The sequence below is a fragment of the Apodemus sylvaticus genome, chromosome 20, assembly GCF_947179515.1.
Source record: "Apodemus sylvaticus chromosome 20, mApoSyl1.1, whole genome shotgun sequence".
Taxonomy (NCBI): domain Eukaryota; kingdom Metazoa; phylum Chordata; class Mammalia; order Rodentia; family Muridae; genus Apodemus; species Apodemus sylvaticus.
This window is the reverse complement of record NC_067491.1, coordinates 53456032-53598982: the sequence shown is the minus strand read 5'-3', so window position 1 is coordinate 53598982 and position 142951 is coordinate 53456032. Positions and strand designations below refer to the sequence as shown.

Sequence of the window (142951 nt, the reverse complement as noted above, 5' to 3'; positions counted from 1 at the left end):
CCTTGTCAGGGCAGGCATACTCCCAGCATACAGAATATTCGCTGTGCTAACGTCACCTTCACTAGTGGGCTTGTATCTTAGTGATAGACTGCTTGCCCAGGATGCAACGTAAGTGAAAAGCCCACAACTGTAATTCCAACAATCAGGACGTAAGACTCTGGGGCCAGCCTCCACTATAGCAAATTCAAGGACAGTCTGCAGCCGCAAAGAAAGGAAGGAAAAAGTAGAGAGTAGGATGATGCTCACCAGAGCCTAGAACGAGGAAGGACTGAGAACTGAGGGGACGCGGGTTAAGGAATGTGAGAAGGTTTTCAACGAAGGCTTTACAATAAAGGCATTAAATGGCTCGAAAAGACAAAAAGATACCAGCCCTTCCACAAGAACAGAGGCAGCTATAAAGTAATCAGTAAGAGCTCTGATATTAGATGGATAGGTATAAATAATCAATACATAAATGCTGGCTGGCAAGATGTCTCAGAAGTTGAAGGCACTTGCCACCATGCCTGATGACCTGAGTTCAAACCCCAAGGCCCACATAGCACAAGGAGAGAACCGACTCCCTCAAGTAATACATGCAGACTGTGGTACACGTGCATGTGTGCATACATTCAAGTAAACATGCACGTATACATTAAATAAATGCAATTTTTATATTTGAAGTACACTATTGTAGCATAATGCTCTACATAAAAGCAGGGCAACTGGGAGGTGGTGCACGCCTTTAATCCCAGCACTCAGGAGGCAGAGGTAGGTGGGTCTCTGAGTTTGAAACCAGCCTGGTCTACCAAGTAAGTTCCAGGACAGCCAGGACTACACATAGTGACCCTGTCTGGGAAGAAAGAAAAAAAAAGTAAGGTAGTGGTGAGTTAGAATCCCAGAAAAGCTAGGTACATATATACATGTAACCCAACACAGGATGAAGGTAAGAGTATTGCTGGGGCTTGCTGGCTCTGAGCCTATCTCTGGGTTCAGTGAGAGACTCCGTCTCAAAGGAAGAAGGCACAGAAGAAAATAGGACACCCCGCACTCTCCAGAGTCTCCCACATCACCTATGGACACACCACATACATATGAGCAGGCACACACATGTGCCCACATCCACACTGCACATAGGCATGGCAATAACCCTGAACAGATCATTACATAATATGATAATATGACTCGGTGGGTAAAGGCACTTGCTGCCAAGCCTGGTGATCTGAGTCCAACCCCAGAGACCCACATGGTAGGAGAGAACCAATTCCCACAAGCAGTCCTCTGATTTCCACACACACGCTGTGGTATACATATACACAAGCACACACACTAAATATAATTTTTAAAAGTATCGCATACTCCATCAATATGTGTAATTATTATTATACATAATATACATAGTTATTACACATCAATTTAAATTTTCCTTTTGAAATATTTTATTACCATTTCATTATTTAAAGTGTATGCATGTTTTGCCTACAGGTAAATCTGTGCACTCTTATGTATCTCTGGTGTGTATGAATGACAAAAGAGAAGATGGATTGGCTAGAATTGATGTTAGAGTTTGGTTATAAGTTACTATTGAGTACTGGGAATTGAACCTAGATTGTCTAGAAGAGCAGCCAATGCTCTTAACCAGTGAACCATCTCTGCATCCCCCTCGATTTAATTTTTTATTCAAAAGAAATGCAACTGCTTTAACCAGATTCATATTCTCTTAGATGGGTAGTTTAAGAAAATTCAGATCACTTCAGATGTTTCCAAAGCCTTATATGCAAAATAGGTGCAATAGCAGTCCCAAAGTCATTGGTTATATTCAGAAAAAAAAACAGGAATATGTTTTTTTATTTAAACAGATGCTAACTTTAATGATATATTAAAAATGCATCTGAATTGAGAAGATTGAAAACATTGGCAGGTGCATGGCCTGCCATATTCAATTCTTCCTATAGGTATGTACCTTGTTATTACTGCATCACCAGGGCATTTGTTAATGCCAAAAACAATGAAGGTCGATTCCAATATGGAAAAACAGTGAAGTTCTCCATGCAATTCACAAAACAAAGATATATTTATAAAGCGCATGCCAAAGCCTTTAATGTATAGAGGAAGTCTTAATTTAAGGAAAGATATATTTGAAAAGCCAGTTTAGCCACTCACTTTAAGAAGAACATCATCATCCTGTTTTGATAAAAAATGATGATAAACTTTCTTCTAATTATATATGTTCGTGCACATAAGTCAGTGTTGCTCTCAGCTTTGGCAAATGAAGCTTCTTTTTGCAGTGAGCATGAACTAATTCATAGCCTCATCACTGACCAAAGAGATGAGAATATGTGACAATTGAGTGCTCAGCCCTGAATGGGACATTTGTATCATACGCACACAGAGACCGCCACCGCCAAGGTCATTGCCAAAGAAGGGGCCATAAGGAACTAAGTGCTAGAGAGAGGGTTAGAGCGCTGAGAAATGCTGTCTTCTGGATGTGACTAGGTGGTGACACTCATGAACTCACAATGAATGTGGTTACCTGCACAAAATCCAGCCAGTCAACGTGTCAGGATGGATAGGGGAGAGGCTCCTGAGACCTGTCTCTTCCTGAGAGGGCTGCAGGTAGTTAGTTAATAATGACTGGGAAAGGAAAAGTCCTTTCTTTAGTGGTGTAGCTACTGGTGAACTGTCATGATCCAGTAATAATCTAATATTCATTTTGATGGAAATCAACCCTAATGAAATGTAGTAAGTCATTAAGAAAGAAAGAAGGAAAGAGAGAGAGAGAGAGGGAGGGAGAGGGAGAAGGAAGAGAGGGAGACAGGGAGGGAGGGAGACAGGGAGGGAGGGAAGGAGGAAAGGAGGGAAGGAAGCAGGGAGGGAGGGAGGGAAGAAGGGAAGAAGATAGCTCAGTGGTAAAGTACACACGCAACCCCTACTTTTCAAACTCTGTAAAATCCTAAGAAAAAGCTAATCTGAACTGGACATGAGAGAATGGCCTGGTGATCAAAATTAAACCCATTCCCCCATGACTCAAGAAAATGTGGGATACTGTTATTGTGATATACAAACACAAAGAAAGGATATAAACTCAGCAGAGTCTAATCAGGAAAAAAGAAACTGGAGAAGATGAGAGAGAAGCTCATGGCCACATCATAGCGTTTCCACACGCTCCCTACCTAGAAAGGATTTACATCAGAGGAAAGAGAAAATATCAGCCAACCTTCAATAAACTTTACATTGCATCCAGTAAGTGATTTAGGAGAAAGAGAAGGAGGAGAACAAGAACAAGAACAAGAGGATAATATGCCGGCTAAATGATAAAGGTGTTTACTATGCAAGCCTAGTGACCTGAATTCAATCTCTGGAACCCACCCAAAGGTGGAAAAAGAAGTGCTCTGACTTCACATGTGTGCTCTGGCAAGTATGTGTACACTCAAAAACAAATATTTCTAAAGGTAAAGAAAGGACCAGAGAGATGGCACAGCAGTTAAGAGCACTGGCTGCTTTTGTGGAGGACCTGAGTTCAGTTCCCAGTGTCTAGGTTGGGTCGCTCTAGGATACCAGACATCCTCTTCTGGCTTCTGTGGGTACCCGCATACATGTGCACATAAATTTTTAAGTAAAGTTAAAATTGCTTAAAGATATAATGGAAAACTAACACTATGCAAGAACTGGGGGTTATGAAACAAAAATGGTGAGAAATAATAGAAGGAGATCATCAGAGTTCAAATAGCAAACAAAAAATACAACTGATAGAAAATACAGAGATAGCTTGATTAGCAAGAGGAAACTGAAGCCCAGAACTACAAAAGAACTTTCCAGACTTAATAAGGGATTTTAGTTGTAAAGACAGCACCAACTCTGAGAACAACTGGAAGCCAAAACCTAAGCCTTGGGGTCATTCTTATTTTCTATTTGTTCCTGTGTGGGTATGTGTGTGTACATGCATATGGGTGCATGCCACAGTGCTGGTGTGGTGGTCAGGGGACAATCTGCTGAAATTAGTTCTCTCCTTTCACCACATGGATCCTGGAGATCAGACTCATGTCATCAGACTTAGCAGCACCTGCATTTACCTGCTGAGCCATCTTACCAGCCTTTAAGGTTTTCTTTTTCTTTTTTTATTATTATTATTTTCTATAATCTTTGTTTACATTCCAGATGATTTTCCCTTTCCCGGTTCTCCCCTCCCCATAAGTCCCATAAGCCCTCTTCCCTCTGCTCGTTCTCCAATCAAGGCTGTAGCACAGTTGGTAGACCTGCTGCAATCCCAGTACTGCAGGAATGAGGAGTGGGGTCACATCCCTGTCAGCATTCAGAGGTGGAAGTTAAAAGACCAGGAGAAAGAAAATAAGTTCAAAGTGATCCTTGGTTAGCAAGTTAGAAACAAGCCTGACTATAGAAAACCCTGTCTTAAATTATAAAAAATAATGATAATCTCCAGTTCTATAGCATGGAAAAGCAACTTGTATGTTTCAAAATACCTAGACAGGATGGTTTTGAATATTCCCAACATAACAATACAAATAACAATGGTTACATTTTAGGTAGTAGATATGATAATTACTGTAATGTGGTCATTGTACACAAAATGATAACAGTAGTTATCACACTAAGTACTAGAACTGTAGCTCAGTAGTAGAGCACTTGGATAGCTAGCATGGATGAGGCCCTAAATTCAATCTCATTCTAGCAGATGAAACAAAAGGAATTGTTATCCAGGCTGTGGTGGCACACGCCTTTAATCCCAGCACTTGGGAGGCAGAAGCAGGCAGATTTCTGAGTTCGAAGCCAGCCTGGTCTACACAGAGTGAGTTCCAGGACAGCCAGGGCTACACAGAGAAACCCTGTCTCAAAAAACCAAAAAAAAAAAAAAATTGTTGTCTTGAAGCTGTCTTTACAATTATTACATTCTACCCTCATAAGTAAGTACAGTTATTATATACCAATAATAGCATTCTGAATGACTTCCAGAGCTGGGCAGATGATTGGCTCAGAAGTTAAGAACACTCGTTTTCGCAAGGGACCTAGGTTTGATTTACAGCATCCCTGTGGCAGCCGCATAATGCCACTGTTAAATTCCTCCTGCTCCAATAGCTGGTCCCACACCTATACACACATGGGCAGCACTAAGCATATTTAATGATTTATCAGAGAGAGAGAGAGAGGGAGGAAGGGAGGGAGGGAAGAGGGAGGGAGGGAGGGAGGGAGGGAGGGAGGGAGGAAGGAAGGAAGGAAGGAAGGAAGGAAGGAAGGAAGGAAGGAAGGAAGGAAGGAAGGAAGGAAGGAAGAGAGAAAGAAAGAAAGAAAGAAAGAAAGAAAGAAAGAAAGAAAGAAAGAAAGAAAGAAAGAAAGAAAGAAAGAAAGAAAAAGAAGCTTGAAAGCAGTCTATGTTGGCGGTATTTGGGGAAAGTTTAACGGGGGAATTGAAGGTATATGTGATCATGTTCATTGTATACATGCATAAAAATCTCAAAAATAAGAAAAATTTAAATTAATATTAAAAATGAATTCCCACACGAGTGTTTTGAGAATAAAATGTTGAGCTGTGTGTAACATGCCCAGCATTTGAGGGTGGACTCCTGTGGAACACCGTCTTAGAACTCCCCAACCCACCTTTATCCAGACAAGATTTATTGTATCTCAAGCTCGCCTCAAAAGTTCCGTGCATCTGAATCATCTGGAACGCTGATCCTGCCTCCGCCTCCCAGTGACAGGCTCACAGGCCTTCACTCCCACGACTAATTTAAGTAGCGCTTGGGCTGGAGCCCAAGGTGTGGTGCATGCTGGGCATGCTCTCTGCCCACTGAACTGCGTACCCTGCCCTCAAACTCTCTTCTTTGAATCCAAAGAATCAAAGACAAGATGAGACTAGATATCTTTAGAAGCCAAGCGATCAGCAGAAAGAAACTTAAAATGTTACATGGACAAAAGCTTAAGAAAACGGCAAATGAATCAAATGACAGGAAGTAGTCTACCTCAGAATACCCCACTCTCGTGGCCAAATAATGGCCACAGGTGCTAAATCAGAGGGGAGTGGAGATACCCACAGACTCCTGTAGGTGGAGAAGACATAAACACAAGCAAGAGGGAGGTGTGCAACGCCACAGTACATGCTCACAGTGATTCACACCTGTGGTCTTGGCAACGGGAGGATGGAGACAAGGAAGGCAGGTCAAGAGATCCAGTTCACCCACAATACACAGCAAAAACTAAGACAGCCTGGGCTATGTGAGACTATGTCTCAGAGAGAGTGGAGGGAGGGAGATATGGGGGGAGGAAAGAAAGAGACAGATGGACAGACAGACAGAGAGAAGCAACCATGTAGGAAGCAGGTTCACCCTTGTCACAAACAAAAGAAATCTTCGTTGACACCATGAGATAACAAATTTTCCCACTGAAATTGGCAAAGATTTAGAAAATCGATAAAACTCAGTGCTGTCAAGGGTGTGGTGAGATGGGCACTGGGGGACTTAGAGGGTGGCGATATAAATCACTTCCTGGCAAAGCAATCAAGAAATATGAAACAAGGCCAGAGAGTTAACTCCCATTCCCCAGAACCTACTTAAAATCCCAGTTTAGTAGTCTATGTGCTTAACCTCGGCACCAGGGAGATGGCAACGGGGAGATGGTCACTTAAGGACCCCCGGTGCCCACTGGCCAGCCAGTACAGCCAATTTGTCAAAACGCTAAGTTAAGAGTTTGAGAGTTGTCATCTCAAAAAACAATATGGAACTCTGGCAAGATGGACAACCAGATAAAGGCTCTTGTGGTCAAGCCCGAACCCCTGAGACCCACATGGTAAAAGGAAAGAACAGAGCCCCACTAGCTCTCCTCTGATCTCCACACAAGCTTTGTTGCACATTTGCCATGATATTTACATAACCCATACACACACACACACACACCAAAAACAATGCATAAATCAATGTAGATTTTTATATAGAAAATGTACCTGGGAAAGGTGAGAAAAACACTTGATATCGACCTCCACGTGTACAAGCACACACTCAAAAAAAATCTTCCATACACATACACAAGTGTTCATACATACATACATGCATACATACATAAGTTAATCAATAATTTAAATGTTTTTTATTTAATCTCAGCTTAAATATCATCTTCTACGGATGATATCTGAGTACCTATTCTGGACCCCAAGGGAGTAGTCAACTTCAGCTGTCACGTCAGCCTCACCCTGAGTCTGTCCCCCATCTCCAAAGATCTACAGCATAGACACTGGAATAAATATCGGAGGCATGAAATATTAAGAGAACAGGGGTGCTCTGTGAGGTTGCTGGGTGGGTGTCGACGCAGATGAACATTGCTTTCAGGGTCTGGAAGACTTTCCCAGCACAACTGACTAAAGCCAACAGAGGTTAATGATTTCAAGAGATCAGCAGCTGCCTTCACAGCAAGCGCGCCAAGAGGGTTGGTGTCCAACCTGACTCCCTGACAGATTCAGGGAAACGGGGATGAAAATGTCACCCCTTCTCTGACCTAGGTGGATCTTCTCTGATTCAGAAGGTGTCTGAAGATAAGGGAGCCACCGCGATGTTCTCATGGCCATGAACAGCCCAGCCCATTCCCTGGAAAAGCCTCAGAGCCCCGAAGCATCCCCTTCTCTGACCTAGGTGGATCTTCTCTGATTCAGAAGGTGTCTGAAGAGAAGGGAGCCACCGCGATGTTCTCATGGCCATGAACAGCCCAGCCCATTCCCTGGAAAAGCCTCAGAGCCCCGAAGCATCGCACTCTCACAGGGTTCGGTGAGCTTTGATAGAGGATCAGGGCCCTGCACTCTCACAATGAGTGAGCCCCCGGCTTCACAGAAGCCCTCATCAAAACCCAACCTCGAAAACCGAGAGGCCTTGGTGAGAACTTAGATTTCAAGAGGAAAATGCAAAGCACTGTGAGACCTGGAACGACCCACCTCCTCCTCTTCCCCCCTCCCGGCCCTTCACCCCACCACGATTACCCAGAGGCCGGAAGTTGGTACCGCCTATGCCCAACCCACAAGGCCAGCTGGAGTCCCGGGTACCAGGAACAGGGGGGCAGGAAGTGGGGGTGGGCAAGACTCAACGTCCCAATCCCTGCCTTGGCAGTGGCACACTTTGGGTACAAGCCTCTGCTCTTTGGAGTCTCCATTACTATTCCTATAAAATGGGCACAGGATTGATACGAGAGTTATCCTGAAGCCAGGCAGTGCTCACCCTACCATCAAAGTAATATTCGGTTCCTCATGTATTGCAGTGCTGGGACTTAAAGCAGAACTCTCACATTCCAGGCAAGCACTCTAGTTAGTACCCAGCTATCTCCCTAAATCTTGGTTTTGTAGCTTATTTTTCTTTTGTTTTTAAACTGTGTGTGTGTGTGTGTGTGTGTGTGTGTGTGTGTGCGCGCGCACACGCGCGCGCACACACATCCTTATTGTAGTATGTAAGTATACATATTTGTTCAGGTGTACACCTGTGCCCTTTTCTATCACACTTCCCATCTGATTCCCTTGAGACAGAGTCTATCACATCAGAGAACACAGAACACAGCATTTTTCTGCTTTGTAGGTAAACAACAAGCTCAAGTAATCCTCCTGCCTCCACCTTACGTTACCACAAGGGTTATAGGCACAAACACCCAGACCAAACTTTTTACTGGGGAATCAGACTCAAGTCTTCCTGCGTCCTCATATTAAGATGTTTCCGTTTCTGTTTTGTTTTGTTTTGTTGGTGGGAGAGTGTTTTATTTTTTGAGACAATATCTAACTCTGGCTAGCCTAAAAATGGCTGTATAGAACAGGCTGGCCTTGAACTCACAGAGATCGACCTGTCTGTCTCTGTCTCTGGAGTGGTAAAGATTAAAGGTATGTACCACCATACCCAGCAATAAATGTATTTATTAATTTATAGAAAAGAAAAAATACAGTCATTTATAGGAAATAGATCCAACTATAGATTGTCAAGATAAGCAAAATAAGCAGGGGCAGAGAGATGGATTGATGGACACGTGTGCTTGGTGGGCAAGCGCCAGGACGTGAGTTTGAATCCCCTGAACTCCTGGCCAGGGCTCACCTTGCACACGCTCCAGGTTCAGAAAGAGACCCTGTTGAATGAATAATGCAGAGAGTTACAGAGAAGGACACCCCAGGTCATCCTCCAGCCTCCGAGCATGCACCGCACATCCTACAAAGAAGCACAGAAAGAGAGAGCTAAGCACTGCTCAGAGAGAGAAACAGCTATGGAGCATGCTTCCCTCGCACATGGACTCTGGATTTAGACATATATGTGGCATAAAGGTAGAAGGGGGGAGGTTTGAGGGCTGAGGACAATGGGATCAATATCCCAGGATTATTGGTTTGTAAATATCACAATGAAACACACTGATTTGTTTCCTTTTGAGCTTGCTTCAAATCTCTTATTCTACGTGGGGGAGAGGGAGGAGGCAGATGAATGCGTGTGGAGGTCAAGGGACAATTTTGTGGGTTGGTTCTGTCCTTTCCCCTGCACGTGAGTTTTGAAGATAAAACTCAAACTGCATCAGGTGTGCGCTTTCCAGGCATCTCCACCACTGAGCCATCTCACTAGCTTTATCTTTTTTGTTTGTTTGTTTTTTATCACAGGTAGCCCAGGCTAGCCTAAAACTCACTGTACATCTGAGGATGGTTTTGAATTCCTGATTCTAGTGTTTCTACCTTCTGAATATTTGTGTTTGTCCTAAGGCCTAGGACATGCCTTAAGGCATGCACCACCACGTGTGATTTTTGAAACCCAGTACTTTATACAATGAATATACACACTAATTGAAAGAAAAGTATTATATGTATGTGTATATGTATGTGTGTGTATGTGTGTATAAATACAAAGAAATACTATGCACCCTTAAACAAAGGTCGAAGTCTTGTTGTGACGGTGTGCATGAATTACTGACATAGATTTCCATCATCAGAATTCTAGAGTCTAAAGACAAGACTGATTACCCTGTGCCTTATATGTACCTGGCACACAGTAGGTACCTAAACAGGACTGAATGAGTGAGTGAGTGAGTGAGTGAGTGAGTAAAAATATTGTTTGTTCTCACAGTATGCCTAGGACATGCCTTAAAACTCCTTTGACCAAAGAAGGTGCAGTGATTCATTTGACCAGCGTCACACAGCTAATTGAAGCTGGGTTTGGAACACGGTCAGCTGAAACTCTCTGACACCTAGTTAGGCCAGATCTGGAAGCAATTTCCCCAGAGTACTTTCAAGGTCAGAATACATCTCACCTGGGCTGCCTATGGGGTTAAGTAAGCAGCCACATTGTAGGTCAGGATTCAGTGCCCACAGAGTTCCTGGACCTCAGCGTCTCTACTGTGAAATAGGATCCGGAGCCAGAGACTTCGCGGCAGGAGTACAGCCTCCAACCCTTAGACCTCTGCTTCCTTCCTCTCCTGTCATCAAAATGATTAAGAATACCTCCCTTCCCTGCCCTCAGGACAGCCTGGGTGGGAAGCGGGGAGACATCGCTGGTCCCACAGAGAAGCCTAGCTGTGTACCAGAGACCTCAGTGAGCAGGGCTGGATTCCTTCCGTGACCATCCCCCATGCCCAAAATGCCTCCTGGCACCACCCGAGCCTTTTCAGGGTGCCTGGCACCACCTGTGCTCAGCATTTTGCTGGGCTCTATCTGCCTGAGGGATCTTTGTACAGACAATCAGATTGGGCCACTTTTCCGCTCAAAACACCTTGCACATCAAAACGTATTCATCCATCTCAGACACAGGGCCCCAGGAATCAGATGGAGATAATTCTGACCATGCTCCGCCCATCCGGCTTTCCCTCACCCCGACGAAGCATCTCAAGTCACACAGGGCCTTTGCACGTGCAAGTCACACAGCCGGAACTGTTCTTCCTCCCTTCCTTTAATCCCTCATTCCCAGTTTCTGATCGCAGTTTTGCTAAGAAACGTTCCTTGGCATTCTAGGACAGATCTAGTGCCTCTAATAGATGTTCGCTTAATGCCAATCGTTTCTGCTTTTTTTACAATGGCATTTTATTAACAGGATAGGGAGTCACACAAAGTAAGAGGACAATTTGCAGGAGTCAATTCTCTCCTTCCGGTATCTGGGTCCCAGGAATCATGAGGCTGGCAGCAAGCCCCTTTACCCGCTTAGCCATCTCTCCAGCACTACTTTTCTGCTTCTTATAGCCATTTTATATTTGTTTGTGTAAATATTTTACTGACGCTTGTGTGCCTTCCCCAGACTGACTGGTCCCCTTTGCCAACATTTATATCATTCTCTCTCTCTCTCTCTCTCTCTCTCTCTCTCTCTGTGTGTGTGTGTGTGTGTGTGTGTGTGTGTGAGAGAGAGAGAGAGAGAGAGAGAGAGAGAGGCAGACAGACATCTGTGTGTGTGAGAGACAGACAGACAGACAGACAGACAGAGGGTTACAACTACTTATACTTAAGACTCCCGTGTCTACCTCATCTACCACACTCCTCAGCCAGCCTTGCTAGCGAGCAAGCCTAGGCTACAGGTTTGTCTCAAATAACCAGCCTTTTGCTCCATCCAAGCCAATGACTCCCATTCCGGGCACCACATGAGCAGAGGCGAGGGAAGATTGCCCCCTCTCCTGCCAACTGGCACAGGGCCCAGATGACTGCTACAACCAAAGACTGGGCACCTCATGCTTTCCTGGTAAATGTTGGGGGGTTGGTTCTTGCCGTTTAATCCCGACTACAGCCTAAGGTCAAGGACTTGCCCTCGGAGTTCCACGGATGAAGCCAGGGAGATGATGCGGTCCTCTCCCACTGTTGTCGAGGACGCACCAGATTCTGAAGAACACGCACTGCCAAGTGCGCCTGCCTTGCCAGCCCTGAGTACAAGACATTCCAAGTCCGAGCCACTTTGTTTCGGCACAAAGCAACGCCACTGCCCTGAGGATAGCTGGATAGCAGATTGGGATCTATAATCCTTTCGTGTATCTGAGAGCCTGGACTACCTGGGATCTATAATCCTTCTGTGTATCTGAGAACTTGGACTGCCTGAGATACCACCGCAGGTTGAATTGTGTGATGAAGAAGGACACAGAGGTCTTCGAGAGTGAGAGTCAGAGGGAGCCACAAGTGTCCCCAGGAGATGTGAACAATGACAAAGACACAGATACAGAGGAACTAGACCAAGCCCTCTCCAAGCTTGCTCAGGGAAAAAGGACTGGAACTTGAGACTTGTGATGGTGGAGACTGCCCTGGCCAGGATCCTGCTTCTGACATTCCCAGATGCCTAGGCTGCTGGGCATGGCTTCCAGGGACTTTAAGCAAAAAAGAAATTAAAAGGCCACCCAGAACTCTGTTTGGTGCCCAGGAGCCTTGATGCCTGCTAAGACTTGCAACTAGGAAATCATCTGTTGTCAGCTCCTGCTGTTACAGCAAAAACACGCACAAGGCAGCTGTGTCTTCGCAGCCATCTGGTGTGTATTTGTTTGCTTACAGCTTTCTTCATAAAAGTCTTTAAAAACTGAAAAACTAATTGTGTTTGACATAAATTCTCACTGTGTAGCCTAGGATGGCCCAGATCTTGCTACATTTTTATTAACGTTTTTGAAACTTTCATATGCATGTATTGTATTTACACTATTTTTCTACACCCTCTCCTCCATACAACTCTTCCCAGGAGACCCCCAACTCCCTTTAAAATTTATGACATCTTGTTTAATTAGTATTGAGGGGTGTGTGTGTGTGTGTGTGTGTGTGTGTGTGTGTGTGTGTGTTTCATTGGCACTGCAGAGATAGTTCAGCCGTTAAGAACACTTTCTGGGTGGGCATGGTAGCACATGCCCCTAATTACTGCACTCCAGAGGAAGAGGCAGGCAGATCTCTGCGAGTTTGAGGCCAGCCTGGTCTACAAAGTGAGTCCAGGATATCCAGGCCTACACAGAGAAACCCTGTCTTGAAAAACAAGCAAGCAAGAAACAAAGAAACAAACAAGGAAACAAAGAAACAAACAAGGAAACAAAGAAACAAACAAGGAAACAAACAAACAAAAATTCTTTTGCTCCACATCAGATACAGAAGACACCATATGATCAGCCTCCCAAGTGCTGGGACCACTTGCAAGCATGCACCACCACACCAGCTTCAATAAATGTTCCAATGAAAATGTCATGTAGTTCTGGGGAGATGGCTTGGGGGAGGGAGGTGTGAAAGCACTTGTTGCCCAAGTATGATTTTCAATCCTCAGTACCCACATAAAAGCCAGATGTGTACCATGTGGTCTGTAATCCCAGTGTTTTAGCAAGGAAAGCAGGGGCAGAAGAAACCCAGCAGCCGACTATCTGACATGCAGGGGCAGGGGAGCAAAAAAAAAACCCTACATCAGACAAGAACTGAGACCTGAGGTTGTCCTTGACCTCTGCCTATATGTGTGCCTTGGTGCACACATATACAAAAACAAGTATGCATATCACACACACACACACTGTACATAAAATAAGGAAAAGAAAATTTGGTGTGGAAGGACAAGGAAGAGGGAGAGAAAACGGCACAGAGACAGAAAAAGGGTAGGAGGAGAGGACTGGAGAGAGGAAGGGAAGACATGGGAGGGGAAGGGGGAGGAGAGAGAGTGAATTCAATCCCTGGGCCCCGCATGACAAAAGGAGAGAAAGGTCTCATCCATCCTCACATGCATGTTGTGCACACAACTCCCTCTGAGGGGAAGGTGGGCTGAGGGGAAGGTGGATTAAGAGGAGGTGGGCTGAGAGGAGACTAAGAAGGTGGATTTAGGAGAAAGTGGGCTGAGGGGAAGGAAAACAGAGGAAGGAGGGTTGTGGGGAATGTAGGCTGAGGAGGGGGTGGGCTGAAAATAAAGTATGAGGGAGGTAACCTAAGGAGAAATTGGGCTCTGGGGGTGCATTTTCTCCTTCTTCAGAGACTGAGGTATCAGGAAAGCACAACCTAAGAGTACAACGAAGGGACTCTTTGAGGACTAGGAGCCTGTGTGGTACTGCATGCCAGAAACAAGGGTTTTCTGGAGCCTCAAAGACACTGGCCAACAGAGACAGAGAATAAATAGGGAGAGAGCAAAGATGTAATTAGATAGGGACATATACCAAGAAACCCAGAAAAAGACAGATACTCAGAGACAATGAAGGCTAGAAATAGAGAGAGCAACAGACCCACCAACCCCGAAAACCTAGGAAAAGAGAAAATTTCATAGACTAAGAAAGAGATATAAAAGGGGGAAACTCTAAGAGCCAAAAGTGTCTAGACCCAGAGAGAATGGAAGAAGTGCAGAGGACTAAAGACAAAGGAGCCCAAAGCAGTGAGTGGGGAGGGGGCTGAATCTGACAGAGATGGAGCTGAGGGGTGGGGTAGGGGTGAGGGAATACATGTGAGTTCCCCAAGTCCCCCACCCCTGCAGAAATGGCTGAAACTGACCTCCCCAGCAGGGCCCTTAGCTGCTCGGAACTCACCTCAACCTGGTCACGACTTCCCCTGTTGTGAGTCTCTTGTGAGCCAGCCACATCAGCCACGTAAAAAACCTTCCAACTCCACGGTAGTCGCTGGTGCTTGCGTCAAGGGTGACACCCCCGGCCCCAGCCTGAGGCTATTGGCTTTCCCTCCAGGGCTGTCTTCTACCTCCTGTCTGTGGGAGGGTCCTGAAAATGTACAGTGCCCTGAAGAGGACACGTGTGGAAGGAGAGATGCCGGTCTAATCATTCAGGACTGCCAAAAGCTAGAGACTCTATACCACCCCAGTGCCTTTCAGAATTTCTGGGGGGTGTTGTTGCTATTGTTCTAATTTCCCATGGATGTAAGCCACCGTGCCCAGTGTGTCCAGTGTTAGGGAACAAATCCAGGATGTGGCTAGACAATCACTCTTCCAAACAACACCCAACCTCTCAGAATTTCTAATCTCCTGCTTTGCACGTGCCTGGGATATACCTTCGATGTCCAGTCTATCCAAGGGACAAAACTGAGCCTCAAAGCAAGAAAGTAATGTGTCTCCCCAGAGTACACTGAGTGCATGCTTTAACTGCAACATTTGTTCTTCCTGTGGTCAGCAGGAAATGAGAGGAAGGTCTAACACTCAGGAGGAAGAGGATGGAGAGGTGGCTCAGTGGGTAAATCACTTGCCATACACAGGCGAAGACCTGAGCGGGAGTCCCCACAACACACATAAAGCCACATACAATAGTCCCGGCATCTCTAATCCCAACATTCCTGTGAAGAGATGGAAGATGGAAATACAATTACCCAGCAGCCTGGTCCACATCAGAGAAAGAAAAACAAACAAACAAAAGACCATTGTTTGAAACACATGAGCAACGCTGAACCTCTCCACAGGAATTTCTTAATTCACACACACAGAGAGAGGCAGAGACAGACAGACACACACACAGAGAGAGAGACAGACACACAGACACACAGACACACAGAGAGACGCACGCACACCATAAGCACACGCATTATACATAAAAGTAATTTTATCCCGGCATGGTGGCGTCCACCTTTAACTCCAGTACTCAGGAGTCAGAGGTCGGAGACACTCAAGAGTTCAAGGCCAGCCAGGACTACACAATGACATCCTGTCTCAAAAATAAGTATTCTAATATTGAATAGGGAGCAGAGAGATATTGAGGACTCTGTTAAAGGTTAGAGCAGCATTTCTTAACTCGTCTCAACCACTTTGGGAATCAAAAGGCCCTTTCACAGGGGCCACATATCAGATATTCTGCATTGCAACTTATAACAGTAACAAAATTACAGGTATGACGTAGCAATGAAAATAATTATATGGTTTGGGTTCACAACAACATAAAAAAAACTGGGTTAAAGGTTTGAAGAATTAGGAAAATTGAGAACCAGAGTTAGAGGAGTTTGGAGATAAAGTCCCTACATGGCCCAATGGGCTGAGATGCTGAGGACACAGATGGAAGCTTTGAGGCATATCCTGAGGAGCAGGACCCCGTAAATGTGTGGACCCCCCAGCAGGGATTTGGACAGTAACTACAGTGGAACTAGGCTTAACTTGATTTATGAACAGCTCCCCCTGGTGGACACTTATGGAACTGCACCCTTCGTTGTTGCATTGGGTCCAATGAGGAACCCCATCTCTCTTCCACTCTCCATACACTCTGTGCTAAGCATGGAACTCAGGGCCCTGAACTGTAGCTCCATCCCTACTTCATCTGTTCGCTATAGATACAATGACAGAGATGGAGTTATTTATGGAAAGAAAGAAAGAAAGAAAGAAAGAAAGAAAGAAAGAAAGAAAGAAAGAAAGAAAGAAAGAAAGAAAGAAAGAAAGAAAGAAAGAAAGAAAGAAAGAAAGAAAGAAAGAAAGAAAGAAAGAAAGAAAGAAAGAAAGAAAGAAAGAAAGAAAGTTAGTTTTATTTTTGGAACGTGGTTCTGAGCAGTCGTTACTGGCTAAGACTCCCGGCCACTTTAGCTGGCAGAGGAAGGACCAAGAGCTGCCTTCTCTGACAGAAGCTCTAATCTGGAGCTAGGGATGCAACTCAGTTGGTAGGCCAGCCTGATTGGCAGGACAGAGGGCAGGGCAGGGTAGGGGGCCAGCGAGAGAGAGGGCTCTACAAGTGAAAGAACTTGCCACCGAGCCTGATGATGTTAGTTCACACCTAGGAACCACTTAGTAGAGGTAGAGAAGACTCCTGACTCTTTCATGTTATTCTTGCCCACTGTGGCAGTACACACACACACACACACACACACACACACACACACACACGCCCCAGCACTGCTGCACTGACCACTGACACCTTAGAGCTCCAACCCATTAAGTTACAGGGACCTACTCAAAATATAGCACTAAGAGATGGGATATGGGAGCAAGTTAAGGAGAAATTCAGGGGAGCTGGAGAGATGGCTCAGTGGTTAGGAGCACTGACTGCTCTTCCAGAGGTCCTGAGTTCAAATCCCACAACCACATGGTGACTCACAGCCATCTGTAATGGGACCTGACGCCCTCTTCTGCTGTGAAGAAGAAAGCACCAATGTACATAAAATAAGTACATATAATAAGTTAATAAATTTACAAAAGAGAAATTCAGTATTTTCAAAACAGATTGGTTTTTTTTTTTGAGACAGATTTATGTAGCCATAGTTGTCCTGGAACTCAATATGTAGACCAGGCTGGCCTTGAACTCACAGAGATCCGCCTGCCTCTGCCTCTGCCTCTGCCTCTGCCTCTGCCTCTGCCTCTGCCTCTGCCTCTGCCTCTGCCTCTGCCTCTGCCTCTGCCTCTGCCTCTGCCTCTGCCTCTGCCTCTGCCTCTGCCTCTGCCTCTGCCTCTGCCTCTGCCTCTGCCTCTGCCTCTGCTGGGATTAAGGGTGTGAGCCATGATCCCTGGCCCTTAGCACCAGCAGGTACTCTTTTTTGTCTTTCATTTTTCTTTTTTATTGAAAAAGGGAGTAAAACCATTTTCTGATAAAACTGAAGATTTACATGGAAAATATTTCTGACAAAATTGAAGAAATACATAGAAAAACACATTAAAATTGACAGTTTTCATGGGAAATTAAAGAGTAAAATGGTAGACATAAAAAATATTGCTAAATTAATTGAAAAGGGAAGTAGAAACATTTTATGATAGAACTGAAGATTTACGTGGAAAATATTTCTGATAAAATTGTAGAAAATATAGAATAAAATGTTAAAATTGAAGGTTATCATGGAAAATTACACAGATAAAATGGTAGGCATAGAAATATTTCTAAGTTGATTGAAAGTGGAATTATAAACATTTTCTGATAAAACTGAAGATTTACATAAAAAATATCTCTGATAAAATTGAAGAAATATGTAGAAAAACATGTTAAAATTGACTATTTCATGGAAAATTATACAGATAAAATAGTAGGTATAAAAATATTTCTAAGTTGATTGAAAGTGGAATTATAAACATTTTCTGATAAAACTGAAGATTTACATAGAAAATATTTTTTTTACATTTTTTATTGAATATATTCTTCATTTACATTTCAAATGTTATACCCTTTCCCGGTTTCCCCCCTCCCAGAAAACAACCAACCCATCCTCCCACCCCCTGCCTCCAAGAATATGCCCCTCCACCCAACCCACTCCCACCTACACACCCTTGATTTCCCCACACTGGGCCATCTATGGAGCCTTCATAGAACCAAGGACCTCTCCTCCCACTGATGCCCGACAAGGCATTCCTCTGCCATACTTTTGGCTGGAACCATGTATGTCCCTTGGTTGATGGCTTAGTCCCTGGGAGCCCTGGGGCATCTGGGTGGCCGACATCATTGTTCTTCCCATGGGGCTGCAAACCCCTTCAGCTCCTCCGGTCTACCCTCCAACTCCTCCATTGGGGACCCCGCGCTCAGTCCAATGGTTGGCTGCTAACATCTGCCTCTGTATCTGTAAGGCTCTGGCAGGGCCCCTCCCTAGACAACCATAACAGGCTCCTTTCAACACACACTTCTTGTCATCCAAAATAGTGTTGGCGTTTGGTGACTGTTTATAGGATGAATCCCCAGGTAGGGCAGTCTCTGGGTGGCCTTTCCTTCAGTCTCTGCTGTACACTTTGTCTCCATTATTGCTTCTATGGGTATTTTGTTCCCTTTCTCAGAAAAACCAAAGCACCCACACTTTGGTCTTCCTTCTTCTTGAGCTTCCTGTAGTCTGTGAATTGTAACTTGTTTATGTTAAGCTTTTGGGCTAATATCTACTTATCAGTGATTACATACCATGTGTGTTCTTTTGTGATTGGGTTACCTCACTCAGGATGACACTTTCGAGTTCCATCCATTTGTCTAAGAATTTCATGAAGTCATTGTTTTTAATAGCTGAATTGTACTCTGTTGTGTAGATATACTACAGTTTCTGTACCCATTCCTCTGTTGAAGGACATCTGGTTCTTTCCAGCTTCTGGCTATTATAAATATGGATGCTATGAACACAGTGGAGCATGTGTCCTTATTACATGTTGGAGCATCTTCTGGGTATATGCCCAGGAGTGATTTAGCTGGGTCCTCAGGTAGTAATATGTCTAATTTTCTGAGGAATCACCAAACTGATTTCCAGAGTGGTTTCACCAGCTTGCAATCCCACCAGCAATGGAGAAGTGTTCCTCTTTCTCCACATCCACTCCAGCATCTGTTGTCCCCTAAGTTTTTGATCTTAGCCATTCTGACTGGTGTGAGGTGGAATCTCAGTGTTGTTTTGATTTGCATTTCCCAGATAACTAAGGATACTGAACATTTCTTTAGGTGCTTCAAAGCCATTTGAGTTTCCTCAGTTCCTACAGTTTAGCTCTGTACCCCATTTTTAATGGGGTTATTTGAATCTCTGGAGTCTAACTTCTTGAGTTCTTTGTATACATTGGATATTAGCCCTCTATCAGGTGTAGGATTGGTAAAGATCTTTTCCCAATCTGTTGGTTGCCGTTTTGTCCTATTGACATGTCTTTTTTGCATTACAGAAACTTTGCAGTTTTATGAGGCCCCATTTGTCGATTCTTGTTCTTAGAACATAAGCCATTGGTGTTCTATTAAGGACAATTTCCCCTGTGCCCATGTGTTCAAGGCTCTTTCCCATTTTCTCCTCTCTAGCTTCAATGTATCTGGTTTTATGTGAAGGTCCTTGATCCATTCGGACTTGAGCTTTGTACAAGGAGATAAGAATGGGTCGATTTACATTTTTCTACACGTTGACCTCCAATTGATCCAGTACCACTTGTTAAAAATGCTGTCTTTTAGGACCAGATGGTTTCAGTGCAGAATTCTACCAGACCTTCAAAGAAGACTTAACACCAATACTCTTCAAACTATTCCACAAAACAGAAACAGAAGGAACACTACCCAATTCCTTCTACGAAGCCACAATTACGCTGATACCAAAACCACACAAAGATCCAACAAAGAAAGAGAACTTCAGACCAATTTCCCTTATGAACATCGATGCAAAAATACTCAATAAAATTCTTGCCAACCGAATCCAAGAACACATCAAAACGATCATCCACCATGATCAAGTAGGCTTTATCCCGGGAATGCAGGGTTGGTTTAATATACGGAAATCCATCAATGCAATCCACTACATAAACAAACTCAAAGAAAAAAACCACATGGTCATTTCATTGGATGCTGAAAAAGCATTTGACAAAATTCAGCATCCTTTCATGCTTAAAGTCTTGGAAAGAACAGGAATTCAAGGCCCATACCTAAACATAGTAAAAGCAATATACAACAAACCGGTATCCAGCATCAAACTAAATGGAGAGAAACTTGAAGCAATCCCACTAAAATCAGGGACTAGACAGGGCTGCCCCCTCTCTCCTTATCTTTTCAATATTGTACTTGAGGTACTAGCTCGGGCAATTCGACAACATAAGGAGGTCAAAGGGATACAAATTGGAAAGGAAGAAGTCAAACTATCATTATTTGCAGATGACATGATAGTCTACCTAAGTGACCCAAAAAACTCCACTAGAGAACTCCTACAGCTGATAAACAACTTCAGCAATGTGGCAGGTTATAAAATCAACACAAGCAAATCAGTGGCCTTCCTATACTCAAAGGATAAGCAGGCTGAGAAAGAAATTAGGGAAATGACCCCCTTCACAATAGCCACAAAAAGTATAAAGTATCTTGGGGTGACTCTTACCAAACATGTGAAATATCTTTATGACAAGAACTTCAAGACTCTGAAGAAGGAAATGGAAGAAGACCTCAAAAAATGGGAAAACCTCCCATGCTCATGGATCGGCAGAATCAATATAGTTAAAATGGCCATTTTGCCAAAAGCAATATACATATTCAATGTAATACCCATCAAAATCTCAACTCAATTCTTCACAGAGTTAGAAAGAGCAATTAACAAATTCATCTGGAATAACAAAAAACCCAGGATAGCTAAAACTATTCTCAGCAACAAAAGAAATTCTGGGGGAATCAGTATCCCTGACCTCAAGCAATACTACAGAGCAATAGTGTTAAAAACTGCATGGTATTGGTACAGTGACAGGCAGGCAGATCAATGGAACAGGATTGAAGATCCAGAAATGAACCCACACACCTATGGCCACTTGATCCTCGACAAAGGGGCTGAAAACATCCAATGGAAAAAAGATAGCCTTTTCAACAAATGGTGCTGGTTCAACTGGAGGGCAGCATGCAGAAGAATGCGAATTGATCCATCCTTGTCTCCTTGTACTAAGCTCAAATCCAAATGGATCAAGGACCTCCACATAAAGCCAGACACTCTGAAGCTAATAGAAAAGAAACTGGGGAAGACCCTTGAGGACATCGGTACAGGGAGAAAGTTTCTGAACAGAACACCAATAGCATATGCTCTAAGAGCTAGAATTGACAAATGGGACCTCATAAAATTACAAAGTTTCTGTAAGGCAAAGGACACCATCAAGAGGACAAATCGGCAACCAACAAATTGGGAAAAGATCTTCACCAATCCTACATCAGATAGAGGGCTAATATCCAATATATATAAAGAACTCAAGAAGTTAGACTCCAGAAAACCAAACAACCCTATTAAAAAATGGGGTACAGAGTTAAACAAAGAATTCTCACCTGAAGAACTTCGGATGGCAGAGAAGCATCTTAAAAAATGCTCAACTTCATTAGTCATTAGGGAAATGCAAATCAAAACAACCCTGAGATTTCACCTTACACCAGTCAGAATGGCTAAGATTAAAAATTCAGGAGACAGCAGGTGTTGGAGAGGGTGTGAAGAAAAAGGAACACTCCTCCACTGCTGGTGGGGTTGCAAATTGGTACAACCACTCTGGAAATCAGTCTGGTGGTTCCTCCGAAAACTGGGTACCTCACTTCCAGAAGATCCTGCTATACCACTCCTGGGCATATACCCAGAGGATTCCCCACCATGTAATAAGGATACATGCTCTACTATGTTCATAACAGCCCTATTCATAATTGCCAGATGCTGGAAAGAACCCAGGTATCCCTCAACAGAAGAGTGGATGCAAAAAATGTGGTATATCTACACAATGGAGTACTATTCAGCCATTAGAAACAATGAATTCATGAAATTCTTAGGCAAATGGATAGAGCTAGAAAACATCATACTAAGTGAGGTAACCCAGACTCAAAAGGTGAATCATGGTATGCACTCACTAATAAGTGGATATTAACCTAAAAAACTGGAATACCCAAAACATAATCCATACATCAAATGAGGTACAAGAAGAAAGGAGGAGTGGCCCCTTGTTCTGGAAAGACTCAGTGAAGCAGTATAGAGCAAAACCAGAACGGGGAAGTGGGAAGGGGTGGGTGGGAGGACAGGGGGAGAGAAGGGGGCTTATGGGACTTTCGGGGATTGGGGGGCTAGAAAAGGGCAAATCATTTGAAATGTAAATAAAAAATATATCGAATAAAAAAAAGTAATGCAGGAGAAAAAAATGCTGTCTTTTTTCCATTGAATGTTTTTAGTTCCTTTGTCAAATATCAAGTGGCAGTAGGTGTGTGGGTTCATTTCTGGGTCTTCACTTCTATTCCATTGATCTACCTACCTGTTTCTGTACCAATACCATACAGTTTTTTTATCACTATTGCTTTGTAGTAGAGCTTCAGGTCAGGGATGGTGATTTCCCCACAGGAGATCTTTTGTTATGGAAAGTAATTTTCACTATCCTGGATTTTTTGCTATTCCAAATAGATTTGCAGATTGCTCTTTCTAGCTCTATGAAGAATTGACTTTGAATTTTGATGGAGATTGCAATGAATCTGTAGATTGCTTTAGGCAAGATGGCCATTTTTACTATATTAATCCTGCCCATCCATGAGCATGAGAGATCTTTCCGTCTTCTGAGATCTTCAATTTCTTTCTTCAGAAGCTTGAAGTTCTTGTCATACAGATCTTTCACCAAGGTATGTAATATTATTTGTGACTATTATGAAGGGTGTCATTTCCCTAATTTCTTTCTCAGCTTGTTTATCTTTGAGTAGAGGAAGGCTACTGATTTGTTTGAGTTAATTGTATATCCAGCCACTTTGCTGAAGTTGTTTATCAAGTTTAAGAGTTCTCTGGTGGAATTTTGGGAGTTACTTAAATATATGATCATATCATCTGCAAATAGTGATATTTTGACTTCTTCCTTTCCAATTTGTATACTTTTGACCTCCTTTTGTTGTCTAATTGCTCTGGATAGGACTTCAAGTACTATATTGAATAGATAGGGAGAGAGTGAGAAGCCTTGTCTGGTCCCTGATTTTAGTGGGATTGCTTCAAGTTTCTCTCCATTTAGTTTTATGTTGGCTACTGGTTTGCTGTATATTGCTTTTACTATGTTTAGGTATGGGCCTTGAATTCCTGATCTCTCCAAGTCTTTTATCATAAAAGGATGCTGAATTTTGTCAAAAGCGTTTTCAGCATATAATGAAATGACCAAGTGGTTTTGTCTTTGAGTTTGTTTATGTAGTGGATTACATTGATGGATTTCTGTATATTGAACCATCCCTGCATCCCTGGGATGAAGCCTACTTGATCATGGTGAATTATTGTTTTGATGCATTCTTGGATTTGGCTGGCCAGAATTTTGTTGAGTATTTTTGCATTAATGTTCGTAAGGGAAATTGGTCTAAACTTCTCTTTCCTTGTTTGGTCTTTGTTTGGTTTAGGTATAAGCATTATTGTGGCTTCATAGAATGAATTGGGTGGTGTTCCTTGTGTTTCTATTTTGTGGAATAGTTTGAAGAGTATCAATATTAACTCTTCTTTGAAGATCTGATAGAATTCTCCCACTAAACCCTGGTCCTAGGGCTTTTTTTTGATTGGGAGACTATTAACAACTGCTTCTATTTCCTCAGGAATTATGGGACTATTTAGATAGTTTATCTGATCCTGTTTTAACACTGGCACCTGGTATGTGTCTAGAAAATTGTCCATTTGTCCAGATTTTCCAATTTTGTTGAGTATAAGCTCTTGTAGTAGGATCTGATTATTTGTTGAATTTCCACAGTTTCTGTTGTTATGTCTCCCTTTTCATTTCTGATTTCTGTGCCCTCTGGTTATTCTGGCTAAGGGTTTATCTATCTTGTTGATTTTCTCAAAGAACCAGCTCCTGGTTTTGTTGATTCTTTATATAATTCTTTTTGTTTCTATTTGGTTGATTTGGGCCCTGAGTTTGGTTATTTCCTGCCATCTACTCCTCTTGGGTGCATTTGCTTCTTTTTGTTCTAGAGCTTTCAGGTGTGTTGTCAGGCTGCTAGTGTAAGCTCTCTCCATTTTCTTTTTGGAGGCACTTAGAGCTATGAGTTTTCCTCTTAGCACTGCTTTCATTGTGTCCCATAAGTTTTGGTATGGTATGTCCTCATTTTCATTAAATTCTATAGTCTTTAATTTCTTTCTCTATCTCTTCCTTGACCAAGCTATCATTGAGTAGAGCATTGTTCAACATCCATGTGTATGTGTGTTTTCCATTGTTTTGTTTGAACTTAAGACCAGTCTTAGACCATGGTGATCTGATAGGGTGCATGGAATTATTTCAATATTCATGGTTCTATTGAGGCCTGTTTTGTGACCAATTATATGGTCAGTTTTGGAGAAGATTACTCTCTTGTTTTTTCTAGGGTGTTGTTGCCCTCCTTACATTGGCATTTTCCATCTATTATCCTTTGTAGGGCTGGATTTGTGGAAAGATATTATGTAAATTTGGTTTTGTCATGGAATGTCTTGTTTTCTCCGTCTATGGTAATTGAGAGTTTTGCTGGGTATAGTAGCCTGGGTTGACATTTATGTTCTCTTAGGGTCTGTATGACATCTGTCCAGGATCGTCTAGCTTTCATAGTTTCTGGTGAGAAGTCTGATGTAATTCTGATAGGTCTGCCTTTATATATTACTTGACCTTTTTCCCTTACTGCTTTTAATATTCTTTCTTTGTTAAGTGCATTTGGCGTTTTGATTATTATATAAGAGGAGGAATTTCTGTTATGGTTCAGTCTTTTTGGAGTTCTGTAGGCTTCTTGTATGTTCATGGGTATCTCTTTCTTTAGGTTATGAAAGTTTTCTCCTATACTTTGGTTGAAGATATTTACTGGCCCTTTAAGTTGGAAATCTTCACTCTCTTCTATACCTATAATCCTTAGGTTTGATCTTCTCATTGTGTCCTGGATTTCCTGGATGTTTTGGGTTATCAGCTTTTTCCTTTTTGCATTTTTTTTGAGTGTTGAGTCAATGTTTTCTATGGTATCCTCAGCACCTGAGATTCTTTCTTCTATCTCTTGTATTCTACTTGCATCTATGACTCCTGATTTCTTTCCAAGGTTTTCTATTTCCAGAGTTGTCTCCCTTTGTGATTTCTTCATTGTTTCTACTTCCAGTTTTAGATCCTGGATGGTTTTGTTCAGTTCCTTCACTTGTTTGTGTTTTCCTGTAATTCTTTAAGGGATTTTTGTGTTTCCTCTATAAGGGCTTTTACCTGTTGACCCATGTTCTCCTGTATTTCTTTAAGGGAATTATTTATGTCCTTCTTGAAGTCCTCTATCAGCATCATGAGATCCAATTTTAAATCCAACTCTTGCTTTTCCTGTGTGTTGGGGTATCCAGGACTTGCTGTGGTGGGAGAATTGGGTTCTGATGTTGCTAAGTAGCCTTGGTTTCTGTTAGTAGGGTTTTTGAGCTTGCCTTTTACCATCTGGTTATCTCTGGTGTTAGTTGGTCTTGCTGTCACTGGCTGGAGCTTGTCCCTCCTGTGGGCCTGTAAGCCTGTGTTCACACTCCTGGGAGACCAACTCTCTTATGGCAGGGTCTGCTATTTAATTTTTTATTTTAAAAAACTGCATACTGTGTATTTTGATCACATTCCTCCCCTCTCCTGACTCCTCTCAGATCCTTCCTCCCAACTTCATCTCTCTCTCTCTCTCTCTCTCTCTCTCTCTCTCTCTCTCTCTCTCAAATAAAAAATAAAAAATGATGGGGGCTGGAGACATGACTCAACAGTTAAGCTCACTGACTGCTTTTCTAGAAGTCCTGAGTTCAATTCCCAGCAACCACATGGTAGCTCACAATCATCTGTAATGGGATCCAATGCCTTCTTCAACAGTTAAGCTCACTGACTGCTTTTCTAGAGGTCCTGAGTTCAATTCCCAGCAACCACATGGTAGCTCACAATCATCTGTAATGGGATCCAATGCCTTCTTCAGGCGTATACAAGAGAGCAACAGTGTATATGAGTATATACATAAAATAAATAAATAATTATGAAAATCAAAAACCAAAAATGCAAAATAAAAATCAAACAACCACAAAAACATGCAGTCCATTTTGTTTGGGTTGGCCAACTACTCCTGGATTTGGCCCAAACCTGGAGAGTGGTTGATATGCCCAGTGAGACTCTATCAGTCTTATTGTTTGTTTATCAGGGTTTTTTTTTTTGTTTGCTGTATGAGTACATTAAATACTTATGTAACTGTCACAAACCACGGGTGGATGCACATGCTGTTGAGATTTCATCATCGTGAACATACATTCAACCAACAGAAGGGGCCAGAGACATAGTTAACTCGGTAAAGTGTCTACTATGCAATCATGAGGACCTGAGTTCAGATCCCTATACTCATGTAAAAAGCCAAGTATAGCCTGACAAAAATGACCACTGGTTATGGGAGTAGCTGTCCACTTTCTTACTGGATTTCTCCTCAGGATGGACTCCAATCTAACACTGTTAATGAGGCAAAGAACTTGAGCCTAGATAGATCAATAGCCCTAATACTATTATTCTATGGCCTGGGCCTATTTACCACACTATTTGTTGGTGTGAACAAGGGAGAGCAGGGCCTAAAAATGAGGGAAGCTAAAGTTTCATAAAGCAGCCAACTTTATTCAGCTCATCCAGGCAGTTTATACTCTGGGGATTAAGAAGAATCACAGCATGGCTCTTACTTTTCTCTCTTGCCCTCGCTCTTGTCCCCCTGTTTCCCCTCTCTCCCCTTTTTTCCCCTCTTTCCACATGGTCATGACCAGCTCTCATCCCTCTATCTTTTCTTTCTCTTTACTTCTCTATCTCCTTTTCTCTTCCTACTTTTCTATAATAAAGCTTTAAAACAAACAAGAAGAAGAAGAAGAAAGAAGAAAAAGAAGAAAGAAGAAGAAAAAGAAGAAGAAAAAGAAGAAGAAGAAGAATCACGTGAGTATGGTGTTCTATCACAAGGACAAGCTCAAACTACCATAGCAAAGAGTGTTTTTCTGTAGAAGCATTTGAATAACAACAGCTGAAGTAAACTCAGTCCTATGTTCTACAGCTGAGAAACACAAAAACATATTCCAAGAACAATTCTGTTTTGAAGAAACTGAGGTCACAAGACTCTTGTCTTGTTTTCTTGGAGTTTTCTAAAAAGGACTCAGAAATCTCACACAACTGGTCAGTGGTAGCACAGGCCTTCAGTGTCAGGACTTGGGAGGCAGAGGCAGGTGGACCTCTGAGTTTGAGGCCAGCTTGGTCTACAGAGTGAGTTTCAGGACAGCCAGGGCTACAAAGAGAAATCCTGTCTCAAATAAAAGGAGAAGGAGGAGAAGGAAAGGAAGGAAGGAAGGAAGGAAGGAAGGAAGGAAGGAAGGAAGGAAGGAAGGAAGGAAGGAAGGAAGGAAGGAAGGAAGGAAGAAATCTCACACAACTCCAGTCTTGGCCCATGTCCTGACATGAAGCTAGTATTAATATAACTCCTAATGGCTTATTTCTATACCTATAGATCAGAACATCTCTCAACACTCCACAGAGAAGCTTTCAACAAATGGCAATTATCACAGAGACCCTCATTTGGTCAATGTACAAAGAATAAAAAATAGAACATTAAACCCTATATGTGATGCACATATATCTCTTCTCCCGATGGCTAAGGGACTTTGAAAAGAGTTGGGTAGCCAAGAGATGGTCCAGTGAGGTGTCACTTGTCTCCAAGCCTGACCACCTGTGTGACATCCCTGAAACACACGTGGTAGAAGAGAACCAAGTCCCAAAAGTTGTCCTCTTGACTTCCACATGCACCCTGTGGTACATATGTGCCAATATGCACACATGTACACAGAGTCTGTTTCTTCTGTTCTTGTACCTGTCTTTGTATTTTTTTTCTTTATTAAACACTTTTCTGCCATTATCTTTTAGACTATTTTTTTTCAGTCCTTGAACCCTTTGTAGTTTCCTGATATCTGGTGCTGTCTGGTTGATAAAGGTTAGAGATATTGATGTTTTCGTTTATCCTTGGCCAAATTAGTGACTGTCTCACAGTGGTTTTGAAACCTGCCAATCAGAACCTGGCAGTAAGACTTAGAGTCTCTCCTTACCTTTAGCAGTGTTAAAGTCCTAATCTGGGTGGGTTCCCCTGGGGGGGCCAGGCATCAGTTTCCTGGCATCTGTGTCAAAGAAAACCTGCAGGAGCTCTTTTGCAATCATTTCAAGTAGGTTGGTGGGTGAAGGGGACTATCTCTAAGAGATTAATTAAATCTCAAGGGTTCTCTGCAAAACAGGGAGTTCTGAGTTCTCCAGTAGGCAAAGGGCCAATAGTGATGAGGTTGGTTTCCTTGATCACCAACTGGTCCTGATGCATGTGAAGGCTGGAGGACAGACTCTTGCTCTGAAGGTAGGTCTGCCTACAACTGCTGCCAATCTGCCTGAGGGGTTGAATAAGGTGGGGGTGGAAAAACAACATCTTCCTCCGCTACTCCTTGGAGGACAGAGTAGAGGGATAGTGTAGGAGGAGACAGGTAGTCTGATATCTCCTCCTTGGTATCCTTGGGCTTTTTGCTAGCCAAGGCAAAAACTTCAGCCTGAAGAAGTGAAAGAGTTTAAGCCAAGAGGGCAGATCCTCTAGACATCGTCCATCAAAATCAAAAGATTCCTCATAATAAGAAACATGACAGTCGACAACTATTCGTTCTAACAGAACTGACCCGAACATGAACCTAAGTGGCTCTGTAATCAGATGGTGAGTACCTGAGGACCCCACCCCGAATGAGACAGCCCCTGAGTGGTCGCAACCCTTTAGCACATCTGCCCAGTTGCATCTGACCACAAAAATACCTTTTTTTTATAAGAAAATACCTTTTTAGAACAGAATTATAGACATGGCGCCACTCAGAATGGATGAACAAAGACCAGTGCTGCGCAGACACAGACAAAGCATAAACACATGGACAGACTCACAGACTCAGCTGGACATTACTGGTATCAAGACCCTCCAGGCCCAGCCCTGGAGACCCTGGAGTTCCTGGCCAACGAACCAACATGTTGTGCCAGAAAGTGTTCATGAACACCAAAAAACCGCCAAGGAGCCATTTGGATTTAATAGTACAAGGGGTCTCTTTAATACAAGGTCGGGCTTGGGCTCTCCTCCAACCCAACCCCCACACAGCAGGACAGGAAGTGAAGGTGGAGCAGCCTCGAACCCTCAGCAGGACAGGGTTGTTAAAGGAAAATAGAAGCAAGTGAGGGGGTGAGGGAGGGGGCGTCCAGTCTGGCAAGCACCTAAAAGAATGACTATGAGCTGACAGGTGGGTGCCCTGAAGCAAGACCATATACAATCACAAAGGTCTGAAAGCACATCTGAAACAATCGGAATAATCTTTGATTAACTGTTGCTAGGAAGTAGCTAGGGATAACTGCTGGTACCAGGACCTCCAAAACCTGTGACATCACATAGGCAACAATGCAACCTATATACCTGTTGCCAAGGCAACAGTCACCATATTCCCAGAATCCATTGGGCTCATCTTTACCTTCGACCACGGCACCATCTGTGTATATATAAGAGAAGCACACTGCTCCCTTTCTTCCCCTCTTCTCTTTCCACCATCACCTTTGCCCTTTCCCCTCTCAATAAACCTCACAGGAAACTGTTTGGCCTGGTGTGGTCTTTCTAGAGCTGTCACCACTGCTGCCCGCCGACCCCAACAGTAACTCTGGCCAAAGACAAGCCTTGGGTCCTTCCTGGTACATAGGAGCAGCTTGGGTTCTGCTGCAGGTCAAGTTCTCAGACTTTTTTTTTTTTCTTTAAGATGGAGGCCAGTCCCAAGATGCAGTAGGTTTGACCTCTCAGAACCAGCCTAGGATAAAGTAGTTTATTGCAGTCAACAAAGATAAAAAAGGAAACTGGAGATCTGAAGACCATGTTGACATCAGACACTGAGATGCAGAGTTTGGAGTTTGCCCAGCTGGTTTCCTGTCTTGCTTTGGGGATTACAGTTAAGAGACTGGATGAGTGTTCCTTTTTCTCCACATCCTCGCCAACACCTGCTGTCTCCTGAGTTTTTGACCTTAGCCATTCTGACTGGTTTAAGGTGAAATCTCAGGGTTGTTTTGATTTGCATTTCCCTAATGACTAATGATGTTGAGCACTTCTTAAGGTGCCTCTCAGCCATCCGAATTTCTTCAGGTGAAAATTCTTTGTTTAGATCTGTACCCCATTTTTAATAGGGTTATTTGGTTCCCTGGGGTCTAATTTCTTGAGTTCTTTGTATATATTGGATATTAGCCCTCTATCAGATATAGGGTTGGTGAATATCCTTTCCCAATTTGTTGGTTGCCGGTATGTCCTTTTAACAGTGTCCTTTGCCTTACAGAAACTTTGTAATTTTATGAGGTCCCATTTGTCAATTCTTAATCTTAGAGCATAAGCTATTGGTGTTCTGTTCAGGAACTTTTCCCTTGTGTCCAGGTCCTCAAGGGTTTTCCCCAGTTTCTTTTCTATTAGTTTCAGTGTGTCTGGTTTTATGTGGAGGTCCTTAATCCACTTGGAGTGGAGTTTAGTACATGGAGATAAGAAAGGATCAATTCGCATTTTTCTGCATGCTGACCTCCGATTGAACCAGCACCATTTGTTGAAAAGGCTATCTTTTTTTCCACTGGATGTTTTCGGCTCCTTTATCGAAGATCAAGTGACCATAGGTATGTGGATTCATTTTTGGGTCTTCAATTCTATTCCATTGGTCCACTTGTCTGTTACTGTGCCAATACCACTGCTGGTGGAGCTGTAAGATGGTACAACCACTTTGGAAATCAGTCTGGCAGTTTCTCAGAAAACTGGACATGACACTTCCGGAGGACCCTGCTATACCTCTCCTGGGCATATACCCAAAGGATTCCCCGGAATAAAGACACATGCTCCATTATGTTCATAGCAGCCTTATTTATAATAGCCAGAAGCTGGAAAGAACCCAGATGTCCCTCAAAGGAGGAGTAGATACAGAAAATGTGGTATATTTACACAATGGAATACTACTCAGCAATTAGAAACAATGAATTCACAAAATTTTTAGGCAAATGGTTTGATCTGGAAAATATCATCCTAAGTGAGGTAACCCAATCACAAAAGAATACACATGGAATGCAATCTCTGATAAGTGGATATTAATTAGCCCAGAAGCTCTGAATACCGAAGGCACAAATCACATAACAAATGACTCCCATGAAGAAGTATGGAGAGGGTCCTGATCCTGGAAAGGATTGATCTAGCATTGGAGGGGAATATAAGGACAGAGAAAAAGGAGGGGGGTGATTGGAGAATTGGTGGAGAGAAGAAGGTTTATGGGACATATGGGGAGGGGGGATCTAGGAAAGGGGAAATCATTTGGAATGTAAACAAAGAATATAGAAAATAAAAATATTTTAAAAAAGAGAGACTGGATGAATCTCAGAAGAGACCTTGAACTTTGGACTTTTAGCATTGTTGAGACTGCTACAGACCATGGCGGCTTTGGAAGTTGGACTAAATATGATTTTTATTATACTATGTCTAGATATGGCCCCACAGACTGAAGTGTTTGAATAAGCTTATGGGGAGTGGGATGTGATGATTTGTATATGCCCAGGGAGTGGCACTATTAGGAGGTATAGCCCTGTTGTCATTGTCACTATGTGTGACACTGTGTGTCTGTGTCACTGTGGGTAAGGGCTTCAATACCCTTGTCCCAGCTTCCTAGAAGTCAGAATTCTGCTAGTAGCCTTCAGATAAAGATATAGAACTCTCAGCTCCTCCTGCACCATGCCTGCCTGGATGCTGCCATGCTCCTGCCTTAATGATAATGGACTGAGCCTCTGACCCTGTGAGCCAGACCCAATTAAATGTTGCCTTGGTCACGGTGTCTGTTTATAGCAGTAAAACCCTAACTAAGACATTTACACAATGGAGTATTTACTCAGCTGTTAAAAAAAGAAATGACATCATGAAATTTACAGGCAAATGGATGGAACTAGGGGAAAAAAATCATCCCGAGTGAGCAACCCCGGCCCAGAAAGACAAATGTGATATAATATTGATAATAGCTGTTAAATAAAGGATAATCACACTACTATCAGCAGATCCAGAGAAGTTAAATAAAGAGAAGTCCCGTGGTGGCACACAGATCTCCCTGGGAAGGAGAAATAGAGTAGATTCTGTGCGTGGACTAGGGGCGGATGGGAGTGGGAACAGAGGGCTCAAGTAGGGAAGGAAGGGATGGAGGGAGAGAGTACAGGAGAGATGACTGAAATAGGTGGACATTTAAGGAGCAATATGGAAACTTAGTGTAGTGGAAAGTCCCTGCAACCTATGAGGTTGAACCCAGTGAGGACTCCTAGTGATGGAGGACATGGTGCCTGAACCAGCCATCTTCTGTGATCAGGTTAGACACCTAGTGATAGGAGTGGGACACCAACCCAGCCATAAAAATCTATAACCCACAACCTGCCCTGCCTACAAGATGATCTGGGGCAATGGTGGCTCGGAGCCTGTGGGAATGCCCAACCAACGACTGGTCTAACCTGAGGACCACACCACAAGAGGGAGATGGTGAGAGACACTGCCTAAATGGCCAGGATCCAAAAACCGGATGACTCAGAGACCTAGGGTAGAACCAAACACGACTGACCCAAAGAATAAAAACGCCAATGAAATATTTACTAATGCTATCCTCCTATACTTGCTCCTGGCATGATTGTCATGGAGAGGGTTCCTCTGGCAGAAGATGCCAGGAATAACAGCCAAACTTTAGGTGGAGCTCGGAGCACCGTACAGAAGACGGGGAGGAACAACTGTAGGCGCCAGAAGTGGAGAAGACGCTGGAGAACACGTCCACAGAACCAACCACGCAGGGCTCATCGTGGGCCCACAGAGACCGAAGCAGCAACCACAGAGCCTGCATGAGTCTGCGCCAGGCCCTCTGTGATTCTTTAGCTTGGGGTTTTTACTGGAATCCTAACAATGAGTCTAGAGGTCTCAGTCATCCTTTCACCTTCTTATAGGACCTATTTTCTCCTGCTAAGTTGCTTCAGCATTGATATGAGATATGGCCGGGTTGCTAGCCTGGTCACAGAAGATGGCTGGTTCAGGCACCATGTTATGACAAGTTCAGTTGATATCACGGGGAGGCCTGCTCTTTTCTGAAGGGAAATGGAAGAGCAGTGAACCAGGGAGAAAGGGGAGGTTGTAAGTGGTTGAGAGGAATGGAGGGAGGGAGGAGAGACTGGGGTTGCAATGGATGAGAGAAGAATAAATAAAATAATTTTTTAAAAAACTGTGTTATTGTGTAAATATAGCACATTTTCTGAATCCATTCCTCCATTGAGGGACATCTGGGTTCTTTCTAGCTTCTGGCTATTATAAATAAGGCTGCTATGAACATAGTGGAGCATGTATCCTTATTACATGCTAGGGAATCCTCTGGGTATATGCCCAGGAGTGGTATAACAGGGTCCTCCGATAATATCATGTCCAATTTTCTGAGGAACAGCCAGACTGATTTCCAGAGTGGTTGGACCAGCTTGCAACCCCACCAGCAGTGGAGGAGTGTTCCTCTTTCTTCACATCCTTGCCAACACCTGCTGTCTCCTGAGTTTTTAATCTTAGCCATTCTGACTGGTGTGAGGTGAAATCTCAGGGTTGTTTTGATTTGCATTTCCCTAATGACTAATGATGCTGGACATTTATTAAGGTGCTTCTCAGCCATTCAAAGTTCTTAGGTGAAAATTCTTTGTTTAGCTCCGTACCCCATTTTTAATAGGGTTATTTGGGATACTACTCAGCAATTAAAAACAATGAATTCATGAAATTCTTAGGCAAATGGTTGGATCTGGAAAATATCATCCTAAGTGAGGTAACCCAAACACAAAAGAACACATATGAAATGCAGTCACTGATAAGTGGATATTAGCCCAGAAGCTCTGAATACCCAAGACACAATTCACATATCAAATCATTCCCAAGAAGAAGGAAGGAGAGGGCCCTGGTCCTGGAAAGGCTTAATGCAGCATTGTAGGGGAATACCAGGACATAGAAGAAGGAGGGGGTTTATTGGAGAACGGGTGGAGAGAAGAGGGCTTATGGGACTTATGGGGATGGGGGGAACCTGGAAAGGGGAAATCATTTGGAATGTAAACGAAAAATATAGAAAATTAAAAAAAAAAAAAAAGAAAGAAAGAAAAAAAAACCTGTGTTATTCCCCATAAAGCCACTAGGTGGCAAGAGTTCTTTAATTCAGACTTGAGTTTGAGCTATTCTATAGCTGACACAGGCTAAGGAATTAATCTATGTTTCCAATTTTTAAACAACAGGAATCTACACTGACTGCTCTCCCAAAGAATCCGATTGAGTTCCTAGTGGACAACTAGGTTCCAAGGGAACCCAAGGAATCTGATGTCCTGCTCTCATGCGCGCAGACACGTTAAAGCAAAGCCCTCATAAGATAATATTATGTGCTTGTTCTTTTGCTTGCTTGCTTGTTTTCCAGTAAAGTGCAGTAGCATATTGTTCCATCTATTCCAGTGCTAAGTCGCGAGGGTCATTTGAGTCCCCAGGTTCAGGACCAGTATGGGCAATACAAAGGGAGACCCTCCCTGAAAAACCCAAAGACCTTGACCGATAAAAGTAAGACTACACTAAAGAATCAATTCTACATGTTTTACTTTATTCTGCACAGACTTCCCACAGAGCAGTCGTGGTGACTGCAGCCTCTGGGTCTGACGGGACGTTTTGAACCCTATCTGTGCCTGACTTCCAGTCCTAAGGAGACAGGTACTCAGTCACCAAAGATGAATCTGAGTTCGCTGTGTCTCATCAGCAAAGTTAAAGATTCCGACTCCGACAGGTGTATACAAGGCAGACTCCCGCTTTATTAAGGAGAATTGCGAGCTGGAGTAGCGGTGTAGTCCTTTAATTCCAGCACTCTGGAGCCAGTGTCGGGCAGATCTCTACAAGTTTGAGGCCAGCCTGGTCTACCTAGGAACTTACAGGTCACCCAGAACTATAGAAAGAGACCCTGACTCAACCCCCCCCCAATAAGATTTTAAAAAAAGAATTACAGAAAACTAAAAAATGGAGGAAAGGTGAGAGATTAAGGAAAAACAAAACACACCCCTGAGAGCAGTGAGGGAGCATCTCCAGGAGAGAGAAAAGCCATTGCACTACCTCATCTACAGTTTCCATAGGCTCATAGCGAAGAGTGGACAGCAGTTGAGATAACTCGTTGGTTAATACTCTCAGCCCAGCTAATTCAGGGCACACATGCTCTGTGTACCAACCAGGGATGATTGTGCCCTGTTGGAGTGGGGTACTGCCCTCCCAGCTAAGGCTGACTGGAGGCCCCTCCGCCTTGCCAGCTGCTGAGCTTGACTCCGGGGGCTGTTGGTTAGTGGTTGCAGTTGCTTCCTTGGCCCTTGCACGTGTCTCTAATATTCTTTGTTCTCACGCTTATGAGGTCCCCTTGTCACTCTTCCATGGCAGGGAAATCACCTGTCATAACCACAAAGGTGTAGCAGCTGTCTTCTTGGCTGTCTCTGTTTAGCTCCCTGTTTATGGGTATTCTGGAGTAGTCAGTCTCCTACAATAGGTGTAGGCTCCCAGAGACTAAGCCACCAACCCAAAAGCACACATGGGCTGGTCCGGGGCCCACAGCACACCTGTAGCAGAGGACTGCCTTGTCTGGCCTCAGTGGGAGAGAGGACGTGCCTAATCCTGTAGAGACTTGATGCCCCAGGGAAAGGGGATGAGGGTGAGAGGGGGGTCGAGGGGGATGGGGGTGGTAGGAAGAACCCTCTCAGAAGCAAAGAGGAAGGGGAACGGGATGAAGAACTCTTGGAGGTGGAACCAGGAAGTCGGTCCCCTTGGAATGTAGATAAATGTGACAATTTTTTAAAAACTATCTTTTAAGATATCTTTAAAGTATCTTTTCTTAAAAGCTATCTTTTCAGTGCCTTAATAGCTACTTAATCTGTTACAAACAGCTACATTAGAAGTCTTGGTGTGTGAGGGAGCAAGAGTGACTTATATGTCTCTCAAGGGCTTCAGGGGTTCTGGGAAAGCTAGCCTAACATCACTGGCCCAGAATCCTCTCCCTCCTCTTATCCCGTCAGTTTGTTTAAGTCATACCAGCTACCAGCCTTCTTCACTGGTATTCCAGACTCTGGCACTCTAACCTTTAGCCCATCTTTTAACCCTGGCTTCTATTCTCATGGCAATATATAGAGACATTTTCAGTTTTCATCACAGGCCAGTTTCCCTTTCTGCTCATAGAGAATTAGCTCCTGTCTCGGCATTATTATCCCCACTTTACAGACGAGACAAACGGGGCACAAGAACATTATAGTCTTCTCAAGTTTGTATATCAGTTTCTAACTAAACAGCCACGTTGGACTGATGCCGATGTTGTCACTGGTTATCTGTGTGAGCCTGGGCGGGGTTTGGGGCATTTGTGTCTCTCTCCTCACTTGTAAAACATAAGAACCTAACTATATTAGAAGCTCTGGACTCAAGGGTATGTCAAGGTTCAGCAGGGACAGCACCTGCCTAGAATTCACAAAGAGTCTAGAGGTGTATCTTGGTGGTGGGGTGCCTTCCTAGAGTCCACAGTGAGCACCTGGGGGCGGGCTCTATCTACAGGCAAGCACTATCTAGCTTATGTAAAGCCCTAGGTTCTATCCGGGAATTATTAGGGGGGAAAGGTCTTACATCAGAATGAATTTCCTTGATGAAACTGAAGAGTGAGCATGATACCATTTTCTTGTCTGAAAAATCTTTCAGATAATATATTTTAAGTATATTTGAGGGGCTAGGGAGTTAGGTTTCAGTGGATTTCAATATGAGAGTTGATCATGAAACATTAAAAAAAACAACAAACACTGAGACGGGGAAGGTATGAAGTTGAGACAGAAGATTTGCCTAGTGTAAGCCAAACATTGGGTTCTATCCCAAAGGACACACACCTGAAAAACGTCAATTTGATATATCTAATAGACCTCCTAGCATGATAGGCAGGGAAAAATGAGGAAAGGGAGGAAGGGAGGGAGGGAGGAAGGAAGGAAGGAAGGAAGGAAGGAAGGAAGGAAGGAGGGAGGGAGGGAGGGAGGGAGGGAGGGAGGGAGGGAGGGAAGGAAGGAAGGAAGGAAGGAAGGAAGGAAGGAAGGAAGGAAGGAAGGAAGGAAGGAAGGAAGGAAGGAAGGGAAGAAGGGAGGAAGGGGGAAGGAAGAAAGAAAAGGGAAGAAGGGAGGGAAGGAGGGGAAGAGGAAGGAAGGAAGGAAGGGAGGAAGGGAGGGAGGGAGGGAGGGAGAAAGGAATGAAGGAAGGAAAGGAGGGAGGAAGGGGGAAGGAAGGAAGGAAAGAAGGGAAGAAGGGAAGAAGGGAAGAAGGGAGGGAAGGAGGGGAGGAGGAAGGGAGGGAGGGAGGGAGGGAGGGAGGGAGGGAGGGAGGGAGGGAGGGAGGAACAGGAGGGAGGGAGGGAGGAATAGGAGGCAGGCCAGTCAAAATGATCTCAAATGGCCTTCACACATACCAAACTTTTACTCAAGCTCATTCGGTATTGTATTGCACACCATGCAGGAAGCAAGCAAGCCTTCCCACGAAGCAGCCTTAGGTGCAGTTCAGTCCATTTTACTGATGAAGCAGCCTTAGGTGCAGTTCAGTCCATTTTACTGAGACACCATCCACCGTTATCAGAACACCACCTTTTTTCCAAACTCGAGTGTGATAGAGCTCTCTAAAACTCCCCACACCCTCGTCCATCCCAGAGTTCGATCAGTTCTGAGCTTGTCCAGCTCACCCTGAACAGCCCAGGGTGCTTCATTCTCTTTTCCTTTCTTTTAATTTAATTTTTTTTAATTATTCACTTTACATCCTGCTCACTGCCCCCCTCCTTGTCACCTCCCTACAATCCTTCCCTCATTTGCCCCTCCCCCTTCTCCTTTGAGTGGGTGGGGGCCAGCCCTGCACTTCAAATCTCTACAAGGCTGGTGCTTCCTCTCCCACTAAGGCCAGATAAGGCAGCCAGCTAGAAGGACACATCTCACCTACAGGTAAGAGCTTTTGGGAGAGCCCCGTTCCAGTTTTGGGGGACACACATCAGGAGCAAGCTGCACATCTGCTACATGTATGTGTGGAGGCCTAGGTCCAGCCAATATATGTTCTTTGGTTGATGGTTCAGACTCTGAGAGCCCCAAGGGTCCATCAGAAAGGCTAAGATTAAAAAAAAAAAAACCCCAAGAGACAGCACATGCTGTTGAGGATGTGGAGGGAGGGAGACACTTCTTCATCGTCGGTGGGAGTGCGAATGCGCACAACCACTTTGAAAATCAATTTGACGATTTCTCAGAAAACTGGGAATAGTTCTACCTCAAGATCCAGCTATCCAACTCCTGGACATATCCTAACGATGCTCCAACCTCCCACAAAGACACTTGCTCAACTATGCTCACAGCAGCCAAAAACTGGACACAACTTAAATGTCCCTCAACTGAAGAATGGATACAGAAAACATGATACATCTACCCAACGGAACACTAGTTAGCTGTTAAGAATGAAGGGTCACTCAGGGTGATATTCTCAACCTCCATCCATTTGCCTGCAAAATTCATGATGTCTTTGTTTCTAACAGCTAAATAGCAAATTCTGATGGAACTGAGTGTCAGGTTCCAACAAAATCATGCCATGCCACAGGTCTCATGTGGGAGGTTTATTAAGAGTGGAAGGACAGAGGCTGCCTCTGGGAGGAGAAGGGGGAAAGGGGGTGTGGAGAGGAAAAACTCAGCTTTTTGTAGGGCCTGTGGTGCATCTGCAAGAGGACATGCCACAGGGGCGACAATGTGTCTTGTCACCGGGTCCCTGGGGAATTGGCTAGACAGATGCCTGACTGCTGACGGAGCTGGAGACATCGCTCAGAGTTAAGAATGCTGCCGGTTCCTTCGCTGTACCCAGGCCCCGTTCCTAGTTTCCACATGGAGGCTCCCAACCATCTGAAACCCCAGTCCCAGAGCAGCCCAGGGCACCAGACTTGCAGAAGGACAGAACAACCCACGAGTAAAATAAGATATTTTCAATAAAAGAAAGGGATAGAAATTATGGGGGTGTGAGAAAGCAGAGGAAGTGAACGCTATGGGAACTTTTATACATAGAGAGTCAATATTAAAATAACGGTTAACCGAGCTCAGTCCCTGAATACACACGAGCTTGGGCAGGGCCCTATCCCTTTCCTTAGACATTGCTTAGGAATCTTTAAAAAAACAGAAATAAATAACCAAAAACCAGTTAACTTTGCTGTAAAACCATCCCTGTGAGTCAGACTTTACCTTATCAATTATAATCCTGTCAGACGCCTCTGAGGCCCCACCCAGGTACTTCAGCTATCCTTTAAAGACAACGCCATCAAATTCTAAATATGGGGGGTGGGGTGGCACATACCTTTGACCCCAACACTCAGGAGGCAGAGGCAAGTGACTCTCTGCGAGTTCCAGGCCAGATGCAGTGAGTGAGAAATCTCAAAGACAAAACGAACCAGTGATCTGCTAAGGCTCCCCTGTGAGGCGCTCAAACCCATCCTTAGATGAATCTTATGGTTTGTGACTCTTTGAGTAGCCACACCCATACTCTCAGGAGTGTCTGCTTTCTGGGTGGTTTTCTTCTTCGTAGGCCTCATGAGCACAGCTGTATTTAGCAATCTTGGGCTGGCAAAGGTGGCGCAGTGGTTGAAGGTGCTTGCCACCCGTCCTGACACCCTGAGTTGAATGCCTGGAACCCACAGTAAGACTCCTGAAGGTTGTTCTCTGGTCTATACATGTGCTGTGTGTTGGATTTCAGACGAGGGGACAAGTAACTGAGGTGCCTACTTAACTGGACCTGGCCTCCAGGGTCTCCCAGCATCCCTCAGTCACAGGAAGTTTCCCACTGGGGCTCCCCTCCCCCAGAGGCTCTCCCGCACAGGCTCTTCCCAATATAATCCAGACATTTTGCAAGACCCCCCCCCCCATTTCTCTCATTTCTCTTTCCTTGTGTGAGTGCCCCCCTCGTCGTCCTGTCCTCCTCTGAGATCACTGAGCCCACCAGAGAGATGCCCCCAAAACCTGCCTTTATACTTTTAATTCAGTTGGAATTGGCTTATTTGTCAGCAGAAAAAAAGCCTATTACTATAGTCTGGGCCAACAACACACATGTATAAAATAAATTTTAAAATAAGTAAATAAAATCTTTATACATATATTTTTATTTGTTATTTTTTTTACAATGTATATGACAGGGTCAGAGAGACTGAGAGAGAAGCAGGCGGAGGGAGCAGGGGCACCTTTGCAGACTTAGTTCTCGCCTTCTACCTTTTTGTGCATCCCAGGATTTGAACTTGGAAAGTCAGTCTTGGCTACAAGCACCTTTATCAATTAAACCAGCTCACCAGCCCATATATATAATTATATTCCAACTCTGCTTTATAAACTGGCTAGTCCTAAAAGTCTTATCTGATTTGCAGCCACAAATCTCGATTTTGTTCTGAGTGAAGGTCCCTGAAGTCTACGAAATCTCCTCAGTCTGCAGAGGATAACAAATAGGGATTTATGCCTCCTCCTACAGCTCACCACCACCACCACCACCACCACCAAAAAAGAACATACACATACACACACACACACACACACACACACACACACACACACACACACACACACACACACACACGAACAGCTGATCCTTTGATACTAGCCTGGGATTAACAGTTCCCCTTATCTCCCCGTATCATGACCTCAATCTGAGAGCAAGCCTTGATGTCAGTCCTGTAGCAGACTGGACTCGCAGCCTCAGTCTTACACTGGCTTGCCAAGGAAAAGGCCTGTCCAGCGTCCTCACTCAGCCATTGACCTTGGGTGTCCTCAGTGAGATTTCCCCATCTCTCAACAGCCTGTTTCGCTCTAAGCCAGTCATAACACTCTTGGCTGTGTTATGCAAGAGCTTTGCAACGTTTTTCCTGCCAGCACTGGAATTCTTTGTCAGGCTAGATTTTACTGGAGGGAGCTAAACAATGTCAGAACCCTTGGAATGGTGGGATGTCAGGGAGGGCACTGTTTTTGAAGGAGTTCTGGACTTGCAAGCAATTGGATGCATAAACAAGGCTGGTCTGGGGGAGAATTAACAAACGGGGCTGGTTCCCCCCATAAAGGACAGCCCCCAGGAGCGGGCAGCAGGCAGGGACTTAAGCCAAGATGCAACCATGAGAACAGAGGCCCTGGGAATTCACAGACATCTCGGGGAGGGCACTGGGCTCCCTCGCAGGCAGGCCGTGGGAGAGATGCAGACGCCAAATCTCTGATTGACCCTGGCTTGATGGCTGGGTCACATCTGTTATACAAAAGAGCCATCCCCAGCCAGAAAGCCACAACTTCAGCAAGCCTTTCAAACACCCAGCAGGGAGGGTTGGGGTTAAATAGTGTTAGATTCTTTCTTGGAGTCCTGGGCTTGGCCACACATCAGACACACCCCAAAATACACAAGTCTACCACACATAATGATAACCTAATATTTCATGCATGCTCAGTGTATGCCAGTGAGCCATCACTTCATTTTTTACACTTCTTTATTTATGGGGTGGATGTGTGTGTGGGTGTGTGTGTGTGTGCGTGCACATGCCACAGTGCATGTGTGGAAGTCAGAGGACAGCATAAGGAAGTTGACTCTCTGATTCTATCTCCTTCCACCTTCTAGGTTCCCTGGATTAAACTCAGGTCATTAGGTTATGCAGCAAGTGCTCTTACTCACTGAGCCATTTAACCACGTCACACACGTATTAATTTATAGCCTACGAAGCAATTCTTCACAGGAGTTATTCACATAACAGCTTAAGGGGTTAAGAACTTGGGTCCGGGCCTGTGACATGGGACCCAACAGGCAAAGACGCTTTCCAGCAAGAAAGACTGAGTTCTATCCTAAACCCACCCGGGGAAAGAGAGAACTACTTCTAATAATTGTCCTCTGACATCCACCCCTCTCTGGGTTTCTGTGGGAGGGGGGGTGTCTATGGGTGTGTCTGTGTGTGCGTGTCTGTGTGTGTGTGTCCGTTTGTCTGTGTGATTTTCTCTGTGTGTTTCTGTGTGTGTGTCTCTTTCTGTCTCCATGTCTGTCTGTCTCTCTCTTTCTCTCTCTGTCACTCTGTGACTCTGTCTCTGTGTGTGTGTCTTTATCTATGTCTCTCTCTGTCTCTATATGCCTCTCTTTGTCTTTCTCTGTCTCCATGTGAATCTCATCATGTGTCTCTGTGTCTATGTCTCCTTCAGTGTCTGTCTCTCTGTGTGTCACTTGGTGTCTCTGTATCGGTCTCTATCTCTGTGTGTCTCTCTCTGACTCTGTGTGTTCGTATGTCTGTGTATGTGTCTGTGTCTCACTGCATGTCTGTCTGCTTCTCTCTTCTCTGTCTCTCTCTGTCTCTGTCTTCCCCCCAACCCCACCCCCCACCCATGTGAGCCAAATTTGGGTCCTCTGCAAAAGCGGTAAGTGCTTTTAACCACAGAGCCATCTCCAGCCCCATCTTCCTAGGTTTTATGAACAGCCAAGTAAATTCCTGCCCTGGGGTCTTTGTACTTCTTTTCTCTTCTAACAAGAAGTCTCCCTCTCCCCTCTCAGGCGCAGTACAAGCACCATCCTCATCTCCCAAGTATCACCTCTCCAAGGACTGAAGTTTAAGCTACAACCCTGCTCTCACACAGGTCAACAGTGCTGCCACCCCCTGACAAACTGCACTCATCTGTTATTAAAATATGCTTTCATCTCAAAGAGAATAAAGGACAGTTTATTCTGGAGTCATACTGTGACTATGCATATTCATAATCTGAATATGAAGACTGTATATCCAGACTACCCTGAATTCCACATTTTAATGTTATAACAGTTTCATGAAATTCTTATAGTGATAGAACCAAAAAAAAACTCATAAATCAAGATTGTTGGGATTTGTTTTGTTTTTGAGGTCTCACTGTAGCCTTGACTGGCCTCGAATTTCCTATATAGTAGCTGGCCTTGAATTTGTAGATATTAATCTGTTTCCGTCTGCTAGATGCTAGAATTAAAGGTGTGTTCCACTGTGGGCACCAAGATAATTTTAAAACACATTGATGGAAACGTGAATCAGACAGGATGCGGCAAAGGAGAACTCTTCATTGCGGGCTTCCAACGGAACCTGATAATATTCTTTGCCTTCAGGTCAGTGGGAACTAGGCATAGCTCTATACATTCCAAAAGGAATTTACTAAGGATCATGAATATGCTAGGTCTCACACAGAGGTGGTCGATAAATGGCTCTTTAGAGGCTTTTGAGATGATTCAACAGGTAAAGGCACTTGCTGCCAATATTGACATCTTGAATTGATTTTGGTCTCACATAATAGAAGGAGAGTTCTCTCTATTATGTCTCTCTTGTATTATGTGAGACCAAAATCAATTCAAGTTTTCCTCCACACATACACTGTGATATATGCACCCACATAGAGAAAAATTAAATAAACGTAAAAAGGAATTTCTTCTTTTTTTTTTTTATTTAAGAAATCAGTTGGCAGCTAGGTGGTGGTGGCTTATGCCTTTAATCCCAGCAGTTGAGAGACAGAGGCAGGTGAATCTCTATGAGTTCACAACCAGCCTAATCTACAGAGCAAGTTCCAGGACAGCCAGAATTACACAGAGAAACCCTGTCTTGAAAAAAAGAAAAGTCGCTTGGCGGAGCTAGATGTTCTTCCTCCTCTGGGCTTAATGCAGCAGACTGTGTGTAACCGAGGCATGTGTGCATCTACAAAGGTCGCCACACACCACACAGCCTGGCACTTCACAAGGCCTCTCCCATTCTCAAGAATGTTTTCCCTTTCCTCATAAACAGGCTCTATTGCTATTTTCAACCATACGTCCCCATCCAAAGCTTTGCCACAGGACCCACGTAGTGAAAGGAGAGAATTAAATCCTAAAAGTTGTCCTCTGATTTCCATATGAACACATCACAGCATGTGCACACCTACTCACAAATAAATAAATCTAAATGTAATTTTAAAAGTAAGGTGGAGTGACTAAGGAAGACACTGACATCAATATTTGGCCTTCATACACACACCCACACACTCACATACACAGTCACACACAGACACACCCCCACACACTCACATACACACTCACACACACACTTACACACACACTCACACACAGACACACACACTCACACTCACATACACACTCACACACACACACAAGCACTGATTGCCCTGAGTTGATCATTATACAGTATATATGTGTGCACCAAATCACCATACTGCAACCCATAAATATGTATGATTATTACTATGTCAATTAAATACTAAAACCAGAAGTGCCGAGAGAGAGAGAGAGAAAGAGAGAGAGAGAGAGAGAGAGAAAGAGAGAGAGAGAGAGAGAGAGAGAGAGAGCGCTGAGAGAGAGAGCGCTGAGAGTGGGCTTATCCACCAAAGACTAGGCTCATAACCAAAAAAGAAAATAAGGTGGGGAGGGAGCTTGCATAAACGTGAAGATTGCCTTGTTATAAAGGGATGGCCTTGAAATAATATTGGGAAGTTAGGAAACATTGCATCTTACAACTGTCAGGTCACACTTGATCACAGAGAAGACAGTGCAGGAAGTCAAGGCGGGAACCTGAAGACAGGAACTGAAGTAGAGGCGAGGCTGTGGTGAATAGGAACAGTCGGGATAACCTCCGGTCTTGGACTTCTTGGTCTGCATTGAGCGCACTCTATAAGGGGGTGTGGCCTTGTTGGAGTGGGCGTGACTTTGCTGGTGTGGGCGTGGCTTCGTTGGAGGACATGCATCCCTGTAGGGGTGAGCTTTGGGGTCTCACATGCTCAAGCTATCCCTAGTGTGGCTCAAGCTGCTTCTGCTATTAAGCTTAATAAGCTTCTGCATATTACGATGTAGAACTCCCAGCTCCAGGTCTGTCTGGGCACTGCCATGATGGTAATGGGCTAGACCTGTGAACTGTAAGCGAGCCTCAATTAAATGCTTTCCTTTACAAACTTGCTGTGCACATAGTGTCTCTTCACAACAATAAAAACCCTAAGCAAAACAAAGGCATGGAGAAACTGTTTCCTGGCTTGCTCCTCCTGGATTGCTCAACCTGCTTTCTTTTTATTTATTTATTTATTTATTTATTTATTTATTTATTTATTGGTTTTAAGAGACAGGGTCTCTCTGTGTAGCCCTGGCTATCCTGGAACTCACTCTGTAGACCAGGCTGTAGACTCAGAAATCCGCCTGCCTCTGCCTCCCAAGTGCTGCGATTAAAGGCGTGCACCACCACTGCCCGGCTCAACCTGCTTTCTTATAAACCCAGGTCCAGGTGGCGATGGCCACTTTAGGGTGAGCCCTCCTCCCACTGCAATTTCTTTTCATTCTGCTTACAGAACATTTATTAAGGTTGTTCAATATATGGCTTTTCATTTGACATCGTGGAAGTCCTTTATTGTAACGTTAATCCCTCTGTCTAGTGACAAGCGGCAGCCACGGCGATCACTCTGGGTCTCCACGCTGCATAAATTCCATTTCCTCATGAGACATAGGTTTCCTCCTGTATTTCCGAGGTAATGTTTTTATCATTTCTGCAGTATCTGGTGGCCCCTGATGCATCAGTAAATCTGGGGACATGCTTCCTTTAGAATGCTGTGAAGGGACAGAGGATGGGGCGTGTGGCACAGCAGATCCCAAAGCTTCTGAGGCACTGAGTTTAGGTTTGTCTCCTCTGTTAGGAACTTTTTTTTTCTTTTTTTGGTTTTTTGAGTTTGGTTTCTTCAAGTTTTCTCTGTGTAGCCCTGGCTGTCCTGGAGCTCACTCTGTAGACCAGGCTGGCCTCGCACTCAGAAATCCGCCTGCCTTTGCCTCCCAGAGGGCTGGGATTACAGGTGTGTGCCACCACTGCCCAGCTGTTAGGAATTTTATTAACGGAGCATGTGGCTTCACTACCTGCATGACCCCCGTGGCGGAAGCCATCTTGCTGCCCATTATGATCCTCCAAGTAGGGGTCCCATGACAATTATTAATCAAGAAAATTCACCGTACGCTTGCAGATAGGCTGTCTGATGGACGCATTTCCTCTTCCCAGATTACTCTAGCTTAAATCAAGTGAAAACAAAACGAAACACAGAAACCAGGACACACGTCCTGTGAACACCTCCATACACCACACATGCATACAAATAATAAACTGTGCAGACTTGACCCCAAACAAAGAATTAAAGCCAGAGTAACTGACCTAATCTTTATGACAGAAATTTGAGTCAGGATACATGTTTCAGTATCGTCAGAGGACACTGTTTCATGGTGGCTGTGGGAACATCCCAGGAAGCATGGTAATTTAAGGAATCGTGGGAAGAGAAAGGAGCCCTTTACCCTGCAGTTTGGTCAAAGTCTATATTGTAAATATAGACAGAAACCCATGGCTGAGGAGGTCGTGGTCCCCAGACAGAAGTTACTACTGTTGCTTAGCCAAGCTGGCATGGTGACAAATCACCCTGGGAATATAGCTATTGACAAATTCTACTTCTTTTTTTTTATGAAGCAGGAAAAGCCAATGCTCTTTCTCTATTATTTTTTAAAGATTTATTTATGTATATGAGCACACTGTAGCTGTCTTCAGACACACCAGAAGAGGGCATCAGATCCCATGACAGATCCTTGTGAGCCACCATGTAGGTGCTGGGATTTGAACTCCGATCCTCTGGAAGAGCAGTCAGTGCTCTTGACCACCAAACCATCTCTCCAGCCTTAATCAGAGAGGCTTCTCTTTGCAAGGGAAGGGTATGAACGCAGAGATGCATGGCTTCTCGAGGCGCTGAGAATAAATGACAGTCAGTGCTCAGCCCTTTACAAGACATTGTATCACTCTCTGTAAAGTTCAGGGGGTGTCCGGGTTGGATTTTGGGGTTTGTTGTCAGCTTGGTGCCCTGGGCAGGTGGCCTTGAGGTGCATAACAAAGCAAGTTGGGCAAATTAGTAAGCAGTGAGTCTCCCTGAGTAATGGAGTGTAACCTGAAATTTAGAAGCTAAAATAAATCCTTTCCTCTCCGGGTTGCTTTTGGTTATGGTGTTTCATCACAGCAATAGAAAGTTTAAGGAAAGGAACATCATGGAAGATATGGAAAGAATGTAATATCTAGAAGGCAGAAGGAGGGCAGTGAGTGCTGTGTTCTGAGTGTAACACAGATGTTGCACACACAACTCTGCAACAGCCTTGGGCCTGCCTGCACTACGCTGGGCCTGTTATCTGTAAATTACAAAGTGAGGAGAGGCCCACAGGGATATACTCCATCTTGCTGAACTTTCTTATATCGGTAGATTCTGGGGAGGCAGCAGTCGATTGTCTTCAGGTGTGTACTCACTGTGAAGTTACACAGCTCTAATGCATACTTCAAAACCCATGGTGAGACAAATGGCCCCGGGTAATCTCAGTGGGTCACAGGACATAACGAAAAGATACAATTAGACAGGGACTTGTGCTGGGCAATGGTGGCGCACACCTTTAATCCAGCACTTGGGAGGCAGAGGCAGGAGGATTTCTGAGTTCGAGGCCAGCCTGGTCTACAGAGTGAGTTCCAGGACATCCAGGGCTACATAGAGAAACCCTGTCTTGGAAAAAAAAAGACAGGGACTTGTGAGGAAGAGGGGCTACTCCCTGACAAGGTAGGGGAAGGGAGGAGCCTGTGACTGCAAGCAGCCAGGGTTATCGTGCACATGGACCAAACTGTCAGAAGAACAATTTAATTAATTTAATTAATTAATAATTTCATTAATTTAAATTGCTTTTTAAACAAAGAAAGAAATACTGGGGCTGGAGAGATGTTTCAGATGCTAGAGCAATTACTGTTCTTACAGAGGACCCAGGGTGGGTTCCCAGTGCCCAAGTGACAGCTAATAACGATCCGTAACTCCAGTCCCTGGAGATCTCACACCCTCTGTTGGCCTCTTGGGGCACCAGGCACTCTTACATAAAAGCAGGCAAAACTTCCATCCTCATAAAACAAAAATAAAGGATATTCCAGAGGATAGATGAGGAAATTATCCAACACAATTAACATTTTCTGCAGCAGTATCTCTTTTATATGGAGATATTTTAAATCCAAATCAAGATGGAGCAATGAACCACGCTTAAGGCTTTTCTCCTTTTCCAGCTCTAAACTTCAGTTTTCTAGGAACCTCACATGTAACTCCATTTTCAGTAAAAGATAAGTCTTAACCCACTTGTGAAAGCAACCCTTGTGAGCAAGAACACAACCCTATCTAAAACACCACTCATAACTTAACTTCTTGAAAGAGAAGAGTAATAAAGTTCCCTATTAACCCTTTGAGATGGAGGTTGAAACCCACCAAAGTCACAGTATGGCTACTGCTAAAACACTTGAGTTCAACTCTTCCTTGAGACACTCCATCCACACTTGGGTGTGTCCTAAACAAAACACCTCTCTTCTTCCTTTCTCTTTCTTTCTTTTTCTCTTTTCTTTCTTCCTTCCTTTCTACCTTCCTTCTTTCCTTCCTTTCATCCAGGGTTTTCTGTTTGTTTGATTTTTTTGTTTTGGTTTTGGTTTTTTGAGACAATCTCATTTTCACCTGAGTGGAGGTTTGTAGAAAGGGCACTTTAGGTCACAGCAGAGACTGTGTGGAGCTGTGTCTCTGGCCACTGATGCTGACAATCCCAACACTTAAGAAGCTAAAACAGGACAAGATCTGCCGGGGTTCAAAAGAAGAAGATAAGAGGTAGAGGAGAAAGAGGAACAGGAGGAAAGACAGAAGGATGTGGAAAAAAAGGAGGAGGGGGAAGACAAGGAGGAGGAGGAGAAAGAGGAGGAGGAAGAGGAAGAGGAGGCAGAGGCAGCCCTGGCTCTGTTCCCTTTCAACTTTTCCCAAAATTCCCTGCCTATCCAGTAACAGCAGCAATGGTGGTAGCCACCTGTCTTAGTCAGGGTTTCTATTCCTGCACAAACATCATGACCAAGAAGCAAGTTGGGGAGGAAAGGGTTTATTCAGCTTACACTTCCACACTGCTGTTCATCACCAGAGGAAGTCAGGACTGGAACTCAAGCAGGTCAGGAAGCAGGAGCTGATGCAGAGGCCACGGAGGGATGTTCCTTACTGGCTTGCTCCCCCTGGCTTGCTCAGCCTGCTCTCTTACAGAACCCAAGAGCACCAGCCCAAAGATGGTACCACCCACAAGGGGCCCTCCCCCCTTGATCACTAATTGAGAAAATGCCCCACAGCTGGATCTCATGGAGGCACTTCCCCAACTGAAGCTCCTTTCTCTGTGATAACTCCAGCCTGCGTCAAGTTGACACACAGAACCAGCCAGTACACCACCACACCACATGCTAGGGATGAGAAGTCAGTCCTGCATTCCTCTCAGTTTCCCCGAGTTTTTCTAGAATGCCGCCTGCACACACACGGAGTAAAGCCAGGACTGAACAAATCCCCAGGGCTTCCTCTCTTCCTCCTTTTCCAACCCAAAGACGCTTCAAATGTCCAGAGGTACAGGGACTGAAGGAAGTGGAAACTCGGGAGCTCAAGGGGGAGGAGAAGCTGGGGGCTGCTATGGAGGGATGCCAAGAAGAGCAGGCTTGGTGTTTGCTTTCAAAAGAGTGAGGCTATGTGCAGTCACCCACTGTGACCCCAAACTGGGGAAGGAGAGAGCAGCCAGGAGAAGAAATCAAATATTTCTCTGCTGAGCTAACCCCTGGATTTGACCCCAGGGGACTCCACAGCCATCCCAGAAGACCCGCAAAACTTGGGACACCCCACCCCCACCTCAGATCAAAAGATGTGAGCCAAGGGCAGAAACCAAACTCCAGTTCAGGATCCCCCCCACTCCCACCCCCATCCTCACCCCCATCCCTACTCCCATCCCCCTACCCCACCCCTACCCTGCTCTGTCTCCATTAGCTCCTTCTTCCTCAGCCCAGACTCCATCCAGTTTGGCCTGACCCAGCACAGTCTGCCCCTGAGTTCCTAATTTGGCCTGTCCAAAGTTTGCAACCCCACAGGGCCACCACAGAGAGAACTGCGGGAAGCCAGCCTTGTTCTCGGTGCCCAGGTTCTCAGAGGAGAGTAACCAAGAAGAAACCTTTGATGCTTGGCCAGAAATCTCTGCCTCCCTGAAATTCCATATCCAAGCTTCCCCTTTGTGCTAAGGCACCATTTCCAGTATTACTTAAAAAAAAAAAAAAACCTCAGTGCCCTTAAAAGATGATTCCAAGAGGTTGGGGGTAGTGTCGCAGTGTGAATTGGAAAGCTGTGCAAAGCACGAGGGTATGTTAAAGGCTCTGGCAAACTCCATGTAGAATAGCACTATCTGTTCTTTTAACCACAGTTAAACAATGGAACAATGCCCTGAACAGCCATGGCCCCAATTAATTACACATCATGTGGGCTCATAGGGGAGACGGGACACATGACTGCACCTGATTGAAACCATCTCCTGCCTCCTCTTACTCCTCCTTGTTCCTATCATTTGGCCTGGGTATCTGGATAACTTCTGCTTGCACACAATGGCATCTCCCATTACATTCTGACCAGACATTGATATTTGAGCGAGACCAGAAACTATTAGATCCAGTGTCCTTCTAGTTCGTTCCGTTGTTACTTTTTGTTTGTTGCGTTCTTCTGTGTGTGGGGGGGGGAGCAGAATATTGGGTTTTGGGTCTTTTGTTTGTTTGATGTTTGTTTGGGGGATTTTTTTCCTCTTTAGTTATGTGTCTGTGCCTGCCTGTGGGTGCACGTGCATGTGTATGTGTATGGTGTGCACATGAGTGCAGTTACCTACAGAGGCCAGAAGAGGGTGCTGGATCCTCTGGTGGCAGTTACAGGCAGTTGTGAGCCACTACTTGGTACACAACCACACCAAGCCACTAGGCTTATTTTCCATATAAGAAACTGTAGAGAAATTAAGTTATAGCAAAAATGGGATTCAAGCCCACAACCTGCAGTCTCATTGGCTGTGACAAAATATCTGACAGAAGCAACTTAAGGAAGAAAGGTTTGTTTTGACTCATGGTTTCAAGAGGTGCAGTCCATCATGACATCAGGAACATGAGGAGGCTGCTTCTTTTACATTAGAAAATCAGAGAGCAGAAGCCTCTGGCCAGAATCAAACATGGATAAAACCTTCAAGGCCTACCCAGTGACTCACGTCTACAAACTAAGCCATGGTCCCAAAGATTCTACAATCTCTTAAAATAGTCCCATGAGCCAGGGACCAAGAGTTCTCATACGTGAAACTATGGGGGACATCTCACATTCAAACCACAGCAGCAAATGAAATCCTCACACACAGATCTTATATTTAAGATAAGATCTCACATAGCTCAGGCTAGCCTCAAACCCGCTACATATCCCAGGTTGACCTTGAACTTCTGATTCCCTTCCCTCTACTTCTTGAGTTTCCGATCCATTAATGTGTAAACTGCTCTCTGTGTATGCTGTGATGGAGACAGAACCCAGGGCTTTGTCTATGACAGACAAAAACACTCTACACACTGAGAGAGAGCCTGAGTCTAGAGAATGAAATTTTCTTTGTAAAATATCAGCCACTTGAGGGGGCAACTTACAGAGGCCAGAGCAAAGAAAAGGCCCAAAGATGGGGTGAAGACACATGTAGTAGACATAAGGTATCTTCTACTATCACTCTCTACCTTATCTCTTTTTAGTCTATATTTGTGTGTGTGTGTGTGTGTGTGTGTGTGTGTGTGTGTGTATACCACATGCATAAAGGTATCCTTAGAGGCCAGAACACTGGGTCCCCTGAAACTGAAATTAGATGGTTGTGAGATCCCTGATGAGAGTCCTGAAGATCAAATTTGGGGTCCCTGCAAGAGCAGCCAGCCCTCTTAACTGCTGGGTCATCCCTTTAGCCCTACCTCATGTTTAGAGACATGGTCTGCCATTGAAGCCAGAGCTCACCAACTGGATAGAGTGGCTGGCTGGTGTATTCCAGGGATCCATTTTCTCTGTTCCCCTCTTTCCCCCTCCCTACATTGGGGTCACAGACATGTGCCCCCATGTTCCAGCTTCAATGTGAATGAGTGTCGAGGATGCTGCCAACCCTGCTCCTCATGTTTGCAGTTAGTCCCTTACCAATGGGGCCATTTCCTCAGCCCATGAAGAGTTCTTGTCAGAGACCATTGCTCAAGGGAAGATTGGGACTCTCAGAATTTCAGGGTCGAGACATGGTGGTGCACACTGCAAACCCTGAATGTGGGGGAGGCAGAGGCGGGTGGGTCTCTGAGATCCAGGCCAGCCTGGGTTATATGGCAAGTCACAGGACAGCCAAGGCTATGTGATAAGACTCTGTCTCAAAAACTAAAACAAAACAAAACCCAACAACAACAACAACAAAATATTCAGATAAAGCCAGTATGAAGCACAGAAGAAGTTTATTAGGAAGAGGGCTTAACCCCAATTTAAGGCTAGGCTACTCAGGGAAAGGGTAAGACATATCTATGGTGGATCTAAGCTTCTCACGGAGAGTCATTCAAGTGTATTAACATTAGCCAGATACCCAATTTCAGTGGCTCAAAGGTTACACTGCAGTTTTATAGCTCCAGCTATAAAAATGTATCCCCTTTCCCTCCACTTTTTGATAGATGAGATTGTAGGGTGGCCGCAAGGTGCCTGGGATAGCATTTCAATCCGTTAAAATTAAATCCTGGGTCACAGAGTTGCACAAAGGGGTTAAGATTTGTCCTTTCCCGTACATGGGAGTGTCTCTAAGATTTCTAGAAAACCAAATGTTTACAGCTGGGAAAGGAAAGGCTAGATACCCGTAAGCCTTAAGCCTGGCTCACAACCACTTTGATATTCTTCTCTGAAACACCTCTATATAAAAGGAGGATCTATGTAAGATAACAACGGGCTTCTTCCCATGACTGTGTGAACATGTACATGCATGTCAGAGGCCTACATCACACATGTGCACACACACACACACACACACACACACACGCACACTCACACACATACACACACATACACACACACACACACGCATACACACATGCATACACACATGTGCACACACACATGCACACGCATACACACACGCACACGCATATGCATACACACACATACACACACGTGTGCACACACATACACACACATGTGCACACACGCACACGCATACACACACACACACACACACATGCACACACAAAGGTAAGGCCCTACATAATGCTATTAACCACCCCATCTTTTGCCATATTCCAAAGTCCTAAAGTAACAATAGGATTCCATCGCACCCTAAATGGCAGACCTGCAGTGCAATCTCTTAGAACTCTAAACATTCATTGTAAATTACATCGTCCCCCAAAAGAGTTTTTTAAAAGTCAGTCCAAGCTGGCTTAACACTGTTGGTCATGTAAGCTTTGCCCTTACTTACGCTGTGTCTGAGAATGAATTATTAGCATCCAAAGTACGTCAGCAGGACGCAGCGGTCCAGGGTGTTCTTCCAGCTCTTGGATGTGGAGGCAGGGGGTTCAATGTCATCCTCAACTAAATAACAAGTTCAAAGCCAGCCTAGGTTATATGAGGCCCTGTCTCAAATGCAAACAAAAGCAAACAAACCAAAGCACCACTCTGCCTTCTAGCAGCTCATTCCTTCAGTGTTGTTATTTAGTCAACAATGTGTAGAATTCTAGGGGATATTTCTGCGGACCACAGAGATGAGAAGACTGCCCTCCCGGCTACGTACACACAACGGTAGTCAAGAAAACTTCTCTTTGCAACCGATAGAGAATATTACAGAAAATCACAAAGGATCAAAATGCTGTTGTGGAGCCCGGTCCCAGTGGATCTAGCTACAAAACACTCCCACACCAAAGGCTCCGAACATTTCGGAAGAGGGGGCAAAAACACAGTAAAAGCCAGAACTTCAGGGAGTTTCTCTAAGACTATGTTTCCTAGTAACGTCAAAGTTTCATCTGTAAAAATCTCACAAGCACGGCTGCCTAAGCCAGACCCGAAAAGGGAATATCACAGAAGAGGGAAAGCTCACGGGTCTCAATCCCAGACAAAGAACTACAGGCAACTAAGGAATGCTGAGAAGGGGAGAAATGGTCTTCCCCAGATAAGAGTACACCAACCTGTGAGCCAACACCACACTGTCAGCCCTGAAAACATACCTACAGGAGGTTGAATTATTAACATAATCATACATATATCTATACACATATATACATACATATACATACATATATATTCTTTACTTATCCTCAGAAAATAAAAGAGGAAAAAGAGGCAATGAATTTGAAAGACCTGGGTAGGGGGTACATGGAAGATATTGGAAGAAGGTAAGGAAAGGAGGTGATAATGTAATTTCATTATAATCTCCCCAAATAAAAAAAACTGAAAATAAATAAATGGAAGACAAAAAATCCTTCCCTCATGAAGCTGGTCTTTTCTGGTCTTTTGGTGGACAAGACGGATTAACAATAAAAACAAACAAGCATTTTCTAAAGTAGATTAGATAGTGGCTTCTGGCAAGAGTAAAATAAACCAGGAAATGGGAAAAGGGATGTGGGAGGGTGTGACATCAAGTGTGAGGTCAGGACAGGCTCGCAGAGGATGAGGTTTGAGTTGAGACTGGAAAGACAAAATAAACTTGATATAGACTCAGTACTCATATTGGGACAAGAATGGGAAGCAAAGGAGAAAGCAAATTCAAAGGCCCTGAGACAGAGTATATCTTCAGTAGCAAGTTCAAAGGCCCTGAGGCAGAGTATATCTTCAGTAGAAAGTTCAAAGGCCCTGAGGCAGAGTATATCTTCAGTAGAATGGACACTTGCTCCAGGGTCTTGTCTTCACAATATACTAGGGAGGACTCCTGGCCCAAATTAGAGATCAACAAAGATGGGGTGAATGAATAAAGCTCAGCTGTGGTTTTGAGGAAAAGCCTGCTCAGAACTTAAATAATGACAGCCCTGGGGGCCCTGTCCCCTTCTCCAGCACGGGTCTTAAATCCCGCTGTGTTCCAGGCTCTGTGCTCCATCTCAGGGGCTCAGGAGTGTGTGGAACAAGTAATGTTGAACACAGAACTTCCCAGCCAACATGGGCAACCCGGTGAGTCCTAACCACTACAAACTAAATAGGGTTTGAAAGACAGCACCGTAGCTGAGAACACTGGTTGCTCTTCCAGAGGACATGGGGTCCCCAGCACCCACATGGCACCTCACAACCTTCTGTAACTCCAGTTCCTGGTGCCCTCTTCTGGCCTGTCCCAGATGCTTGCATACACATAGTGAGCACCCATAAAAACAGGCAAAACCCTCATACCTGTAGCATAAAAATAAATACCTTTAAAATAAGAATAAATCAAATTAAAAGACCTGGAAGGTAGTTCAGTGGATAAAGCACTTGCCTCATAAACACAAGAACCTGAGCTCAGGGGTTTGGCTTTTCCTATCCCCCACCCCACTCTCTTTTGCTGGGGGTCTTTTTCTCTGTGTGTCTTTCTCTGTATTTCTTCAGTCCTAATAAAAAAGCATTTAACACACACACACACACACAAACCAGCCACAACGACTGTCATTTCAGATCATTTGAACCCGTGCAAAAGCCAGCAGACAGGCATGGGAGCAGGCAGGGCACCTCTGGGGCACTCTGGCTAGCTAGACTAAGTGAAGCAAAGAGCTTGGAGACCCACCTGTGTTGTGATTATAAAAAGATAAAGTGTTATTGAGATATGTTCTATGGGGTGTGGTGAGGTGTGGGGAAGGGGGTGCCTCAGCCGAGGTATCTCTTCCCCCTGAGGGGCCAGCCACATGACAGTATAGTATAGAAAAGAGTTTATTCAGGACATGGGGTTGGGGGGTGGATAAGAGGGTAGTAGAGGCAGAGAAAGGCAGAGATAAGGAGACAGTAGAGAAGTAGAGGCCGCCATGACAGGAGGGCGGATAGGGAGAGAGAGAAGAGGCCAAGAGAGCAAGAGAGAAGCAAGCAGCCTGTAGGCGGAAGAGAGTAAGAGGCAAGAGAGAGAGGAGAGGCAAGAAGCCCCTTTTATAGTGGGCCAGGCCTACCTGGCTGTTGCCAGGTAACTGTGGGGTGGAGCTTAGACAGAATCCTAACATTCCCCCATTTTGGTTTAATTAAAAAAAAAAGAAAAGAAAAGAAAAAAATTAGAAAGAGGTGATGGTGAAGAAGGAATAGGGTCATCGGTCGTCGTGATATCTGGCCGCTTCATGCTGGCCTTGGGGGCCACATGTCTCTAGGGGAGCTAGAAGAATGGGTGTGGAGGATGTTTGTCCAGGCTTAGGAGAGCTGGCTGTTCCCTTGCTGTCCAGGGTCTGTGGAGCCATCTGAGGATCGGTCAGAAGGAACAGGTCCAGTAGAAGCATCTGTGTCTGTGACGGAAGATGGAGCATCTGAAGGTGACTTCTCTGGAGCTGCCTTGGGTGTAGTAAGCACTGGACTTGACAAAGTGTTGAAACACATTATTATAGGTAGAGAATAAGATTAAGTACGTTTGGGACAAAGAAACAATTTTTCTTAAGATGTTCATTTGAAACCCAGAGGAATTCCACCCTCTGGAATAGGTTAGGCAGACGGACGGACCTATCTGCATGGAACCTATTTGGTCCGTGAGAGGTGGATCTGAGTAGGTTTTCTGTAGCTTGTACGTTTATAAAAGAGAACAGTGGGCTAGAGAGATGGCTCAGTGGCTAAGAGCACTGACTGCTCTTCCAAAGGTTATGAGTTCAAATCCCAGCAACCACATGGTGGCTCACAACCATCTGTACAGCTACAGTGTACTCATATACATAAAATAAATAAATAAATATTAAAAAAAAGAGAACAGCAACCTCAGTAAATAAATTTATGAGCAAGTGAGAAAGAAATCCATCAATCTCCACCCTCTATGAGCACGCCCCAACACATGCACCCACATCACAGACACATATATATGCAAAATACGATAAATTAAGTTAAATATATATATATATAAAACCAAAAGACCCAAGGGAGCTCACTGAGGATAGAGCATCCTGTCCACAGCCACCACCCTCCAATTGCTGAGTCCAGCACTGATGGGAAAACAAGCCCACCCCCTAAAACCCTCTGAGACTAGAGTAGAAAGGGGTGGGTGTGGAGGGGGAAAGCTAAGGTTTACATCTTAATTGAGCAATGAGCTCAAAGCTGGTAAGTAGCAGGACCTGGAGTCACCTAGTTTGAAGCCACCCAGCTCCAAATGGCCCCTAGTGTGGAAGCCATCCCTAGACTGGGGACATATAGTGACCGGATTATAGTGGCTGGAGTCACAGCACAAGTACAACCAGAGAAAGCCAAAGCAGGTGCCTCAGGCCAAGGGGCAGTGCTGTTAGTAGAGGCCAGGGATGGGTGTGGGTTCTAGGGATTGCAGAACATGAAAGTTAACAGTCTGTCCCTCTGGTCTGGCATGGTGTCCAGAGAAGTCAGGTCGGGGCAGAAGGGTTCGGGCTCCGCAGAAGGGTTTGGGCACAGTGGGAATTTTTTCATACAGTGCTTGCTGTATTCGTGAGCCCTTAACATGTCATTTCCAAGTTCATGACTCAGTTCAGAGACAGAGATACTACCTGTATCCCTAGATGAACTCAGCACAGAGGGAATGTTTGTGGTTGAAACTCCCCTGCTCCCTCCCACATCCACCCCTCTTCCTCCCCTGCTCCCTACAAAGGCTATCATTACCCCATTTCTAAGGATAAGTAAACCTAGAATCAGAGTCCGGTCAAGACCAAGGCCAAAGCTCTCTCTGGGGGCCAAGCTTGGAATTCTGAGACCAGGGGTAATGGGGTGGAACACTCCCACGATCGATGGGGCCACAAGCTGGCTGGAATCCCAGCCTTGCTCCACTGCACTGGTCATCTCCTTAACGTACGAACTCCTCATAGATTTAAATACTGTGTCCCGAAGATGATCATGACTCCCCTGGCTGGCCTTAGTTTTCACATCTGTAAAATGGGACTAGCCAGGTCCATTTCCCTGCAGTGAACTCAAAAGCAGAGCCAAAGCAGATCAAAGCCCCCAGACAGAAGCTTTGTGAAGGCTGGGACCCAACTGAGATTTATTCACTCACCCTCGGGCACCGCGCCTGGCACATGGGGAGGTGCCCAATAAATGTTTGCTCGAGCAAGGACCAACCCTCAATAAATAACAGCTGTTGTTGATTCGGCTAATGGAGGCAAGGCATTGGGCTCGCCCCCGGTCCCATCCCCCTCGCTACCCTCCAACTCAATTTTGCCCCTTTCTCCATGCCCCGATCTCCTCCACCTCTTTCTATTCAAAATTCCCTCCCCCACCCCATCTCCCGCCTAACTCCTTCTTTCCGTCCTCCGCCCATCCCCCTACTGTGTGCGTCCACTCCTCCCCCACTCTCCACTTCAGTCCCCTCACCCCCCCCACTTTCTTCTATCCCCGCCCCCAGCCTCCCTCCCCCAAACCTTCTTCAACTCCCATCCCAACCCCCACCCCAAGCTCCTCCCCAGCATCTCCACCCACACGGGCGCCCTTCGCGAGGCGGGGTAAGCCGGGCTCCGGGGTCCTTGGCTTGGGTCCAGCCTGAGGCCCTGGGCGGCGGCGGCGGCGGGCGGGGTTTGGGGGTTTTTTATAACCCTGGCAGGCTGCTCAGGAAGTGAGTGCCTTCCCGCGCCCCCTCCCCCGGCCACGCCACCGCGCTCGCTCCCTCCCTTCCTGTGCGCCGGGCGGTGAGTCTGTGAGGCTACGGCGGAGCGGAGACTCTAGGAACGCAGGTACCGGCGATCTGGGGACCCGGTTGGGCGGCGCAGTCACCGGAGTGCAGAGATTACAAGTGACTTGGTGTGTCTCGGGGACAAGATGTGCTGGACCGATCCCGTTGTGCGTGTGCTGTGTTGGTGCGGAATGTCCCGAAGTGTGCAGATACAGACTGCCTGCCTGTTTGGGTTGGCTCAGGTTTGGGGAGGGTGGTCGAGGTCAACCACGTATCCAAATGATTGTGGTCCTGCGGATGGTGTGTCCTTGTGACTTTTCAGCATCTGGGAGCGACTGTGTGGGTAGATGGTTGAAGTGTGTTGAGTGTTTGCCTAAGTGAGGGTAAACTGTCATTTGCACTCGGAAAAGCGCCTGTCTGCGTGTAAATGCCAAGTGTGTCTGTCTCTATTTGCATTTCTCTGGAGTGTTAGTAGTGGAAATGCCTGTATGTATATATTGTCTGAGTTTGTAGGATTTGTTAGTCTCCCCTGCTATGAATGTGTAAACTTGTGTGTGTGTGTGTGTGTGTGTGTGTGTGTGTGTGTGTTGACCTTCTGCATAAAATGAGCATGTATAGGCTCCTAGGCTTGTGGGTTGTCTTGGACTGTGTAACTGTGTGTACATAGGCCTGTTGTGTACATGTTTGTCTGGGAGTGTGGGTTGTCTGGGTGTGCGTGTGGAAATATGTGCTTCTGTATACATAGGTCTGGAGGTACGTAGTTGTGTGTGTTTGGATTTGGTGACCAGGCCTTCCTGCTACTCAAGTGTGGTTGCCCTGTAGAGTGTGACTGTATGTTTGTTTGTGTGTCTGCCTGTGAGAGTGGAGCTGGGGCTGCCACTTCCCCTCAGTGGGTCATCTGTTCCACAGCACTCCGGAGTAGGCAGAGAGACGCGCTTTAATTAACAGCTGGTTGGCGGTGATGGGGGTGGTGACCAGTGCAGCCCCTCCCCCTTAGGCCGCCCCTCTGGCTGGGCCTTTTGTCTGTGTGTTCACTGCAGCCAGGCCAGATGTGCAAAGCCTGGAGGAAGCCCGCTGCCTCAGGCCGATGGCTGCCTCGGCCTGGCCAAAGAAGCTCTGTCCTCCGCTGAGGAGTCTCTGCCTCTGGAGCAGGGTTACCCCACAGCCTAGCCTACAAAGGTCTAGGTGCGGAGTGCTGGACCCTGGGATCCCAGGGATGCGATGGAGCCTTGGTTCCCTGGAGGCGTTTCTTCCTCCAGCACTTGCCCCCTTCCTCTTCCCCCTCCCCCTGGCTAGTGGCCTCCCTGCAGCCTGCTAGAGGAGGGGCTTGGGGGAAAGGGGCCAAGCCTAGGTATACACACACACACACACACACACACACACACACACACAGAGAGAGAGAGAGAGAGAGAGAGACCCTCTCTGTGGTCTTGTGCCCAGCCAAACATGAGACCCCCCCCTCTCAGCTGTAACTCATCCTCAGATGGGCCTTGTCTGCCCCAGGCCTACTGACTAGTTTGTGTCTCTCCTGTAGCCCCATCTTGGTATCGGAGAGCCCTGTCATTCCTACCAGTAGCTGTTACGCTGTGGGCAGGTCACACCCCGCCCCATCAGTCACTCACCCAGTAGAGTCCTTTTACCCTGCCCCTGGTTACCCCATCTGAGCCAGAAGCATTAGATAGCCTGTACAGTTATTGGGAGGGGGACGCAAGAAAAGAGGAGTGTGGTGGCTTGACGAGGGGGTGGGGGTGGGAGGAGGGCGGAGCGGGGGTGGGAGGAGGGCGGAGCTAGGCACCATAATCAGGTACTACCACTGCTTGGTAGGACTAGAATGAGAGAAAGGTCAGAGGTTGGGAGGCTGGGTCTCCTGCTATAGCATCAAGACCCTGCTACCTTGAGTGAAAATGGGATATTTAAGGTTAGTGGAAGGCCGGGCGTGGTGGTACACGCCTGTAATCCCAGCACTTGGGAGGCAGAGGCAGGCGGATTTCTGAGTTCGAGGCCAGCCTGTCTACAGAGTGAGTGCTGGGACCACACAGAGAAACCCTGACTCGAAAAACAAAACAAACAAACAAAACTAAGGTTGGAGGGGATCATTATCACTCTTTTTAAAATGTAAATATATTTAAAATATATGCTTAGATAAATGTGTACATGTATGTGTTGGCATGAGTTTACGTGTACAACATTTATGTAGGTGTCCATGGAACCAGAAGAGGGTGTCAGATCTCCTGGACCCAGAGTTATAAGTGGTCATAAACCTGCCTAATGTGGGTGCTGGGAGGGAGGAGAACGAAGTTCCTCTGTAAGAGCATTCATCATTCTTCACTGCGGAGCCATCCACTTCTCCAGCCTCCTGAGTCAGCTTCAGATTTAGTCAAGGTCTCCACAGAAGGAGTGGTGGGAAAGAGGGGAGAAGAAAAAGAGAGAAGGACCTTGAAGGAAGAGATGTTAACTTTAAGAACTGAGAAAAGGCCGGGCGGTGGTGGCTCTCGCCTTTAGTCCCAGCACTTGGGAGGCAGAGGCAGGCAGATTTCTGAGTTCGAGGCCAGCCTGGTCTACAGAGTGAGTTCCAGGACAGCCAGGGCTACACAGAGAAACCCTGTCTCTAAAAAACCAAATCCAAAAAAAAAAAAAAAAGAACTGAGAAAAGATGAAAGACAAGAGGATTTTTACCAGGCCCAAGGACCTCACGGAGTCTAGGGATACAGCTCAGGGAGTAGAGAGCTGAAGCCCTGGGTTCGATCCCCAGGTGGCACGCACTATCCTTCTCAGTGCAGGGAAGGTGGAAGCAAGCAGACCAGAAATTCAAGTCTTATCTCCATAAAAAGTTTGAGGTGAATGTGAGATACTGTCTCAGAAAGGCAAAATAGAACAGAACCTCGGTTTAGGGTTGGAGGGCAAGGGGGAAATCCTCCTGCCTCTTTTCCTTTGTACCCCTTCTGGCTTTGTCCCCTGCCCAGTGCCAACCGACAGAACTAACTCGTGAGGCCTCCAGAAGTGGGGGCTGAGAGAAAGAAACCCACCACCCAGGCCAGAGTACGCAGTCTAGCTGAACAAGACTGCGACCTCAAAATATCTGTGAGAGAGAGACGCCTGTTACTGGAGGGATCCAAGAAGCCGTAGGGAATGTGACTTTCTCTGCTAGCATCTTAGAGAAATTCCGCCTTCTCTGTCTTCTGCCAAACTGCCCTGTTTGGGGATTGACTCTCAGACTTGGCTAGAATGCAATGAAAACAAGACTGTGATGAAGGGGGGGGCGGGGTCGGATCTGTACAGAAGAGGAGCTGGAGGGTGGAGACCAGAGGGCAGGGAAGGAAGGGGCTTGGCAGGGTGGTGAGCCCGAAGTGGTGTCTCCAACAGACTAGTCTGGGGCAGATGCCTGATAAACAGGCTCGCCTGCAAGATTAGTTCACAGTAGGAAGGAGAGAGGGTCTGAGAGCAAAAGCAGACTAAAGATGGCTCAGTGGGTTTAGGCGCTTGCTGACACGCCTAGTGGCCTGAGATCGACCCTTCTGCTCTACACGGTAGGAGAGAGAGCCAGCTCTCAAAAGTTGGTCTCTGGCCTCCACACTCACAAAATAAAGGAATGTAATTGTTCTTTAAATTAAAGAGCAAGGCTAGGGATGTAAGGTGAAGAAGGAAAGCCTCTGAGACCATGTGATCACAGTGTAGGAAGGTGACAATGTACCTGTAAGCAGACCATGTGATCACAATGTAGGAAGGTAACAGTGTACCTGTAAGCCGACCATGTGATCACAATGTAGGAAGGTAACAGTGTACCTGTAAGCCAACCATGTGATCACAATGTAGGAAGGTAACAATGTACCTGTAAGCAGACCATGTGATCACAATGTAGGAAGGTAACAGTGTACCTGTAAGCCAACCATGTGATCACAATGTAGGAAGGTGACAATGTACCTGTAAGCAGACCATGTGATCACAATGTAGGAAGGTAACAGTGTACCTGTAAGCCAACCATGTGATCACAATGTAGGAAGGTAACAATGTACCTGTAAGCAGACCATGTGATCACAATGTAGGAAGGTAACAGTGTACCTGTAAGCCGACCATGTGATCACAATGTAGGGAGGTGACAATGTACCTGTAAGCCGGGCATGGTGGTACTGAGATTTGATCCCAGCACTAGGGAGGCACGTGCAGGTGTATCAGTTCCCTAGCCTGGTACATCCTCTGTGCCCCCTCCGCCCCCCATGATTGGTTATTTTTGTCCTTTAAACAGCTGGTTTCTCTAGAGAACATGTCACAATCCGAGACACCCTCTTTTCTCCACGTTGACATGTCTGTCACAGCCACAAGCAAAGAAGCTTCAGGAGGATAGAGGACAGCCTGTGCCAGCCATCCTGTGGGGAGCACTAAGATCATCCACTCTCAATCCACCCAGCCCAGGACAGCCACAGTTTGCTGCGTAACCCTGATCCATTTTCATTACCTCTCATCTACACAGAGTGATCTAGAAAGGTTGATTCTAGTCCCCTTAGGAGGACACTTATTCTGAACACAAAATACACTAGTGTTTGCCTTAGTATTTTCCTGCTCATAGGACAAAATATCCTGACAAAAGTCATTTAGGGGATAAAGGGCTTATGTTTGTTCATAGGCCAGGGGTACAGTCCATTATGTTAGAGAAATCACATGGGCAGCAGGAACTTGAAGCATCTGGACACAGAGACCAACCCCAGCTCTCTCCGTCTTTTTAAAAAATGACATTTGTTGGTTTTCTCTGTGTGTGTGTGTGTGTGTGTGTGTGTGTGTGCACATTCATGCACACGTATCATGTTCCACAGCATACATGTGGAAGTCAGAGCACAGCTTGCATGTCTCCCTGATCACTGTGTGGTTTAGGGGTTTGACTCCCGTGGTCATTGGGCTCGGCAGCAAGTGTCACTACCCAGTAACCCATCTGGCTGGCACGGGCTCTGTTTCTCATCCAGTCCAGGATCCCTTGCTTGGGGAATACTCCCACCCACTAACTGAACACAATTAATACTATCACTGACAGACGTGTTCAGAGACCTACCTCCCAGGTGATTATAGAAGGCGGCTTTTTGTCCTGGTCCCTGTCCCTGCTGAGTGTGGATATAAAATTGTTGAGAAATCTTCTGATCAAAATGCCTTGGTTTTGCAGGGCACCCCTTCAGTCTGGCAAGGGGCCTTGGTGCTGGCTACGATGGGCAGTAGGATCAAGGCCCCTTCTGACTCAGTCTCTCTTCCCAGGGACCAGTGATGCTGCCCAGACTGTGAACAGGGGAGGCAGCACTGTAGGGGCTGCCAGCAGCCGGGGCTGGGGAGAGACATGTGGACACGTAGCCCCTATGGCTTCTGCCTGCCAGATCCTCCGCTGGGCCCTTGCCCTGGGGCTGGGCCTCACATTCAAGGTCACGCAAGCCTTCAGATCTCAAGGTAGGAAATGATTCAGTGGTGTCAATTCAAAGGGAACGAGAAACTAAGGAAACCAGTTGGTCCTTGAGAAAGAGAGAAGTCAGTCGGCTGGGGGGTGGCGGGGGAGGAATTCATGGGTAGGAATGTATAGGCGGAATAGTCACTAGGTGACCTGGGTTTGGCAGCAGGGACCCACCCCAGCCTTCGTATCCCTTTTCCTCTAGATGAGCTCCTGTCCAGTTTGGAGAGCTATGAGATTGCCTTCCCGACTCGCGTGGACCACAACGGGGCGATGCTGGCCTTCTCCCCCCCTGCCTTCCGGAGGCAGCGCCGGGGTGCGGGGGCTACAGCCGAGGCCCGCCTATTCTACAAGGTGGCCGCACCTAGCACTCACTTCCTGCTGAACCTGACCCGCAGCCCCCGGCTCCTGGCAGGGCACGTCTCGGTGGAATACTGGACACGGGAAGGCCTGGCCTGGCAGAGGGCCGCCCGGGCCCACTGCCTCTACGCTGGTCACCTGCAAGGCCAGGCTGGTAGCTCCCACGTGGCCATCAGCACCTGTGGGGGCCTGGTGAGCTGAGGATTCTGGGAAGCAGGGGATATGCCCAGTTCCTTTTGGGAGTTAAGAAAAACACATGATCGGCACAATGTAACAATCGTAGTAGGGTGTTTTCAAAGTATTTGGAGCTGATCAGTCCTTTGAGGAGAAGAAGCAGAGTATGTACTTAAAGGAAAACGTATAGACTTATGTAAGGCTGAAAGTAAAGGGGACACGTGTCTCAAGAAGGTTGACAAAAGGCATTTCACGGTAAAGTCACTAGCAGTGGGGCCGGTAGGATGGCTCAGTAGATAAAGGCTGAGGTCAAGCCTGAAGACTTGACTTTGATTCCCGGGACCCGCATTATGGAGGAGAGAGAGGAACTTCTCAAGTTGTCCTCTGAGCTCTACACATGTGCTGTGGTGTGTGTATACCCACCCACATCCACACACAAAGAATGTAGTAAAAACACCCTTTTAAGGAATTAAAAAGTTTAGGAGGGGTCGAAAGGAGGAAAAAAGGAGAGATAATGAAATTGAACTTAAAATGTTTCTTTCTTTTTTTTTTTTTTTTTCTACTTTTAAGACTGGGACTGGGGAGGTGGCTCAGTTTATAGAGTTTAGACACACGGAACTGGCTTCAGACTCCAGCCTGTGCTCAGCTGTAACTGAAGCTGGGTTGTGGGGGAGAGAGGAAGATTTTGGAGATCTTGATAGCCAGCCAGTCTAACCAGAAAAGAGCAAGCCTCCGATGCAGAGAGTGACAGAGGATCTCCCCTGTCCTCCTCTGGCCTGTGCACAAGTGCTCAGGCTTGTACACCTCTACACACACACACACACACACACACACACACACACCAAAATAGAAACCAGATGTGGGGTGAGACATGCCCACAATCCCAAGTACTTGTGAGGTAGAAGCAGAAGTTCTGAGTCATCCTGAGGTATGCAGTGAGTTCGAGGCCACCCTGAACTACCTAAGACCCACCGCGGTAAAATGAAACCAACCAAACCAAAGGGCAGTTGAGTGGCAGAGTGTTTGCCTTGCATGCACAAGGCCTTAGTTTTGATTTCTAGTATGGAGAAAGGGGAGAAGAAGAAACGAAGCCACAGAGATAAGAGTCCAGGATCCCAGAGCCTGAACTGAGCTTTCTGCCCCCATCCAGCATGGTCTGATTGTGGCAGATGATGAAGAGTATCTGATTGAGCCCCTGCAAGGTGGACCCAAAGGTCGCCGTGGCCCAGAAGAGAGTGGTCCCCACGTAGTATACAAGCGTTCCTCTCTGCGTCACCCCCATCTGGACACAGCCTGTGGAGTGAGAGGTACCCCTGTGCCTTTGGGGATGGGCAAGGAGGTTGTATGATATTGCTCCTTTGAGGTTGAGGGAAAGGCAACCAAGTTCAAGAGCTCCATTCACCTGCAGGCAAGGGCCAAAAAGAATCGGATTCTAAGAGGATGGTGCTATAAGGCAGTGGCGTGATCCATCATGGCTGTGGTCAGCCATCTAGCAGCTGATAGGTATTCAGAGGGGGAAGCCTTTCCTTACCTAGAATTATTGCCGGATCACACAGTTAACTCAAGGTCATAGCAATCAGGCAGCCAAAATAGCAACAAGAGCTAAGAGTGCGTTCAGTGGCACAGTGCTTCCCTGAGTTGCAGAAGGCCCTGCGAAACATGCACGCATACACGCACACAAACAGGCTGAAGTAGTGGGGACCTGTTTCCTCCTGCTTGGTTGCCTTGTCCAGCCTTGATGTGAGGGTTTATGCCCAGTCTTACTGTATGCATCTCGTTGGGCTGTTTTTGGTAGATGTCCTTAGGTGGAAAGAATAGAGGAAGGAGCAACTGGTCAAGTTGTAATGTGTGAGAGAAGAACAGAAGTTTGTTTTGTTTTTATATAAGTCAGACTGAGGAGAAGGTTTACAGAGGGAAGTCCTCACCATACAAGTCTGAGGACCAGCCAGAGTTCATAGCTTCATATCCCAGGCATCCAGGCCAGTAGCCAAGCCACCTGAAATCCCAGGGCTAAGGACACAGAAATAGGTGATCCTTGGAACAAGATGGGCAGCTAGACTAGATGAATCAGTTAGCTCCAGGTTTAAGTGAGACTCTGCCTCTTAAGGTTGAGAACAATATAAGGAAGACACCCAATGTTAACCTCTGGCCTACACACACACACAGGCAGTCAGCTGAAAAGTGTGGGCACTGTCTTAGGGTTTCACTGCTGTGAGTTCATACAGTCATGTTTACAACATGACCAGTCACTGTAGACCATTTAAGGAGTGAAAAAAATAGGAAAGCCATATGAAGCAGTTATGGCAACACAAACCTAACACAAACGTACTTGGGAAGTGGAGGAAGAAAGGTCAAGAGGTCAAGAATAAATGCCATCTATCAAGGCTGTTGGGCAGAAGAGTCACCGAACAGACAGGAGTTCTGTGTAGCCATTGTCAGGCACTTCTGAGACCCACCAGCAATAGGTGCTCAATGGCTGTACTTTGTTTCCCAGATGAGAAACCGTGGAAGGGTCGTCCATGGTGGTCGCGCACCCTGAAGCCACCCCCTGCCAGGCCCCTGGGGAACGAATCTGAGCGAGGCCAGCTGGGCCTGAAGAGATCAGTCAGCAGAGAGCGCTATGTGGAGACCCTGGTGGTAGCTGACAAGATGATGGTGGCCTACCATGGGCGGAGAGATGTGGAGCAGTATGTGCTGGCCATCATGAACATTGTAAGTGCCTTCCCCTTCCTAGGCCTGGAGTCCTGAGGACCTGTAGCTAGCCTCTAGGATGTCAAGGGGAAGGTGTTACACCCTCACCCCTGACCACCCCTGAGGTATATGCCACCACATAGCCAGTAAATCTTAAAACAAAACAAACAGCCAAGGGAAAAAGGGAAATGGTGCATAGCCCATGGTAGGTATGTCATAAGAGTTTTCTTTGTATAAAAATAAATTTGCAGGGGCTGGGGAAATGGCACAGTCGGTAAAGTGCTTTTTTTGTGAATAAGAACCTACTTTTAAAAAATTAAAAATAAGCTGGGCAGTGGTGGCGCATGCCTTTGATCCTAGCACTTGGGAGGCAGAGGCAGGCAGATCTCTAAGTTCGAGGCCAGCGTGGTCTACAGAACTAGTTCCAGGACGTCCAAGGGTCTGAGTTCATTCATTCCTAGGACTCATACCATAGAAGGAGAAAACTGACTTCTGCAAGTTATGGCATATGTGCACAGACACATATACAAATAACCATTTTAAGAAAAGAATGTTGGGCATGGTTGTACATGCTCGTAATCCCAACACCTGAAAGAGCTCGGAGACAGGTGGGAAGATCCTTCAGGTTTGCTGGGTGGCCAGCCTTGCCCTTTTGGCAAGTTCCAGGTTCAGCGGAGAGACCTTATCAGAAAAGCAAGGTAGAGAGCAAATGAAAAAGATACTAGACGTTACTTCTGGCTACAACACACTCCATGCACAAGAATAGACATGCACATGCATACACAACGCACTCCATACACAAGAATAGACATGCACATGCATACACAACGCACATCCATACACAAGAACAGACATGCACATGCATACACAACACACTCCATACACAAGAATAGACTTGCACATGCATACACAACGCACTCCATACACAAGAATAGACATGCACATGCATACACAACGCACATCCATGCACAAAAATAGACACGCACATGCATACACAACACACTCCATACACAAGAATAGACATGCACATGCATACACAACGCACTCCATACACAAGAACAGACATGCACATGCATACACAACGCACTCCATACACAAGAATAGACATGCACATGCATACACCACGCACTCCATACACAAGAATAGACAGACATGCACATGCATACACAACACACTCCATACACAAGAATAGACATGCACATGCATACACAACACACTCCATACACAAGAACAGACATGCACATGCATACACAATGCACTCCATACACAAGAATAGACATGCACATGCATACACAATGCACTCCATACACAAGAACAGACATGCACATGCATACACAACACACTCCATACACAAGAATAGACATGCACATGCATACACAACGCACTCCATACACAAGAATAGACATGCACATGCATACACTCCAACACTCAGCCTACAGGTACTCATTAGAGTTACAACACACCCTCCCAGGCCCACCTCTATACATGCAGTATTCTTGTATATAAGCACCTACCTGTTCATTCATACATAACCTTCTTGGCCAGGTATAGTGGTGCATACCTAATCCCAACCTTAACAGGTAAAGGCAGGAGGATCTCTGTGAGTTGGAGGCTATCCTGGTCCACATAGCGAGATCCTACCTCAGACAAAACAAAAAGCAGATTAACTTGACTGGTCCATGTTCAGATTTACCATTTGTAGTGGCAATTAGTTCCAAGACCCTTATAAATGCCAAAGTCTCCAGGGGTTTATCTCTCGCATTAAGAGAACTTCGTGTAACCTCTTCACATCCTCCCAAAGACTTTAAATCGGCTTTAAACAGTATTAGAGCACAGTAGTCAGGGGGAAGGTCTGTGCGTGTGGCATATATGTGTATTCAGATGTGTGCAGGTGTGTGTACATTCTTGTGTACCTGCATCTCGAGGCCAGGGGTCGACCATGGTGTCTTCATCAGTCATTCTCCACTTTTTTCAGTTATCTATTATTTTGTATGTGTTGGTGTTTTGCCTCAGTGTCTGTCTGTGCACCATGTGTATGCACGGCCCTTGGAGACCAGAAGAAACCATCACATCCCCTGGAAATGGAGTTCCTGGTGTCCGGGGCTACCTTGTGGGTGCTGGGGATCTAACTGGATGCTCTAGAACAGCCAATGCTATTAACTCTTGAACTTAAGCCTCTGCATCTTATTTTTTGAGGCAAAGTCTCTCACTGAACCTGTAGCTCACCAACGAGCTAGGCTGGCCGGCCCAATGGAGACCTCCAGGGATCTGCCTGTCCCTGTTGTGTGTGCCAGGAATCCAGACTCGGGTTTTTCATGTCTGTACAGCAAGCATTTTACCTATTGAGCCATCTTTCCGAGATGCGAATTTTTGGGAGCTATTCTTTCTTTTATTTTTCCTCCTTTCTCTCCTCCTTTGTCTCCTTCAGCAGGGTCTCGTGAAGTTCAGACTCCATTCTTTATGTCGCCGAGGCTAGCCTTGAACCTGTTTTATTCCTACATCCATCTCCTAAGTGCTGTGATGATCCGTGTGCCCGTTGACTGATATATTTCGTCGGTGCTTGGCAGAGTCCAGGGATACATTATTGTGCTATCTGTATTCAGTTCCTGTGCTAGAACTTGATTGCAGTCCTGTGCCTCCCCTGTGAACAGGATCTATAATAACTCTAATGCTGCCTGCTAGTGAGGATGAAGGGTAGTGCTAGAACACAGAGCACGGGGGATGGTTTGAAGAATGGGTTCTTGCTTCCTTGAGGCAAAAGGAGACAAAGACCAGCAGGATGACCCCAAGGGTAAAGGTGCTTGCTACCAAGTATGATAACCAGAGTTCTGTCCTCTGGATCTACATGGTAGAAGGGGAAAACTGACTCCTAGAAGTTGTCTTATAAATCCACACATTCATGAGCATGCAGATACATACACACACACACACACACACAATTTTAAAAAATTTAAGACAAAGTTTAGCAGACGAAGAATAAAGGGCAGTGTTGTCTCTGTACTCTGTCCCAGTCCCACACTGCTTTGTTCTGGCTTTTAAAGTCCTAAACCTTGCCAGGCTTCCTGGGGATTTCCTGTAAGTTAAGGATAGCCCAAGCAAGAATCTCAAGCTTCCTGCCCCAGCCTGCTCTCCATCACCTGGTCCTCTCATCCTTAGGTCCTTCTGCTGCCTTCCTGCCTTTCCGTCGTCTCTTGTTCTCTTGCCCCCGCCTTTCTGTAGTGATGCTTAGATTGGTACCTTCAGATGGCGGAGGAGAAAGGACACATGCACATCCCGCATGCAGCCACTGGGCATGTCGGGAGGGGACAAAAATGGGACTTGGAGGACAAGTAGGGAAAAACTGAGCTGGGACAGTCAGAGAGAGATGTGCTGGCAAGCAATAAAGACTGGAATCTCACCTGTGACAGCACCAGCCGTGCTCCCTCTGTGACAGCACCAGCCGTGCTCCCTGCCATCTCACCTCAGCAATCTCACCTGTGACAGCACCAGCCGTGCTCCCTCTGTGACAGCACCAGCCGTGCTCCCTCTGTGACAGCACCAGCCGTGCTCCCTCTGTGACAGCACCAGCCATGCGCCCTGCCATCTCACCTCAGCACCCTCATCTTTGAGGTGTGAGTGAAAATAATGAGATGACACAGGCAGCACATATACCTAGCACCTAGCACCTAGCACCCAGTACACAGTGGGTAGTTACTCAAGGAAAACTACCGTCTCTGCTTTTGCCCTTTAGTTTCGAGGCCGAGGAGCACACGTATGCAGCTGTGAAAGCCAAAGATTGACTCTGCTCTCTTCTTCGGTGGCTCTCCATCTTTTTTTTATTTTTTTTTGAGACAGGGTTTCTCTGTGTAGCCCTGGCTGTACTGGAACTCACTCTGTAGACCAGGCTGGCCTCCAACTCAGAAATCCGCCTGCCTCTGCCTCCCTAGTGCTGGGGTTAAAGGCGTGCGCCACCACCGCCCGGAAGCTCTCCATCCTTTTATATGGATAGTTTTTATTTAGTCCTTGAGAATTCCATATGTGTGTACAGTGTGTTTTAATCATATCCACCTTCTGCTCTTTCTCCCACAACTTCTCCGCCCATATTCTCCCTACTGTGTCTCCCAACCCAATTTCAGGGTCTCGCTATGTACCTATCCTTAGCTGGCCTGGAACAAACTCTGAAGAGTAGGCTGACCTGGATCTCTGTCTCTGCCTCCTGAGTGCTGGATTAAAATTGTGCCACCAAATCTAGACCATTTTGGGGGTGTTGTTTGTTTTCATTTAACTTATCAACCAGAGCCACATCTCTGAAGAAAATTACCCTCCCCCCCTCCCCCCGAAACCATTAACACTAGCAATAGCTCCACAGCTAGGAGTGGTGCTTCAGGAGCCCCTCCCCCACTGTACTCTACCGTAAAGACAGGATCTCTCACTGAACCTGAAATTTGTAGACTCGGGGTTCCACCTGTGCTTGGACCACAGGTGGGTGTGTCCCCTGTGCCTGCTTCTTCTGTTTTTAAATGAGTAATTGAACTTAGGTCCTCCCGCTTGCCCGCTTTCTCTTTACCAACTGAGCCATCACCGCTATTCTGCCTCTCACTGTTCTGGGCTCCTCTTAAGACTCGGTCTCTCTTGTTTCTTGGAGGTCAGGTTGCCAAACTTTTCCAGGACTCGAGTCTGGGTAACATCGTCAACATCCTCGTCACTCGTCTTATCCTGCTCACCGAGGACCAGGTGGGGATCTGGGGGTGTGTCTCACCCTTTCTCTCTCCTCACCGTGGCTGCCTGATGTCTCCAGACTGGCAGGGCACCCGTGCATCTCAACTTTCCCATCCCCAGCCCACCCTGGAGATCACCCATCATGCCGGGAAGTCCCTGGACAGCTTCTGTAAGTGGCAGAAGTCCATCGTGAGCCACAGCGGCCATGGCAACGCCATCCCGGAAAACGGTGTGGCGAACCACGACACAGCTGTGCTCATCACACGGTAAGGAGCTGCAAGGGGAGGGATCGTCGGAGTCTGAGGCAGGGGAACAATTGCTCGTGGAGGAGAGAAGGGGCTGGGAACCTTTAAGGAGCCAAGGAGAAGGAATGCCCGTGACGCTTGAGCCCTAACCACACAGTCGTTTTTTCCCTTCATTCACTCAGTCAGTCAGTCAGTCACTACTGTCAGCATCCTCAAGACCGGCTGGTTGGGCCTAGTGGGGGCACAGCATAAGGCTCAGGCAAGACTCCGTCCTCAAAGCTCAGCACTGAAGGAAGTAGAAAGCTCAAGAAGACAAGTTTATCCGGGGCTACAAAAGACCATGTCGCTCACACAAGCGCACACTCACACACAAACACACATGCTTCCACCTGTTCTTGTCTTCTATGCCAAAACTGTGGCCTCCAGCGTCAGCCAAGGAGGCCCCCCAGCCTGCTCACTGCCCTCTGTTTCCACAGCTATGACATCTGCATCTACAAGAACAAACCCTGTGGCACTCTAGGTATTGAGTCCCATTGGTTGAAGGCACCGTGGAGGGTGGCCTTGGTCCTGGGGTGAGACCTCCCGTGCTGGATGGCCCTAGCCTGTGCAGCCTTGGGTCCCTCGACCCACCCCGCGTTCCCATTTCCCAGGCCTGGCCCCCGTGGGTGGAATGTGTGAACGTGAGAGAAGCTGTAGTATCAATGAAGATATCGGCCTGGCCACAGCTTTCACCATTGCCCATGAGATCGGGCACACGTGAGGCCAAGGGACCCACGATAGGGGAGGATAAGAGGAGGGTTGGGTTCCCTTGGTTCCTAGCAGAGCTGATACCCATCTCCTCAGATTCGGCATGAATCACGATGGCGTGGGAAACGGCTGCGGGGCCCGTGGTCAGGACCCAGCAAAGCTCATGGCTGCCCACATTACCATGAAGACTAATCCGTTCGTGTGGTCGTCATGTAGCCGAGATTACATCACCAGCTTTCTGGAGTGAGCATGGGACACGTGACCCACTAAGTGGGGCACAGACATTTTGGGAGAGCTGACTCCACCCACCACCATACCTAGCGGGTATAACCCTGAGGTCAGGACCTTGCAACCCCCTTGGCGTGACAGCTGTTTTCTTCTAATCACAGCTCGGGCCTAGGGCTCTGCTTGAATAACCGGCCTCCCAGACAGGACTTCGTGTACCCAACGGTGGCTCCCGGCCAGGCCTATGACGCTGATGAGCAGTGCCGATTCCAGCATGGAGTCAAATCGCGTCAGTGTAAATACGGGGTAGAGAGAGCCTTCCTGCTTTCCTTCCTGGGAAGGGGAGGTGGCCACAGGGTGGGAAGTTTCACTGGAAACCCTCCTGGGGAAGCAGAGGGACAGGACATCAGGGAAAGGGATGAAATGAACTCCCCACTCCCTGTAGAACTATGGGCAGACTAAAGTGTGCGGAGTATCCACTGCCGAGCAGAACAACAAAGAAAATAAGACCGTAGTTCTGAGCTTGGGCAAGAGACTCAGTCAGGAAAGGGTTTGCTTGGCAAGTCTAAGGTATGATCAACAAAACCATATATAAGCATGGTGCGGTGGTACGTGTTTATAAACCAGGCACCGGGGAAGCAGCGGTGGGTAGATTCCTGGGGCTCACTGGCTAGCCAGCCCCACTTGGTAAGTTCAGATTTGGCGAGGGTAGCTACCTAGGAACAACAACTGAGGTTGGCCTCTGGCCTCCACATGCACATGAATGTACGTACACACACACACACACACACACACACACAGTGGGATGGCTTACATGTCTGGGCAGCTAATTTGAGGGCTAGATTAGAGTGCCCCCTGATGGCCACTTGTGGGCTGCAGCCACACATAGGTTCTAAGACCTCTGGGTAGTTCTGAGCAACATATGCAGATTCTTGGTGAAATAGTTTCCCTAGACATGGGGGCTACTACTTTACTTGCCCAGGGACTGGAGAGAGCCTTCCAGGGACCCTAACCAATTCCCTTACCTCCCCTTCAGACCCAGAGTTTCATCTTGGCATCAAGAAGTGAGCTAGGGCAGGGTTGTGGGGGTTGGGGCTTGGGGGAGGCTCACCCCCTTTAATCCCAGCACTCAGGAGGCAGAGGCAAGTGGACCTCTGTGAGTTTGAAGTCAGCCTGCTTGGCAGACTTAATAACATAACAAATTCCAGGCCTGCCGATGTTATATGCAGTGAGACCCCCATCTCAAAAATATGAGCTGAGTAACTGGGAAGATATCTCAGTGCGTAAGAGCACTCGCTGCGTAAACACAAGCGTCTGAGTTCAAAATTCAAGCAGCCACGTGAATCCTTAGCACCCCAGTGCTGTGGTGGGGCACTTTGTTTGGTGAGAGACTGTATCTCAAGTGAATAAGGCAGAAAGAGACAGAAAGGAAAAGAAGTGAGTTGGGGTGCAGAGGACCCCAGCCCTAGCTTTCCCTCCCCACTCCGGGAAGCTAGAGATCTGCTGGCTTCCTGTGTTGGTGACCGGTCAGCCAGTTAGCGCCCCCTCTGCCCAGCTCCGTCATTTCCTTCCTCTCACTCTGACCCACTTCAGCCTTAGCCCTCGTGAGGCCAGCCCAGCTCCAGTCTTCCACACTCCACGGGAAGCCTCTGCCTTTACACAGCTATTCCCGAGACTGGTGCAGAAGAGACCAGGTGGCTCTCCAATTGCTCCTGACTTCCTCTCATTGTAACACCAAGAAATACAGCCTGAAGCAAGCAGTATTTTGACATTTTTTACTTTATTTAGTTTTTAAGAGAGGGTCTCGCTATGCAGTCCTAGCTGGCCTGGAGTTTGCTATGTAGACCCGGCTGGCCTCACACTCTCAGAGATCCGCTTGCTGCTGAGATCAGCGCTATGTGCCACTGTGCATTGCCAGAGATTTTTACTCTTGCCTCGCCCCATGTTTACTTTGCTGATCACCCCAGCACCTTCTAAGGACTTCTGGGTCCACCCGTGGATGTCTTCTGTGTCCTGGAACTTAACAAGGATGATAGTAGCTGATGCTTACTGAGCATTGATGTGTGCTGAGCGTGTGGTATATACACATCACCTCGTTTAAACTTCTGATAAACATTACCCCAGGCAACAGATGAAGAGATGGGGCTTCAGGGGGGTAGTGTGTGTGTGTGTGTGTGTGTGCACGCGCATGCTCGCGCGCGTACACCACAACTATAAGAACACAAGCTGCTATACTTAGAGCATAGATTTCTCCTTTAAGTCATCATTTTGCTTCTGTGTTGAAATTTTTCCTTTATGTGTTATGTGGAAGGCATACATACTTGTGGAAGAGTCAGAACCAAACTCTCATCATCAGGGTGGTTTTACCTACCCAGCCATCTTGCCAGCGTGGCTGTGTCTCTATCTCCCAATCTCTTTTAGATTTATTTGTATTATTTATGTATTTGTGTGCCTGTGTGTTTATATACACGTGACTGTGGAGGCTGTGACTGTGGAGGCTGTGACTGTGGAGGCTGTGACTGTGGAGGCTAGCTAGATGAGGAGCATCAGATCCCTTAGAGCTAGAGCTGCTGGTCTTTGTGAGCTGAGATCCAAACTCTGGTCCTCAAAATAAGCGGCAGGTGTTGTTGAACCATGCCCCATACCTAGACCACTCTTTGACTTCATGTTTTACAAAAGGCTATTGTGGAGAGGAAGTATCAGAATCACAAGCTTGATCCAACACTGGCAAGACTGAACCACTTATTTGTGTCATTACTTTTTGAAACGAGGTTTTTCGTTGGCCGGGAACCAACCTGTCTCTACCTCTTCAGTGTGAGAATTTACAAACAAGTGCTACCTCATCTGGCTTTGCTTATTTAATGGCATTTAGATTTTTATGCACGAATATTTTTCATGTGTGTAGGTGCCTGGTCCCTGCGGAGGTGGGAAGACCGGGTTAGGTGCCCCTGGATCTGGAGTTAGGGAGACGCTGTGTGGGTGCTCAGACCCAAGCCCAGGCCCTCTGCAAGGGTAACAGGAGCGAACTACTAAGCCGCCGCCTCACCTGGCCTTTTCACTTGTTGTGCATATGTTGCGAACACTTTACTGACTGAGCTATCTCCCAAACTCGGAACCTTTTATTTTTGAACATCTTCCTGGCACAGTAAAAGTTACTTCCGACATTGGTTGATAGGGGCAGGGCTGAGCTGGTTTTTGTGCTTGCCTAGCTTGTATGAAGCCTGGGTCCTAGCTAAGCATTTTTGAGGTGAAAGTTCAGACGTTCTAGGTCATCCTTGAACTTAGTCTGATGGAGGCTAGCCTGGGACACAGAAGATCCTTGCTAAAGGATAAGAATGATTGGTTAATATACTGTGAGCTTAATTCCTGGCCTAGCATTATTTGTGACCATTGTTATCCAATGAGAGGACATTTATGTAAGCTGTCTCATTGACACTGTCAGAAAACAGGTGTTGAACTGGCTGTCTTATAAATGGAAAAGCAGGCCTAGTTAGGGGCTGTGAATTCCAAGTTACTACAGAGTTGAAATCTGAAGTAGCCCAGGAATTATTACATATATGACAGTGTCTGCTTGTGCAGCAGAGGTCAAAAGCAGGGCTGGGATAAGTACTTCTTAAGGAGTGTCAGAAGTGGGGTAGGGCTGGGCGGTGGTGGCGCATGCCTTTAGTCCCAGCACTTGGGAGGCAGAGGCAGGATTTCTGAGTTCGAGGCCAGCCTGGTCTACAGAGTGAGTTCCAGGACAGCCAGGGCTACACGGAGAAACCCTGTCCCGGAAAAAAAAAAGAAGTGGGGTAGAAGCTGAGTGGTTCCATATTTGTAGAAGTGGCCATGGAAATACAAGTCGGGTGAAGACAGAAAACCTGACGTGCCCCTGCGAGGTGTAGAAATCAGATACTCGAGAGAGAGAACTGTTGTTTAAAGAATGTTATTAAAATGCGTATGCAGGTATCCCCTGAGCTGACCCTAGAAGGTGCCTTCTTATAGGCACTGCTTGGTTCAAATCCAGACCTTTGAATCCAAGTCTCTCATCAGCCTGGAACTCAGGGCTTGGCTTGGAAGGGTTCTGTCCAAAGAGGATTACAGAGGAATCCTTGGATGGACTGATTCTGAGAGGGTGGGGTAGGAGGTAGGCTAGAGTGTCCGAACCTGGTGAGGTTATCTCCAGGGATACTAACCTTGACCTAAACAATCAAAACCGCTTTCTGGGACTGCTTCAGTTTTACGCAACAAATAAATGACCCGAGCCGGCCCAAGCAGAATTCAGAGGAAGTAGAGGAATGGCCCCACAAATTCAGTCAGAACCTAGTCTTCAACAGGCCACACATTCTCACAGCTGAAAAAAAGCTACAAATGAAATTCCTGTCCTGAGCCAGCCCTGACTTTTCAGATTGTTCTCTCCTGTGTTGCTTCATTGGCCCCTCAAAAAGTAAAAATCCTTCCTGTCTTCCATGGTAGGTTCTTCCACAGGTTTGGGAAGAACCTGAAGTCAGTAAAATTGAACACCCATTTCAAAGATCTGGTTAGACTGGGCTGTGAGGGGTGTGACACCTAGCTAGTGGCTATGGGTTTTTTTTTTCCCTGTAAAATTACATTTATTTATTTGGGGCGTGTTTACTCTACACCACGCGTGTGGAGGTCAAAGGACAATCGCACGTGCCAGCCCCTCCTTTCAGCACGGGGATCCCAGGGCTTGAATCGAGGCCCTCAGGCTTGGCAGCAGCCTTTACCTGGTGAGCCATCTTTGTGTCCTGGAGGGATGTTATCTTTTCCCATCATGGTTTTCTTGCCCCCAAATAAGTGTCACGGTGCTCAAAGGATGTTTGATCGCAAGAATAAATGTTCCATACATACTGACAAAAGAGAAGTATCAGGCCATGATCCCAAAGGGGGATCGTTAGGACCCGGGAAAGTGTTGGGTCCCCCAAGGCACGTCTCTGGGATGACAATGAGCCTGAGAGGTCTCTTCCATTCTGCAGGAGGTATGCAGTGAGCTATGGTGTCTGAGCAAGAGCAATAGGTGCATCACCAATAGCATCCCAGCCGCTGAGGGGACACTGTGCCAAACACACACTATCGACAAAGGGGTGAGCACCGACCAAGAACACACCCCACCCCCATGCCCACCCCCCTACCCCCACCCTCTCCCTTACCCCCACCCCTTAGCCCCCCTCCCCCACCCCACCCCATGCCCTGGCTTCTCTGCCTGAGCCCACAGCCCCTGGCATCTCAAGCCACACCCCTCACATCTGTTTAAAAGGCTGTACTATCTCTGTTTAAGCCACTGTTACTTGAACAGTGTTAACTCCTTAGCCATGAGTCTGGATTCAAGCTGTGATGCAGTGTATCAGACTCCCCGCCCCCACTCCAGCCTTTCCTCATGTCACCCCCTCATTCCAGAGTGCACTGCACCTGTAATGTGGGGGATGGTGGGCAGGAAAGAAGCACTGAACCCAAAGCTCTGTAAAGTCACACTCACCCCTCTCCTCCCCTTCCCCTTTCCCTTTCTCATCCTTCCCCCAGTGGTGCTACAAACGAGTGTGTGTCCCCTTTGGGTCTCGGCCAGAGGGTGTAGACGGGGCCTGGGGCCCGTGGACTCCATGGGGTGACTGCAGCAGGTCATGTGGCGGTGGTGTGTCATCTTCCAGCCGTCACTGCGACAGCCCCAGGTCAGCCCTTGAGACCCTCTCGTGAGGCAGCCCTCAACCCCATCACCCCTGCCTCATCTCTCTCCATTGTCCCCTGCTCCTTCCAGGCCAACCATTGGGGGCAAGTACTGTCTGGGTGAGAGACGGAGGCACCGGTCCTGCAACACCAATGTGAGTTTTCTGAGGGACCCTTCTCCAAACTCCCCATGGTCCTCCTGCCCCAGCCTCCCTTCCTGGCCCTCCCTGTGTGTCTATCACCCTTCCTCTACCCCAGCGCCTCCCTTGTCATCTAGTCTTCAATCGGTTTCACTATAGAAATAAGCTCCCTTAAAATAATTGCCTTCACTTCCCCCACACACACTCCAAATACAGTTTAGTGTCTTCACAGCTCAATTACCATAGAACCCAGCCCCTACTCACCGCCATCCTCCGAAGCCTGAGGGAGCTTGCTCTTGCAAACCAGCCCTCACCCCGGCTCCCTGCCATCCTTCTGAGTCCACGCTGAGCGTAATTGCCCTCTGGGGATTCCCACTGCTTCCTCTTAACCCCTGGACTTCCCTTTGGCTAAGGATGGCGCCATTACCTAATCATGAAGCTGTTAGGTGTTTAGGCCAACAAGCCAGAGGAAGGGATGCTCAAAAGTCAGGAAAAGCTGCTCTGGGAATGAGCAGTGGCCTTTGAGGTCCCCTGTGTATGGCTTATCAGAGCATTTCTATGCCCTTCACATAAAAAATAAAATAAAATCAGTCTTTTTCCCCTACACTAGCTCTGTCTTATACCTCCTCTCTCATGAAAAGTTTGAACTCAGGACCCAAGCATCCCCCTCTAGCTCAACTTTAACTTAACATCATCCAGTTCAGACATCATAAGCCAGGTATGGTGCTGGTGCTTGGCGGAGGCAGGAGGATTACAGGTTCGAGGCCAAATTTGCCTATGTACAGTAAGAGCCTGTCTTAAAAAAAAATAAAAACACAGGGACTGGGAAGATGGTTTTAAAGTACTTCAATGCCAGCATGCAAACAAGAACACAAACAAATATTCACACATTCACAAAACATTTCATCTGTACCTTCCTAGCTAAAGCGGGCACCATGCACCCTCCCCTGGACTCTGGCCTCACTCACTCGCCTCAGGCCACTTAAAACAACAATTCTCTGTCCTAATTTCTTCATACCTGCCCCAGGACTGTCCACCTGGTTCCCAAGACTTCAGAGAAATGCAGTGTTCTGAATTTGACAGCGTCCCTTTCCGTGGAAAATTCTACACGTGGAAGACATACCGAGGAGGTGAGTGAGCCTCCCAAAGGCTGTGGAACCACTGAGTACAAGACTGTTGGCTCATAGTCTCATGGAGTCCTCATCCTCTGCCCCAGGAGACAGTTGGCCTTGATACGGCTCAATGGCACTTTGTACACAGGGAAACTTCCTGTTCCCTCTGTCCATGGAGTCTGGGGTCTGTCGCTCTTGTCCCCTCAGGCAGGGAGTTCCAGGGTGACCTGGCTCCAAGTCTGACGGGGGCCATGCCCCCCCAGGGGGCGTGAAGGCCTGCTCGCTGACCTGCCTAGCAGAAGGCTTCAACTTTTACACGGAGAGAGCAGCCGCTGTGGTGGATGGAACACCCTGCCGCCCTGACACGGTGGACATTTGTGTCAGCGGCGAGTGCAAGGTAGAGGAGACTCCTGGGGAGGAAGGGAATGAGGCTGGGGGGATGAGGGGAAGGAGACATCTCCGTGATACCATCGGCACAACCTATGTCTTCCTATGCAGCATGTGGGTTGTGACAGGGTCCTGGGTTCTGATCTCCGAGAGGACAAGTGCCGAGTGTGTGGGGGTGATGGCAGTGCCTGTGAGACCATTGAAGGGGTCTTCAGCCCAGCTTTGCCAGGAACTGGTAAGAATCCTTCTCTCTATACCTCTCTGGTGACTTAGATCAGGACTAGTCTTATTATAGTAGCCAAAACCATTAACTCCTTAGATGTGAGGATCCTATGGGATCTGAATTATAGTAAGGGTCTTGGGAACCCTCAAGTGTACTTGGAGTATAGAATTGCTCTTAATTTTCTTTTTGAGACAAAATACCTTGCCAGAAGTGTGTGTGTGTGTGTGTGTGTGTGTGTGTGTGTGTGTGTGTGTGTGTGTTTATCTTGCAGTTTGAGGAGACACGGTACATCATGGTGTTTAGCTTTTTCCCTTTTTTGTGCAGTCTGCTCCTCTACTCCAATTAGGGTGGATCTTCCCATTTCAGTTAACCTAATTTTTAAAAGCACACATAAACATGCCCAGAGACTTGTCTCCAAGGTGATTATAGATCCTGTGAAGTTGACAATCAACTCAACCAAGGAGGTCATTTTCTATCCTGTGAGTCTAAGGAGCTGGGGAACTGTCTGTACTAGTAGAGGTCTTACTGCCAGGGAACTAAGACATTCGGAGCACCCTTTTCAGCTTGGGTTGAGAAAGAGCACCCAGGGAATAGGGGATGGGATAGGGTTCTAGAAGGATAGAGCTGAAAGCATTGTCAGAGGGGCTGTGGCCGGATCATATATGGTGGACAGAAACCACAGAGAGTGAATGGCGGCACAGTGTCTGTGTTCTTCTCCAGGCAGGGTTAGATGATGTCTTAGTCAGGGCTTCTGTTCCTGCACAAACATCGTGACCAAGAAGCAAGTTGAGAGGAAAGGGTTTATTGATCTTACACTTCTGCATTGCTGTTCATCACAAAAGGAAGTCAGGACTGGAGCTCAAGCAGGTCAGGAAGCAGGAGCTGATGCAGAGGCCATGGAGGGATGTTTCTTACTGGCTTGCTTCCCCTGGCTTGCTCAGCCTGCTCTCTTATAGAACCCAAGAGCACCTGCCCAAAGGTGGTACCACCCACAAGGGGCCCTCCCGCCTTGATCACTAATTGAGAAAATGCCCCACAGCTGGATCTCATGGAGGCACTTCCCCAACTGAAGTTCCTTTCTCTGTGATAACTCCAGCCTGTGTCAAGTTGACACACAAAACCAGCCAGTACAGATGGCGGATGGTTTGCTTGTTTGCTTGGTTGGTTTAAGACTAGAACATCTGCCCTGGGCAGTGGTGGCACACAATTCTAATCTCAGCATTTGGGATGCAGAAGCAGATGGATCACTGAGTTAAGAGGTCAGCCTGGTCTACAGAGTGAGTTCCAGGACAGCCAGAGCTACATAGAGAAGCCATGAGAGAGAGAGGGAGAGAGAGAGAGAGAGAGAGAGAGAGAGAGAGAGAGAGAGAGAGAGAGAGAGAGAGAGAGAGAGAGAGAGAGAGAGAGAGAGACACTAAAACATCTAGCCTGAGGGAATGCTCAATCAGTTAAGGGTTTTGTTGTGCAAATGTGAAGACCTTATTTTGCTCTGCAGAACCTAGGACCAGACAGCTCAATGAGTAAAAATACTTACCTCACAAGCCTGACAATTTCCAGAACCTAAGGTGGAAGGGAAGAACTATGTCATGGTGTGTGTGTGTGTGTGTGTGTGTGTGTGTTCATGGCTTACACACACAGGGTTTCATTATGTAGCTCTCACTGCCCTGGAACTCAGGTAGACCAGGCTGGCCTAGAACTCATAAAGACCCACGCACCTTTGCTTCCTGAGTGCTGAGATTAAAGACATCTATCTGCCACTACCCCAGGGGGAAAACTATTAAAAGTTAAGTCTAGGATTTCATTTTCTTACATAACTAATAAGTAATTTTTAAATTTCAAGTTTAAAAGGAAAACATATATGGCTCCTGAGGAACCGTTCCCGAGGCTGAACTCCAACCTCCACATGCACACACACATACATGTGCCTAAAAACTCACGAACACATACAAGCAAAGATGAAAGATGGGGAAAAGTTAGCTTTAGAAGTTAGAGGATAGGGTGTCTGCCATTCATGACTCTGGGATGTGTACTAGGGAAGAATCTGTGTAGACATCCCGGTGACTGGGATAGCCCAGTCCTATAAGCTGTCTGTACGGAGAAACAAAAAAAAACATTGGATTGTGAGACAGGTGAAGATGTCAGTGCACATTGGAGCACTAAGAGAACAAGGGAAGAGAAACGAAAGGCTGAGGCATTCTTAGGCCCGAGTACCTGATCCCAACCCCTGGAGTGGCCACAGCACCCTGGTGGTAGGATATTGACTAGACTAGGAAGCAGAAATGCAGCCCAAACAGAATGAGATTACAGAATTCCACACAGAGGACAATATGGGAGTCTAGACGTAGAAGCTAAGAATCTTGAGAGCATGGGTGAGCAAAGATGTAGTGGTCTTAGCTAGGCAGCCAATAGTGGTGCCTCCCGGAAGGCCTGATCTGACACTCAAATCTCAAAATGTCACCTGTATGGATTCTGACTTCCATGGTAACCTTTTCCCTCTGTCTTAGCCCAACCTCACTGCTCAGTAAGGCATGAGGAATTAGGTCCACCCATTCTAAGAGGTAGCCAACTTTGGGTTCAAGTCTTACCCAGGCACCTGTAAACCCCTGGTGAGCTGCCTAGCTTTTCTGGGCTGTGGTTTTACAGTCTGTGAGATGAACACAATGAGGTAAGTAAATAGTTCAGTCAGTATCTTAGGGTTTTACTGCTCTGAACAGATATCATGACCAAGGCAACTCTTATAAGGACAACATTTAATTGGGGCTGGCTTACAAGTTCAGAAGAAGTTCAGTCCATTATCAAGGAAGGGGCATGGCAGCATCTAGGCAGGTATGGCGATGGAGGAGCTGGGAGTTCTACAACAACAAACAAAAAACCAACTTCCAGACAGCTAGGATGAAGGGCTTTAAGTCCACGCCCACAGTGACACACTTCCTCCAGCAACGCCACACCTACTCCAACAAGGCCACAGTTCCAAATAGTGCCACTCCCTGGGCCACACAGATTCAGACCACCACAGTCAGGAAAGTGTAAGCCCAAGAGCTTGTGTGCTCTCCAGGACCCACTGGTGGGAGGAGAAAACAGAATCCTGAATACATACTGTCCTCTACCTATGCTCACCTCCCTCCCCCCACCTCTCTCTCTCTCTCTCTCTCTCTCTGTGTGTGTGTGTGTGTGTGTGTGTGTGTGTGTGTGTGTGTGTGTGACAGCGGATGAGAATGATCGAATGATGGTCCATTTACTTTATAAGGTCCAGATGAGTTTGTAGTGGTCTGTCCCCTAAGCATGTAGCATGGAATAGCTGGCTGCAGTCATCAGGTGTGAGGGAGGAGGGGCACAGGAGGGTGTAGAGGGTGACAGCTGAATTCCACCACCCAGGGTATGAGGACGTCGTCTGGATCCCCAAAGGCTCGGTCCACATTTTCATCCAAGATCTGAACCTGTCCCTTAGTCATCTGGGTAAGCAAAGGCAGCGGGGTAAGGATTGAGATTCCATGGGAGTCGGGGAACAGGCAGGGTGACCTCATATCTGCCCCCTGTGCTTTAACCTAGCCCTAAAAGGGGACCAGGAGTCTCTGCTACTGGAGGGGCTACCTGGGACCACCCAACCTCACCGCCTTCCCCTGGCTGGGACCACATTTCATCTACGGCAGGGGCCAGACCAGGCGCAGAGCCTAGAAGCCCTGGGACCCATTAATGCATCTCTCATCATCATGGTAACAATGAGGCTGGGGGCAGAGTACAGAAGGCCCTGAGTCTCCTACGGGGATAGGGGTTCCATGCCACCTCCAACTACTGTTCCCTGTACTTCTAGGTGCTGGCCCAGGCAGAGTTGCCTGCTCTCCGCTACCGCTTCAATGCACCCATTGCCCGGGATGCCCTGCCTCCCTATTCCTGGCACTATGCCCCCTGGACCAAATGCTCAGCCCAGTGTGCAGGCGGTGAGGCCGGGGTGCGGGCCAGGGACCAGCACTGCAGCCTGAATGAGCCGCTCTGGACTAGCCAGGGCTAAGACTGCTCCTCCCTTCCCCCAGGCAGCCAGGTCCAAGTTGTGGAGTGCCGAAATCAGCTGGACAGCTCAGCAGTGGCCCCGCACTACTGCAGTGCCCACAGTAAACTGCCCAAGAGGCAGCGCGCCTGCAACACAGAGCCATGCCCACCAGAGTAAGTGTCCTCTGTGGGGCCGGATGGCCCAGGGTTGGGTGGGCGTGCTCTCCGCAATCAGGGTGAGCGCGTGCTCATAGAAGGGTGGAAAGTGAGTGGGTCACTGAAGAAGCGGAGCGACAATAGGATGAGTACTGTAGTTAAGGAGGTCATTGGGTCAAGGGGTCAAAGCCAGACTGTCACCTACATACATGCTTGTTATCCCAGCACTTGGGAAGCTGAGACAGAAGGGTTCAAAGTTCAGGGTCAACCAGGATTTCCAAGTGAATTAAAAGCCACCCTGAACTACATAATATCTTGTCTCAAAACCAATAAGCAGGAATCTGAGAAATGGCTCAGTAGTTAAGAGCGTTTTTAAACTTGCTTTTTAATTATGACCCCAGTGTCTGTTATTAGGTGGATCACAGATAACTGTTACTCCAGCTCCAAGGGCACTTCTGTGCCCCCACAGGTACCCACATACACGTGTGCCCATACTCACATAGGCATACACACAGTTAAACACATGGATAAACATAAGTACAGGAAGATACTCAAGGTCACACATGTTCGTGTACACACATGCCCCAAAACAAAACAAAACTGTTTTACAGTCTGAGTGATTATGCTCTGTAATCAAGCTAGTAGCCCAAAACATGGGTTCTCTTTAGCTCCCCACTTCCTATCTGAAATATCCTATCTAGGAGGGGGATCTCCTACCCACCCAGTGTCAGTCTCAGAAGACGTGGGTAGTCAAATGAGAGGACTGTAGGGTTGTACTGGCCTGCCCTGCACAGTGCTCAGACCCCTCCCTCTACCACCGCAGCTGGGTTGTAGGAAATTGGTCACGCTGCAGCCGGAGCTGTGATGCTGGTGTGCGTAGCCGCTCAGTGGTGTGCCAGCGCCGGGTGTCTGCTGCAGAAGAGAAAGCCTTAGACGACAGTGCCTGTCCACAGCCACGCCCACCCGTGCTGGAGGCCTGCCAAGGCCCGATGTGCCCCCCTGAGTGGGTAGCCCTGGACTGGTCTGAGGTCAGCTTCTACCTTTTTTCCCACCCAGCTCACTCTCAGTACTGAAAGCACACAGGAACTAGGCTGTCCATTTGGAAAAGCTGTTGAGGCAACCTTGCCCCAAGCCCTACTGTTACCATCCTCAGGAGGGGTGCATTGTGGGTCCCAAGGCTTCTGAACTCTGGGCTTAGTCTGGCCTTTAGCATATAAACAATGGTATGAACCTGGGGCAGGAGGTACTTACTGTCCTAGCACCCTGACCATCCACTAAATAGATAACACCCCTTCCAACCGCAGTGTACCCCAAGCTGCGGGCCTGGTCTCCGCCACCGAGTGGTCCTTTGTAAGAGCGCAGATCAACGATCCACTCTGCCCCCTGGGCACTGCCCTCCTGCAGCCAAGCCACCATCTACTATGCGATGCAACTTGCGCCGCTGCCCTCCTGCCCGCTGGGTGGCCAGTGAGTGGGGTGAGGTAGGTAGGCTCTGCCCTCTGGGATGAGGGTGAGGACAGTGGTCATAGGGAGATGACTCAGTGACTCCTGTCTTCAGTGTTCCACACAGTGTGGCCTCGGCCAGCAGCAGCGCACAGTGCGCTGCACCAGCCACACCGGCCAGCCATCGCGAGAGTGCACGGAGGCCCTGCGGCCATCCACCATGCAGCAGTGTGAGGCCAAGTGTGACAGTGTGGTGCCGCCAGGAGATGGCCCAGAAGGTATGTGAACCAGTGGGACAATGGGCACCAGGCTGTGAGAAGCCGTGAATAAGCATGCGTCAGGTTTCCTGACTGTTGGCTTTAGTCAGGATTTATTGTTTTGCATAATTCATGGGTGAGATGGGGGCTAATCTGCCTTGGAGTCCCTGTGAAGATCAGAGGGCAACTTGCAGGCAGTTGTTCATTCTGTTCTTCCATCAACGTAGGTCTTAGAATTAAACTCAGATCTCATAAAGCCTGGGTTGACTTCCAACTCAATATACAACCGAGGATGACTTTGATCTCCTGATCTTTTAGCCTCCAGCTCCCAAATGCTACAGTTGTAGGACTTCACCACCACACCCAGTCTCTGCAGTGCTGGGGATGGTAGCCAGGCGAAGGCTCTAGCACCTCAGCGCCCAGCCCCACTCAGGCATTGCTCGTGTTTTGGGCCACATAAACCTACAATGTGATCTGTGAGATGTTTTACAACATTTCTGGTCTCTACCCAATGGCAATCCTTACAACATTCATGATTCATATAAATCTCTCCATATCTCCAGACACTGTGTGCCCAATTTGGGAAGAGGGAAAAAAAAAATCTAATTTTTTTCTTTTCTTTATTTTTCACTTATTTTGGTTTGTTTTTATCACTTTGAGACAAGATTTCGTGGAGACCAGCCTGTTTGACCTTGAATTGCTTGTCCCAAGTGCTGGGATTATAAGTGTGCACCACCACACACAGCTGGTTCTCTTTATTCAGTCAGGCCTTGCTCAAACTCTGGGCTCAAGCACTCCCCCCAGTGGTGGACCTTCCAAGGTTGTGTCACCTCCTCTGTGAAGAGTGCAAGTGGCACATTCATTCTGAAAGAAGTGCTACTTGAAAAATATGGAGCCTATCAGCAAGATGCCACCGCTAAGTAGACATTTATACCCATTGTCCCCAGCAGAGGCTGTTAAATAGCCTGGGCTTCACGTGTGCTAGGTGACTGCTCTTCACTGAGCTATCATCTGCTCTTTAAAATACACAAATTCTTTGAGCTGAGCTCAAGGTCTTTGGTCTATTGAAAATGAACATGCTGTGGTGGCTTTAAACAGATACTCTGTCTCGGCATCCAAAGGATCACAGGTCTGTTATTTTAGTTACTGGGTTGGCCAGGGCAGAAGGATTACACATTCAAGACTAGCCTGGACTACAGAGCGAGCGAGCGAGCATAAGATCTGCCTGAATTATGTATCCTGACACTGTCAAATGTGAAAGTCGAAGGACGGCTAGGAAGTAGAACTCAGAGAGCCGGCCCAACATGCTCAGAGCCTAGCGAGCTCACAGTTCAGTCTCCAGAACCCACGGAAAGATGGAGAGAATCAAATCCGCAAAGTTGATCCCTGACCTACACACGTGCTGTGACATGCACACCTGTGCATACACACCATACACAGAATAATAAGTAAATAAATAAATAGATCCTCAAAAATAGGCTGCTGATACAAGCATGATTGTAAACCTTCTTTGAAGGGTGAGGAAACTGATGTCCAGGGAAGTAAAGTGGCCAGCTAGAGCTCACAACTGCTGGGAAGAACATGACTCTGATATCTTTCTCCCCATAACTCCCCTTTGCTCTCTCCTGCCCCTTCCCTTACCACTGCAGAATGCAAGGATGTGAACAAGGTGGCTTACTGCCCCCTGGTGCTCAAATTTCAGTTCTGTAGCCGAGCCTACTTCCGCCAGATGTGCTGCAAAACCTGCCAAGGCCGCTAGGGTACCTGGAACCCACCTGGAGCACAGGCTGAGGCAGGGGAGATCCCACTGGAGAGGGCATGGGGGGTGGGGGTGGGTGGGCTGGAATTGAAGGGTGAGATGCAGTCGAACGTTATTTATTGGATAACCCCTATAGGGCTCCTGGCTAGGGGGCGGAGAAGAGCTGGCTACCCAGGGACCGCCTTCAGTATCTTGCCCAGTTGATAGTGAAGGGAGAGGACTGCCCTTGTTGCACACATTTTTGAGTCCCTAACACCCCCTCCCACCCTTTGATCGGAATATGTACTGTGAAGAGTGGGGGTGGGGAGGGGTATGCTGGTGCCCCGCCCCCCAGCACTGTTCTATCCCTACACTCTGAGCTGGGGAAATTTATATCTGCTATGCAGGGAGAAGGCTTGATACCACCTCCTGTCACCCTCCCCCAGACTAACCAAGGGGAAGACCCACCCCAACCTCTGCCCTGCCTGCCCCAGGGGGGGAGTCCAACATCCAGGCCATCCCTCATCATGGTGCTACAAGCCCTGCCCTGGGGCCCACACACTCCTCACCAAGAAGCCGTATATTAATAAAGTTCTGTCTTGTGTAGATTTCCGCTCATGACTGGGTCTGTGTCTCTGTACGGGCCTTCCATCCAGGATGCACCCTCGCTGCCAAGCCTAAATTTAACCCCTAGGAACCACGTGGTGGACGGGGAGAGCCAGCTCCTATAAGTCGTACTCTGCCCTCCACAAGCGCGTTTTGGAGACCACACAACACACACATAAATGAACAGCTAGAAGCTTTTTTTAAGGCACAGAGGAAGTAGTCCACACTTCCTAACTGGCCATCCTTGGCAGGGAGAAAGGACTTTGGCCACTACAGATAAAAGCCTATCATTTTAAGACGCACAGTTTCTTACCGAGGCTAACAAAGGTCCAGTCCTTTTGTACTCTCAACTAAATATAATCCTTCTGCCTCCCTTCTGCATGTGCTATCGACCCTGAATATTGGAGAAGAATTTAGGCTTCTTGCCTATAGTCAGGAGAGGGCGTGTGTCATGGAAAGAGAGCACAGGACATTGAGACATCCCAGTCCTCAGGTATGGACCAAAGATGGATTAGAACACAGGTCCCTGCTAGGCTCTCACCGGTCTGGTTTGGTCTTAGCTGCCTGCCCAGTGGGTAGCATGAGAAGGTGACAACCTCTTGGAACTGTCATTTCCTCAAATGTCCATGGAAGACTCATGTGTGATCTGGTCTTCCAGAGATCAAGAGCTGGGCTAACATGCAGGCCCTACACACGACAGGTGCTGCTGATGGAGCCAAGTCTTGGAAACAGCAAAGCTGTGACTGTGGAAACCCAGCCTGGGCCGAGAATGGTGTGCACACCTTTGGGCTCCACACTCCAGAGGCAGGAGGATCTCAGAGTTCGAGACCAAATTTGCAACTTTGAATAGCAAACTACAGACCTGTCAAAATTATACAGTGAGACCCTATCTCAAAAAAAAAAAAAAAAAGAAAAGAAAAAGAAAAAAGAAACATACAGCAGTATCCATATTTGGGATGGGATGGGGTGAAGGTGGGAGGTGCTTGCTGGGTAGAAGGCTCAGCTGGATAGAAGACTACTTCCTCTTGTTTCAGAGGTCCTTGGTTCAATTCTAAGCACCCACATCAGGTGGTTGACAGATCTAACTCCAGATCCTAGAGAGATCCAGAACCTCTGGCTTCCAAAGGTGTCCTCTCTCCCTCCCTCTCTCTCTCTCTCTCTCTCTCTCTCTCTCTCTCTCTCTCTCTCTCTCTCTCTGTGTGTGTGTGTGTGTGTGTGTGTGTGTGTGTGTTGTGTCTGTGTGTAAATTTTTTTTTATTTTTTAAGGCTAATCACTTTTCACAGCAAGCATTAGGGCATGAGTTTGGATCCCCAGAGTCCACATTGGGACCTAAGTTTGGATGCCCAGAGCCCACATAAAGCCAGATAAAGGCAGCAAATATCTAGAAACCTACTACTCCCACATTGAGATGGGAGGCGGAGACAGAGGGATCCAGAAGCTTGCAGACTTGCCAGCCTGACTCCACAGTAGGAAAACAACAGAGATGCCTATCTCAAGGTGAAGGGTAAGAACTGGCACTCACCTAAGGTTGTCTTCTGACCTCCCTCCACACACTCATATAGAAACACACACAAATGAACACACACAAAGAGAAACCCAGACCTGATACACAAAATCAGAAACATAAAGGGGCATAAGTCTTGTGATGTCTCCCACGCCCTTTGTCCTTCCCTTCCTAAGAGACCTGGCCTTGGAAGAACATTCTACAGGGAAGACCATAAACGGTTTACATGGGAACTCCCTGAGCAGACACACATCTGAAATGGTACTTCCTTTCCCTGACTCTGAACAGAGACCTCAACTAAGTGACCAGTCCTGCAGTCAGCTGACCTGGGTGCTTTTTGCTGTAACTTCTTGAGGTAGATGGTGGAGAAAGGACTGCCAGCCATCTTTGACCTATCCCTTCAGGGTCTAAACTCCAAACTGCTCCCTCAGCTTTGTCACTGCTGCCAGGGCTCAGAGCATTGTCCCCGCCCTCAGCTTCCCTCCCCTGCGGCCATGGCCCCTCCCGCAAAGGAAGTTAAAGAGGGGCTGTTGCAAGAGGAACTAGGGCCAGGAGCCTGTGACAGAGCAGTGGGTGAAGGAGGAGAGCCATGTCAGAGCCACCCCCAAGAACCCTCTAGCCTCACCCCTGTCATTACCCACAGGAGCCTAGACACCATCTCACCATGGTAAGTCGTTCAAGGGTGGGACCTGGGAGTGGTGGCCTGGGAGCACCCTCAGAAATTGGGGCAATGGTTATGAGAACCACAGAGCCTTCAGAGACAGAGAGTCCCACAGGACAGCACAGAGCACCCCATGTCCCTCGCCAAGACTCAAGCTCCAATCTGAGGATGCCAGGTTGGATGTGGGGACCACCGCTGCAGCAGTAGGAGGAAAGAACGTGTCCCTGAAGGAATTACACAGTTGTAGGGAAGAGGACACACCCCTTTTCAGGAGCGTAGAGAACAGGCTGTCAGCTCATCTCAGAGCTAGTCTTCCCCTGCAGTTTGAAACAAGCATGTCCCTCTCTTAGCCTCTGTTTCCAGAGCTCTTATCCAGAAGCTGGTTTGGAGACAGGAGTGTTTGAGGGCTGCGAGACTTTTCTTGGGAACATTCAATGGAGGAGTATTTAGGTTCGGCCACTCTCAACCCACCAGTGATGGGGCTAACTGTGTCTCACGTGAGGGCTGTGGGGTGGGATAACAGTGCAAGTGAGAGGTGGTTGGACTGTTATCGTCCCAGAGGCAGATGGTAACTCAGTGGTAGGGTGTTTGGCGAGTATGGTCAAGGTCCCGGTGTCATCTCTAGCACTGAAAATAAGCCATCATAATCCTCATTAAACTTCCAGCGCCAGTTAATATTACTAAAGTTGGAGATGTGGGGGTGGGACAGAAGATAGCAAAGGATGAAAAGGAGGGAGAAAGAGCTAGGAGAAGAGAAACATAGAAAAGGAGGTGAGGAATACAGAGGAGGAGATGGAGGACTAGGTGGAGAAAGGATAGAGTTATACAAAGGAGAGACTGTTCTCCCTACTACCCAAGAATGGCAGTGGAGACACTGCAGCAGAGATGTCACTACCAGTTGAAGTCTGTTGATGATGGCTGGAGGATGGTCAGCATCGTGCACAGGTCTAGACATAGCAGCATCATAGCACATACAACAAAATCCAGTAGTAAACACGCAAATCACCCCATCCACAAACCCACAGTTCACTTCAGCTTTCAATTTTTGTCATCCTGTCAGCGAGAACAAGGGCGTGTTCTTAGGAGAGGGACAGTTGCTGGGGTTCTTGGAGGTTATAGCAAACATGAGTGGAGGCAGGGAGGTGAGGTGAGAGAGAACATCTTTTAGAAAGCCAGGGTGCTCGGCTGGGGCTGAGTCTGGGCACTGTGGGTAGATGCTTACTGTCGTACCCTTGAGTTCCTTTCTGGGCATCACATAAACTGGGCTTGGTACTGCTTACCTTCTGTCCCAGAACTTGGGAGGTGGAGGTAGTTCAAAGTCCTCCATGACTATAGCAAGTTTAAGGCCAGCCTGGGCTACATGAGGCTTTAAAAAAGAAAAAAAGAAAAAGAAAAACAGGAAGAGATTTGCTACTTGAAAGGAAGGAAAACCCCTGCTAGGCTGCCAACACTGAAATGCCTAGTCAGCAGACTGCTCAGCAGACAGATGTGAGACGGGAGAAATCATCAAGTGAGCAGTGATAAGCACTGAAGGCAGATCTAGCAGCACACACCTGGAGGCTGAGGCACAGAGAGCCGTGCGGTGGAGGCCAGTGTGAACTACTTAGCAAGACCTGTCTCAGTAAAACCAAAATAGGAACAAGCTGGAACCCAGCTGATGGAGTGTTTCCTAGCATGCAGGAAGCCCTGGTGGCTTCCTTCCACAGCAGCACGTAAACCGGGTTTGTCAGCCCAGAACTCTGAAACTGCAGATGGCGGAATCAGTAGTCCAAGGTCATCTTCTGGGGCTGAGTCTGGGCTCTGTGGGTAGTGAATTTGAGTCCAGACTTTGTGACAAAAGACAGACACTCAGGCAGGCAGAAGGGAAGGAAAAGGAGGTAAAAATAAAAAATAAAAAGACAGTAGAAGAGAAAGAAAAAGACAAATGATGATCTTTGAGAACCAAAGCAGTGTCTGGGGATGCTGAGAGCTTCCCACAGGGTTTTGGAATGCCAGGATGCTGTTGAAACAGAGTCTTTTATGGACCGTGCATGCTAAGTACACAGCAGCTGCTGGTGCCCCTGGGGCTCTTGCATTGCTGGGTTCAGCGGTGGAGATGGGTTCAGGTCATTCCTTCTTGGCACCGTGGACAGGTCACTGGCAATTCCTTGTTAGATCGGCACTGTTGTGGTTGCAATGGTGATGGTTGCTGTTGGTTGGTGAAGGTTCGTGTTAACGATGGTTCTCATGGGTAGGTTGGAGGTGATGGTAATCTGTGATGTTATTTTTTTAAACATTGATTTCTGTTTTTCTTTATGTGTTCACATCAGTATAATTGTATGCCATCTGCATGCAAGTCCCCATGGAGGCCAGACAAGGGTATCACATCCCCTTGAGCTGGATTTACTGCTGGTTATGAGCACAAGTAGGTGCTGGGAACTCAACTTTCTGTAAAAGCCTCGAGTGCTTTTAATCATTGAGCCATCCCTCTAGCTCCTGTCATGTTTGGTTTCATAGTGCTTTGAGTGAAGGTCTCTTGCATCCCAAGTTAGCCTCAACCCCATGATATAGATAAGGATGACCTTGGAAATCTGATCCTTCTGCCCCTGCCTCCCAAGTGATTGGATGACTAGCGTCGTTCTTCCAGTGCTGGAGATGGAACCCAGGGCTTCACCATTGCTACACAAGCACTCCACCCTCTGAGCTACTCTGCAGTCTATTGTTTTTTGAGGCAGCATCTCACATGGTATATAGACTATACCATACACTCACAAAGTAGCCAAGATGGCCTCCTTGAACTCCAGATTCTCCTGTCTCCACCTCCTGAGTGCTGGAGGTTTTTTGGTTTTTTGTTTGTTTGTTTATTTTGTTTTGTTTTTGTTTGTGTTTTTGGTTTTTCAAGACAGGGTTTCTCTGTTGTAGCCCTGGCTGTCCTGGAACTCACTCTGAAGACCAGGCTGGCCTCGAACTCAGAAATCCGCCTGCCTCTGCCTCCCAAGTTCTGGGATTACAGGCGTGCGCCACCACCACCCAGCCTGAGGGCTGGAGTTAAGAGTCATACGACACCATGCTGGGACAGCTGGTGTTTAATATTAATCATTAATCATTGTTTTCAGAGGGAAAACTGCCTGTGCTGATTATTTGGAGCTTGAATGGCTAATAACTCATTTGCTGTTGGTTATTCATTGTTAGATTCTAGTAATGGTGATCTAGCAATTTACTATTAGATTTTGGATGGGATATGGTTGTATGTGGTTGTGGATGTCTGTGTGTCAGTGTGGGCAGTGTATATATAAGTTGCATGTGCTTATGGCCCACATGTCAAGACCAGAGGAGAACATCAGGTGTCCTACTCTGTTGCTCCCTGCCCTGTTCCCTTGAGTCAGGATCTCGTTAAATTTGGAATTAGGCCCGTAGAGGCTTTTATATCCACCTCCCATAGCCCTGGGGTTCCAGGTGAATTTGTGATAATGGCTGACCTTTTATACAGATGCTAAGAATGCAAGTTTAGGTCCTCATGCTTTTGCAGCAAGGGCCCTTACTACGGCATTCCCCAGCCCTTCCGTGTGAGTTTGTTCTCACTCGACGATTTGTTTTGGGTTGGAGTCACATGGAAAGGTCAGAGAACAACTCGCAGGGGCAGATTCTCTCCTATTTGGGTACTGACAATTGAACTTGGATACTCAGATTCAACAGCAAGCACCCTCACCCTCTCAGCTGTCTTGCTAGCCCCTGGGGTTTTTGATGATGGTTATTTTGTGTTTTGTGGTTGTTGTGGTTGTTGTTGTTGTCACCATCATTGGGCATGTTATTTACTTACTGTTGCCCAGCCTAGTCTCAATCTCATGATCCTCCTGCCTCAGTCTCCAAATTGCTGAGATTACTGGCCTGTGTTACCACTCATGTCTGTTATTGTTGGTGGTGGTTACTTGATTGTAGTTGGTGGTGAGGGTGACAGTGGTGGTAGTTTTAAGGAATATTAATGGCGGAATTGTTTGTTGTTTCTGTTTGCCTCACCAACATGGAAGATTTTAGCAGTCTCGTTTGACTTTGTGGGTAGGTATGAGGGGGTGGGCCTTTTTTTTTGTTTGTTTCATAACGGTGGTTACTTGAGAGAAAAGGCGGTTACTTTGAAGGCTTAGTGCGATGCGGAAGAGACAGGGCTAGAGATGTCTAGCATGCCCAGAACCCTAGGTTCCATTCCTAATGTGACAAAAACAAACAAAAGGAATGAGGGGATCTAGAGAGATGGCTCAATGGTTAGGAGTGACTCAGTGGGCAACTGAGTCTAATGGGCTGCCTTGTCTGGCCTCAGTGGGAGAGGATACATCAAGGTGGGTTGGTACCCTGGGGAAGAAGGGGCTCCCCTTCTCTAAGGAGAAAGGGGGTGCGGAAAAAGGGAGTGGGAGAGTAGGACTTGGAGGAGAGGAAGTAGGGGACTGTGATTGGATTATAAAGTGAAGGAAGGAAGGAGAGTACTCAGTGCTCTTGCTGAGGTCCAGAGTCATTTCCAGCATCCCCACCAGGCGCCTTAGTGCTGCCTGAAACAGTTCTTTGGGATCCCATTGCCATGTGTGCGCACACACACACACAACACACATTATTAAAAATTAAACAAATCTTTCCTTAAAAAAAAATAAAAAGGAAGATCAAGAGGCTATGGTCAGGGAGAGGTACAGAAGAGGAGGTATTTAGAATGGAAACGTAAAACCCACAGTCGTGGAGCTGGGGATATAGTTCACTTGGTGAAGTATTTGCCTTGTATGCATGAAGCCCTGTGTTCCATCCATAACACTATGGAAACCAGCATGGCAGTATATACCTCTCGGCACTTGGGGGGAGAGGCAAGATACTCAGAAATTCGAGGTCATCCTCTGCTATGTACCACCTTTGAGGCCAGCCGGGGTTATACGAAGCCTGATCACAAATAAACTAAGGCAACATTACATTTTTTTTAACAATATTTATTTACTATGAGGGAGTGAACTTGCTTATGGGCCATGGCACAGTTGTGGAGGTCAGAAAACAACTTGGAAGAGTTTGTTCCTTCCTTCCATTGCATGGATCCAGGGGATCAAACTTGAGTTATAAGGCTTAGCAGCAAGCCCCCGTACCCACTGAGCCATCTCACTAACACAGCATTGTTTTCAAAGGTACCCACAACTGAGACTGAAGTGGTGTAACACAGCAGCAATTTCAGAATGTGGGAGATGGTGCCAGGGGGATTAGGAGGTTAAGAGTAGCCTGGATGGTGCTGGGCGGTGGTGGCACACGCCTGTAATCCCAGCACTCTGGGAGGCAGAGGCAGGCGGATTTCTGAGTTCGAGGCCAGCCTGGTCTACAAAGTGAGTTCCAGAACAGCCAGAGCCAAACAGAGAAACCCTAAAAAAAACAAAAAAACAAACAAACAAACAAACAAAAAAAGAGTAGCCTGGATGATGAATACCATCTCAAAAAATAGAAAAAAACAAGGTTACTGAAATGGCTCAGAGGGTATCTGCTTCCGAGCGCGATGACCTGAGACTCATTTCTTCAAGCTGTCCTCCAACTGCAGGTGGGCTGTCAAGCCCCCAATACATAAATTAATAAATATAATTTTAATTTTTTAAAAAGCATATAGAGGTAACAAATTGTATTAAATATGTCAGGTCTTATCTATATGGGTTTGATTATAGAAAACCATACGGTATTTTAAAAAATAATGAGCAATAAAAGGACCCACAACTGATTAGACAAGGAAGAAAGGAGGAGAAGATCAGTGAGCATCAGCTTTGGGCATGGGAGCCACTAGGCTTCTCCAAAAGACTAAGACCTGAGTCCCTCCAACTCGAGCCTCTGTGTGGAGAACTTAAGGGGGTAGAAGAGACCACAGCTACCTCCAGAAAGACAAAGGCCCCTCCCATTGGCTTCCAGCTAAGCCAGAAGGAAATAAGCATACTGATCCCATCAGGTACAAACCTCAACCCCAGCCCTGTGCAGGGACAGTGAGACACTCAACTTTGGGAGATTAGAATGTTGTTTGCACCGTTGAGAGGTGCAGGGTGCAGTGTAACAACCCCCTGGCTGGTGGGATACAGGTCCAGGGTTCTACAGCCATCCCCTGAGAGCCCAGGGTAGGGCCCACAGCCAGGGCTAGTGGCAGCTACAGCATCAGGTCACATCTCCTCTCAGGACCCCGGTGAGGAAGGAAGCAGCTGTTCTATTTCTCCCTAGTCTGAAGTTCTTGCTCACCTCCACCCAATCCTCAGAGAGCTTTGCTGCCAGACTTGGGGTCACACCTTTGATCGCACAAGCCATGTCCAGCCACTAGTCCTCCACAAGCCAATTAAAATAGTCAAGTTAAGAGCAAAAAGAAGAAAGGGTAGATTCATTCAATGAGGCCACACTGGGAAGAGGGATAAGGAAATACAGTGACACTCTTACACACACCAAGTCCATCTTCATGGCCCTGAGATGACGTTGACTTCAATTAGAGGCCAGGGTATGCTCATCTATGTACTTCCTAGTGAAGGTGTGGTCCTGCCCACCACTGACCCAGCAATGTCTCTTCTGTAAAGTGGTCTAACAAGTCAGGCTCCTTTGACTGGCCCTACCTTTAAGCTTTCTCTTCTTCCTGCATGATATTCCTGTGAGAAATTCCAGTTTCCTTGGGTTTCAATAGTCTGATAGCCAAAGTGAGGCACACAAGTGTCTTTGTAGAATATGCTCACCCAGCCAACCTAGTCACAATGGACATATCTGGGGTGAATTCAAAAGCTCCACCGCTGGGTTCTTCCTCTCACGTTAGACCCACAGGGCCTGGCCAAGTTCAAGTCAGACACCTATAGTGATAATGGGGATATTAGTATTTTCCTAGGATAACCTTTGCCTTGATGAATCTGTGCAGCTGATTCTATGAGGTCTACTGCACTTGGAGTTCTTACTTTGCAATGAGGAAAGGGAGGGGAGGTCAAGCAAACTTCCAGATAAACAAAAAGTGGAAGATGATTCGAGCTTGATCCTTTCAAGAGGCCACTTCTCTTAGTAGTCATCCTGACTGTGCCTTCCCCACTTCCTTTTTGTAGAAAATGAAAGCTCTCCTAGGGTTTGCTGTGAGTAGCCCATTGCTGTTGAATAGCCTCTGAGCATCCTCCCAGCCTCATTTGAACCTGGACTGTCCACTCCAAAGAAGCTAAGATCTTGGAGTTCCACCATGACCACAAGGCCTTCTTGGCTCTTGGGGTCAAGTTGCAAGTGTAGCTTTGGATGGTATACCCACTTAACCTTTGCACCCTCCAACATGGCCTCTCCTTGAGATGCTATCTTCATCGGTCATTCAGAGCTTCAAGAGTGGAGATTAGACCCCATCTGCCTAGGCCGGGCTTGTACCTACTCCAAGCACTGATAGAAATCAGGAAGTGTGCTCACTGCACTACAGAGCTTGCAAGCCTGAGCCCTACAAGAGCCACCTTGACCACAAACAGCCCCTCCCTTTAATAGCACCAGGAAGACCTTGTCATCTTTCACCCACCTCCAACCCTGTTCCACCCCACCCCCATGGAGGCAGAGCTGACTAGAGAGATAGAGGAAGGATCTGCCTTCCACTTCTCACCATAGCCACCTACAGCCCCTCAGTGTCTTTCACAAGAGACAGCAGATTGAGTCATATTTAGCTGTGGTCAACTGAGACCACAAACCTATTTGTTGCAACTGTCCCCACCCACGTTCAAGGAAGGAACTTAGGAACACACAGTTTCAACTTGAACCAGAGAGACAAAGGACTATTTTTTGAGAGGGGGACAAGAGACTGTTGTAACCATCAGGATAATTCACTTAATTTGATTATTTAGCTAAGTTTTTAAAGATTTGTTTATTTCTATTTTATGTGTGTTTTGTCTGCATGTATGTCTATGTACCGTGTGCATGCAACAAAAAGAGGGAGTAAGATTCCCTGGAACTGGAGTTACGGTTGGTTGTGAGCCATCAAATAGGTACTGAGAACCAAACCAAGTCTTCTGCAAGAGCAGTCGGAACTCTTAACTGCTGAGCACTGGCTGCACCCCATATCCCCACGGCTAGTTTGAGACAAGGTCTCATGTAGGCTAGTATCCAACTGAGTGCTTTCTTGAACTCCTGGATTTTCTTGCCTCCACCCACTGAATAATGAGATTCAAGATGTATACCACTACACCCAGTATAGGTTGTGCTGGAGATAGAATCCAAGGCTTCATGCAAGCTAGATAAACGCTCTGTCAACCAAGAAACCTCCTATACGTAGGAAAACACTGACGATCTTATGACACAGAAGCGCTCAGAGCAACCGGAGGAGCTTGGATGTTGAAGGCAGGACAGACAGTGAGTGAATGTCATGAGATTGAAGAGAGAGAAGCCACTGAGCAACCTGAGGGAAGAGGAGGAACAAAACAGAAAGAGGAACCCAGCTTTGAAGGCTGGAAAGGCCAAGCATAGCAGACCTTGCAGCCTCCGACCTTGAGGCACCATAGTTTTCTCATCTGGAAATGGACCTAATAATAGTACCAGTACCACCCTCTGTGTGTTGAAAGGAAGAGTTGAAGTAATCCACTTAAAAATACTGGTCACAAGACTGGAGCACTGGCTCAGCAGTAAATAGCACTGATGCTCTATAATGAGAATAAAAGCTAAGGGCTCAGCATCCACATCCTGTCCATCACCTCCGGGTCCTAAAGATACAACCTGCTGACACCCTCTTCTGACTTTTGCATGCATCAGGTGCCAGAACCCACGCCCCATACAGACACACGCTTATACACACATTTGTATATACATATACATACATACATACATATGTGCATACATACAATATTTTTTAAGCTTAGTCATGTAGATCAGGACAGAATCACAGTGTGTAGGTCACTTGGTAGAGAGATTGCCTAGTATGCATGAAGTCCTGGGTTTGGTCCCTAGCACTCCACAAACCCCAAGTAATGGATGTGATGGTGCACATATGTTCTCTCACACTGGGGAAGCAAAGCAATAGATCAGAATCTCGGGGCTACGTAACAGATTTGAGGCTGGCCTGGACTACATGACTCTGCCTCATCACTGTTTACTAGAGGATTATAGATGTTACGATCTTTGCCCCAAGGCCTACCCTAGTGAGTTCTATGCTTGCCTTTACATATGTGTGTATGTAACATACATACATATATATACACATACACATATACATACATGCATATTATACATATATTCTTTCTATAGTACTCTTTGCTGACCTAGAACATACTGTGTAGTCCAGGCTGTCCTTAAACCATCAGCGATCCATTTGCCTCTACCTTCAGAGTGTTAGGATTAAGTGGAAGTGCCCTTAATTAAAAAAAAAAATATGATGGCAAGCAGGATGGCTCAGTGGTTAAAGGCACTTTTGAGCAACCCTGGTTATCCAAGCTCAATCCCTAGAACCCATAAAGGTGGATGGAGAGAAATAACTTCACAGTGTTGTCCTCTGGCCTTCACACATGCACGCCCACTCGTGCCATGCACATACACACACAATAGTATAAATAAAAACTGTAAAAACTGAAAAATACAAAACACAAAGCTTAGTAAGGGCTGGAAGTGAAATATAATGGCAGAACAACTATGTGTAAATCTCCGAGTTCCAGTCCTGCCACTGAAAAGTTAGTCAAACATTATGGCGCTCAGCTTGTTGAAGCAGAAGGACTCACAGCAATCCCAGGCCAGTTTAAACTCCTGAGGAAGAGCTTATGCCAAACAAGTAGTTTATCCTACGCAGTAAATGAATGTTAGGAAGCTGGCCGTGGCTGACACTGTTATTTACTGTGGTCACCAAACAGGAGCCTTGGCATTCTGCAGGCCTGTAATCCACTTCCTGTCCCATCAGCCACTTACACAGCCTGCCTGTCCATACCCCAGGGGTTCCCCACACTTCAAACACTAACTCGGAGAACAGCAGATTCGCCTTTTCGTATCATACCAGACTCACTAATGGCTCCACCCTAATTTTCATGGTCTGTCCTCACCAACACTGTCTAGTCTTCCTGTCTTGCAAACAGGAAGCACCCACTGCTATGACCCGACCTCTCTCCCAAGCCTCTGCCCTTCCTCTTCTCACCCAGACTGGCTGATGGTGAGTTCTCACAGCCCTTCTACACTTCCCACTATGATTTCAGACCAGGATCTTGCCAACAACCTCCCCTGGGGTCATTCTCAGAGTGCAGTCAGTTTTCAGTCACTCGGATGGCCCGCAGCTGCCAACTCAGCCTCATCCCACCTAGATACTTCTGACTTCCCAGGCAGCTCTCTCTTAGCATCTCCAGGGATATGTCACCTTTAAGAGCTGCACACTGTTGCATTCTGTGAACATCTCCCCTTGCCCTGTCTCCTTCATGTAGAAAGAGATCTTGTTGCATCATACCCGGTACTCTTTTTTGCAGTGCCAGGGAAGAACCCAGGGTCCTGTGCATGTAAAGGAAGGGGTGGGTCTTGGGACAATGAACCCCCTTACAGCCCTCCAGTAAAGGGTGATATAGCTCGGGAGTGAAACCCCCATCTAGACTTCCCCAGTGAGGGACTGGGGCATGGCTCAGGAGTAGAGCCCCTGCCCGGAATCCGCCAGAGAAGAGCTGGGCATGGCCAGGGATGTTTTTTGTTTGGTTGGTTGGTTTTGGTTTTGGGGGGGGGTTGGTTTTTGGTATTTTTCGAGACAGGGTTTCTCTGTGTAGCCCTGGCTGTCTTGGAACTCACTTTGTAGACCAGGCTGGCATCAAACTCAGAAATCCAGGTGGTGGCACATGCCTCCCAAGTGCTGGGATTAAAGGCATGTGCCACCACCGCTGGGCTCTGGGTGCTCTTTCTCAACCAAAGCTGAAAAGGGTGTTCTGAATGTCTTCTTAGGATGAACTACCTGCCTAGAATCCCCCAGTGATAAACTGGGACATGGCTCAAGGGTGGAACTCCTGCCTAAAATCTCCCAGTGAGATGCTGGGGGTGCAGCTCAGGAGTGGAGCCTCTCCCTAGAATTCCCAGTGAGAGGCTGGGAGCCAGGTGCAGGGGTGAAGCAACACCTAGAAACTGCAGGTGAGAGGCCGGGGTTGACTCAGGAGTAGAAGGCCTGCTTGGCATTCAAGGGTGAGGCCCTGCGTTCTATCCACTATTTCATCAAGAATGAAAGAAAGGAAAAAGAACAGTATGGAAGAAAAGAAAATGAATTCATGTAATCCCCAGCAATGCAGTGGGAAAAGTTACTGGTGCTAAAATGTGTATCTGCAATTCTGAAAGTGGTCACACTAGTGTTCTCAAACGCAGTGAAGCCACCAGATGTGACGTCCTGTCAAAGGGCTCAGATGACGGCTCCGGAGGAGCACTGAGATGGATTATTGAGGGTAGAGTTTTTGTTAAAAGTTATTAACACCATGGACAGACAGACTGAATTGAAAAAGTGTGTAGACCAAGCTCTGAGGAGAATCCAGTCACCAGCGCCAGAGACGGACAACATGCCAGGGACTCTGAAGAGAGAAAATTGGGGTCCTGTGGCACAAGGAGGAGTCTCGGTCATTCCTTTCTGAGGATGGAGGTTTTACAACACAAGGCTACAGCCAGGTTCTCTGACTTCCTGCAGGAGGCTCCAGAGTTATGGAATTGAAATTACAGCCATGTAATGTGTCACTGCACCTGGCTCAAGGCTGAGTATCAATAAAATACACAGGTGAAAAATTCCACACCTGACCTCATGAGGCAGCCCTAGGGAAACTCAGGTATACTAAATAGGATATACAAAATGACCTTCAGAGATTAGCCAAATACCCTACGACTGAGCCAGTTCTCCCTCCCTCAGTCCCATGAGCAGTGAAGACAGCATTCACTGGAACTGGGAGGTTTCACTGCTGACTGATAAAGGTTGTGTTTGCTCTCCAAGTATCTTGTATGGTCTCCAGTTGTACATCACAATGAATAAATGACCAGGCTGACCAGCCCAGTGAGGGACTGGGGCATGGCTCAGGAGTAGAGCCCCTGCCTAGAATCTGCCAGAGAAGGGCTGGGCATGGCCGGGGATAGGCTTAGAGCAATTAAGTAAGTAAAATGACCTTCTGGCTATGTTATAGCTATAAAGGAAACATCAGCAAATTGCCTGTTGAAACTTGAATCCTAGTCCTAAAATATCTCATGATATATGTGCAAATATTTCGAAGTAAAATATTTTTTTGAGACAGGGTCTCATTTATCCCTGGCTAACTCCAATTTAATCTGTTATAGCTGAGGATGGACTTGAACTAATTCTCCTGCCTCTACCTCTTGTGTGCTGGAAGGAGAGGTATACACCAACAATGTCAGGTGCTAGGGATGCAGTGCTAGGGATGGAGCCCAGAGCGTTGTGCATGCTAGGCGACTGCTCTACTAAATGAATCATATTCCAGACATTGTGGGTATGGTGGTAAAGATGTATGTATGTATGTATTTTGTCTGTGTAAACGTATGTGTAGGTATGTGCACACACAGAAACCTCTGTACATGCTTATACTAGATCAGAAGAAGGTGAGGAGAGTGGTAGGGTCCTCCCCCATCAAGCTCCGTTTACTCTTCTGAGGCAGAGTCTTTTCCTGAATCTCTTGCTAGAGCAATCTTTCTGTCTCCAAACAATCTTGCACCCAGCACTGAGGTTATAGGTATTTTTCAGGGATGCCCAGCTTATTACACACTCAATCTAACTTTAGTACTCATGATTTTGGAGCAAGTGTTCTTACCTTCCAACCCATCTCTTTGGCCTTTTTTAAAATTTTGTTTTGTTTTGTCTGAGACAGAGTTTCATTCTGCAGCTCAGGCTGTCCTCAGGACCCATCTTATCTTAGTCTCCCAAGCACTGGGAGCCACCATTCTTGGGTTCCAAAATGGGTTTGCTGCTTGGTGTTTTTTGGTAGTGGTGGTGGGTTTTGAGTTTTGCTTTACATTGGTTGGGGTTGGGTTTGGGTTTGGGTTTTGGTTTTGGTTGTTGTTTGATTGGGTTGTTATTTAAAAATAAGAAACTTGAAGCACTTCAGATTCCTAACATTTTGATTAAAGATACTCAGCTGGTATTGATTTTCTCTTTATACATAAATTATGTTTGTTGAACCAACCAAGAATGGTGACGATGATGTTAATTCTTAACAAGAAAGTAGAGCCAGGCGATCTGTGAGTTAGAAGGAGCCTTGTCTACACAGCGAGTCAGTCTCCCTCTCCCAGTTCTAACTCATGTGTACAGGCACTCGCCCACTAAAAATGTCAGCTTCATCCCCATCTCTAAGACAACCAAAAAAAAAAAAATCACACAGGCTGTGGGTGGTGCTCAGTAGTAGACCACTTGCCTCATGCACAAGGCTCTGTGTTCCAAACTCTGCTGCCCTAAAGTGCCACCAGGGACACCATGCCTTGGCTCAGAACTCCCGAAGGTGTTAATCCATATTTACCTGTATGCCCCAGCCATTTTGCCCCCTGAGCACATTTTTACACAGAGAATCCCCAAACCTTCAGACGTGAAAGTATCCCTTTTTCAATCCAGTGTCCATCCATACCCACCTTTCTTACCATAGCACATCCTCTGTATTAGTTACTTTTCTATTGCTGTGATAAGACACCATGATCAAGGCAACCTATAGAAGAAAGTGGTCTGTGGTGATTTGAATAAGCATGGTCCCGTCAGCTCACATATTTGAATCTGTTAGTTTGAGATGTTAGTCTCAGCTGATGGCACGGTTTGGGCAGTTTGAGAGGTGTGGCCAGCTTAGAGGAGTATGTCACTTGGGGACAGGCTTTGAGGTTTCAAAACTCACACCATTTCTAGTGTGCCCTTTCTCCCCACTAATTGTGCTTCAGGATGTAAGCTCTCATCTGTTCCTGCCACCATAACTTTGCTCTGCCACCCTGGACTCTAACCCTGGACTGAACTGTAAGTGGAATAAAACACTTTCTTTTATAAAGACTTGGCCACAGTGTTTTGTTACAGTGATAAAAAAAAAAAAAGTAACTAAGACAGGTTTGTATGGGGCTTGTGGTTTCAGAGGGATAAGAGCCCGTCACCATCAGAGTGGGGACTCATAAGAGCAGGAAGGCATGGTGACTGGACTTAGAATATGAGAACTCACTTCTCAAACCTCACGCAGGAAGCACAGAGACCTAATTGGAAATGGTTTGAGTCTGTGAACTCTCAAAGACTTCCCCCAGTACTGTTCTTCCTGCATAAAGGCCACATCTGCCAAATTGCCCAAATAGTGCTACCACCATCAGAGTAGTGATCACGTATTCTGGGGACCAAAGTATTCAAAAGACTGAGAATGTTGAGGACATCTCATTTAAACCACCATGCCTCCTTTGCCTCAACAGCCTTAAATGTCCTTCTTCCACTCACGTTTTCTTCACTGTGACAAAATACGAGACATGGACAATAGGGCAAAGATTGATTCCTGCTTCAGCAGGATCCACTGCTTTGGACCTGAGGAAAATCAACATATCATAGTACTGGGAGCTTGCGGTAGAGCTGCTCGGTGTATGATGGTTAGAAAGGAGAGAACGGGAGACAGGAAAGGAACTGGTAAAGTGCTTGCTGAGCATGCACAGAGCTCTGGGCCACATCCCAGCACAGCATATACCACATATGGTTGCGTACACTTGTTATCCCAGCACTTGACATAAAGGCAGAAAGCTGAAGCCCAAAACGATCCTTTGCTTCATAGCGAAATTCAGACCAAACTAGTCTACAAGGTGCGAGGGTTCATTTGAAAGAAAGAAGGTAGGAAGGAAGGAAAGAAGGAAGGAAGGAAGGAGGGAGGGAGGGAGGGAGGGAGGGAGGGAGGGAGGGAGGGAGGGAAAAAAGGGAGGGAGGGAAGGAAGGAAGGGAGGGAGGGAAGGAAGGGAGGGAGGGAAGGAAGGAAGGAGGGAGGGAAGGAAGGAGGAAGGGAAGGAAGGAAGGAGGGAGGGAAGGAAGGAGGGAAGGAGGGAGGGAGGGAAGAAAGGAAGAAGGGAAGGAAGGAAGAAGGGAGGGAAGGAAGGAAGAAAGGAAGGAGGGAAGGAAGGAAGGAGGGAAGGAAGGAAGGATGGAGGGAAGGAAGGAAGGAGGGAGGGACTGAATGAAGAAATGCAGGCAGGTGTAGACAGGACCATATCCCAAAGGGATGCATATCGAAGCAAAGAATTCAGCCTTCATTGTTCAGGCTGTGAACTTGATACATGGCTGTAGGTGATGATCTATACTATAGTTTACACAGATATATGCAATTTTAATTACATTGATTGATTGATTGATTGATTGATGGGGAGAATGTGTGAGTGCTATTGTACACATGCAGAGAACAGAGAACCAGGAGTTGGTCCTCTTTCCCATTGTGTGGGCCCCAGGGGTTGAATTCCGGTCATCAGGCTCCGCAGCAACCACCTTTACCCACTGAGCGATACTGTCAGCTCTTTTTAGAGACACAATCTCACTATATATCCCCAGCTGGACTGAAACTCACTATGTAGGTCAAGCTGGCCTCATACTCATGGCAGTCCTTCCAACTCTAACCTCCTAAGTGCTGGGATTCCAGGCATGTCACATGCAGAAAGACCCCTCAAGGAACTGAAGATATAACTCAGGTACAAGAGTTCTTGCCTACATGCCCAATGCCCTTGGTTTGACCTCCAGTCCTTCATAAACTAGGCCTGGTAGCAAACTGGGGATGTCTCAGGCAGAGAAGCAAACTGTGGGGAATGAGAATGAAAACTTGGTTCATATCGACTTCATCAACGTGGGTCAAGACTTCTAGCTGGGCAGTGGTTGAGCACACCTTTGATCCCAGCACTCCAGAGGCAGATGGATCTCCGTGAGTTTGAAGTCAGTCTGGGCTATAGAGATAGTTCTAGGACAGCCAAAGCTACACAAAGAAACACAGTCTTGGAAAACTAAAACAAAAACAGAGACTTCGGAAGAGTCTAATGACAAGTGGTTCATTGTCAGCATATTTAAAACACAGTACAATTTGGGGAAAAGTTTCTTGGTGTAATAAAACTCCAGTACACAAAGACTATAATTACATTGAAACTTGACTCAGGGTACATATCATTTCTTTTTTTTTTAAAGGGGGGGGGGGTTCTAGACATAGGCTACCTGTGCTAGTGTAAGGGCCTAGAGAAGTCTCTGGCCTGGAGACTTTCAGGTTATGGGAGCTTAGGAGAGAACCCCTGGCTGAAAAGGTCATTGAGATTACTAGCCACCTCCAGTCCCAGTTGTAGGATGGTCTGGCCCAACACAAATCACTAGGCTGTAACTACCAATTCCCTGATTTCTGAGTGGGAGAATGGGTATTTCATCTTTCCCATTGGAATGATAATCCTGTGTGTTTAACATTCCTGGTCTCCCTGGCATCTGCGGCACAAGGACCTTTGTGCTATGCTCCCCACGGCACACACCTGTCATTCAGACACTCAGAAAGTCACATCATGTCCACAGTCAGGAGCAGAGAGAAGCAGAAGGATCATACTACACAGTGTGTTCAAGCCCAGTGTGATCTACTTGAGTCTCTGTCTCCAGACAAACCATTGTTTGTAGACTTGAGGAAAAGGAGCGAAACAGGAAGCCATAAACAGGCTTTCTGAAACAGATAGGATCAGAACAGCCATATGAGGGAGTTACCTTTATGTCACCGCGACGTAGCCTCCTGACAGAAACAATGCAAGTGTTGAGAGGCTATTTTGGAACACAGCTTCGGGGAGACTTCATGGTGGGGAAGCCATGGCAGTAGGACAGTGCCATCCTCTGTGGCAGGAAGGTACGAGGTGAAGGTGTGGATGGAAAGATGAACCGAAAGAGAAGTTTCAGGAATGTGTGTTGCTTTGGACAGGAAGCCAACAGGGGCCTTATCCCCTCCATTGTATTCCCAGGAGAGGAGGAAGAAACAGGTTTCTTTTTTGTCTATGTGATAAAATATCCTGACAGAAAACAACTTTAAAGGACAAAACATTTATTTGGTGTACAGTTCCAGGTTACAGTCCATCATTGAGGGGGAACTGAAGCAGCTAGTTATATCATATCCGCAGTCAAGAGCAGAGAGAGAGCCCAATGTGATAGGACACACCTTTAATCCCAGTACGTAGGAGGCAGAAGCAGGCTATCACTGTTGAGATAGAGGCTAGCCTGGTCTACATAGTGAGAGCCAGGCTAGTCAGGTATACCTAGTGAGGTAAGGGGGAAGATGTTCGGGGAACGGAGATGGAGACAGAGACTGACTAATATGCACACTTACTTGTACCCAACCCTCTCTCTACAAGAACTGGTGTGATGCTAGCCTAGAATTCCCCAGTGAAGGGCTGTCATATGGCTGGGGACAATGAACACATCTTCCCACTTTAAGGTAATCAAGATAATCTCCCACACACAAGCCACAGGACAAGCTGACCCAGAGAGTCCATCACTGAGACTCTTCCCAGGTGATTCTAAATCATGTCAAGTTGACAAAACTAGTTATTACTGCCAAACAGTGGTGGCACACGCCTTTGATCCCGGCACTCAGGAGGCAGAAGCAGGTGGATCTCTGAATTTGAAGCCAGACTGGTCTACAGAGATAGTCCCAGGACAGTTAACGATATACAGAGAAACCCTGCCTCAAAAACACTAAACCAGCCACACAAAAATCCTAGCTATTACTGGGGTATCTGAGAAAGAATGATTCAGAAACGGGGTGGGGGAATGTGAAGGTAAGAGATGCCCAACCGTGCTCCCCTTCAAGGGCTCATCCCTGTTCCATCCCCCACCCCCAGGGCAGCAAGGAGCGCTTTCACTGGCAGAGTCACAATGTGAAGCAGAGTGGTGTGGATGACATGGTGCTGCTGCCCCAGATCACCGAGGACGCCATTGTGAGCAACCTCCGCAAACGCTTCATGGACGACTACATCTTCGTATCCCAAGCAGTGCACGGGCACAGGAGGATGATGGCAGTAGTAATAGTAGAGCCCAGCCCGGGGTTGGAGGGCAAGATGAATAGCTGGAGGAAGGAAGGGCAGACTGAAGGATACATCAAGTAACAACAGTGCTACGGTCTGAGATGCTGTGGCCGCCACAGCACCCCTGCCTTGGGAGATCTAAGTCACTACTCTACCCATTCCCCTATTTCTGGACCCAGCCATCATTTCGTAAGAGACTCGAGGTGCATGTAGGCATCTCATCTCTCTCTGCAGGCAAAGGGTGGTCTTGTCGGGATGGAGTAAGGGGTGAGAAGTGTTTGAAAAGCAAAACAAGAAACTGTATGGTTCTTAACCACCTCTTAAGACATATATTGGCTCAGTGCTAATCTCTGTAAACCCCTTCAAGCAGATGCCCTACTTCACTGACCGAGAAATTGACCTCTATCAGGGTGCGGTGAGTCCAGGGTTGGATGGGTGGGAGTATCTCCATACCTACCCTGCAAGCCCCAAAGCTCTGGGCTGAGTCCTGACCTCCCGCACCAGGCTCAATATGAGAATCCTCCGCACATCTATGCCCTCACCGACAACATGTACCGGAATATGCTGATCGACTGTGAGAACCAGTGTGTCATCATCAGGTACAGGAGGGTGAGGGATTCTGGAACATTCTATGTAGGCATGTCACTCCGTCTCTGTTGCTCTATTCCACTTTCCTTATATCTCTTCGCTCCTGATACAGTATATTTGTTCATTTTATTATTTCTCATTTGGTTCCTCCTAAATATAAGCTCCAGGACGGAAGAGATAGCTCAGCAGATAAGAGTGACTGCTGTTCAAGAAGGAGGACCTGAGTTCAAATTCCCAGAATTTAGATTAAGAAGCTAGGTATGAACACACAAACCTGTAACTCCAGCATTGGGGGACACTGAGACAGACATGTTGCCGGGGCTTGATGGCCACACCCTAGCTCCAGATTCAGTGAGAAACCCTGCCTCCAGGGAATAAGGCAGAGAGTGATGGAGCAGCACACCAGATGCCCTCCTCCAGCCTCTGCATATAGGCACATGTATACATACACACATGGACATACACCACCCACACAGAGGCCACCCTCATAACAAGTACGCATGTGTGGAATAAATGTGAGGGTATGACATTTTACATTATTTTTTATTTTGGGGATGTGTGTGGGTGCATGCACATGCCAAGTTGTGTATGTAGAAGTCCGAAGACAATTTCCAAGAGTCAGTTCTCTCCTCCCACCATCTCAGGAATTGAACTCAGGTCTTCAGGCTTGGCAACAGGTCCTGAGCCATTTTCCCAGCCCAGGGGACTTTAAAATTATATATAATTACTTATTTATATTTACTGGGGTTGCCACATGCCACAGTACAAGTGTGAAGTTCAAGGGACAACTTCCAGGAATCAGGTATTTGCTTCCAGCAAATTCAGCTCGGCAGCAAGTGTCTTTCCCCTCTGAGCCATCCACTAGTCCCTCCTTTTTGAGAGGGCAAAGGCATTTTTTTATTTTTAAAAACTTACTACTTTTAGTTTAAGTGTGTGCATGTTTTGCCTACATGCATATCCGAGCACCATATCCAGGCCTGGTGCTCTGAGGCCAGAAGAGGGTGTTAAATCCCTTGGAACTGGAATTACAGGTGGTTATTATCACCATGTAGGTGTTGGGAAGAAAACCCTTGCAGGTCTTCTTCCTAGGGGCAGGGACTTATTTTTTCAATCTTTCTTGATCACTTTTGAATCTCTGGGACCTAGAGTAGGGGCTGGAACACTGTGTGTGCTTGGTAAAAGAATGAATAAATGCATGAATTAATGAATGACTAGGCATTAGAAAAGGTCTTTTCAATACTGCTGCCCGCTAACCATCCCTTCCTCTCACCTGTTCCAGTGGGGAGAGCGGAGCTGGGAAGACAGTGGCTGCTAAATACATCATGGGCTACATCTCCAAGGTGTCTGGTGGGGGAGACAAGGTCCAGGTAAGACAAGAATGGAAGGAGATGGGCGCCGTCAGTTACACCCATCTGGCCCAGACTGATCTCTTTCTACCTGGTTCTACCCCTAGCACGTCAAAGACATAATCCTACAGTCAAACCCACTGCTTGAGGCTTTCGGCAATGCCAAGACTGTGCGCAACAACAATTCCAGCCGCTTTGTGAGTCACTATAACCTCAAATGAATACTTGTTGTCACTACACACACACACAGGTGCACATCCATACAAACAAATATATACACATGCACACAGACATACTTACTTACACACATACTTGTATGGCAAGTACTTCACTCACTGAACCATCTCCCTAGCCTCCATGGGGTTTTTTTTTGTGTGTGTGTGGGGGGGGGGGGAGTGTGCATGCATGTGTGGATGCACACTCTATGTGTGCACATGAACATTTGTGTGCAAGCACATGGGTGCCAAATATCAATGTTGGGTGTCTTCCTCAATAGCTCATCACCTTACAAATTTTTTTGGTTTTAAATTTTAAGATTTATTTATTTTATGTATATGAGTACGCTGCAGCTGTCTTTGAAACACACCCAGAAGAGGACATCGGATCCCATTACAGATGGCTGTGAGCCACCATGTGGTTGCTGGGAATTGAACTCAGGACCTCTGGAAGAACAGTCAGTGCTCTTAACCGCTGAGCCATCTCTCCAGCTGGTTTTAAATTTTAAAATACTAATTTTATTAGTATTTATTTTGTACGTATGAGTGTTTCAAATGTATGTCTGTGTACCATGTGAGTGCATGGTGCCCTTGGAGACCAGAAGATGGCATTGGAACCCCTGAAACTAGAGTAACAGATGATTGGGAACAGACCTTGGGGTGCTGGGCATATGACCCGGTCCTCTGAAAGAGCAGTGCTGTTTACTCCTGAGCTATAGCTAAAGCCCCTCTGTTTTATTTTTTGAGACAAGGTCTCTCACTGAATCTGGAGCCACTGAAGCAGGATGTGACTTTAATCCCCAGCATCCGTGTGAAAGCTGGCTAGGATAGCGCACCTATGACACTAGGAACTACAGACAGAAGGATCCAGAGAGACACTGTGGCCGCTCAGTCTAGCCAATCAGTGAGCTCTGCATTCATTGAGAGATCTTGTCTCAAGAAATAGAATAAAGGAACTGGAGGAGGACCTGAGTTCAGATCCCCAGCACATGAGAAGTAGAGGCAGGAGGTTCCTGGAGCAAAGTGGTTAGCTAAAACTTGTCAGCTCATCAGGCTTTGGGTGCAAGAGTTCCCTCCTTGATGTATATGGTGAGAGCAGTTGAAGAAGACACCTAGTGTTAACCCCCAGCCTCCGTACTCACACATATTCACATTCACCCACCCAAGCATGCACCCCTCATGCACACATCCATGTACACACACACACACCACACACACACACAAAAGAGACATAGAAACTTCTGAAATGTGCTGGCAGGACTTGAGGTGAACACAAAGGTAAGTGCAATTAGCAGGGGTTTAGCCATCACAGGAGAGGAATATGTTAGGGATCCTGGCCCCATACAGTCTGTGAAATCTAGAGGAAAGGCTCTGGTGAAAAGAGCCAGCTTAGCCAATATGTAAGTGGATGGTCAGCGAGATGGCTCAGCAAATGCTTGCCACCTAGCTTGAGGCAAGAGAAAGACAGATCATAAGAGGAAGAAGAAGAGGCTCATGAGATTGTGATCCTTGCCGCATATACTCCTGAAAGTCGGGGAGATGCTAATGTGGCTCTCTGAAATTCAGGGAAAGTACTTTGAGATCCAATTCAGCCGAGGCGGAGAACCAGACGGAGGCAAGATCTCCAACTTCCTGCTGGAAAAGTCTCGTGTGGTCATGCAGAATGAGAATGAGAGGAATTTCCACATCTACTACCAGGTGCATGGGGGAGGTCAATGGGGCTGGAAGGAGAGGGAGACTATCTGGATCCCAGGAATGGGGGGGTGAGAACATGGGAAGGGCACTGTGTGGGACAGTAAGGCAACCACAATGGTTGCACCAGACTGGGCCAGATGCATGACCTTCTGACACCCTCCAGCTTCTGGAAGGGGCCTCCCAGGAGCAGCAGCAGAACCTTGGACTCATGACGCCAGACTACTATTACTACCTCAACCAATCAGACACCTACAAGGTGGAAGGCACTGATGACCGAAGTGACTTCAGTGAGACCCTGGTGAGCACCAACTAGCAGTCCTGCCCCCAAGGAACCTTTTCATGTTACAAATAAGGAAACTGAGGCACAGAAAGACGTAGGCACGTATCCAAGGTTATACGGCACACTGATGGAGCCAAGGAATGGCTCAGTGGGTAAAGTGCTTGCTGTACATAAAGTCCTGAATTCAATCCCCAAAGGCCACATAAAAAAGGGGGGTATGGCAGCACACGCTCATATCTGCTGCGCCGGGGCAGCAGAGGCAGGCAGTTAGCTTCAGGACTAGTAAGAAACTGTGTCAAAAATAAGGTGGAGCTCTGGGGGGAAGATTCAGAAGGTAAAAATGCACTTGGAGTGCAAGCCTGGTGACCTGAGTTTGGATTTCCTGAATCCACATAAAAGCAGGAGGTGGCAGCCCAAGTGTGTGTAGTCCGGGTGCTTCCATGGAGAACGAGACGGTGAGACAGGAGAATGTCCAGCAGCTCATGAACCAGCTAGACTAGCTTCTGCAGCAGCAGAGAGAGCTCGTCCAAAACCAAGTGAGGCCAGACAACTGCAGATCGTTCCCTAACCCCCAGTCACATGCAGTGCCACACACACATGAATACACACACATGCAGACACATCTTTCTCACACACAATTTTTTTTGAACTTGGAAAACGATAGAAGAATACACCTAATGTAAATCTCTGGCCTCCAAGTAAACTTGAATTCACATATACATGTGTACTCATACACAAACTTATCAATGCATAATACACACACATACACACACAAGGTAAATCAGGTCGTTGGGGAGATGTGTCAGTCAGTAAAATACTTGCTGTCTTAGTCAGGGTTTCTATTCCTGCACAAACATCATAACTAAGAAACAAGTTGGGGAGGAAAGGGTTTATTGAACTTACACTTCTTCCATGCTGCTGTTCATCACTAAAGGAAGTCAGGACTGGAACTCAAGCAGGTCAGGAAGCAGGAGCTGATGCAGAGGCCATAGAAGGATGTTTCTTACTGGCTTGCTTCCCCTGGCTTGCTCAGCCTGCCCTCTTATAGAACCCAGGACTACCAGCCCAGGGATGGCTCCACCCACAAGGGGCCCTCCCCCCTTGATCACTAATTGAGAAAATGCCCCACAGCTGGATCTCATGGAGGCACTTCCCCAACTGAAGCTCCTTTCTCTGTGATGACTCCGGCCTGTGTCACGTTGACACAGAGAACCAGCCAGTACACTTGCCATGCAAAGTTCAATCCTCAGCACTTATTTTAAAAATTAAAAATCCAGAGAGCACAGTACCTGCTTGTAACCCCAGGGCTGGCAAGGCAAAGACAAGATTACTGGGGTTCACTAGTCGGGTAGCCTCGCCTACTCATCAGGTTCCAGTCCAATGAGGAAAACAAGATAGATGGCACCTGAGGATGACACCCAGGTTGACCTCTGCCTGCCACACACATACACATACATGAACACATATGCCTAGCACACACAAGGTAAGATCAGGCTTCCGAACATCTTGTCTCCCTAAGTCCAGGCCATGGGCCCAGGAATCTAATCCTGGATTTGTGGCGGAGACCAAAGTTAGTAACCACAAGCCGTCCCTGTCTGGCCCACAGAACGCCATGCAAGTCATCGGGATCCCGACCAGCGTGCAGCAGCTCGTCTTGCAGCTCGTGGCAGGGATCCTGCACCTGGGGAACATCAGCTTCTGTGAGGAAGGGAATTATGCCCGTGTGGAGAGTGTAGACCGTGAGTGTGGGCAATGCCGGGCATCGGGCTCTTGTATAAGGACTTCTTCCCACTTCAAATCCCAGGAGAACCCTGTTGGTGTCCCTGGGGAAGGAAGGTGTCCCTGGGGAAGGTGTCCCTGGGGAAGGTGTTCCTAGGGAAGGTGTCCCTGGGGAAGGTGTCCCTGGGGAAGGTGTCCCTGGAGAAGGAAGGTGTCCCTGGGGAAGGTGTCCCTGGGGAAGGAAGGTGTCCCTGGGGAAGATGTCCCTGGGGAAGGTGTTCCTAGGGAAGATGTCCCTGGGGAAGGTGTCCCTGGGGAAGGCGTCCCTGGAAAAGGTGTCCCTGGGGAAGGTGTCCCTGGGGAAGATGTCCCTGGGGAAGGAAGGTGTTCCTGGGGAAGATGTCCCTGGGGAAGGAAGGTGTTCCTGGGGAAGATGTCCCTGGGGAAGGCGTCCCTGGGGAAGGAAGGTGTCCCTGGGGAAGATGTCCCTGGGGAAGGAAGGTGTTCCTGGGAAAGGTGTCCCTGGGGAAGGCATCCCTGGAAAAGGTGTCCCTGGGGAAGGTGTCCCTGGGGAAGGAAGGTGTTCCTGGGGAAGGAAGGTGTTCCTGGGGAAGGTATCCCTGGGGAAGGAAGGTGTCCCTGGGGAAGGTGTCCCTGGGGAAGGAAGGTGTCCCTGGGGAAGGAAGGTGTCCCTGGGGAAGGCATCCCTGGAAAAGGTGTCCCTGGGGAAGGTGTCCCTGGGGCAGCTCCTGTGTCCCGGGAGCCTGACCAGCTGCTTCCGTTTGCTCTGGCCCGGCAGTCTTAGCTTTCCCAGCCTACCTGCTTGGCATAGACAGTGGGCGACTACAAGAGAAGCTGACCAGCCGTAAGATGGACAGCAAATGGGGTGGACGCAGCGAGTCCATTGACGTGACCCTCAATGTGGAACAGGCAGCCTACACTCGGGACGCCCTGGCCAAGGGACTCTATGCCCGCCTCTTCGACTTCCTGGTGGAGGTGAGTGGGACCAGTGCTGGGAAGTCCGCCGGATGCCTGGAGCTTAACAAGTCCATGGAATTGGAACCCACGCGTGGGGAGATAGCCTTTGTCTGTCCATCTCACCAGTTCCCGAGACAGCAGCGTACAGCTCTCAGCTTACACAAGCTACAGGTGGAGGGACTGTTGAAGCCCTGGCAGCCCCAACCTGACAATGGAGACAGAACTGGATGGGTGCATTTGAGAGCTACAGTGGTTGTCAAGGAGACATAGGGATAGGTATGGAGTGAGTTGAAGGGAACATTATATGTCAGGGCCAGTGATAATTACAGTACTAACAAACATGACACTTAGTGGAGCCAGACATGGAGATACACACCTGTAATCCCAGCACCCAGGAGCCTGAGGCAGGAGGATTGAGTTGAAGGCCAATTTAAGCTACATAGAATGACCCTGTGGTCTTCATCTACTTACTTATTATTTTGAGATAGGATCTCACTTTGTAGCCCAACCTGGAGTTTTCTGTGTAGGTCAGGTTGGCTTCAAACTCACAGAGATTGGTCTGCCTCTGCCTCCTGATTGCTGGAAATCAAGGTGCGTACTACTATGCCTGATATAAGTAGGGTCTGGGGAGAGACCTCAGCTGATAACATGCTTGTTTTTCCACCATAAGGATGTGAGTCCCATCAGCAGGACCCACATTTAATTTCCGTTACATGTATTTATTTACTTTGTGTGGACGTGTATGCATGCTCACATGTGTGTGGATGTCAGAGGTCAACGTGAGGAACTTGGCTCTCTCCTTCTGCCATATGGATTCCTGAGATCAAACTCACATCATCTGACTTATCATCAAGCATCTTCATCCACTAAGCCATCCTGCCATCCCAGCACTTACATTTTTAAAAGCCAGGCATGAATCTGGATAAGGGAGTGTCTCGCCAAGGCCAAGTATGAATTCCAGAACCCATATGATGAAAAGAAAGAAGAGACTCCTTTAAATTGTCTTCTGACCTCTTATGCACACTGTGGCATGCAAGTGTATGCACATGAGTGCAACACACACACACACACACACACACACACCTATGCTGCACAAACACAAACAAACACAAAATTATGTGCCAAGCATCTTCTCCAGTATTTTATGTACAGTGATTTCTTTATGTATTTTTTTAAATCCCCACATGGAAAGTGTTGTTCAGTGAAAAAATTCATGAGGTCCCGGGTTGTATTTCCAATACCACAAATGCATACACGCATACACACACACACACACACACAGAGAGAGAGAGAGAGAGAGAGAGAGAGAGAGAGAGAGAGAGAGAGAGAGAGAGAAGAGATTAGGAAAAATGGGTTTTTAAAACAAGAGGCATGGGTTTGGCCACCTGTCCACTGGCGCCATTTTGCCTTCCCACAGTCCATCAACCGTGCTATGCAGAAGCCTCAGGAAGAATACAGCATCGGCGTGCTTGACATCTATGGCTTTGAGATCTTCCAGGTTTGGCTCTGGATCCCCCTCCCCCTCAGCCCAACCCTGTTCTGTCTGTCACTTGGGCACACCCAGTATTTGCCAGAGACATTGCATAGCCTACTAACAGAAAGGCTCTTTCCTTTCCTCCACAGAAAAATGGCTTTGAACAGTTCTGCATCAACTTCGTGAACGAGAAGCTGCAACAGATTTTTATTGAGCTCACCCTGAAGGCAGAGCAGGTGGGCAGGGCAGCCAAGTGGCAGAAGACAGAACTTCAATCATAAGGGTCTCTGAGCCACTGAGGACCCCACACAAAAAATTCCCACATCTCTCTGCTCGCTGTATTAGATCCAGTTCCCATTACTATAACAAAATACCACACATAATTTATAAAGAGAAAAGGAAAGCTAGGAATGTCATTCAGTTGGTAAAGCGCATGAAGGTGTGAGGTCCATCGCCAGCTGCATGAACTGGGTGTGGTAATGAATTCCCGTCACCCCAGCACTCAGGAACTCAAGGTCACCCTTGACTACATAGTGAGTTTGTGGCCAGCCTGGGATAGAAGTAGGGAGAGAGCAGGAGTGATATGTGGTACATGCCTGTAATCACAACACAGGGGTGGGGTCTGCTGCTGAGGCACAGGTGTCTAGTGGGAATCCAATTTAAAAAAGAAAAATAGAGCTGGGTGTAGCAGTGAAGACCTCACTCACTCAGCACTCGCTCAGAAGGCAGGGGCAGGCAGGATCTCTGTGAGTTTGAGGCCAGCCTGGTCTACAAAGATAGTTCTAGGACAGCCAGGGTTACATAGAGAGACCCTATCTCAAAGAAGGAGGGGGAGGAAAGGTGGGGCAGAGGAGGAAGAAGAGGAAGGGAGGATGAAGAAGAAAAGAAGGAAAAGAAAGAACTAAAGAAAAAACAAACAACAAAGAAGAAAGGTAGAAAAATACAGCTGTGTGAGCAACCGCTTTGTAGCAGGTACTATCGACACGGGCAGAGCTGGGGACAGGCAGAGCTGGGGACAGCACGGAAATCTCCGCCAGGAGCTCTCCAGTGTACAGCTCTGCAGGAGAGTAGCCTGGCTTGCTGGATTCCAACCCCAGCATCTCACAAAGAAAATAAATCTGCTTTGATTTATGTCTCAAATGCAGAGCCTGAGGCAAGGATTCAGGGCAAATGATTCATTTTGGAGGTGCTCATACAAAGCGAAGGCAATGAAAAAGTGATTTAAAATAAATATTAGGAGCTGAGCGATGGTGACGCACACCTGTAATCCCAGCACTCTGGGAGGCAGAGGTAGGCGGATTTCTGAGTTCGAGGCCAGCCTGGTCTACAGAGTGAGTTCCAGGACAGCCAGGGCTACACAGAGAAACCCTGTCTCAAAAAAACCAAATCCAAAAAAACCAAAATAAATAAATAAATAAATAAATAAATAAATAAATAAATAAATAAGTATTAGGAGAGCCCAGGCTAGGGAAGTCGCTCAATAAGTAGAGAGACTTGCCTCCCACATGCAAAATCCTGGGTTCCATCCCCAGAACCATATAAACCAGGTGTGATGGTGCACACCTGCCATCCAGGCACTCAGGAGGGAGAGGCAGGAGGAGTCCAAGGTCATCCTTGGCTACATATTGAGTTCAGGGGCAGCCTGAGCTACTTGAGACCTATCTCCAAAAATAAAAGGATAGGTGTGCCTAATCCTGCTGGGATTACATATCCCAGGGTGGGATGGGACCCAAGAGTGGGTCCCCTTTCTCTTAGGAGAAGAGAATGGTGGGATGGATCTATAAGGGTGGGACTGGAAGGAGAGGAGGGGGACTGTGCTTGGGATGTAAAGTGAATCAAAAAAAATTTTTTATTAGAGAAAAAAAAAAGTCCAAAGCTCAAATGAGGGTATTTATTTACAAGTCCTGCTGGCTGTGTGGCAGCAGCAACAGAGGCAGGGATATCCTCCCAAGGAATCGTGAGGAGGAGAGGCAGGCTCCGCACTGTCTCACTGCCCACCCCCACCCCCACCCCCAGGAGGAGTATGTGCAAGAGGGCATCCGCTGGACCCCCATCGAATACTTCAACAACAAAGTTGTGTGTGACCTCATCGAAAACAAGCTGGTGAGGACTTCAGGAGCGGGCATCTCACCGACTCCAGAGCTAAGCCAGTGTACCTGGAAAGGGTTTATGATATCCCGAGAGAAAGGGAGAACCCATATTCGAAATATCTTCCAGCCACCCCGGCCACTGATTCTTCTGCCCACCTTTGTTTTATTCACTCGGCATTCCCATTGGTAACATTTTCAGAGTCGTGGTAATATCCTCCAAGCTATGTCAACGTGGGGAAGGAAAAGAGGCCTGGATTCCCTCCACTCCAGGGGTGGGAAAAGGGCAGAGGAGAGACAAAGACAGGGGTGTGGGGCGAGAAGGAAAGGCAAGGGGAATTGAAAGAAGAAAGAAAGCTGTCACGGTTTGAGCTTGTATTTAGGAGTTCCCTCCCAGCCCCCGGCTCAATCAGGGAGGCCCCTGCCAGGCTGAGCCGGACCTCTGCTCCCCAGAACCCGCCAGGTATCATGAGCGTGCTGGACGATGTGTGTGCAACGATGCACGCTACCGGTGGCGGCGCGGACCAGACACTGCTACAAAAGCTGCAAGGCGCAGTGGGCAGCCACGAGCACTTCAACAGCTGGAGCGCGGGGTTTGTCATCCACCACTATGCAGGCAAGGTGCGTGGACCGCCCTTCTCAGTGGGCGCCCCTCACGAATCCTAGCCCAGGTTGCAAACTTCCTACTCTGCTGACCAAGTTCTGCTTCCAGCGGGGCCCCTGCTAACCAGAATCAGAGACTGCCCTGGTGGCCCAAAGACTTCTCCGGAAATCGCCTGGACACCTGCCTCAGGTCCCCTCCCCCAGAGCTACAGAGACAGACTGCTCTAATCACAGTTTACCCAATTAGCAGGGCAGCTAGCTCCTAACAGACAAGATGGTTCTTCTATGCTGGCGCGCGCACGTGCACACACACATACACACACACACACACACACACACACCCCCGTGTTCAATGTTAGCTATAACCCTCAGACAGAAAACCTGACCCTCACTCTTCCCCCCTCCCCCCGTTAAAAACAAACAAAAATGGGCTGGAGCCCATCCACCTCACCCCTACCAGAGGCTACAAGAATCTCCTAGGTTCTGACCCAGGCTATAGCCACCTTCCCAAGAGATTCCTGACTATTTCTAAGCGTCTCAGCAGGGGTAGCAAACATTTCCAAATGTCCTCAGGGATATTGTCTGTGTTCCTCAGCCAGGGCAGCCAAAACCAGGAGCAAGACCGCTAAGAGATCCCACTTAAAATACCAACTCCAGCCCGCCTTCCTGACTGAAGCCCTGTTCAGAAAAAAAATCAACCACCAAGATTCCAAATTACTCCCTGGCCCCCTGAGAGCCACTCGCATCTACAATCCCAGTACTTGGGAAGTGGAAGGCAGACACAGCAGACCGTCCTCCACTGTATAGGGAATCTGAGACCAGCCTTTAAATTCCAACCTTCCATAGGCAAAGGCAGGCAGAGCTCTGTGCAGTCAATGCCAGCCTGGTCTACAAATAGAATTGCAAGGCCAGTCAGGGCTACACAGTCAGACCCTGTCTCAAAACAAATAAACAAAATTATTCTGGGAGTTAAAGGGATAGATCAGTAACGTACAAGCATGGGGATCTCAGATACCCAGCACCCACATAAAAACCCAGACACAGTGCACTGGCAGCCTGGAGACAAGGGACCCCTGGGACTTTAGGGCAGCTGGTTTAGATAATCAGCAAGCTCTAAGTTCAGGGAGAGACGCTCTCCCTCCCTCTCTCCCTTCCTCCCTCCCTCCCCCCCTCTCTCCCCCCCCTTTCCCCTACCCCTCTTTCTCTCTCTAAAAAACAAAAAAAGGTGGACTGTCACTAAGGAAGACATCCAACACCCACTTCAGGACTCGGAGACACATGCTAGGACAGATGCCCAGCAGTATCCGGGGACCTGTCCTAGCCATAGTCCCCTACCCTCAAGTTTGGCCTACAACTTCCCATCTCTCCCTGCTGCTGAAAACGTCAGCCCTGGCCACCAGCCCTGGGCATTTCCCCTTAACTCCAACCCCAACCTCCATCTTCCAGCTTCAATTAGACATCGGACATCTGGGAGCCAGGCCCCAAACAACAGGGCTATTTGAATCACATATTTCTTCTAACTAGATACAACCACTCGTCCTTTTAGCCCTGAGAAAGCCCCACAGGATCCCTGCCCTGACACTTACACTTGAAACCATTCACCCCTCACCATCTCCCTCCAGGTTTCCTATGATGTCAGTGGCTTCTGTGAGAGGAACCGAGATGTACTGTTCTCTGATCTTATAGAACTGATGCAGTCCAGTGACCAGTGAGTAGCTGTGTGGCCTTTGGGCACAACGCCCAGAGGAATGGAGGCTTGGGAACTCCTGTATGTCTCCAGAGCCTGGCCATCCTATAGACTTTGTGGCCGTGGTTGTGTCTGAAGTCTGAGGGTGTAACTCAGTGATGAGTGTTTCCCTAGAATGTGAGGGTTTGGATTCCAGTTGTAGGACAGAAAGAAAAGAAAAGCAACTCCCAGTACACTGAAGAAAAACAAACCCTGGTCTGGTTCTGGGTCCCTTCCCAGGGGACGCCCCTGAGTTCAGTTCCTTTTATGTCTTGTCCATAGTGCCTCCCACAATTCCAACAGTCCAGAGACTGAATGGTTGCCCTTTAAGTAAAGAGGAGACACATCATGGGGCTGGGGAGCTATCTCAGTTGGTATGCTAGGTAAGCGCCGGGCTCCTTCCCTAGTACTGTAGAGACAAGGCTGTGCACTCAGGAAGTGGAAGTGGAGACCACTCTCAACTATACAATGAATCAGGACCATCCTAGGCTACATGAAACCTGTTCAAAAGGAGAGGGGCTCTGGTATAGTTCAGTTGGTAGATTTCTTTCCCCACATGCAGGAAGTCCTTGGTTCCATTCCCAGTACCACATAAAGCCGGGTGGTGGTGGCGCACGCCTGTAATCCCAGCACTCTGGGAGGCAGAGGCAGGCGGATCTCTGAGTTCGAGGCCAGCCTGGTCTACTGAGTGAGTTCCAGGACAGCCAGGGCTACACAGAGAAACTCTGTCTCGAAAAAAAACCAAATCCAAAAAACCAGTACCACATAAAAGTGGGTGTGATACGCTGCGCCTGTCGTTGTATCACTTAGAAGGCAGAACAAGATGGATGGGAGCTCAAAGCCTCCTTAGGACTGGGAGCTCCAGCCTAAGCTATGTGCAGCTCTGTCTCTGTATGAACAGGAGAGGGGAGACCGGTCAGTAGCAAAGCCGCTGTTGCACAGGCGTAATGAATAGTGCAGCCTTGAGTTTGGACTGGCGTAAGTTCTGACAAGTCACAGACCTATGGCAACACGGTAGGTGAGGACCCCAGGATCTCTGCCTGACTTATGAAGAGACACAGTCTCAAGTTGAAAAGGCGCGGAACATTCAAAGCTCGTCCTTTGACCTGACTGCACATACACTCATGCAGAGACCTTGTGCAAATAGATCAGTAGGCAACAAGGGAGGCATACAGGTAAGGTTCTTGAATCAGCATGTACTAGCCATAGAAACAAAACAAGAAATCAGGTCTACATGTGTACATGGCAAACACTTTACCAACTGAACCAGCTCCCCAGCCTCTCTGCAAATTTCTTTGGGAGGATTATTTTGGATTTGTTTTTGTGTTTATGGTTTTTTTGAGACAATGTCTTGCTACGTATCTCCGGATGGCCTTGCTATACAGACCAGGTTGTTCTCAAACTCACAGAGATCCCCCTGCCTCCGGAGGCTGGGATTAAAGCATGCAGCACTACTCCTGTATACTGTACACATTTCATTGCACACATATGCAAAAATGTACATGTAGGACGACTGCTTGCAGGAAAACACGACTCTGTTGCCAAGATACTTTTCTAATCGATATTTATTTTTCTATTTATTTGGGTTGGGTTGTTTTTAGATAGTCTTGTACAGCCTAGGCTGACCTCCAACTCACTACCTCACAAGGATGACCTTGAACTTCTGAACTCCTACCTCCATACCTTGAGTGCTGGGATAATAAGCCTGTACCCTATACACAAGTCTACACATGTTGCTGTTTAGTTTAAGTCTGTACTACATGACTTGCTATTATTGTGGAGTAAAACTAAAATGTGCAGATAAATCAAGAGACTCAAAATACAATGCCAACCTCACAGCCCTTACCCACATTGAGAGGGAACCCTATTTTGTATCTTAGCACTAAGGTAGCCCCTACAACTCTGAAGGCTGAAGGAGGATTCCCAAAGGTCTTTATTCATTCTGATCCGTTCCTTCTCCTAGGGCCTTCCTACGGATGCTCTTTCCTGAGAAGCTGGATGTAGACAAGAAGGGCCGCCCCAGTACTGCTGGCTCCAAGATCAAGGTGGGCCTAGAGACAGGAAGGGGGCAGGAGAGGCAGTACTAGCTGTCCAGACTTTTTCTCCTGGTCCCGATGTCTGTCTGTCTCCATCCCTTGGGTTCTCACTGTCTGTGGTGCCCTTTGGCCTAGCAGGTTTTCCTTCGCTTGGTTTAGGAACATGAACTTAAATTTGGTCCCTCTGTCTTTCCTTCCTTTTCTTTTTTCTTTCCCCCTTTCCCTCCCTGTCTTCATCCCTCCTCTCCTTCCTCCTCCTGTCTGCCCTCCCCTCCTCTTTCCCCCTCTGTTCACCCTCCCCCTTCCTCTCCTCGTCCTTCCACATTTACTTTCCCTCCCCACCTTGTCTGACTCCCTTTCCCCCTCCTTTCCATCTTCCCTTCCATCCATCCTTTCTTCCTTCCTGTGCTTGCAGATGGAGCCCAAGGTCTTGTGCATGCTGGACACGCACACTATGATTGGGCTGGACACGCACACTGTGATTGTGCTGGACACGCACACTGTGATTGTGCTGGACACGCACACTATGATTGTGCTGGACACACACACTATGATTGTGCTGGACACGCACACTATGATTGGGCTGGACACGCACACTATGATTGGGCTGGACACGCACACTATGATTGGGCTGGACACGCACACTATGATTGTGCTGGACACGCACACTGTGATTGTGCTGGACACGCACACTATGATTGTGCTGGACACACACACTATGATTGGGCTGGACACGCACACTATGATTGGGCTGGACACGCACACTGTGATTGTGCTGGACACGCACACTATGATTGTGCTGGACACACACACTATGATTGGGCTGGACACGCACACTGTGATTGGGCTGGACACGCACACTATGATTGGGCTGGACACGCACACTATGATTGGGCTGGACACGCACACTATGATTGTGCTGGACGCACACACTATAATTGGGCTGGACACGCACACTGTGATTGGGCTGGACACGCACACTATGATTGGGCTGGACACGCACACTATGATTGTGCTGGACACGCACACTATGATTAGGCTGGACACGCACACTATGATTGTGCTGGACACGCACACTATGATTGGGCTGGACACGCACACTATGATTGTGCTGGACACGCACACTATGATTGGGCTGGACACGCACACTGTGATTGTGCTGGACACGCACACTATGATTGGGCTGGACACGCACACTATGATTGTGCTGGACACGCACACTATGATTGGGCTGGACACGCACACTATGATTGGGCTGGACACGCACACTATGATTGTGCTGGACACGCACACTATGATTGTGCTGGACACGCACACTATGATTGGGCTGGACACGCACACTATGATTGGGCTGGACACGCACACTATGATTGGGCTGGACACGCACACTATGATTGGGCTGGACACGCACACTATGATTGGGCTGGACACGCACACTATGATTGTGCTGGACACGCACACTATGATTGGGCTGGACACGCACACTATGATTGGGCTGGACACGCACACTGTGATTGTGCTGGACACGCACACTATGATTGTACTGAACACGCACACTATGATTGGGCTATACTTTCCACACCACTTACTTTAAAAGGTGGAAATGCTACACTTATCATAGAACAGGCTATCTTACTCATTTCAAGTGTGCATCTCAGTGGCACATGGATGTTCACAATGTCGTGAAGCCATCCCCACCAGCCATCTCCACACTTTATCATCTTTTCAAATTCAGAATATATCCCCATTCACAACTAACCCCACAGCCCCCTATTCCCGTCATATGGACAAGGCTGCTGTCCATATAGATCTGAGGATTTTAAGGACCTCTTTTCAGTGGCATCATCTGGAACATACCTGGCTAATGTCAGTCACGAAATGTCCTCAGAGTCCATCCACGCTGGAGCTAGTTATTAGAACGTCCTTCCTTCTGAAGGCTGAACAGTATCCTACTGTGTGGCTACACCATGCTACATCCATTTTTTTTTTCATTCATGTGCTGAAGGGTTGGGTCCACCTTCTGTTGAGGATTGATATTGCTGCAGGGGGTGTAGGGTCCCATCCGAAGTCACATTCACAGTTGTTTGTTGAGGACTCTGTGATGACAGCTAATCCCCACATATACAAGGAATTAGCTCAGTCCCACTTGGAAGATGAAGAAGCTGATGATCAGAAACAGGCGGCCACTGACACAAATCACAAACAGTTTGAACCTGAATGTTTCTTGTCACTTCCCTAGTCTTCCCACCTGGCCCCAACAACTTTTGCCCAGAAAACTAAAATGCATAAACTGAGAACCCAAGCCTGACCATCTCATCTCTCTATCTCTCCTCTCTCCCTCTCCCTCTCCCTCTCCCTCTCTCTCTCTCTCTCTCTCTCTCTCTCTCTCTCTCCCCTCTCTCTTCCTCCCTCTCTCTCCCTCTCTCTCTCTCTCTCTCTCTCTCTCTCACACACACACACAAACACAAACACACGTTTCTTATTTACAAAGTCAATGTCCCCTTGAAGACAGATGAAATTTGTTCTGATTTTTCTATTACTAAGTCATCAAACATCTCCTAAGTACTTATTATGTGTTAAGCTATGTGAAAAATGTGACAGACACTAGAACTCCAAGTTTGAGATTTAAGAGGTGGGTAGATTACCTTTAATCTCAGCACGTGGGAGACAGAGGAAAGTGGATCTTTGTCAGTTCAAAGCCAGCCTGATCCAAAGAGTGAGTTCCAGGACAGCCAGGACTGATATACAGAGAAATCCTGTATAATAAACAAACAAACAGAGTTGTGTAGATGCACAATATCAGCCTTCATGTAGATAGCTGAGGAATTATACATAGCCGTGGTTTGCCCACTCAGCTACGCACATCCCCTCTCTACTGAGCGCTTCTTGTATGAGGAGAACCAGTAGAGTCATCCTCAAGCCTTCCTCACTCCTGACTTTCCCTATTCCTCAGAAACAAGCCAACGACCTGGTGTCCACGCTGAAGAAGTGCACACCCCACTACATCCGCTGCATCAAACCTAACGAGACCAAGAGGCCCAGGGACTGGGAGGAAAGCAGGTGAACCAACCGTCCCCTTCGTGTCCCCAACAAGATCTAGGAACCCGATGGACCAGCCACTTACATTTGATTCACAGACAAAGCACCAACTTTAAGACCACTCCAGACTGGACTCTAAGTCAGAGAGATGCCCCAGCATTTAAAGGTGCTTGTTACCAAACCTAATGATCTGAGTTCAATCCCTGGGCTCCACACAGTGGAAGGCAAAAGCTGAAACCTGCAAGTTGTAGTCTGACCACCACATACATGCAGTGACATGCATGTGCACACACAACATATTACTTAAAATTATAAAACATCTGTGGCCCCAGAGTTATGAATTGAACTGACAAAGGCACCTACACACACACCCAATCCCCAGATAAACCTAATCTGACTGTGAAATAATCAAAACACAATTTCTCAAACCTAAACTCCAGAACTGACCCTTGAACTAACCTCCAGGATGAGCTCAGGACATTCCCCTCAGATCTCAGTCCAAGATTTGGTCCCAGACTGAGCTGAGAAACTCCTTGTGACTCAAAACTCACCATCTAAACCACCCCCAAGCTAGTCCCGATGGCTTTCATGTTTATTCTCAGCCTTGGGAGATAGAGGCTAGAGGATCATAGATTCAAGGAAACCTAAGCAGTAGAGAGAGGCACTAGCCATAGACAGACAGACAGACAGACAGACAGACAGAATGTACAGATAGTAATTAGATAGGCAATATGTAGACAGATGGCAAATTAGATAGATGATTAACTGATTAATTGATAAATAGATAAATGATAGACAACAGATAGATAATACATAGGTAGCCAATGATAGGATCATAAATAAATGATAGATAGATAGATAGATAGATAGATAGATAGATAGATAGATAGATAGATAATTGATAGATAGACAGACAGACAGACAGAGACAGACAGACAGACTCATGAGATAACCCCAGCACAAATCCAGGCCTCATGCTCCTCATTTTCCCTGGGTCTCTCCCACTTTCTGGACCTCAGGAGACTTCATTCCCACAGGGTGAAGCACCAGGTGGAGTACCTGGGCCTGAGGGAGAACATCCGCGTGCGAAGGGCAGGCTTCGCCTACCGTCGGCAGTTCTCCAAGTTCCTGCAAAGGTGATGATGCACTGTCTCTCCTTCCTTGCCTGCCTCTCCTATTGAAGTGGCCAACCAGCAGGTCTGCTCCAAATGTCCCCACACCCTCATGACCTCTACCTCTAGGTATGCCATTCTGACCCCTGAGACATGGCCACGGTGGCGTGGAGATGAACGCCAGGGTGTCCAGCACCTGCTTCGTGCTGTCAACATGGAGCCAGACCAGTACCAGATGGGGAGCACCAAGGTCTTTGTTAAGAACCCCGAGTCGGTGAGTTTGTGTGAGAGAGAAAACGGGATGGGGACCAGTGGGTAAAAGTGCAAACAAGCCAACCCAGCAAGCTGAGTTCTGAGGACTGGCCTCAAGAACTCACATATAGGTGGATGCAGAGAACTAACTACAAACTTGTCCTCCTCTAACCTACACATGCACACCATGGGACTCCTGCACCACACTATCTCTCTCTCTCTCTTCACACTTTAAAATGTGTGTGTACATCAGTGTCTCTGTCTGTCTGTCTGTCTCTCTCTCTCTCTCTCTCTCTCTCTCTCTCTCTCACACACACACACACACACACTCACATATACACACACATTCACACAAAGGCATACACAAACACAAACACATTTACACAAAGAGACACTTGCAGACACACACACAGATGTACACACACATTTTTAAAGGGTGAAAATTATAAAAATATAAGAAAATAAAGAGAGGCTTGGGAGCACCCTCTGACACAGCCATACCCTGGCACAGGGAGACAGGTGACCACCCAGGAGTGCGGAGAGGTCAGTCAGCACAGGCAGGACCACTCCTGCCACGCAGGGGATCACTCCAGGACCCTCTGACGGAAGCCTTCAGGTTTCTGTCTCCAGCTTGGGATCATCCTCTACCACAGCACACAACATCCAAGTGTCGCAGAGAGGTAGCTAACCACCCAGGAGTGCAGAAAGGTCAGTCAGCAGAGGTAGGACCTCCTCTGCCACTCAGAGGAAACAGCCGGAAACCATGAGGGCAAAAGAGAGCAGCCTTGGAAAGGAGTCTTCCAATATCCACTCGCACTCAGAGATGATCGGGGCCACAGAGCTACATACCCAAATACAACCACAAGAGAGTGGGTCTCCCAGGAGCACAGATACAGAGGCTTGCAGGACAGAGAAGCCACAGTCAGAGACAGCAACACCAGCTAACACCAAAGATAACCAGATAACAAAAGGAAAATGCAAGAACATTACCAGCAGAAACCAAGGCAACATGGCACCATCTGAACCAAGTTCTCCCACAATAACAAGTCCTGGATACCCCAAAACACCAGAAAAGCAAGATCTAGATTTAAAATCACATCTCCTGATGCTCATAGAGGAGTTCAAGAAGGATATAAATAACTCACTTAAAGAAATACAGGAAAGTATGAATCAACAGGTAGAAGCACTTAAAAAGGAAACACAAAAATTCTTTAAAGAAATACAGGAGAACATGGGTCAACAGGTAGAAACCCTTAAAGAGGAAACACAAAAATCCCTTAAAGAAGCACAGGAAAAAAAACAAACAAGTGAAGGAACTGAACAAAACCATCCAGGATCTAAAAACAGAAGTAGAAACAATGAAGAAATCACAAAAGGAAACAACTCTGGAGACAGAAAACCTTGGAAAAAAATCAGGAGTCATAGATAACTCAACATCTACAACAGAATACAAGAGATGGAAGAAAGAATTTCAGGTGCCGAAGATACCATAGAAAGCATTGACTCAACAGACAAAGAAAATGCAAAATGCAAAAAGCTTGTATCCCAGAACATCCAGGAAATCCAGGACACAATGAGAAGACCAGATCTAAGGATTATAGGCATAGATGAGAGTGAAGATTTCCAATTTAAAGGGCCAGTAAATTTCTTCAACAAAATTATAGAAGAAAATTTCCCTAGCCTAAAGAGAGAGATGCCCATGAACATACAAGAAGCCCACAGAACTCCAAACAGACTGGACCAGAACAGAAAGTCCTCCTGGCACATAATAACTAAAATACCAAATGCACTAAACAAAGAAAGAATATTAAAAGCAGTAAGGGGAAAAGGCCAAGTAACATATAAAGGAAGACCTATCAGAATTACACCAGACTTCTCACCAGAGACCATGAAAGCTAGAAGATCCTGGGCAGATCTCATATAGACCCTAAAAGAACACAAATGACAGCCCAGACTACTATACCCAGCAAAACTCTCAATTACCATAGATGGAGAAACCAAGATATTCCATGATAAAACCAAATTTACACAATATCTTTCCACAAATCCAGCCCTACAAAGGATAATAGATGGGAAAATGCCAATGTAAGGAGGGAAACTACACCCTAGAAAAAGCAAGAGAGTAATCATCTTTCAACAAACCCAAAAGAAGATAACCACACAAACATAAAAATAACATAAAAAATAACAGGAAGCAACAATCACTAGTCCTTAATATCTAATGGCCTCAATTCTCCAATAAAAAGACATAGACTAACAGACTGAATATGTAAATAGGACCCAGCATTTTGCTGCAAATGCACCTCAGTGTCAAAGACAAACACTACCTCAGAGTAAAAGGCTAGAAAACAATTTTCTAAGCAAATGGTTTCAGGAAACAAGCTGGAGTAGCCATTCTAATGTCAGATAAAATTGACTTTCAACCAAAAGTCTTCAAAAAAGAAGACTTTTATCAAAGGAAAAATCTACCAAGAAAAACTCTCAATTCTGAACGTCTATGCACCAAATGCAAGTGCACCCACATTTGTAAAAGAAACTTTACTAAAGCTCAAATCACACATTGCACCTTACGCAATAATTGTGGGTGACTTCAACACCCCACTCCCATCAATGGAAAGATCAGGAAAACACAAACTAAACAGAGACACAGTAAAACTAACAGAAGTTATGAACCAAATGGATTTAACAGATATCTATAGAACATTTTATCCTAAATCAAAAGAATATACCTTTTTTCTGGGAAGTGCGGAGACTGAATTATTTGTTGAGATTTTTGCTTTTGACAAGGTCTCACTATATGGCCCTGGCTGGCCTGGAATTTGCTACATACACCAGGCTGGCCTCACAAAGATCCCCCTGTATGCTGGAATGAAAGGTGGGTACCAACTGTGTGTTATGGTACTTCCCTTTAATCCCACCTCTCAGAGGCAGAAGCAAGAGGACCTCTGTGAGTTTAAGGCCAGCCTGGTCTACACTGTGGTTTCCAAGGCAGTCAGGGTTATGTGGAGAAATTCTGTCTCAAATAAATAAGCAAACAAACAATTTTTGTAAATATTTTATTTCTTCTGTGTGCAAGTGTTTTACCTATATGTCTGTATTCCATGTGCATGCAGTACCTGTGGTGGCCAGAAGAGGGTATCAGATCCCTGGAACTGGAGTTACAGATGGTTGTGAGCCAACATGTGGATGTTGGGAACCAAACCAACCCAGGTCCTCTGGGAAAGCAGCCAGTGTTCTTAACCACTGAACCATCTCTTCAATTCCAACAGTAGCTAGGGTGTGGGAGGAGCCAGGACCGACTAGGATGAGAAGGATTTAGTAAAATGAAGGGAGAAGAACAATAGATGGGTTGGAAAGATGGCTCAGCAGCTACAAGCACGTGCTGCCCTCTCAGAGGACCCAGATTCAGTCCACAGCGTCCACGTGCTGGCTCGCAAAAACCATACCTCTGATTCCTGAGGAATTAATGCTCTTTATTGCCCAGATATTTATGTGGGCAAAACACCCATACAAATAAAAATTAAAAATAGCTGGGCAGTGGTGGTGCACGCCTGTAATCCCAGCACTCTGGGAAGCAGAGGCAGGCAGATTTCTGAGTTCGAGGCCAGCCTGGTCTACAGAGTGAGTTCCAGGACAGCCAGGGATACACAGAGAAACCCTGTCTTGATAAAAACCAAATCCAAAAAACCAAAAATAAATTAATTAATTAAAATAAACAAATATTTGAATTTAAAAATAAACCAATCTTTGAGAAAATAAAAACAAAAGTAGAGAAAATGGTTAAAAGTCTGGGCTGCTGAGCCATCTTGGAGGATAAAGGCTCTTGCCAATCTTGACATCGGAATTTGATGCAAAGTGAGTACTGACTGCAGAAAGTTGTCCTCTAGCTGCCATGAGTTCATCCCAGACAGACAGACAGACACACACACACACACACACACACGGGGCGGGGGGGGGGGAGAAGGGGAGGAGGGGGAGAGGGAGAGGGAAGGGCGAGAGGGAGGGGGAGCAGGAGAGGGAGGAGAGGGAGGGGAGGGGAAGAGGGAGGAGAGGGAGAGGGAAGGGCGAGAGGGAGGGGGAGCTGGAGAGGGAGAGGGAGGAGAGGGAGAGGGAGAGGGAGAGGGAGAGAACCAGTGGTTGAACTGGTATTTGAAGCTAACAAGGCAAACCCAGAGCTCTAATTTTATTTCATTAATTTATATGTACGTGTGATTTGCTATGGGTGAGAGGGTACCCACCGAGGCCAAATGAGCGTGTTGGATCCCATGGAGCTGGAACTTCAGGTGGTTGTAGGCTGCCTGACATGAGTACTGGGAACCGAACTGAGGTCTTCGACCTACAAGAGCCATAGGTCTGAGCCGCATCTCCAGCACACCGCCCCTGTTCTAATTTAATGCAGATGGGCATGAGCCCCTAAGTGGGAAGGACTTCTGGGTGCAGTCACGAAGAGACAACAAAAACTATTTTGGATGTTGAGAATGTTGCTCATTTGATAGAGTGCTTGCCTCGTATACACAAAACCCTGGGGTTCCTTTCATCAGCCCATGACCAGATGTGATGGTGCACGCCTATCATCCCAGCACTTAGGTAGCGGCTGAAAGATCAGGGGTTCAAGGTTATCCTCAACTGCATAGCAAGTGTGAGGCTATCCGGGAGGGTCCATGGGAAGTCAGGGACTTGGGAGATACCAGGGCCCACTACCCCTCCCTCCTGTCCAGCTTTTCCTCCTGGAAGAGATGCGAGAGAGGAAGTTTGACGGCTTCGCCCGCACTATCCAGAAAGCCTGGCGGCGCCACGTCGCAGTCCGAAAGTATGAGGAGATGCGAGAAGAAGGTGAGGGGCCTTCGTCAGGAGGCTTAGTCTGGGGGCAAGAGGATTCAGGAGAGGCTATGACTTTTAACTACACACATGTCCTCTCAGCTTCCAACATCCTACTGAACAAGAAGGAACGGAGGCGGAACAGCATCAACCGGAACTTCGTCGGGGACTATCTGGGGCTGGAGGAGCGGCCCGAGCTGCGCCAGTTCCTGGCCAAAAGGGAACGAGTGGACTTTGCTGACTCAGTCACCAAGTATGACCGCCGCTTCAAGGTGAGCCCTGCGTGGGTGCTCCCATCTGAGGCTGTGCCTCTGCTGAAAGGCCTTGTCTACATGAACACTCACCAGGTCACGGGAGCCTTGCTCACAAGCGCGTGCCCGACTGTTCCAGAAATCATGACCAGTTAACATAACCTCGAAAATTCCTTCTAGACGTGCAGGTGTATAGATGTGTACTGGGATGAGATGGCGAGATGGCACGGCAGGTAAAGGCACATGCTGACAACCCTGAAGACCTGAGTTCAATCCCTAGAACCCAGTCAGTAGAGGGAGGGAACTGACTCCCGCAAGTTGTCCTCCGACCTCCATGCCGTGTCATGCACATCACAGATACACACAAATAAATAACTGTAAAAGTAAAATATAACAGTCACACCTCACCTTCCTATACAACTCACAGAGTCATGTGGTTCACATACACACGCGTCCCTTACTTGTGACCCTGGCTTTTCTTTTTGTCATTCCTTTGAGCCAAGGCTTGCCTAGAACACAATCCTCCTGCCGTAACCTCCTAAGCCCTGAGATTACAAGTGTGTGCCACCACAAAAAGACTGTTTAGACAATATGCCCTTATCTGCCTCTGCGATATGTGTTCACTCCCTCAAGCAATCAATACTTTTTCCCCACCAAGAAAGGGTTTCACTATGTAGCCTAGCTATTCTGGAACTCACTCTGTAGACCAGGCTGGCCTTGAACTCACAGAAACCCACCTGACTCTGCCTCCCAAAGACTGAGATTAAAAGTGCATCCCCCACCACCTGGCCTCTATCCATACCTTTACAAAAGCTGAGCCGAGGGCATGTGGCTCTGTGTGCGCTTGCTCTGCCTGGAAGCATCGTGAACCCCCAAACCACCAGGGAGCTGTTTCCAGTGCAGTCAAATTAGGGTCGCTTTATGACAAGCTCAGGCTTGGGCTCTCCCCCAGCCCAACGCTAACACAGCAGGGTGAGAAGGTAGAGCAGCCCCAGGCCCTCAGCAGGACAAGGTATCGTAGGAAATGGGAGCAGGTCAGTGGTGTCTAGCCTGGAAAGTATCTGACAGAATGACCATGAGCAGACAGGTGGGTGAGCTGAAGCAACCATGTCACGTCACAACTGGTCTGAGAGCACATCCAAAACAGTCAAACTCATCTTCCATTAACTGTTGCTAGGAGGTAGCTAGGGGGTAAAGGTGGGGCATGCGCAGGAACAAGCCGACAGTCCTTCCTGGTACTCAGGTGCAGCTTGGGTCCGGCAGCAGGTCAGGTTCTCAGGCTCTGTTTCTTTTAAAATGGAGACCTGTCCCAAGATGGAGTATGTTTGGCCTCTCATGCTTAGCACGCAAGGATTCCATTCCCAACACAAAAGTATACACATGCATACAGTTCTGTGAACTTTTCCCAGAGAGACTAACAAATGTCTCTTTATTTCAAATAGGACACTCGTGATAGACCAAAGAAATGATTACATCTATGTGAATGATTATATAGTTCAGTGACACAATAAGCTTATTTTGGGTTATTTCCAGAAACATGGATCAGAGATTGGTTACTTACAGAAGCACTGGCAACTTAAAATTGGCTAAACCACTGGAGAAATTATTTCTCATTCTCCCCCACAAACCATTAATTGCCTATAGATCTTCAAGGAAGGACAGGGCCACATGAATCCCTTCCCAGAAATCAAAAATTAGTAGGCCCAATCTTGTGCAAGTCTCTTAAGGGTAAATTTGGCTTCAAAGGGCAACAGCATACCACCCAGAATACAGCATTCCAGCACACACACATACACACACACACACACACACACACACACACACAGCTACAGTGGCAGGTCACATCTATCAAATATTTCTTTCATCTTATACCTGTCAACTAGTCCTTACATATGTTTTCTAAACAATATAACCTTACCTCCATTCTGTTTCTTATACAATTTAGCAACTCACACACAAAGAGATTTCCCAGTCACTTGCCCTGAGAGCTCCCCGCTTGTCTAGAGTTGATCCTCTGGTGCTAGGCTGCCGTCCCCTGGGGGCCACCTATTAGCCTCTGGCTTTGCCTTCCCGCAGCCCATCAAACGGGACTTGATCCTGACCCCAAAGTGTGTGTATGTGATTGGGAGAGAGAAGGTAAGAAGGGGACCAGAGAAGGGTCTGGTGCGTGAAGTCCTGAAGAAGAAACTGGAGCTCCAGACCCTCCGTGGGGTGTCCCTCAGGTAAGGCCAAGTAGCACCTGTCCTGTAGTAACCCACCTGTCAGGTGTTCCTCTGCTGCCTCCTTGCTTGTTACCATGATAACTTTAGGTGCTATTACACCTATAGCTGTCTTGCTGCTACCTGCCACATTCACTTGACTCTACTTTCATGATCTTCAACAAACTATCTAACCACATTTTATTTGGGGGGAGGGGCACACAGCAGCACATGAGTGGAGGTCTGGGCAAAGGCATTCCACCATGTGGGTCCCAGAGAATGCAACTCAGGTCGGGCCCTACTTCATGGTCTTTGTGTGGAGACCATTTCTGTCCCTCTTCCTACCTGACCTCTGGTCATTCTCAATTACCTCCTTCCAGGTTCCTGCTCCTCCCTTCCCCCAACCTGGTCCTCACAGATTGGACCTACACACCGTGCCTTCGGGCTCCCTCACTGCTCTCTTGCCTTTTCCCCAGCACCCGACAGGATGACTTCTTCATCCTTCAAGAAGAGGCCGCCGACAGCTTCTTAGAAAGCATCTTCAAGACCGAGTTTGTCAGCCTTCTGTGCAAACGCTTTGAAGAGGCAGCGCGCAGGCCCCTACCCCTCACCTTCAGTGACCTGTACGCCCCTCAATCCATAGCCAACTCGTGTGCCACCTATGGGCAGTGCCTCCTACCTACTGCAGGGTCCCGGGCACCAGTGGGGTGTGGAAAAGGGACATCAACTGGCGCCCTCAAACTTCTTTCTCTCCCCTAGACTACAGTTCCGGGTGAAGAAAGAAGGCTGGGGAGGAGGCAGTACCCGAAATGTCACCTTCTCTCGCGGGACAGGTGACTTGGCTGTGCTCAAGGCTGGGGGTCGAGCTCTCACTATCAGCATTGGGGACGGATTGCCTAAGAGCACCAGTAAGTCAGTGAGAACCAGAACTGGGCGTTGTGGTGACGGGGCGGGATGGGGCTGGGGCGTGGTCGCTGAAGACCAATCAACTTTGTGGGGGCGGAGCCAGTTAGCTAGGCTAGTGTAAGACAGGTTGGGGTCTCTAGTGTCAAGGTATAGAGGAAGACATCTCATCTTAGAGAAATTACCAATAAAAGGGAGAGAAACATGGAGAGGCATGGCCATACAAGCAACACTAGGCTGTCAACATGGCGGGGCGTGTCCTACAGTGGGAGAACTCAAAAAATAGGTATGAAATTCCCACCTGCAACTAACATAGAAGCACCAATGAGCGTGCACAGAAGCATGGTCTCAAGCTGAACCAATGTGCAAGACCTGGGCCAAGGACCTAGTCTGGCCGGGCCACAATTCAAACCTATCGCTGATTTCTTCTTCTTTCAGAGCCTACACGGAAGGGGTTAGCCCAGGGAAGACCTCGAAGGCCTGCCCAGGCTCCCACTCGAGCAGCTCCTGGGCCCCCCAGAGGTAAGGAGATATAACTCTTAGTGACTTCCTTTGTCTGCTGTGGACTTAAGCTAACGAGAATAATATCTCACCTCATCATAGCTCCACTATATACTACAAGATGCAGGATACACATAATTGGGAATGAGACCTTTAAGAACCTGCCCTAGCTAGTCACGGACGTCTCCCTAGCCTGCGAAGCACGTTTTATTTAGCCAACTCATCAAATTTATTCTTGCCGCCAGACATCTGCTTACACTTGCTAAGCTTCCACACCACTTCTAGCCCAGTCATGGAGCTGGCTTAGCATGCAGAAAGCATTAGGTGTGTCTACTGCACAGGGAGTGTGCTACAACAGGACTATACCACACACACACACACACACACACACACACACACACGCCTGAGGACACAGGAGGCAAAGGCAGGTCGGTCTCTGAATGTTCAAGGCCAGCTTGGTCTATATAGCCAGTGCCAGCCCAGCTAGGTCTACATAGTGAAACCCTGAATCAAAGGTGGAATGAGAGGTGGAAAGGAGTGGGGTGAGAGAGAAAGAGGGAGAGAAAAAGGAAGAGGGGGAGGGAAAAGAAGAAGAAAGAAACCCTCAAATTCCTCATCAAATAAAGGCTCTTGGTGCATGAAGCTTGGAAGCCTGAATTTGGTCCTCGGAACCCAAGAAAATGTGGAAAGAGGGTGCAACTCCATGGAGTTGATCTCTGACCCCATCCATGTGTGTGCTGTACCATGTTTCCCACATATACATCATCCACACACATATAATAACACAGAATGTTTAAAGCTACTCCTTCTACATCCTGAATGAGTCCCTCATTTAGATTCTGTCCTTTTCTTTTTGTTTTGGTGGTGTGTCTCTTTGTGTGTGTGTGTGTGTGTGTGTGTGTGTGTGTGTGTGTGTGTGTGTGTGTGAGACAGCATCTCAATATGTGCAGTACTGACAGTTAAAGAGATCCATCTGCTTCTGCCTCCCTAAGTACTAGAGTTAAATGCACCACTATGTTTTTGTTTTGGAGACAGGGTCTCTCTATGGTCCTGGCTGGCCTAGAACTTAGAGATCCACCTGCCACTGACTCCACAAGTGCTGGGACTGAAGGCAAGCGTCACCACTCCTGGCCCTTAGACACATTTCTGTTGAGAGTGGCTGCATCTTCTGTCAGGCTTAGAACTTAGGGCTAACTCCTCAAATGTTCACAGCCACCCATGACACCTATCTCTGTCTCTGCTTCCACCATAGGCCTGAATCGAAATGGGATACCACCCTCCTCCCAGGGAAGGTCCCTGCCCCTGGAGATCACATCTGGCAGGAGTTCCCAGAGGCCTCCACGGGGTCCTCCATCCTCAGCCCTAGGAGCCAGCAGACGCCCTCGTGCACAGCCACCTTCAGAGCATAACACAGAATTCCTTAATGTGCCTGACCAGGGTGTGGCAGGGTAGGTGGGGAAAGATGGAGGGCACAGCCCTAGGAGTCGTCGTGGGGTCCTGGGTAGTCGTAGGGCTATGATGAGATGCATGCTGTTCCCCCTACAGCATGCAAAGGAAGAGAAGCATAGGGCAGAGACCTGTGCCAGGAGTGGGCCGGCCTAAGCCCCAACCACGGACACACGGCCCAAGGTGCCGGGCGCTGTACCAATACGTAGGTCAGGATGTGGATGAGCTGAGCTTTAACGTGAATGAAGTCATCGAGATCCTCATGGAAGGTTTGTATTCCGCGGCAGGGGTTGAGGGGGGAGTCTTCAGAACCCTGACACAGTAAAGCAGTTATACATCACTGCATAGCCTTTCCATCAATGCAAGAGGGACCAGGGCTAAGGAGATGGCCCAGTGGCATGCAACATAGACACTGTACCAAACAAGCCGCCGTCAGATGTGCCAGGCTAGGTCGTGCAAGAGTTTCTGGTGATTCTCCTGTTTCACCGCTGAGCTGGAATAATATAGTGTCATACACCACTGCATCTGGCTTTCATTGCCTCTAAAGAACCAAACTTGAGTCCTCACACATGTATAAAAGTACTTTCTCCACTAAGTCATCTCTCTATCCCCACACACAGTATGTTTGAAAACAGCCAGAGCCACACAAGACCATATCTCAAAAGCATAATTAATTAACTAATTAATTAAAATAAAATCTAAGATAGACATTGAGTAGACATGTGGGCTTTCTCCAGTGTGCACTGGGCACTCCAAGCTCTTCTCTCCCACAGATTCTTCTGGCTGGTGGAAGGGTCGGCTTCATGGCCAGGAAGGTCTCTTTCCAGGAAACTATGTGGAGAAGATCTGATCGTCCATCCACCAGCCTGCCTGCTTGCCTGCCTGGGAGCCAAACCCTGCCAGTGTGAGCCTTGGTTATCCTGTCTGCACTGGCCAGAATACTCAGGCTTGTGGCCTCCAGCCCAGTGGGGTCCCCGTGTGTGGAGGATCACCACTGTAGCGCCCTGTGCCTGGTACTGCCTTCCCATGGGTTGAATTGCTGTCTAAGTCTCCATGTTATCATGTGTCCAAAAGTACTTGCTGCAGAATCTACCTCCCAGCCGCCTGTGTATATGAAACAAATCATGTCCTGCCTTGTGAGCAAAGTGTTGTGCACTGCCCAAAGTGAGGGGATGTTGACAGTTAGACCTCTCCACTTTCTCTCATCACTGAGGCAATAAACATGTGTCAGGTACAAGCGAGAAGTAAATTACTGAGTTCTGGGGCTGGGGATGTGACTTGGATGGTAGAGTGCTTGCCTCTTAAGTATGATCCCCACGGTTTCCTCAGGAGTGCCTAAAATTGGGTGTGGTGGCACATGTCTGCAATCTCAGTACTGAAGAGGTAGAAGCAGGAAGACCAAGAGTTCAGTGTCACCCTTGGCTACAGAGCTGATTGTTTAAAAACTGTGTGTGTGTGTGTGTGTGTGTGTGTGTGTGTGTGTGTGTGTGTCTGTGTGTGCAGGTCAGAGGAGAACCTTGTGATCTTGTGTGTGTGTCTGTGTGTGTGTGTCTGTGTGTGTGTCTGTGTTTGTGTGTGTGTGTGCAGGTCAGAGGACAACCTTGTGGACTTGTATGTGTGTATGTGTATACATCAGAGGACAACCTTGTGAACTTGTGTATGTGTGTGTGTGTGTGTAGGTAAGAGGACAACCTTGTGAACTTGTGTATGTGTGTGTGTAGATCAGAGGACAACCTTGTGAACTTGTGTGTGTGTGTGTGTGTGTGTGTGTGTGTGTGTGTGTGTGTGTGTGTAGGTCAGAGGACAACCTTGTGAATTTAATCTCTACTTCCCCCAGGCAGATTCCAGGACTCACTCAAACTCAGGTCATCAGGTTTGGTGGTGAGGGCCTTAACTAAACCATCTTAGCAGCCCCTACGTAGCTGGTTTTGAGGATGTCTTGGGCTACAGTAAGATCCTTTGAGGATCTACTGGAGGGAAGGCTGCCCAGAAAAGCCCATCTGGTCCTTTTTCCTTTTCTCCTTTGCATTTGCCTCAAGAAACCAACCTTGGCTGGAAAACAAGCACAAGGAAGCAGCTGGGAACAGAGAGACCACAGAGACAGACAGACAGACAGAGACTTACTTTGTAGACCAGGTTAACTTTGAACTCCTATAGATCTATCTGTCTTCCTTTGCCTTGTAAGTGCTAAAATTAAAGACATATGTCTTCTATCTGGTTTCACAAACCAGTGCTAAAATTAAGATGTATTTATTTTAAATTATAAAATAATTATTTTTTGAGATTATAAAATAATCATTTCCCCTTTCCTAAATATATAAATACACTTGCTCAGTCTGTACAGTATCATTTGTATGTATGTGTTTTCAGGGCTGACTACTTGATATTGAATAATGAATTGGCATGTTCTTCTTTGGGGGAGACCATTTCTCTCTTTCTCAACCTTCCTTATTTGCCTGTAGTTCTTTATCTAGTATTCAGGCCTCATATGAGTTCATGACTTTATGAGAGAAGAGGGTCAGTGAGTGAGAGACTCAGCAGGCAAAGGTTCCTGGGCTACACAGAAGGAGAGAGGAGGAGGATGAGAAGGGGGAGGAAGAAAGGGCAGAAGGGGCTTCCATCTTTCTTCTCAAGCTCACTCTGCAGATGGCTCTCCCCTCCTTGCACTTGTGGGGACAGTTCCCTCACTCCACTGGCAGAAAGGAGGTGAGGCTATGAGCAGGGCGGATGGTCAAGTATTGGGAAGGATGCCTGACTGGGAAGGACAGGAGAGAAGAAAGGGGGCTTCATATTTTCTAACAGACAGTCTTGGTAACTAGGTTAGGGACAGCTCCACACTGTGAGCTGCTGTCACCTGCATTCTAGCCAGGCCTCGGGCCCACATCCTGTGGACTCTTTCACATGTCTTACATCCGGCCCCTCCTCTCCCTTCCTATGGCCCTGTTCTTACCTCAGCCTCACCCTGTCCTTCCTTCTCCGACATAGAAGCACCTCTCTACCTTGCAACAAAAAAGAGGCTGAGGCAAAGCCCAACTGGCCAAGTGCTTTCCTAACTACATGAGACCCTGAATTGGGTCACCAGTATGGCATACAACAGATGCTGTGGTATATACTTACAACCCAATCACTCTCGATGTGGAGGCCAGGAAGGGGAAAACCCTCTTTCCACCCGCCCATCCATTACAAATGAACCTGAAGATTTCTTTCTGCTTTAGAGTTTCCCCATTGGATCTAGTTTTGGCCTGCCTTGGTGTGTGGTCAACCTGTCAGGGGTCACTGTTTTCTTGATGTTATTGACCGTCTCTGGTTCTTATGTTCTTTATGACATTTCTCCTGAGAAGATGATCCCTGGAGGGAGGGTGTGATATATAGCTCTCATTTAGAGCTGAGCATCCAACGTTTTTTTCTTTTTTTCACTTTTAATTTTACTTTTCAAGAGATTTATATTATTTTTATTTATGTGTATGTGTGTATCTGTGTGAGTACAAGTGTCGGCAGAGGACATCCAATTCCCAGGAACAGACAGTTGAGCTATCGTGTGGGTGCTGGGCACTGAACTTGGATTCTCTGCACAACTCAACCACCAAGTCACCTTTCTAGGCCCAGGGAATGACACTATTAGTGGCTGTGGCCCTGTTGGAGTAGGTGTGTCACTGTGGGTGTGGGCTTTAAGACCCTCATCCTGGCTGCCTGGATGCCAGTATTTTGCTAGCAACCTTCAGATGAAGATGTAAAACTCTTACTCCTCCTCCTGCACCATGCCTGCCTGGATGTTGCCATGTTCCTGCCTTGATGATAATGGACTGAACCTCTGAACCTGTAAACCAGCCCCAATTAAATGTTCTTTTAAAGAGTTGCCTTGGTCATGGTGTCAGTTCGCAGCAGTAAAACCCTAAGACACCCATTAAGGGTGGATTTGGTTAGACAGGTTCAAATGTCTTTGAGTCATTTCTCCCTCTGTAAGTATCCTGTAGTAACTGAGAAAAAAACCCTTAGTTCACCATAGTGGGCTTTGGTGTTATTCATACTTTGCTCTGTCATAGGCTCTTTATCTAAGGTGAGCAGACATGTTTGTGCTTCCCTGGGGAAAGTCTTGTCATACAAACTGCTCCTACCATAGAAACATGAGGACCTAAGTTCAGATCCGCAGATACCAGGTAAATGCCAGGTGCACTGTGGCCCACCTGTAGTTTCAGCCTTAGACAGTGGAGACAGTGCATCCCCAGAGCAAAAATAGCCATATTGGTGAGCTCTGGGTTTGATCTTGAGGTCATGTCTCTTTGAATAAGGGGGAAGAGGCATGGGGGATTATTCCCCACTGCAACCACCAGCCTCCACATGCACAAGCACATGTGAATATGCACCCACAAACAAATACCCCTCAAACATGTATGCACACATACATGTGACCATATACACAAAAGTGGAAAAACAAACCTTCATCATTGACTACATCAGAAACCA

General features: G+C 47.0%; 3 protein-coding genes and 2 long non-coding RNA genes across 16 annotated transcripts; 3 read left to right on the top strand and 2 right to left on the bottom strand.

The window, feature by feature from the left end:
- Window positions 1–45690: 45690 nt before the first annotated feature.
- Window positions 45691–46179, bottom strand: LOC127670348 (alpha-ketoglutarate dehydrogenase component 4-like). The gene is made up of 2 exons (XM_052164654.1): window positions 46110–46179; window positions 45691–45929 (listed from the first exon to the last, which is right to left on the bottom strand). Exons 1-2 carry the CDS (start codon window positions 46177–46179, stop codon window positions 45691–45693), a joined length of 309 nt encoding a protein of 102 aa, XP_052020614.1.
- A 12505-nt stretch (window positions 46180–58684) lies between these two features.
- Window positions 58685–89156, top strand: Adamts10 (ADAM metallopeptidase with thrombospondin type 1 motif 10). Of its 8 annotated transcripts, none has more exons than XM_052165011.1 (25): window positions 58685–58705; window positions 64111–64296; window positions 64500–64846; window positions 65979–66135; window positions 67323–67540; window positions 72149–72232; window positions 72338–72483; window positions 72939–72982; window positions 73113–73218; window positions 73306–73452; window positions 73599–73740; window positions 78411–78518; window positions 78955–79100; window positions 79187–79250; window positions 80263–80365; window positions 80611–80744; window positions 80846–80969; window positions 84333–84413; window positions 84507–84670; window positions 84769–84895; window positions 84989–85118; window positions 85924–86128; window positions 86405–86581; window positions 86659–86821; window positions 88450–89156. In XM_052165011.1, the coding sequence occupies exons 2-25, from the start codon at window positions 64209–64211 to the stop codon at window positions 88557–88559; spliced, it is 3315 nt and encodes a 1104-aa protein (XP_052020971.1). In that variant the 5' UTR covers window positions 58685–58705; window positions 64111–64208; the 3' UTR covers window positions 88560–89156. The 8 variants fall into 8 exon arrangements, with proteins under 8 accessions (XP_052020971.1, XP_052020974.1, XP_052020972.1 ...); XM_052165009.1 differs by lacking the exon at window positions 58685–58705 and adding an exon at window positions 58794–58933; XM_052165010.1 differs by lacking the exon at window positions 58685–58705 and adding an exon at window positions 58794–59000.
- On the bottom strand, window positions 62221–62962 carry LOC127670502 (uncharacterized). 3 transcript variants are annotated; one of them, XR_007974591.1, is made up of 4 exons: window positions 62886–62962; window positions 62794–62839; window positions 62702–62747; window positions 62221–62655 (listed from the first exon to the last, which is right to left on the bottom strand). It is a non-coding gene; the product is annotated as an uncharacterized LOC127670502 (long non-coding RNA). The 3 variants fall into 3 exon arrangements; XR_007974589.1 differs by having other exon boundaries at window positions 62702–62839; XR_007974590.1 differs by having other exon boundaries at window positions 62221–62609; window positions 62702–62839.
- Window positions 89157–91179: 2023 nt separating the features above from the next.
- On the top strand, window positions 91180–139724 carry Myo1f (myosin IF). 2 transcript variants are annotated; one of them, XM_052165471.1, is made up of 28 exons: window positions 91180–91316; window positions 109038–109175; window positions 109546–109635; window positions 109725–109819; window positions 111088–111175; window positions 111262–111351; window positions 112936–113067; window positions 113228–113362; window positions 114951–115083; window positions 115863–116059; window positions 117459–117539; window positions 117665–117751; window positions 119532–119618; window positions 120056–120223; window positions 121828–121913; window positions 123895–123976; window positions 126921–127027; window positions 128044–128142; window positions 128248–128392; window positions 133089–133203; window positions 133291–133460; window positions 135516–135661; window positions 136114–136260; window positions 136397–136545; window positions 136979–137062; window positions 138294–138489; window positions 138587–138756; window positions 139261–139724. In XM_052165471.1, the coding sequence occupies exons 1-28, from the start codon at window positions 91314–91316 to the stop codon at window positions 139335–139337; spliced, it is 3297 nt and encodes a 1098-aa protein (XP_052021431.1). In that variant the 5' UTR covers window positions 91180–91313; the 3' UTR covers window positions 139338–139724. The 2 variants fall into 2 exon arrangements, with proteins under 2 accessions (XP_052021431.1, XP_052021433.1); XM_052165473.1 differs by lacking the exon at window positions 91180–91316 and adding an exon at window positions 105175–105195.
- Window positions 115092–115745, top strand: LOC127670902 (uncharacterized). 2 transcript variants are annotated; one of them, XR_007974646.1, is made up of 3 exons: window positions 115092–115338; window positions 115384–115530; window positions 115697–115745. It is a non-coding gene; the product is annotated as an uncharacterized LOC127670902 (long non-coding RNA). The 2 variants fall into 2 exon arrangements; XR_007974647.1 differs by having other exon boundaries at window positions 115384–115413; window positions 115697–115744.
- Window positions 139725–142951: the final 3227 nt, after the last annotated feature.

Excerpts from the sequence above, each read along its gene's own strand:
- Myo1f (XM_052165471.1), top strand. Across the intron at positions 115,084-115,862 it reads CCGTGTGGAGAGTGTAGACC|TCTTAGCTTTCCCAGCCTAC; the intron begins GTGAGTGTGGGC and ends CTGGCCCGGCAG. Across the intron at positions 120,224-121,827 it reads TCCACCACTATGCAGGCAAG|GTTTCCTATGATGTCAGTGG; the intron begins GTGCGTGGACCG and ends ATCTCCCTCCAG.
- Adamts10 (XM_052165011.1), top strand. The coding sequence starts at position 64,209 with ATGGCTTCTGCCTGCCAGATCCTCCGCTGGGCCCTTGCCCTGGGGCTG. Across the intron at positions 84,896-84,988 it reads CTCAGCCCAGTGTGCAGGCG|GCAGCCAGGTCCAAGTTGTG; the intron begins GTGAGGCCGGGG and ends CCCTTCCCCCAG. Across the intron at positions 86,129-86,404 it reads TAGCCCTGGACTGGTCTGAG|TGTACCCCAAGCTGCGGGCC; the intron begins GTCAGCTTCTAC and ends TTCCAACCGCAG.
- LOC127670348 (XM_052164654.1), bottom strand. The coding sequence starts at position 46,179 with ATGGGCAGCAAGATGGCTTCCGCCACGGGGGTCATGCAGGTAGTGAAG. Across the intron at positions 45,930-46,109 it reads ACATGCTCCGTTAATAAAAT|TTCCTAACAGAGGAGACAAA; the intron begins TCCTAACAGCTG and ends AGAAAAAAAAAG.